This window comes from Colias croceus, chromosome 22, assembly GCF_905220415.1.
Source record: "Colias croceus chromosome 22, ilColCroc2.1".
In the NCBI taxonomy this organism is placed as follows: Eukaryota; Metazoa; Arthropoda; class Insecta; order Lepidoptera; family Pieridae; genus Colias; species Colias croceus.
In genome coordinates this window covers 2,025,996-2,136,245 of record NC_059558.1, presented here as the reverse complement: position 1 = coordinate 2,136,245, position 110,250 = coordinate 2,025,996, and the positions used below count along the sequence as shown (strand labels likewise).

Below are 110,250 nucleotides of genomic sequence, written 5' to 3'. Positions count from 1 at the left end.
TTTTGTATGTTAGTAAAAGCTACTGAAGGCACATACCTACAAATGCGTGTGTGTGCCGAGCACACGTGTCTGAAGTGAAACTTCTTTGACGAGATCCAAAGATAGCAAAACGTCGCCTTACTCCATCACATGAGGGTAATGCCATGACGCGATTTTGAAATGTTCCTCTCGACGCGCCTAAAGAAGTTTCACTTCAAAAAGAATCTTCAAAAATTCTGAGGTAACGAAGCTAAACAAAAAATACAGTCGGATTCAGAACATCCTCCTTTATGAAATCGGTTAACAAACAGCTTCTGAAACGGACGTAGAGAAGTGCGACAATTCAAGAGGCCTACTTGAATAAATGTTTGAATTTGATCAGACTTAATTTGCTAGAGATTATGAGACTTGCGTTCAGATGAGATGAAAGTCTGATGAATTATAAGATGTTTAATTGAATAATGATGTGTACAGAACACACAAGCCAAGTGAATATATCTAATACTATTCCAGCGCTTTTCAATTTGAAATTAGCACATTATACCGGGGTGTGCGCAGGCGTTTATTCTGTAACTATTACAGATATAAAAAAACGACGTGTGGCACTCGGGGACTGCCGCGGTAAAGCTATTGCATGCTATGCCTTCAAGCCACACCTCCGCCCGTCGGAGTGGGGAGCGTGAGGTTTTTTCGTTACGGAATTTCTCGATTCGGTCCCCGCGCTCAAGGCCCACGATAATAGCTATGCAATAGCTTAAAACTTTAAACTGATATTGAAAGTACTATACCTAATGAGTAAAATGACAAAAATAACTTTTTAAAAATAAAAGAGAAATATCCAAAAATGTTACATTATCATATATATCAATATCAGTTTAAAGTTTTTTGATATCTGCAATAGTTACGGAATAATCGCCTGTGCACTCTTAACGATTACGACCTGTATAACGACTCGGATCATTAAATGATAATATTTAAGTCTGGTTGCAAGGTATAAGGTACTTGCTCGCCCCCATAATATAGATAATTAGGAAAACAACCTACACAACAATAAACAACACCTTCCCCGTTTCCAAATAAGATCAACTAGCTGTGCTCCGCGGTTTTACCCGCAGTACTCCGCTCCTGATGGTCTTAGCGAGGTGATATATTATAGCACACAGTCAAGTGAAGCAAATTAATTTTCTATGTTTCATTTATGATCGACTAGCTTTCCGTCCGCGGCTTCGCTCGCGTTTTGAAAATAAAAACTCGCATAGTTCCCGTTCCCGTGGGATTTCCGGGATGAAACCTATCCTATGTGTTAATCCAAGTTACCCTCTACATGTGTGCTTAATTTCATTGTATTATCATTTATAATATTAGTAGGAAGTGCCTAGGTACTTTAGCAAACATGCAGATCAAGTAATTTCAATAGTTTTAAGACATTATCGTTAAACGGAATAGTATACACTTTTCTCAGTATCCTCAAAGTTTCAGGTTTAAATTCTTAAGCTGTTTTGTCGCCAGAATACTTTATAAGATCTTATCTTTATTATTTTCTACGTACGAATTTGCAAAATCTCTGTGAACTAGATGTTACTGTTAACCATTTGTTACTAGTTTTATTCTTTACTCCACGAATTTTGTTGTGAATTAATTGGACTTTATGTTTTTTTTTATATTGATGATATTATTATGTGTTTGTCAACCTCGATTGTGAAACAACAATCAACAAACCTATAGTTGATTGTTGTTTGCCATAGTCTTAGCCTAGTGTAATCTTTTTAGCATAATATACACATATATCTTCTGTTTTATTTTATGCAAGTTTTGATTTTAGTGATACTTGTTTTCCAACTATCAAGATTTCAATAAAACTTATAATATTATAGTCTAAATAAAATATCTGACTGATCGGTTGGCTTGGTTGGTAGTGGCCCTGCCTTCAAAACCAGAGGTCGTGGGTTTGATTCCCACCCAGGGCAAATATTTGTGTGATGAATATAGGTGTTTGCTCTGTGTCTGGGTGTAAATTATCTATATAAGTATTTATTTACAATTATATATGGATGTTTATCAGCCATCTAGTGTCCATAACATAAGCGAAAGCTTAGTATGGGATTAGATCGTGCCATGTGTGAATTGTTCTGAAATATTTTTTTTTTTTTTTATAAACAAACTCTTCAACTTTATATTATTAAAAAGTATAGATACCTAGTAGCAGAACTTTATTTCACACCTACACAGTTGTATAACATTAAGCATTTGCATTTCTAAAACGCGATGAATAAACCTACATTCATTTGTGTTAAGGAAAACTAAATAAATTAAGTCTTTTTGTAAAGATCGAATAAACATAGGCAATTCCAAATAAACAATCTTATCAGATAGGAGAGAGTAGTGGCCATAAATGGACGTCATTAAGATGCACCCACTTAAATAATGAAAGTCACTTTCGGTCCGATCGCTAACCTAGTCATGTATTGGATAGTTTAATTATTGTAGTCTATTTACCGAGATAATTTAGTCAAGAAGTGGACTGGAAGAGGGTTAAAAAGAAATGTAAGAAATACTGAATGGCAATGAAGAGGTGAGACACTCAATGAGAAATGGAAATACGGATTCAAATTGTACTAATTATTATTATGTTTCTCATCTCCATAATACTCGGGTACCACCAGAAGGACGGTACCCGGTCTTTGGAAGGCTTATGTGGGGACACGGATCCAACACGCAAAGGCCCTTTCGAGTTTAATGTGTTGTCCGATTTGAATAATTCTTTTGGTGTTAGATAGCCCATTTATCGAGGGTTTAATATATCTACAATTTTAATTTAATTATAATATGTATTTAATTATATTAATTTAATTTAATTAAATTTAAAGAAAAACTTTTTTTTCAAGTCCATCAATATGAATTACTAGCACGTTCATGCACGTTCATCATCGAATACACTTTTGTTGTAATTAAATCATCAAACTAAACTATTATCACCAATATTCATTATCACCACGCTAAATAAAAACGTGCTAACACCACTACATAAATAACTATAACAACGTGACTTAGCTAAGCCGTGGTAAAGCCTCTAGGAAATAGCAAAAGCGACAAAGTTCAATACAAAGGATAACTGTACATGCAATATACATTGCTTGCTCAGCTCCAACAATTTGTCCATATAAATCTGCAACAACCAATGTATACCTATGTGAATAATCAAATTTCGATTAGGTTACTTCACACTGACTGCGTGTGCTTACACAGTAAACATAGATGCAAACGTTCGCGCAAATTAAACTTAGTATCTTCTTGTTTGTAAGTTGTAAGCATTTATTTAATTTAGAATTTTTGCAACGCTGATCGCTTACCTTCAGGCGTCGCATCTGCATTGTTGCCTCTTCTGTCATAAAAAAATAGAAGTCAAAGATTTTTAGATGAATTTAAAATACCATTTAATCACTATGTACATCTCCCAGTAACAACGTTCGCCGTAAAGTGCCGAAAAGTCGAAATAAAATACACATTTGATAATTTGTATTTAACATCTGTTTTATTTATTCGTTGTTACTGCAATATTATATTCATCCGGGAGACCATCAAAAATATATCCTAAACCTAATTAACATTGTAACCACCTGTATTTTTCGTTATTACTTATTTCACCAGATCTCTATGTACCTATTTATTTAAATTAAAATAATTTGGACTTGGACGAATAAAATTATAGACCTTATTTTACTTTTATATTATACAAATTACAGCTGCTAGATTTAACAGTACTAACAAAAAGACTAGTCTAAACTCTAATGAAGCTTGGCACAGGTGAATTCAGACCTACAAGAGAATAAAAACTCGTAGCTTTTAATATTAAACTTCTGTAAGTATTTGTATGTCTGAATATTTTTGCTGGGCTTTTAAAAGCTCTGTTTTAACTTATATAATACGTAGGTATATTACTTGTCAGGATTTAAACTTTAAATTGAGAAATAAGACGTACAAACGTAATACGTAATATAACGTACAGACGTAATATTTCTACTGGCGACGATTTTTTTAAATAATTTTATCTTGACACAGACATAATTATTTTCCAATATCTATAAAAAATGTTTATTGTTAACTGGATTTCCGCCGGCCGCAGCGGCTTCACCCGCATCTTCAAAGAAAAACACGCATAGTTCTTGTTACTGTGGGATTTCCGGGATAAAAAGTAGTCTTATTCTAGGTCTTCAACTACCTATATACAAAATCTCACTGTAATCGGTACAGTTGTTTTTTCGTGAAAAAATAACAAACATTCATCCATCCTTATACAAACTTTCGCGTTTTATAATATTGTAGTAGCATAAAGTTTATATTTAATAAACTACGTATCAACCGCAGCACGTCTGAAACCGCCTAACCAAAGCTCCCACAATTAGTTTGGTTTAGTTTAATTGAATTTAACCAAACCGTCAACAAGTTAGCGCTCCGGTTAACTTAACTGAATAGTTTGAACAGCTGCTATCTCGGTTAACTATAATCTGTATTGAACCACGTTTGTATTGGTATTTGGTAGTTGGGAGTTGGGAGTTGCTACATGATCGGATCGGACTTCGGAGTCAATAGTTTCAATTTTGTTGTTTGGGTTACTGTATTACTACTACTATGTAGTTTGTATAGCTTAAATATGTAATGTACTTACGACGATGTTCATGTATGCATTTAATTTAGGCGGAGAATGCTCATTCTATTTACGCTGTAGGAAAAGTATTGTCTGCAATTTTGTAGTGATTGTGTGATAACTTATTTGAATGTACATGCAATTTATTGGGTCTAGCGAACAATAATATCCACGAGCATAATTATATTTTCTAAAAAAGATCTGAATCTATTTCATGTATATCCCTGTAGAAGGAATTTACTATTAAATATTGTATCTTACTATCTTCTATCACTAGGCGTGTATCTGAAAGATCACTCGAACTCGAAACTCGATTAAAATGTTCGTTCAATCCAATTTTTTTTAATCAAATAAATTTTTTAGACTGATCTATGACGAGAGTATGGCCATTAGGTATAGCGATATAAATTCGGTATTATCACTATGTGACTAATTTTGGTGTGAATTGCGGATTTATAAGAAGATAACTCAAAGCTTAAATGTATACTCAAGCCAATGCATTGACCGATATTCTGAGCACGGTTTACTTTTGAACAAAGGCGGTTTATATATGATTTTACGTGTATTTGCGAAGTTTAAAGAGAAAGGCAGGTTGGTAAAATTATGTGGACGTTAGTAAAGGTATCGTATCTTGATAATCTACATTAATATTATAAAGAGGAAAACTTTGTTTGTTTGATTGTAATGAATAGGCTCATAAACCACTGGACCGATTTTAAAAATTCTTTTACCATTCGAAAGCTACATTATCTACGATAATATAGGCTATATATTATCACGCTAAGACCAACAGAAGCGGAGCCACGCGGGTGAAACCGCGCGGCACAGCTAGTTTATTATACATATTTGTTAAATTCCACTTAGTATTGAGGTAGTTTAGTATTTTGTGAGAAATTACACGGTGAATTTTGTTTTGTGCGATATTTTTTCCGAAATTTTAAATAATGAATGAATGGGAATGATTATTATTATATATGGCCGAATTATATTATTCTTAGCAATAAAATGCTTATGGAAATTTGAAAATTTATATAAATATAATCGATTGCGGATCATCATAGTATCAGACGTCGCCCGGAGAAGGTAAAAATTTATTTCAATTGAGATTTCCTAAAATGTTTAAAATTAATGTATCACACTCTAAACTAATTAAATCCTTGCTTCATCGTATCTTTTGTATTATTTGAATTTTAGAAATTAAAGACTTTTTAACGGGTTTTAAACGCGATTTATTCTAAATCAGGGAATAGAATTCAGAAAATAAATCGCGTTTAAAATCCGTTAAAAAGTCTTTAATTTCTAAATGTATAATACTCGCGTAAAATCAAACCCTAGAAAATACTATTTGAATTTTATTAAATCTCGTGACATATTAATCTTCATAATGCTGTTTGAATTGTGTTATAGTAGGATAAAAAAATCATATTTTGTTTATTTTAATGTTACTCCTAGTAATATTTTTGGCCATCGGAACATAATTGCTATTATTGTCGTAAGGCGTCTAACAATCTCAATACTAGAGCTTATAATTGATGAGATTTACAGGGTATTCATTAAATTTTTGCTACTTCTATAGGAAATTGGTTTTATTAAAATTATTGTTTTAGTTGAAAGTACGAATGTTACAATCGAATAGTTTAATAGTTTCAATAATATCTATAACCTCCTCCTTCTTTTGAAGTCGGTTAAAAACAGGGATCAATAAAAATATCATTAAATAAAAACAACAATATATTACATTAAAGCTTGTAACACTCAAAATAAAAGCACAAAATGTTCCAAAACATTTATTTCTGTTTCCCCAGAAATGCCTCCTGTATCTGTTCTTTCGTCAAGCCCTTTGTTTCAGGCACCATGATGAGAGCAACGACAAAGTCCACAACAGCGAATACAGCAAAGCAGTAGAAGGAGCCGTGGACTCCGAAGTTCTCCACCATGAAGGGGAAGACCGCCAGGATCCCGAAGTTGAGTACCCAGACCCACTCCATGAGGACCATGGAGGCTATACTTTGCACCTGTAAGAGATTATAACGTGAGTGATTAGGCTTTAGTGAAAAGTAAATGATGGTCAGTCAAACGATATTTTTTTCAGAATTCCTTTCTTTGAAATCTATACTTAATAATATTATAAAGCTGAAGAGTTTGTTTGTTTGAACCCTCAAAAAGAAGTTCCTGAGATTTCTCAGGAACTTCTTTTTCGATTTGAAAAATTCTTTCGGTGTTAGATAGCCGATTCATCGAGGAAGACTATAGGCTATATATCATCACGCTAAGACCAACAGGAGTGGAGCACTGCGGGTAAAACCATAGGGCACAGCTAGTAATATAATATTTTTTTTTAAATTAATTTCTTTGAAATTAACACATAATTAACAATTATTTTCAATTAAAAGCCAATTGAGTACACATCAAGTTTAATTACCAAACCTTCAAAAGTCACAGTAACTATAACATAACTACCTCAGATATAAAAACTTCTCCCATCAGCAAATACGGTATGCTACCAGCTCCAAGGGCGAAAGCGAAGCAGTATACCAAAATGAGCACTGCGCTCACCCACGGAGGGGCTATATTGGTCTGCATCAGGAAGCCCATGCTGAGGAGGCAGAGGCATACACCAATAGCAGATGAGAGGAGCAGCGGCTGGTATAGAAAAATTATAAACGATAGAACTCACGTTGTTCAGTGTAGATTTTATAAATCGTATCTTTTTCTTATTTCGTTAGACTAAAACGATGCTTTTTAATTTGTGTTAAATTTTGTATTTGTTACATATAATAAATCTGTAGAATTTCTGTACATTGAAAATATTGAAAAAATAAATAGCAGGGGTGTTACTGGATCGATACCAAACCCAAATATGTGATTAAAAAAATTTTTGTCTGTCTGTCTGTCTGTCTGTCTGTATGTTCAGGCATCACGTGAAAACTAACGGTTCGATTTCGATGAAACTTGGTATAATTATACCTTATTATCCTGGGCATAAAATAGGATACTTTTTATCCCGGAAAAATACGTAGAAAAAAATGAAGCTAGTCAACTATAAATATCATTCATAACTCAGTGAATCACACCATTAGAAAGAAAGAAAGAAACACACTAATACTATGTACAAAATTTATAACATTCATTATCCTAAGCTAACAACCATACATAACATTTCCAAATCTTACCTTTCTGCCGAACCTATCAGAGAACAGCGCACAGCTCAAGCTCCCAGCCATTAAAACACATGCGAACATGACAGAACACATATGTGAGGAGAGACTTGGAGCAGCTTTCGTGAAGATGTCCTTGGCGTAGACTTGCACTGGTACTATGCCCATCGTGACCTGGTCAGAAATAGGAAGCTTTAATAACACCATAAAGGGTGTTAGTAAGTAGTAGCCAGAAAAAGGAATAGACAACTATACTCACACTATAAAGGGTGTTAGTAAGTAGTATCCAGAAAAAGTACATTACAAAAGTTGTTAGTAAGTAGGAGCCAGAAAAATGAAATAGGTAACTATATTTACAAAAGTTGTTAGTTAGTAGGAGCCAGAAACAGGAATAGGAAACTATACTAACATTTTGAAGGGTTTTAGTAAGTAGTAGTTAGTAATAGCTAGAAAAAGAAATGGGAAAATATGCTTACACTGTACAGGATATGTACGTAGATGTAAGTAAATCGTGAGGAAAATAGAAAGAAGGAAAAGTGAGTGTGATGAAGACCATCAATATACAAATATTAAAATACTGAGTTTTTTATTAAATAATTTGATATTAGTTAAAAAACTTAGATAAAAAGAAAAAAAACTTGAGCGATATCAAGAGACGTCCGGATGGAACGAAGTGTCAAGTTAGAGAGAGACAGACAGAGAACCACGCGCACGCCGCACGCGGCACGGCTAACGACTCTAACAAAAATTAGTGTCGTGATAACTTTTCGTAAGAATTTTCCATCTAGCCCCCTTTCACAAAGCGCGATGAGAAACTTCGTTCCAAAGGTTAAGGAAATTAAAAATATAGGTTTTAAGAAACGTAATGTGAAAACATTACAAGATAATAATATAATAATTAACGTTTCTTATAGACATGTTAATCGATTAGTTACATTCAAACTTACCTGTAAAGATATTACTGATCCTACAGTAATAAATGCTCGTCGCGAAGAAGGTGACACCCCTAAAAAAAATTTCATCATAATTTTAATTTTACATGTTTTTACTAATTGCTGGTCCCGGCTTTACGTAACAATTTAAGTAAGTTTAAGTTGTTAATATTCCAATCAAAGCGAAAGGAGAAGATTCCAACAAAATTTAACTCTATAGATCCGTTTTTATTTCATCTTCTTAATATATATAAATCTCGTGTCACAATGTTTGTCCTCAATGGACTCCTAAACCACTTAACCGATTATAATAAAATTCGCACACCATGTGTAGTTCGATCCAACTTGAGAGATAGGATAGGTTTTATCCCGGAAATCCCTCGGGAACGAGAACTATGCGGGTTTTCCTTTGAAAACGCGGGCGAAGCCGCGGGCGGAAAGCTAGTTTATATATATGTATCGATTTTTTTTGCTAAATAAGATACTAACATAGCATTTTATACGAAGGCATTCTCTTGTGTTCGGCTGAATCATCGTTGTCAGCATTCAAGTTTTCTTTCTCAGCTTTTTCTACTTCACTTTCTGAAAATAAATTTCAATTAATCTTCAATCATCCTATTATTGTCTCTAGATCTAATTTATATATTATGGCTTGACCCTAGGGCTTGACCTAACATTAAAAATAGGAACTGCCAATTTAGAATTGAAATCTTATACATCAGAATTTTATCTCTATAATATTAAAATGAATCGCAAAATGTGTTGGTAAGCGCATATCTCGAGAACGGCTGAACCGATTTCGATAATTCTTTTTTTATTATATTCCTTGAAGTACGAGGATGGTTCTTATGGAGAGAAAACGTAAACATGTACCACGGGCGAAGCCGGGGCGGACCGCTAGTTACCTATAAAAATTCGAACTTTCATAACTTTGCCATGTTGGAAACGAGAATCCCGTTCCCTTCAAAAATAAAAACAACTTTTGAACATTTACTAAAAGATAATAATATAGTGGAACTAAGTATCACAAGTTTGGCCTTCTCTTTTATTTTTAAGGCGTTTATTTATAGAAACATTTAAAACTTCTCTGAAAAATGAAGTTACCATTAATAGGTACAAGTTCCACTGCGGGTAATAAACGTTGTTTCAGTCTGGAAAGTTCTTCCATCACAACTTTTGAGTCTGGTTCTTCACCTCTATAGTGGGCTATTGATTGACGTGCTTCCTATAAAGTAAATGAAAAGCATTATTAGACTAGTATAAATGTATTGAGATGAATAAGCATTATAGTAATAATATATTATTTATTGACTGGTTTGTAAGGTTGATTTAATATCTTACAAACCATAAAAATATTACGATTCTAAGACACGTGGTATCAAATACAAAATGGAGTTTCTTGCCGGTTCTTCTCCGTAGATACTGCTTTCCGAATCGGTGGTAAATGGTAATGTTTTATGACGATTCAAAAGTGCTTTTATAATTAGTCTAATTTTTTAATAAATAAATGTTTGGGTTTGAAAATGAAATTTTACCACATGAAATCAGCAGTTTTGTCGAAATTGTATCAAACATCAACTTCTGTTCACTTTTGTGTTTGTAATTGAGCAAAACATAAACGTACCATACAAGTAATAATTTCTTAATTGAATTATCTACAAATATACAGTTTACTTAAAGTAACACTCAAAATAATCCGTTACAGATATACTCACATCTTCTCTATTCTTCCGCATCAAAAATACTGGGCTTTCTTTAACTGACATGAGCAGACCAATATAAACCACACAGATAGCAACACACGACCAAATTGTGTATCTGTATGTTAACACCCAACCCATGATGTATGAAACCATAGTACCTGTACAGTATGATGCAATGGGTGCTGAAAACAAAGATTTTAAATTAAAAGAATCAATAAAAGATTTAGAAGAGAAATAAAAATAACACGCTTATATTGGCTTCACCTGTATGATGGTAACTTATGACTCGATTTTGAGCCACTTTAAACGGACAGATTTAATTCAAACTTTGCATGCTTCAAGGAGCGGTGACAATACAATAATACCATGAATTTATTTTTAACCGACTTCAAAAAAAGGAGGAGGTTATCAATTCGGCCGGTATGTTTTTTTTTTATGTATGTACACCAATTACTCCGAGGTTTCTGAACCGATTTACGTGATTCTTATTTTGTTCGATGCGGGATGGTGTCGAATTGGTCCCATAAAAATTTTATTCGGATAGGCCCAGTAGTTTTGCAAGTGCAAGTTTGAAGTCGGTTGTTTTTAACGCAGTTATCACTTGTAGTTTATAGATACGAGATAACAAGAATAACAAGGCAAAACTTTATGGTGCTTAATATAAAGCATGTATCCATTCTAGTGTTCCATGTAGCGCTGTATATTTTTAGTTTCGTCAGATGACATTATTAATAAGCACTGCAGCGAATTTAATTCGGAGTTTTAATGGTAGTTGGACAAATGCTTTTTATAGACTTCTTCTATAGCAGAATATAATAATCATTTTACCTGATCCCAGAGCGCCTCTAATGGATTCTTCAGCGATTTCTGATATAAAGATAGGCGCATGAACAGAACTGGCTCCTACTGAGAAGCCACTAACAAATCGCGCAACAAGTATCACGACAGTTGATGATGTCATGTCTATCATGAGAAATGATAACTGAAACATTAAATACATTTGAAACATTGTCGTGTTTACAATTAATAGAGATTTTCTTCTTTTCAAATTATACTTATTTATTTTAGGGACAAGAGTGAATTCTGTGGATACATTATGCTGATTTGTTAATGTTTTTGAAAAATTGACTGACCGATTGGTTTAGTTGCCTTCGAAGGTCGTAGGTTCGATTCTCACCCAGGGCAGATATTTGTGTGATTAACATCATGTTTGCTGTGTCTGGGTGTTAATTATCTATATAAGTATTTATTTAATATTATTCATTATGTATGTTTATCATCCATTTGGTTTCCAAAACACGAGCGAAAAGCTAAGTGTGGGGTCAGATCGTGTCGTGTGTGAAAAATGTCCTGAAAAAATATTTATTTATTATTATTATCAAGAAACCTAAAAATGAAATTGTATTCTTGATTGTTTTCCATAGTATCTCATATTTACAATTTGATAAGTAAGAATAGGGATTTACACAATACCCACGTGAAAATAAACCTGTTTGATTTATGATTATTGCTGTTTCTTTAAGACTTTCTTTTAATTATTTTTTATGGTATGAGAAGGTAAATAAGCAGACGCATTGCCTGATGGTACACAAATTGCGTCACCCATAGCGACTATAACAGAGGTTACCTACTGGAACACCTATAATCTCTATACATATATAAAAATGAATCCCTATTTCCCTTGGTCACGGCATCCCGCATCACGCGTGAACGGGTGGACCGATTTCGATAATTATTTTTTTGTAATATTCCTTGAAGTACAAGGATGGGTCTTATGGAAAGAAAACATAAACATATACCACGGGCGAAGCCGGGGCGGATCGCTAGTCATATTATAAATGCGAAAGTTTGTGAGGATGGATGTGTATGTTTGTCACTCTTGTACGCAAATACTACTGAACCGAATACAATGAAATTAAGCACACATATAGAAGGTATCTTGGCTTAATACATAGGATAGGTTTTATCCCAAAAATCCCACAAGAACCGAAATTATGCGGGTTTTTCTCTGAAAACGCGGGCGGAGAGCTAGCTCCTTGTAAAACTCACCAGATACGGCATGGCGATCACCAGACCACCTTTCTTCCTGCCCAACCCGTCGATCACCATACCAGCACATGCTGTTCCCACCAATGCGCCTAGCGCTGGCAGACTGCCCAGTAGCGACGCCTCCATACTCGTCATGGGGGCTGATAGTAATGTTATGTTCTGACTGGTGTAGTACGATAGTGTGTATGAGGGCCAGACGCAGACGATCCCGGATATGAAATAGCCGAAGACACCTGCAATGCACAGACATTACGAAGTTCTCAGCAAACATCCTACTAATATTATAAATGCGAAAGTTTATGAGCATGTGTGTGTGTGTGTTTGTTACTCTTGCACGCAAATACTATTGAACCGATTACAATGAAATTTAGCACACATATAGAGGGTAACTTGGATTAACACATAGGATAGGTTTTATTCCGGAAATCACACGGGAACGGGAACTATGTGTATGCGGGTTTTTCTTTGAAAACGCGGGTGAAGCCGCGGGCGGGAATCCAGTAATGTCTAATTCTTAAAATCTGACTTTCTTTCCTCTTCCTCAATTTTGTGTTTTCTTATTGTGTGTGTTTTATTATACACATATATTGTACGAATGTTTGCACTAAAATGAGTTGCTTTTATAGATTGAAACAATTAAAATTCAAACCAAGACAAATTACGAATGAATATTATACAAAAATAATAATTAAACCGAACTGAGACTAAAAGCACTAAGTACAAAGAAATCACGAGTTGAATGAATAAATATTTGGGATAATTATTATTAAAAGTTAAATTAGCACAAATAATAACGAATTTCTGTCAACAATTTTGGCGAGGAAAATTCTATAATTACCATAAGTATTTGAACGCTGTGAAGGTCGTTTTTATTTATATTTTCTTAGTATTATAAATTATCTAAATAAAACAATGTAAAGACAAATTTGACGAGGACTTAATTTTTACGTCATCGTGTGATAATGTCAAACGGGTATTAACTATTTAAAACTCAAAGGTGACTGATATAGTGATCTATCAACGCACAGCCTAAACCACTGGACGTATCGGGCTGAAATTTGGCATGCAGGTAGATGTTAGGACGGAGGCGTCCCCTAAGAAAGGATTTTGATCAATTCGGGTAGAATCCAAGGGGATAAAATAGGGGATGAAAATTTGTATTATGTTTATTTATCTTTTCCACGCAGGCGAAGCTGCGGGAAACAGTTAGTTATAAAATAACAAACATTACAATACTATCGAAGATTTAAAAGATGATCACAGTAACTATACTTACAGTACTGAAGTGATTTTTTTCTCAATTAGGCAAATCCTCCTATAATAGAGCCAAAACATGTTAAACCTATATCAGGAGAAAGGGTAGGGTTCAGTTATACATTGTGTTATTTTTATTCAATATTTTATAGTTATGTAATAGTTGTATACGTAGTATATTATTATTAGTCTGTGGTAATAGTAATTATAATATGTATATTGTATAATGTATATCTATACTTAATAATAATATTATAAAGCTGAAGAGTTTGTTTGAACACGCTAATCTCGGGAACTACTCCAATTTGAAAAATTCTTTCGGTGTTAGATAGCCCATTTATCGAGGCAGGATGTAGGCTATATATTATCTCGCTAAGACCAACAGGAGCGGAACACTGCGGAAAAACCGCGGAGCACAGCTTGTTTTTTTTTTTTTTTTTTTTTATTTATTTATTTTAATTAGGCACACCAACAATAAATACATTTGACATTGATATAATTAACATTATTAATTAATTAATATTATGTACTTATCAATAAAAGGTGTAGCAAAATAAATTAAAAGCATTTATAAATTAAATAGAATTATTTATGAACATAACAGATAATTAATTACATTACAATATAAATATTTATTTTTTATTAGTGTTATCTATAATTAAGTATTTATAAAATTATTATTAATCGTTTTACAAATTATTATTAATCAAGCAATTAATAATTTTATGTTTGTATTGTGCAAGAGATCCAAAGAATATATCAAGGTCCGGTATAGAAGTGACAAATTGGTTATATGCTGCACACATTCGAGGCAATGGTGCTTGACGTACTAAATTAGTTCGGCTCACTGGTAAATCAAAGAGATTACTAATCGGTTTTCTGGGTAAATTAGACGGGATTCGAAAAGTGATACCAGAAACAATATCCTCACAGGTAGTTAAACCATTTACACAGTTAAAAAGAAATACCAAGTCGTGTAATTTACGGCGATCTCTTAACGTCATTATTTTGAAGTAATGTAAGCGCTCAGCATACGGACAACGATGTGAGATACCTGGGGAGGTAAAAGCCAAATGCCTAGTGAACGATCGCTGTATGGATTCTATGCGCTGCGAGTGCACGGCGTGATGGGGATTCCACACAACACATGCAAACTCGAGGTGACTCCGTACGAGTGCATTATATAAGGCAATTTTTGTTGATGCTTTAAAGGATATAGCATTTCTTTTAATAAACCCAGTCATCCTTGCAGCTTTCTTAATTATTATATCAAGATGAGATGTAAGTTTGAGTTTACTATCCAAAGTTACACCCAGGTCGACAATTTCATGCTGGTGAAGAAGAGGAACATTGTCGATACTGTAAGTCGAATTAAATGGTACTTTTTTCCTTGTAAATCGAATGAATGAACACTTATTAGAGTTAATTATCATATTATTATTTTTACACCACTGACCTATATTGTCTAAATCATTCTGGATAGCAGCTACATCCGCCAAGCTGTTTACAGTTTTGTAAATTTTTAGGTCATCAGCGAAAAGTGCATAACTGCAGTGTTTGATAGAGTCACAGATGTCATTGATGTAAGCAACGAACAGAAGTGGACCCAGATGAGATCCCTGGGGAACACCAGATGTAGCAGTAAACACTTTAGATCTGAAACCTTTTACAACAACTTCTTGATTCCTTTTATACAAGTAAGATGCAATCCATTGTAAAATAGGACCCGATATACCATAGTTTTTTAATTTTGTGATTAAAGTCAGATGATCCACCTTGTCAAATGCGCTACTGAAGTCTGTGTAGACTACGTCCATTTGGTTACCGATGTCCATCACATGCGTCAGGTCAGACAAAAACTTAACAAGGTTAGTTTGCACTGAGTGACCCTTCCTAAAGCCATGTTGATGTGGAGTTATAAATTTATCTAAATATCGAGTCAAAACTGGACAAATCAACGATTCAAACACCTTTGATAAAGAAGATAAGATAGTTATGGGCCTGTAATTACTGACTGCACCTAGGTCGCCTTTCTTGTGTACGGGCACAATTATAGAGGTTTTCCAATATTCAGGAAATATACCTTGTTTAAGTGACTCATTAATAATTATAGCGAGAGGGGAGGCAATTGCGACAGCGGCGCGTTTAAGAAATACAGGAGGAATTTGATCTGGACCAGCACCCTTATTTATATCAAGTTGTTTCAACTTGAGAAGAACCTCTTTTTTTGATACAATAACCTTTACACAAGAATCCCAAGCGGCTTCTCTATTCTGAACACAAATATTTGATAAGGGTTCAGAATATATAGAAGAAAAATGCAATGCAAAAAGATTAGCTATATCAGGGCCGTTAGTCGCGATTTTGTCATTTAGGCACACAACAGAAGGTATGGAAGATGTCGGATTGTTCCGTTTACTATTTATAAACTTCCAGAAAGCTTTACTATCCTTCGAGATTGCATTTTCGATCTTTAACTTATAATTTTGATGACACTGTGCAATTAATTTATGGGAACGTTCACGTAATATACTAAATTCTAACAAATCGCGGGGATTTTTATATTTCTTATACTTGAGTCTCATTTTTTCCTTATCTTTGATAACGTGAATTAGGGCGGACGTAAACCAGGGAGGGTATTTACTTTTCTTCATTTGTTCAGGGATAAACGTAAAATTGTGTTTACTGTCTTATTTCAATAATGCGAAATTTCATGGCAATTTAAAGGTCATCTGTTATTGTAGTTCAGAAATTACAAAAACGTCTCAATGAAAAACTGTTAACTTTAATAATTTTCGCACTTCTGTAAAAAAAAATGTTATCGTGACTTTTCAGTAAAATACAATAACCAATCGTGATTTATTAATATTCTAAAATAAAATAACTAATGAGACAAAAAAATACTTTATATAATTAAAACAAGAGTTAGTATTAACAGTTAAAAATAAAAAAAAAAACGTGGTAGGTATTTCTTTCTCTACAAAGTGAGTGTGGGTCAACTATATTATACATAATACATATTATAGTAATATGTGATATTAAAATAAAATGAAACATAAAAAAATATGCAAAGTATTATACAAAATATATTATGTAGGTAGTAGCTATTTTTAATTTCAGTTTACATAATATTATACATACTATAAACAATGCTATTGTTCTAGTTACTATTAATAATAAATTTTATAAGTAATAATAAATCATATCATAATTACTTATACTAGTCATAAATCTCTTAGATATCAGCTGTGGCATTAATGTTCTATAATTATTTACAATGAAAATTAACATTAAACATATTGTTATTAAATAAACACAACTACATAATCAATAGTTTTGCTGTTCAATAAATGGTTTAAAAAAAATAGTAGATATGTAACAGAGAACGTTAACTGGCTCTCTGACTATTAACAAAATTTTAAAAATCTATAGATTTTTTTAATAGAAATATTGGACCATGATTGTGTTATTTGGTAGGTAAGTAATTAATATAATGGGGATAATTATTATAGAGTCATATCAAAATGAAGTCCCATATCCCCTAGTGGGGTAAGGGGCAGATACATTATGCGATACATCTATTTCACTGATCGATTTTCTTTAGGGACAAGTAGGTGATCAGCCTTCTGTCCTGCCAGACCGAGACATATTTTTTCGTCGTCTCCACCGGGAATCGAACCCAGGACCCCTCGGTTCTACGCTCATGCGTTAACCACTGTACCTAGGAGGCTAATAATTATAGAGTCATGCATATTATAAAATATATTTTGGTGCTTATCGTAACTTTCCGGCTGTTATTAAAAAAAGCTTTAAAAACTAAATTCACATCTTGATATACTTTTCTCCAAGATAAAAGTACTAAATAATAAGAAAACTATCGAACAATAGTTAGTTTCACCTTCTCTAAAGTAAAATACCTACCTAAATTGTAAAATACCTTCCTAGATAATTTTTATCTTTTATTTTTTTTAAGTATATATTTTTGCATAATTGCCGAAAATATACTCTAAAAAAAATATTTTTCATGAAAATTGAAAAGCGAAAGAGCTATTATAATATAAGAGATTATGTTTTTTTTATTATAGTTTATTATTTTAATTGCATTTTCGCAATGAATATTCATTCAATTTCTTTCTTTCTTTAATAATTATGGTAAGTAATTTATATATTCTAAAATATATAATTTAAGACTGTATTCTGTCAAATTTTCATTAAAATAATTAAAAAGCTTTCAACATACTTGCTAACGTAGTTAGATACTGGTGCTGTCTCCCCATCTTTGTTTCCTTATTTCACTTTGCACTTAACAATTTAATTTAATATTTTAATAAACTTTAATTAACATAACAGTCACTCCCACATAATATATAGTAATACTTGAAATAACAAGACACATTCTCTCATTTATACATAATAAGTAATTAGTGGATATTTACACAATGATACAGTAGCAAAACCAAAAATTAAATACATATTTTATCTTTAATTAAGGTAGTAAATTGTATGTGATAATTGTGTTTATTCGTATTGTTTTCTTGTGGATCTAACTAATAAATGTGTGTTTTATCATGTCTAAAATAACTCGGGTCAATTATAATTATAATTTTATTACTTATTAATTGGATAATTGTAATAATACGACAATTAAATAACTCGTGAATCCAATTATATTATCACTACATAATATAAAACAAAGTCGCATTCTCTATCCCTATGTCCCTTTGTATGCTTAAATCTTTAAAACTACGCGACGGATTTTGATACGGTTTTTATAATAGATAGAGTGATTCAAGAGGAAGGTTTTAGTATATAATTTATTAGGTTTCTGACAAAGCGGGCGAAGCCGGAAATTGGTCTTATGTGTCCGTGAAAACTCTCTTTTTAGAGAATAGAACCTAGGACTGTTGGTTATACGAAGGAGACGCTCAAAACACTAGGTAGGCTAATTTTATTGTATCCATACAAATCTATTTTATTTTGAACTAGCTGTGCTCCGCGGTTTTTCCCGGAGTACTCCGCTCCTGTTGGTCTTAGCGTGATGATATGTAGTCTTATAGCCTTCCTCGATAAATGGGCTATCTAACACCGAAATAATTTTTCAAATCGGACCCGTAGTTCCTGAGATTAGCTTATTATTATTCAAACAAACAAACTCTTCAGGTTTATAATATTAGTATAGATAAATAAACTTTTTATTTTATTTATTTATTTATTTCTTCGTAATCATACAGCATTACAGTAAATAACATTTCATAATATATTGATACAGAACTATGAGCCAATTAAGATTACAAAACAAGATACTTACAGCTAGATAAATGAGTTATTTTTTAAATGACATATCAGGAAGGAGTGTTTTCCATGTTATGGTGAATTATATAATACAGTAGGAAAGGTTATTAAATAATTAAACAGTTAAATCTGAAATCTCCCTTTGTGTGAGTGTGTGTATGTGTGTGTGAGTGTTAGTGTGATGTGAATGTGTGGTTGTCTGGACTTGCGTGTTAGTACTAAAGCCGAATTGTATGTGAATTTTGTTAATTTCTTTTATAAATCTTTGCTTTGATAAAAGGAAAATATCTAGTTCTTTATAGTCTTTATTGTATATATGAGAAATTCTACACATAATTCGATTCTTTGCGTAATTACTACTAGAGTTAGGAGTATAAAATAATGATGTGTGACGAGTTCTAAACTGAGGGGTATTGAAATAAACCAGTTCTAGGAGTTCCGAAGAATCAATTCTTCCGTTGCATAAAGCATGAAGAAACAATAAGTCACTTTTAATACGTCTAAGTTGTAATGGTTCTAATTTAAAGTATAAGCAAACATCCGTATATGTGTTGAAGCAGTGTCTAGCTTTAAAACACAAAAACCTTAAAAACCTTTTTTGGATAGATTCTAATCTGTTTACGTGTTTAGCATAATATGGAGACCAAATATTTGAGGCATAGTCGAGTATACTCCTGACATATGTAGAATACAAAACTTTGATACAACTAATATTTTTGAAAATTTTACAAGTGCGTTTAATAAACCCAAGTTGTTTAAGCGCCTTATTCACGACTACGTCCATATGCTGTGTCATACTTAATTTTTGATCAATAATTACACCAAGATCTTTTACCCAGTTGACTTCTTTTATTGGATCATCATTTAATGTATAAGTGAATGAAATGGGTGCCTTTTTTCTAGTAATTGATATTTTTTGACATTTTTTAATATTGACAGTAATTCTATTTTTTCTATAATAGGCTTCTAAATTAGTAAGGTCGCTTTGAATATTTTTACAATCATTAATAGATTCAACAGCAAGATAGATTTTTTTATCATCCGCATACATTAGATATTTAGAGTGGATAAAACAGCTGAAAATATCAAACAGATAAGCGTTATATAAAAGAGGTCCAAGTATTGAGCCCTGCGGAACTCCAGATATGATATTTACGAAGTTACTTTTTGCCCCTCCAATCACTACAGCCTGCATTCTTTTACTGATATAAGAACAGATCCAGCGATATAGATCACCTCGTATACCGATAGCATATAGTTTTTTAAGAAGTATGATGTGATCTACACGATCGAATGCTTTTTCGAAGTCCGTGTAGATCACATCCACTTGTTTACCCCCATCCAATTGTTGCAATGTATAGTTTGTAAGTATAGATAAGTTTGTTACGGTAGAGCGTCCCTTTATAAAGCCGTGCTGTTCTGGAGGAATGAATTTATATATTAAAGGACTTATTCGAAGATGTATAAGTTTTTCAAAAACTTTACTGAGTGAGTTTAATATAGAAATCGGCCTATAATTGATAATATGGTTTTTAGGACCCGATTTGTATATAGGGACAATAAGAGCTTCCTTCCATTTCGAAGGAAACTCACCAAAATGGTTTACTGACATCGAAAATATAATGGATAAGGGTAACGCTAAAGTGTCAGAGCACTGTTTTAGAAAAATTGGTGGTATTTCATCGCTACCTGCACCCTTTTTCCCTTTAAGTGATTTTAAAACACGTTTAACCTCAGAAATTTTGAATGAAATATTAGAGATAAGTTCATTATTCGGACACGAAATTGGAAGGTTGAATTCTTCATATGACGTAGCGGGTTCAGCAAAAGTGCTATGAAAGTGTTTGTTAAATTCAGTGCATATGTCTGTTTCGGTACAAAAAATTTTATTTTTATAAATCATACTTTTAGGATATCCTTTTGAGCCCGTCTTTATAGATTTTATGTACGACCAAAAACAAGTCGGATCTTTCTGAATATACGATTGCATTCGATCAAGGTAGAGTGAAAAACATTTTTCCTGTAGGATCTTTTGTCTCGAACGAAGTAGACTAAATTCATCGTAGTCAAGGGGATTTTTGTATTTTTTCCATCTTTTGTGAAGTTTTAATTTATCTTTTATTATATGTATTAATGCTTTATTGTACCATCGGGGAAAGTTTTTCACAGTTATATACGTTTTTGGAACGTGTGTGTCAAAACACTCATTGAGTTTCCTGTAAAACACATCGACTACATCATCGATATGATCACCTATTAAAATGGATGGCCAGTTAATTTTTGAGAGAAAATCATTAACGTCTGAATAATTAGCACGGTAAAAATTGTAACGGACTATCCTTGATTTCTTTATGTATTTGATACTTAGTTCAGAAATATCTATTTCCAAAGCAGGGTGATATGTATCTTCAGGTACCAAAGGTCCCGATGCTTTACTGACATCTATTCTAAAGTTAGAAAAAATTAAATCGAGTATGTTATTCTTGTCGTTTGTTATAAAGTTGTACTGATCTAGGCCGGAAATACTACACATGTCCAAGAAGTCAGAAGCAGCAGTCTGCATTTCAATAGATCCTTTTTTTAACTGCATAACATTAACTGGGGACCATTTAACATTTGGTAAATTAAAGTCACCAAAGATTAAGAAATTATCGTTTGGAAAATCAATGAGTAATTTAGATACTGATGCAGTAAACGTTTGAAGGGTTCGGGCCTGATTTTTATCTGGAGGTATATAAGCTACACAGATATGGAGACCTCGATTATTGTGTGATAGGACAGTTGTTGAAGGTATACTTACCCATAGACACTCTACGGCCTTGGGTCTCCAATCAGTCATAACTTGAGCTTGAAGGATCTTGTTACAGCAAATCATTACACCTCCGCCTCGTTTTTTTGTTGAGGTAGTACAGTCTCGGTCATTTCTAATTATATCGTAGCGATCATCACACAACTCCCTATCAAAAATACCTTCCGCTAACCATGTTTCCGTGATTAAAATGATATCAAAATTGTTCAAAAGAATATTATTATAAAATTCATGTGTTTTAGTTTTAAGTCCTCTTACGTTCTGATAGAAGAAATTAATTTTATTAGCCATTACTATACTTAAAATAGGAACTAAAATAATTAATGTCTGACACTAAAAACATGTTATTTAATTCGGCTATTAGTGGTTTTGTTAATTTATGTGTTTTATTTGTATTGAAAAAAGTGTGTACTCTTAGTGATTGTGGCGAATTATATGCTCGAAATAATATGTGACTGTGAATGTTGTGTTTGTATGAAGATGTATGGGAGATATTAACAAATTCTACGGGTACAATTATAAACTTAAAAGTGAACATTTTATCAGCAGCAAGACTAATAGTTGATAAATTAATTAATAATATAATAGGCTTAATTATACAATTTTTTGTAGATCCCGCTTTGAGTTTATACACAGAGCTGGAGATTCTTCTGATTTTCTTAAAAAAATGTTACAATTTCGAACCCATACAAATTTATAAGAGTTTTGAGCAGCCAGATCCTTAGTTTGTTTCAAGAGGACCTTGTTCTCAGGAGTAAGGTGTTCAAAGACGAAAAACTTAGTAGTGGGACCTTCCACACCAATATTGTTAGTATTTATACCTTTATTCTTACGTATACCAGAAAGAATTTTATCTTTGTATAGGCGGTCCTTCAGTTTAACAACTAACGGTTTGGGACGCCCTGGTATATTTTTAAAAGGCTGGACTCTGTGAGCAAATTCAATTTGATCGTTGCATAATATAATACCCGCATATTTCGCAATTTCAGTAATTATTTGTTTAGGATCTTCGTTTATTTTGTCGGGTAGACCAATTATTTCCAAATTCCATTGCCGCGACCACTGTTGCTGTTTGTTCATGAGATAACGTAACTCATCCAATTGATTATTTTTGTCTAGAACTACAGCTTCTAACTTTTCAAAATTTTGTTGGAGATCTAAATGTTCAGATTGAAGCATATCGTAAGATTCCTTAATTGTTTTAACTTCTGTAGAGATTTCCGTAAGTTCATTCTTGATTTTTTTTAATAAGCAATTTTTTATTTCATCTAGAAAATCTTCTTTTATCTTTTTCAATTTTTCATCGAGCAATTGTTCAAAATAGCTTAATAATTCGGGTGTCGTTAGGGCTGCATTGGTGGTAGATGGAGGATTGAACTCCGGTGTAGCTTTCGAACTTTGTCCACTGACATCCGAAGATGGTTGGCTTTGCTGTTGATGAACTGTATTCTTGATACCGCCGCGGACTGGTGTATAGGTCTACCAGAATCTGATGGCATATTTATATTTAAGAAATATAAGATTTTCATATGGCAATTTTATTTGACAACTATCATAATGGTTGTCAAATTATTTTCTTCTTTGCAATTGTTGAATAATTTTTAGGATTTTGTCTAAAAAATCTTCGAAGATGTCGCAAAAGCCGCTGCGATCACAAGCAAGAGGTGTTGTTTATAATGTGTATATAAAAACATTCGATGAAGAAGGGTCAAACACATCACAATTTTCAATTTTGAATATTTTATTGGTAAATTGGACTTACCCGTTTTGATACTAAAAATTAAAAATATTATAAGTAGGTAACTATAATATTGTTTGTTGATTACAATATAATTTTATGAAAACTTATTACAGGAGTTTCCAATACGGCTATGCGTCAAGTCCAAGCTGTCCAAGTCAATTTTATAATTATTTGTCTGTTAATACTTACGAAAATAAACATAGTTTTCTTTTACTGTTATTTTATTTTATAAAAAAAAATATTAGCATTATCTAGTTTTGATCTGCATTATCCTTACATCCATATTTTTACATGGCATAATGATAATGAATATACAAATATAGGTATGTGTAAATAATAATATTATGTAGTACATAAATAAAAGTAATATGTATATTATACATGTAAGTATGTGCCTACATAATATTAAGTGGATATCTCATTATTAAGTACAGTATTGTTCACTTATGTAATGTGACTAATGATGTTGAGGACAAAATAAAAAATAAGCAGTATCAAGATCGTTCAGTCCATTTTCCCCAGGGTTGCACACTCAAAATTTTGATTTCCCCAATTGCCATCAGATTCTGGTTTACCTATATTACTGTTGTCGCCTCCTTTGCGTAAGGCAGCGGTGCAACTAGAACATTTCCATTGTGTACGCATGGAAGTAGAATTATTCCCAAAATCAACGCATTCGGAGTGGAAAACAAGCGCGCATGTAGTACATTTTATGCGTCTCTGCGTGACACTTATGCTATTTTTACATGCCTCACATAATAGACCCATATTTAGTAAATTATTTTTAAATTATAAAAATAAAGTAAAATTTGGCCTATAGTTGGGTAATTTCTTGGTGATGACAACACTGAAGCACGTCAGTACGACAGCGATCTATTGTCTTTGGAAGGCGGAAATGTCAACAACTTGATCTGACAGAAACTTCAATCATATAATAATTTATCTCCGTTTACCTTCAGTTTGTAAAAAAAATTATTGTGAATAGAAAACAAAATGTGACTTTTTTCGCCAAAATTATAGTTCATTAAGTTTATTCTTTTACTTAACTTAGTTTTCACAGTTCACTTTAATACGTTTTTAAAATCCGCACTATGAAACACACACTCCTCTATTTTTAATGCATTAAAAACTCAGCAGCAAATGTTTATCGTTACCACAGTTGACAGATTTTTGACAAACTTAACAAAAATATTCTCTAACTTTAGAATCTCATCATGAAATTCTGTTTAAAGTGCAATCTTTGCCAAATATCACAATTCAACTAGTATCTAATCAGAAGAAATAAACAGGTTTCATATTATTCTGATGTTTAGACTTTAGGCTACTACACAGACTAGTTTCATCAAAATCTTTTCAGTAATTTTGGCCTAAACATTTACCAGAACATCCAAACTTTCGTCTTTTTTATACAAGCTGACCATCTTCAGGCTTCCAAAAATAATGTTATTTCACGTCATTACATCATAATCAAATATTTGTCATGGAGGACACACAAAAATACTTTATATTTATCTATAGTCAACGAGTTTTTAATATTGTTTCAGTTATTATCAAGATTACATCATACAAACAAACTGGCATATGAACGAGAATCTGTTGAAATTTGTACAATTTTTGCAATATTCTTCATTATTTCAATCGCAATTGACTGCTCCGATAGTGCAGATCGAGAGGTCCCAGATTCGATGCCGTTTGTTTGAAAAATGCCAGATTAATACCAAACAATTAAATGGAACTAAACATAACATGTGTTTGTTCTTTCAGTACGTTTGTAGTTAAACAAACAAACTCTACAGGTTTATAATATTAGTATAGATAAATAGATAAACTTAACAAAAATATTCTCCAACTTTACAAACTCATCATGAAATTCTATTTAACCCCATATTGACCACCGAGCGGCCCGATCGGGAATAGACACAATAGATTTTCTATTGTGTCTGTGATTCCGGGGGCTGAGGCATTAAAAAGCCAATCTTTACCAAATCTCACAATTCAACTACCTAGTATCTATAAATCAGAAGAAATAAACAGTATCGAATTATTCTTATGTTTAAGATACAACAATCAACATAAACTAGTTTCATAAAAATCTTTTCAGTAATTAATCCTAAGGCCTAATCGAGTAATGAACATTTACCAGACAGAACATCCAACCTCTCGTCTTTTTTTATACTAGCTGACCATCTTCAGGCTTCCAAAAATAATGTTATTTCACGTCATTACATCATAATCAAATAAATTAATCTCTGTCATGGAGGACACACAAAAATACTTAATATTTATCTATAGTCAACGAATTTTAATATTGTTTCAGTTATTATCAAGATTACATCATACAAACAAACTGGCATATGAACGAAAATCTGTTGAAATTTGTACAATTTTTGCAATATTCTTCATTATTTCAATCGCAAGTGACTGCTCCGATAGTGAAGTGGTTAACATGTTGATTGCAGATCGAGAGGTCCCAGGTTCGATGCCGTCGGGTTGAAAAAATTTCCTTATCAGGAATTTTCCTGATCCTGGCAGTGCCCTAGAGAACACGAGATGCTGTCCTTTGCCTGATTTCACTCCGGTCGTCCCAAAGTATATGAATAAGGAATTCACTGTGTTTGTGCGCTTTCTCTATAAGTAATTAATAATATTATTTCATCTGCATTTGGTGCAAAATATTTGTATGTAGTTACAATAATTTTTTAAAAACGGAATACTGAGTAAAATATTTAATTTTTAATTTTTAATGTAAAATATTTAATATTTAATTTTAAAATATTTAAATTTGTGAAAATATTTATTTTATTTTGAGATAAAAGTGTCTTACACAGTTTAAAATGGTAAGTATACACAGTTTATATGAATCTTTTCAATATTTTCGGCGTGATACCAGATAATGATACAACCAGACAGATATTTTTTTATATATATATATCGATAGTTTGTGTTGCACACATTTGTAGAATATTATCTTCAATATTTTTACTACCAATAGGAAAGCGCTTAACGATGTTGTCTGCTAGTAAGCGAAGATATTGCCAAGGATAGAGCGCGCTGTCCTAGAGGTAGGTCTAGGTACATAGAATTGTGTGCAGAATTGACCGGTTTTTAATCTATTGCATAGCTTCTATCGCGGGCCTTGAGCGCGGGGACCGAATCCAGAAATTGCGTTACGAAAAACCTCACGCTCCCCACTCCGACAGGCACGGAGGTGTGGCTTGAAGGCATGCTATGCAATAGATTTACCGCGGCAGTCCCCGAGTGCCACACGCATTTTTTAAGCTATTGCATAGCTTCTATCGCGGGTCCTGAGCGCGGGGACCGAATCGAGAAATTCCGTAACGAAAAACCTCACGCTCCCCACTCCGACGGACACGGAGGTGTGGCTTGAAGGCATAGCATGCAATAGTCCCCGAGTCCCCAGTCCCCGAGTGCCACACGTCTTTTTTTTTTTGAATGAAGATGAATGAAGAATGAAGATGAATGAACAATGAAGATAGATATAGATAGAGTACTATTATAATTATTCCTATTATAAATGCGAAAGTTTGTGAGGATAGATGTGTATGTGCAAGTGTGTATGTTTGTCACCCTTTCACGCAAATACTACTGAACCGATTACGATGAAATTTAGCACACATGTAGAGGGTAACTTGGATTAACACATAAAATAGGTTTTATCTCGGAAATCCCATAAAAACCGGAACTATGCGGGCATTTCTTTGAAAACGCGGGCGAACCCGCGGGCAGAAAGCTATGTTAATTCCATTATGACACACTGTAAATTATTCTTCTCAATTCTTGTATTGGTAGAGACACCAAAATATCTATAATATAAAAATCAATCGCAAAATGTGTTGGTAAGCGCATAACTCGAGAACGGCTGAACCGATTTCGTTAATTCTTTTTTTATAATATTCCTTGAAGTACGAGGATGGTTCTTATGGAGTGAAACTTGAACTCTTAGACATATTTTAATGTTATTTTATAAAATAAGGCACTTTAATTTTACTTATTAAATTTAAAAGGCGCTCGTTCCCTTAATATTAAACTAGAGCCAGATATAACTTGGTCCTTTTTATTCGCTGAAGCGAATATTTGCTAGTAGGTTGAAATAAATAAGGGATTTTAAATTCAACTTAGAAAGGTTTTATTCCTTACAAAATGATTTTATGTCTACCTTCAACAATAAAATAATAATCGACTAAAAATAATAATTAACACGGCTAAACACAACCAAAACGACCGTTACGTCCGAGAGCCAAATGCAGTGTGTCAAATCCGCTGTTCAGCTCATTTTTATAACCTCGGTTCGGGTTGCCAGTTGGGAATTAATTTATAACAATACATTATTAATTCAAGTATCCTCAGAAAAATTACATTACACCCACTTCCAATACGTCATCACTCTATAACTAACTATTTAACACAAATTTTATCAAATACACAAGAAATACACTGCAGTTCGATATAAAACTAATTGTAAGCACATAAGAACTAAATTACAATAACTCTTCTAAAGTCTTATACCGCCCGTCGGCCTCTCAATCTATCCTGTATCTGTTCCTTAGATAGACCCTTAGTTTCTGGCACTAAAAAGATCCCGATCAAGGCGTCCAATATACCAAAAACTGCGAAGACATAGAAGCATCCATAGATACCAAGCTCCTTGCTCATGAAGGGAAATACGCCGACTAGAAGGAAGTTCAGAAGCCAGACCCATTCCATCACTATCATTGATGCTAAGCTTTGTACCTGGAATGAGGAATAATTATTATTATTGAGATAATGGTAATAAAAAAAACAAGTTGAAAATTAACGTTTTACTACTCGAAAGAAACCAAATGCATTTTAAATCTTAAAAAAAGTAAAATGTCTATTATTTCTATACAAATATACATATTATATTATGCTCTATAATTTTATAATTAAGACATTGTTCATGTTCACGTTTCCGCAAGTTCTACACGAATGAAGTTTATTGTATGCTGGGTTTGCGTATTATATTATTTGAAGCTAGAAAAAAAGCAGATGTACCATCCAGATTATAAAACCCTTAGTGACATATTCATCAAGATTTGATTATCTGTATTTTACGCCTGTCGATCATACATGTACATTACACACCATTTAACATAATTGTTAAAAGAATAAGGTTACGTAAAGAAAAGCAAGAGAATATTTATTAGGCGTAGATATTTTGACGCGAGTAAATGTAAATTATAGGTAGGTATATTTATTGGATTCAGAAAACTATCCCATCCTTCCTTAATATCTAAACTATTTGACAATTATATAAACCAACCTCAGCCAAAAACAGTTCAGCCAGCAGCACATACGGCACGCTTCCAGCTCCAAACATGAAGACAAAGCAGAAGACGAGGATCATGACCGCTGTCACCCACGCTGGGGCAATGTTCGTCTGCATCAGCACTCCCATACTGATGAGGCAGATGGCCACTATGATGGAGGAGCCGATGATGAGGGGCTGGAAGATAAAATTAATAACTGTAATTGTCAAATTCAAAACATTGCTTATAACAACTAACTATTAACTAACGACAATACAGAAAAAAATGTGTGCGTGTACTAGTGTACACACATAAGAAGTGAAACTTCTTTATGACCTTATTTTTAAAAAATTATTTACTTTAAGCAAGTTTACAGAAATACGTCGAAATACGCGTGGTAATGATAAGAAAAAGATGGCGCGTAGGTAACGGAAAAATGTCACGTGTAACGAAAAAATGTTACACTAAATTTTTTTTCCAACCCCGATAAAGAAGTTTCACTTCAATAAATTATTTACTTTAGGCAGAAGTAAATTATAATAATACTAATATACAGAAATAAATTATACACTAGGCCAGCAGGCAGTAACACTATCCACAAGCCTTCTAGGGTTCTGATCCACCAGTAAAAGTAATATGAAATCGTTGCACTAGTTCCCGAGATTAGCGCGATGAAACAAAGAAACAAAAGAACGAGAACAAGAACTTATATTACTAGTAGATATGTTAATTAGCTGGCTTGGCCAAAGATCTAATATTATGGTAATGTTTTGGTAATAGAGATTTAAAGATTGGTGGAATAGTTTTTAAGTTGAATTAGAACGAACAAAAAACATCTTTACATTAGTTAAGATAGTCGTATTTATAATTTAAATTATTCTCAATACATTACCTTCCTCCCAAATTTATCCGAGAATAAAGCGCAGGACACACATCCACACATGAGAACGAGTGCGAAAATCACAGAACACATGTGCGACGACAGACTCGGCGCCGCTTGTGAGAATATCACCTTAGCGTATACTTGCACTGCCACCATGCCCATTAATACCTGGATAAACATGAAAATAAATGAATAAGACCAAATATAGATGAAAACTCAGAAATTGTGGTATTTTATTGTTTTTGATTTTTAATACGCGATCTTAATAGTAAAAATTTTAACGGATTTTAAACGCGATTTATTCACGTGTTTCCACGTGATCACGCTCGCTGCAAAGTATGCGAAACGTCGGGATAATAATAAATTATAACGAATAAATCGCGTTTGAAATCCGTTAAAATCATAAATTGTGCTCTCTGAGAATGTACCATAGAATTTTGAAGAAATGCAATAAAATCCATGATATCGAAATAAATGCAATAATTTATTTATCTAGTGATTTGAATGTATTGGTTGTGGGAGGAAAATAATTTTTTAAATTATTCTTATGTGAATTGGCACTCACCTGAAATGATACTGTCAATGAAACAATAATGAAAGCACGTCTCGAAGTTGGAGAAAACACTGTAAAAATATACATAAACTTTAATTAAATTAGTAAATCTTCTATTAATCAAATATTATCAGGGACCAACTAATTAACTTAAATAAATAGGTTTCTAATTATATGATTAAGATAGATTGGGAAAGTTGATCATCATAGGTTTCACGTTAAAAAGTTTTAGTTCTATTATAATTAGGGGAAGGTATTATTAATAGTGATGATTGCTTTAATTTTCAATTTTAACATCAAACCTCGAACTAAAAGACTAGACCTATAGATTCAACTAGACTTCTACACCCACGTACTTACATAGAATTTTATAAGCTGGCATTTTCTCCGTATCATTCTGCACTTCATTATCATCATCGTTTAATTTTTCTTTCTCTGCTTCTTCAAATTTAACATCTCCTAAAATAAAAATATTAAAAAACTAGTATTGTTCAAATTACTCAACTTTAGTTGTGACTAGTTGATAAAACTCAACAAAAACTCATTTTAACCAACTTCTACCTTTTGTGCCTACTTATGTTTAGTTTACATCAGCAAAATTGTGTAATGTGTATCCGTATTAGGTAGGTCTTCCAAACCGATCTGCGAATGATCGTATTGTTTGAGACAATTAATATGATGATATCGCAAGATCGTGATTTATTTAATTAACATTATTTTAACTGACAGCTTGGTACAGTACGCAGAACAGTGTGGGATTCTAAAGTCGTAGATTTTAATTGCCAATTGGGACTAACAAGAAAAATTCGATACTTCAGAGCCCAAAAGGCAGATCGATTACGTGTCCAGAAAGACAATAATTGATTAGCGAATAAAAAAATATTATAAAGCATATCTAACAATTGCTCACAAGGAGAAACGAGACATATTCTGAACATCAGAGATACGTGATATAAACTTTTAAAATATATGATTGAATACTTACCACTTATAGACACAAGCTCAACAGAAGGTAACAGTTGTTGTTTAAGCCTGGATAATTCTTCTAATACTGCTTTAGACTCTGGTGATACTCCTTTATAATATGCAATGGATTGTCTTGCTTCCTGAAAAGTTTTTAAAATATTATATTTTTGTCACAAAATTAAAATCCTTATCAAGTCATGATAGCAAATTTTGTGTGAAAACGAAATACCTCGCGATTATAATTTAATATAAGATAGTCAGTAAAAATTAGTAATTAAAAAAGTAGCATTACCTCTTCATTATTCTTCATAAACAAAAATACAGGACTCTCTCTGACGGACATCAAAAGCGCCGCATACAACAGGCAAAAGAAGATATTTATCCAAATAATGTATTTGAAAGTGAGTGTCCAGCCCATAACAAATGAAACGAAAATGCCGAAACAGTAAAACGCCATAGGAGCTGAAAAGAAAAGAAAAGCAATATAAATAAACAAACAGAAACAATGCTAAGAGATATAATTTTCTATAATACTAAGGTAAATGAGGGGGACAAAATAACTACAAAACTATTAAGATAAACATATTAAACTTAACGTATTACGTATAATACCAACTATTTAAGAAGAATAAATAATTTTCTTGATTTGATTCTCGTGCTAAATTTCATTGTAATCGGTTCAGTAGTATTTGCGTGAAAGAGTAACAAATACACACACACACACACATCCTCACAAACTTTCGCATTTATATTAGTAGGATTATTGCAGCTAAAATCTACCACTCATTATCAAACATACATAATATTATCGTCTAAAATTTACAACAATCAAAAACTTCTGCTTCCTGCTTACCTGTAGCCAAAAGCCCTCGTATTGACTGATCAGCAATTTCAGACACAAACACTGGGCTATGAACGAAGGACGCTCCACATGCCATGCCACCCATAAATCTTGCCAATAGTACGAATATAGCTGACGAACTTAGATCCACTGCTAGCCATGATAACTGTTAAAATAAGAATGTGATTTAGAAGAACATTGTTGGGTTTGGTTTGTTTAATCACAGAATGGTTAATAGTAGCTAACGCTAGTTTAACGACGAAATAAACCTATTGTTGAAACAGAGAAATAATATTGCAATGGATAAAATATTATGTATATGATGTAACGGTTTGAAATCAGTAGGTAAATAGTGAATAAGTAGCATTAATTGACCATCTAACCGAAATGCGTCTACTTTATAGTCATGCAGTCTGTAGGTAACAAGATTTTGTTTATTTTACCTTTATAACTATTAATAAAAACCCTATCCCTAGTTCAGGTTTCATAAGAATTCGTGCACCTATTTATCCATTAATATAAATTTCCTACTTCTATATTTTGACGAACATACTCCTGTACCTAATTCAGTTTTCCTTAAAACTTCTCCACCTATTTGTACTTTTTGCCTTATATTTTCTTACTTACTAATACCACATAATATTTTACCTATATCTTGTAACAAAACTCACCACAAACGGCATAGCAATACACAGACCACCTTTCTGCCTTCCCAGACCGTTTATCACCGGACCAGCCAGCAGGGTCCCCACCATGGCTCCCAGACTTGGCAGACTGCCAAGTAAGGAACCTTCCACCTCTGTCATGGGCTCTGTTAATAGTGTTGTAGTATTTGACGTGTATTGATGAAGAGTGTACGAAGGCCAGACGTACAGAACGCCTGTTATGAAATTCCCGAGGGAACCTGTGAAAGAATGATGTATTGAATAAACAAAATGTTATGAAACTGGTATTGTGTTTTATTTAATAAGATTCCCAATTTTATATTTTTTTGGACGATAGAAAAATTTTAATACTGTCACAGTTTCCGAACAATTAGTTACATTATTATTATCATTATAGTAATTACGTATTATATGATTATTTGCGTAATTTTTAATCTTTTACTTGAACCTCAATCATAATTTAATAAAAAATAAGCCTATGAGAAAAAATGTGAGTGATAAAATATTTACAAGATTTACAAAGTTTATGAGTCCCTTATCTTAATATTTCACTTTTATTATAATCATGCTTGCAATGCTTTAATTTGTTTCAATGTTATACAGGGTTACTTGTAAAACACCAGCAACCTCGCAGGACAAAATAGCTAACATCATAAGTAACAACATTTGTTCTACGACTTTTGGCACAACGCAATAAATTATTTTTAAATGATTTTTTAAGCTTTTATTGTACTCTTCTAACATTTGTAAGTCTATTTTCTATTCATAATCGAAAGGACGACGCGACGCCCCCTTCCCCCTTTCGTTCGCAGAGTTCGTAGAGTTTATAATATTCAAACAGAAAATTAAATGAATATTTATGAAAATAAAATTTAACAAATTATCAAAAGTCGTAGAACAATTAATGTTATAACTTATGATGTTAGCTATCTTGTCCTGCGAGGTTGCTGGTGTTTTACAAGTAACCCTGTATATTAACACTATTTACGTGTTAAATTAATTTTCTTATAAGTTTTCTAACACTAAAGTAGACTACAATTTTGCTAAAAATGTAATATAACTTCTGAAAATCTATGTTTGGACTATACTGAATACAATATTAAGATAATTAGGCATTACGACAACATAAAGCGCGTCACACACGGTGAAGATACTATAATATTTTATGTTAAGATTCTCTAATATAAAATATTACAGTATCTTAAGGTATCCGGTATCAGCGTTCTGACCATCATTTTTCTTTTTTTGATTGCGTACTAAGACCCCTGTAGAACCGCCATCCTGTTACAAATGACCCGAAACACTGACACAAAATATCGATACCGGATACCTTAAGATACTGTAATATTTTATAGTAGAGAATCTTAACATAAAATATTACACACCACACCACACAAGTACTGACTGGTCATGGTGGATTCGCCTTCTATTTGAACAGATTCAAGCTGAAGGAGAGTCCGTCATGTCTATGTCAGCCCGGAGTAGAGGAGACGGTTCCTCACCTGTTACTCGAGTGCCCAATTTTTGCAAGCAATAGATATGCTATTGAGCAAAAATTGGGCATGGCGATGACGGGTGAGAATCTGCCTTCCGCCCTGGGGGACAAGTGTAGGGATGCGTTCTTGCAATATTGTAAGCATATTGTAGTCGTAGTTAACCAAAGAAATAAGTAGTGTGTGATATTAGTTTAACTGTGATATAGGATTAAGTTGAGTGTTTTTGTGCCGTGTTTTTATTGAATTTTTACTTAATAATTTTGTATATTTTATATTGTAATTTAATTTAAGCTCTTGTAATTTTAATTGTACTTATTTATATTTATATTATGTGAGTAACCAGTATGTTAATATTTCTAAAAATTGAAAAAAAAAAAAAAAGTTTGTGAGGATGGATGTATGTGTATGTGTTTGTATGTTTGTCACTCTTTCAATACTACTGGAACCGATTGCAATTAAATTTAGCACACATATAGAGAACTGCGGGATTTTCTTTAAAAACGCGTACGAATACACGGGCGGAAAGCTAGTAGAAAATAAAGAGACATTCTAAACAGCAATCGCTATAAACTCCGATATATTAATACAATTATTGTTCAATAACAATACATAATGACAGTTGTTCTCAAAATAATGCATAGATAACATTCATTACACAACTCGAGATAATGAAAAAGGCCATTGTACTAGGATCCGACAAATATGCAATAGAATAAACCTAGATATTATCACAGATAATACAATACTATGCTATACTATTATAACTAGCTTACTGCCCGCGGCTTCGCCCGCTTTGTCTAAAACCTAATAAATTATATACTAAAACCTTCCTCTTGAATAACTCTATCTATTAAAAAAAACCGCATCAAAATCCGTTGCGTAGTTTTAAAGATTTAAGCATACAAAGGGACATAGGGACAGAGAAAGCGACTTTGTTTTATACTATATAGTTATTAAACATACAGGCACCATATACCTTTTTCACACTTTATCACATTTTAACATAAATCTATACTTAATATTATAATGCTGAAGAGTTTGTTTGTTTGTTTGAACGCGCTAATTTCGGGAACTACTGGTCCGATTTGAAAAATTATTTCGGTGTTAGATAGCCTATTTATTGAGGAAGGCTTTAATTGTATTATCATATCTCTAAGACCAACAGGAGCGGAACACTACTGGTAAAACCGCTGAGCACAGCTAGTAAATAAATAATTTAAGACACACTTTTTTCACTTATTAATAAAATAAAAAAAACTTTATAGATTCTAAAAACATCCAAAAGATGTCACGTTTTCACCAGTTCTTAAAGCTAGCGTTGTCGCAAAAAGTTAAATTAATAGCACAAAAACTCTAAATGATGTTTTTGAAAACAATGAATAAAACTTTACTGTAATCAACATATCTTCCTGCTAACCATAATTGCAACATGTATAAATAATTAATACTTAATTAGAAATTTCCAAACTGAGTTTCATCACTACATAGTATAAAACGCAGTCGATTTCTCTGTCCCTATGTCCCTTTGTATAGAGTGATTCAAGAGGAAGGTTTTAGTGTATCATTTATATACAAAGCGGGCGAAGCCGCGGGCGGTAAGCTAGTTTTATTATAATTTAAACACTTTTTAAATTAAGTGCTCACCCACGCTCTACCCACATCGACTAAAAATGTAAGCTCAAATGCAATGAAATTTTTTTCTCAGATTATAAACAGTTTAACTAAAACTATATTTAATATAAATTACAGAACCCTATTGACATTCATTTAGCAAGCTACAATCATTCCTACTTATTAAATAAAAAAATAATTTTAGACGCCATCTTTTCAAATAAATATTTATTTAAGCCCCTCTTTATTGTTATTTCACATAACTTTTCATAAACAAATCCCCAAACCAAACAAAAAAAATCATACTCACATGCCAAAGTGACCTGATACTGCCTCAATTTGGCCATTTTCGTGTGTTTGTCACCTCATACCGCCGTAGATACTGAAACCAAGATATTATGTCATCATACAACTTTAACTATTACGCGAAAATCAAATATTACATATAAGATAACTATATCTTTATCGAGTTATACTCTTGGATTATATTATGAATTTCATTTTAATATATTAAACCATGTTTTTTCTATACTAATATTATAAAACTGAAAAGTTTTTTGCTTGAACTCAGAAACCACGCATCCGATTTGAAAAATTCTTTCAGTGAACAGTGTTAGATAGGCCATTTGTAGAGTCCCTGAAGGCTATAATATTATGTATAACATCACGCTAAGACCAATAGGAGCGGAGCAATGCGGGTTAAACCGCGGGGCATAATAATTATTTTATACGTGTAATACGCGTGAAATAAAATTAATTAAATAGTTTTGAAAAACTATTATCAGTAGAATAATTTACATTCTAAGCTATATATTTTTTTTAAATTTCCGAAAAAACTAATTAATTTTACAGTCTTTATGTATATTATTATAGAAAAAACCGACCGCTACAGATTAATTAACATAATTTTTTTTCACCACATCATTAATAGCAAAATAAATTCCGATGTATAATTATTTTTAAATAAGTAATTTCAAATTATTGAAAATAATAACTTCAAACAAAAAATATTTCGGAATATTATTTTGTTGAATATTTCTGAAAAGATTAGACTCTATAAGTATAACTATTATTAATATCAAATAATCACTTACCCCTGTTATAATAATTATTTATTATTACGTATATTAATAATTATTAAATTAAATAAATATGTATTACTTCGTCTAGATCTGACCTGCATATAAACATCTGTAGAAATGATAGTATGGTATCTTATCATATTTTTATATTAAGAAAAGTCTTATATCCATTTGAAATCTCTAGATATTTCAACTTATTCTTATTGTGTGATTTAATTCTAAATATATGCAGAAATGTATTTTGACCTCATATTTATTTTTAAGTAGCTTTTGCGTGACTGCGCCCGCGTAGTCAAAGAAAATCCCGCGTAGTTCCCGTTCCCGTGAGATTTCCGGGATAAAAAGTAGCATATGTGTTATTCTGGGTTTTCATATTCATACCAAATTCCATTCCAAATTCCAAATTCCATTCCAAATTCCAATACCAAATTCCAATATTTCCGCGTTTTCAAAGAAAAACCCGTTCCCGTAGGATTTCCGGGATAAAACCTATCGTATCCTATGTCCTTTCTCGGGTATCAAAATATCTCTATACCAAATTTCATGCAAATTGGTTCAGTAGTATTTGCGTGAAAGTGTAACACATACATACACATTCATCCACTCATAAATTTTCGCATCTATACATATAATAAATCTGTAGAAGGGTCAATTCTGTACATTGAAAATATTGAAAAAATAAATACCAGGGGGTGTTACTGGATCGATACCAAACCCAAATATGTGATTAAAAAAATTTTTGTCTGTCTGTCTGTCTGTCTGTCTGTCTGTCTGTCTGTCTGTCTGTCTGTCTGTCTGTATGTGAAGGCATCACGTGAAAACTAACGGTTCGATTTCGATGAAACTTGGTATAATTATACCTTATTATCCTGGGCGTAAAATAGGATACTTTTTATCCTGGAAAAATACGTAGAAAAAAATTAATTTTAATTTTTCAGTTTTATCCATATAGCCCGGGAGATACTGACACAAAATTTCGAGTCATTTGTAACAGGATGGCGGTTCTACAGGGGTCTTAGTACGCAATGACAAAAAGAAAAACGATGGTGTGAACGCTGGTAAGGCGGCTTAGTCGCGTGGGCGTTAGTCGAACTCGTCGGAAAATAGCGAAAGTCAAACGATTTGTAACACAAAAATTTTAGAATTTACCGATAGCCCATAAAAAAGAAGTAGGCGGTAGTGTACTCGAAATTTTGTGTCAGTATCTCCCGGTCTAATAGACGTTGTTCTGTAGAACCGTGAACACACGTTGCGTATTATTATAGGCCTAGCCGTATTTGGGTCCAATAGATATATTTATAAGATGTCATGGTCAGAGTTACTCAAAATGGAGAAATAAACCATACACGCGAAGACCGACAGCCGCGCGGACGGAGTCGCGGGCGGAAGCTAGTTTATAATATTAGTAGTTAGTAGTTATCTACATAGGTATTTATTTAAAAGTATGTAATATATATTATGTTTATCAGCCATTTGTTTTCTATAACACAAGCGAAAGCTTAGTCATCAGATCGTGCCGTGTGTAAAAAATGTCCTGAAAATATTTATTTTATTAATTTTTAACACAGACAATAAATCTAAATGTATGTCTGTGATTTTTAAACTTTAATAAAAGGTCATTCGTTTACATCAATAATTACATGTGATTGCAAAATTTATGATAATGAGAACATCGATTAATCTACAAAGAAATTATATCTGCCCTACATTTAGAGATTATACAGATAATGTATTGATATTAAATATTAATATTTATTTACACTTTAAATGTTTTCAAGGAAATATTTTTAAGAATACAAGCAGGCAATACATAAACCGAAAAAATAATTTGAAAGAATGTAAATTTAAATGAGTCGTAATAATTATAGTCTCTCTTTTTTAATTTTTTTTATTTCATCCTAATGACAGCCTGGATCGTATCCATACTATTAATATTATAAATGCGAAAGTCACTCTGTCTGTCTGTCTGTCTGTTACTCAATCACGCCTATACTACTGAACCAATTTGCATGAAATTTGGTATGGAGATATTTTGATACCCGAGATTAAGAACATAGGCTACCTTTTATTGAGAAATATGTACCACGGGCGAAGCTGGTGCGGCCCGCTAGTTGTAAATATAACAAGCATACAAACTTACGTAATGAAAAACAAAAACAGCTAATGAAAATATAAGACAAAATAGGCGAGCTTATCATTAAAAGGTGATCTCTACCAACCAACACGGCTTTTTTCCTGTTTATTTTATCGTCAAAATACCTTACCTTATTTAAATAGGTATCGTTTTATCTCATACGATATCGTTTGATTTATTTTGAGATTAATCTTGTCAAACTGTTGCTACTAGGTAAGTGAATTGCAAGATACGTAAATAATCAAACTCTCGAAAGATTGAGTTTGTTTTAGTAGTTTCAATACCTTATAACAAAATGTATGCAGTTTATTACCCGTGTAATGATATCATATTCATAGTTAAATTAGTTAAACTTTGACGTAAGTAGGAATAAATTATTGATATACTAGGTTTCCGCCCGCGGCTTCGCCCGCGCAGTCAAAGTAAAACCCGCATAGTTCCCGTTCCCGTGGGATTTCCGGGATTGCGTCATTTTCCCGGGATAAAAAGTAGCCTATGTCCTTTCTCGGGTATCAAAATATCTCCATACCAAATTTCATGAAAATTGGTTCAGTACCTAGTTTAAGCGTGATTGAGTAACAGACAGACAGACAGAGTTACTTTCGCATTTATAATATTAGTATGGATTCTTTTCAAAGCAACAATATAGGGTCATTGCGCCTGTTCGCGTCCACCTGCCTATTCGCGTCCATTTGGGAAATCTTTTAGAATATTCACGAAAATAAGTATACTTTAAGTAAAATTGTAATAAGAAAAATTTCCGATAATACCTCAATGTATAAGAGACATGCACACATATTCAAAATATGCCTGCGGACCGCCTATCCTATTAAAAAAAAAATATTTAATTTTGGCTATTAAACGAGAGAGCTAAAACGCGCGGGATTTTGAGAAAAAAATAGTGCGCAGCGTCGCGCTTGACGGTAAGTATCTTATTGTTAAATGTGAATTTTTGAATATGTAACTGTTTCTTTACTTTGCTAACAAAACATGGAATAGTATGGATTATAAATCAACTTATTTCTTTTACAATTAATAGCTAAAATAAGGTGGACGCGAATTACTACACCGAATTTGTACAACTTCCATTTTGCGTCCACGGTGGGCGCAAACTATACCCTTAGTGCATAACAATAGAACATATTGCGTCCACATTGCTTTCATTGCGTAGCAATGAATTGTTTGTTAAAATATGTAATTTAAAATAGATGGTAAATTTTTGACTAAGACCACAAGTTGATAATTTAAATTTTCATTCAAATTAGCAAATTTTTATGCTATTTTTTATTTTGATATCCGTCCGTCTGTATGTCCGTCTGCCGGTCTGTCTTTCTGTCAAAACCCTTTTTCAAAGTAACGCGTGGAGGCATAAAGCTGAAATTCATATTGAATATTAAAATTTACGGTCCCTTGAAGCAGTGAAAAAATCAAACTTAGAAGCCAAAGCAATCAAAAGATACAGCCGTTTATGCTGCAAATTTTCGCAAATTTCGACATATGCAAGGGAATCAAAACCTACAGGGTACTTTACGTGAATACAGCCACTTGAAGTTTGGTACGAAGCAACGTCTTATAGCACAAATAAGGGAAACATTGAAAAAATAATCATTTACAGTTAAAACATATGAAAAAAACAGGATGATACGGAACCCTCAGTGTGCGAGTCCCACTCCCATTTGGCCGGTTTTTATTAAATAACTATATTCGTAAACAAATAATTTATTAAAATCTAATTTTTATTTGCATTTATCTGATAAAATATCACCCAATACACTCATTTACCACCACCAATAAATTCCTTTTCTAAGCTGGTGGACGCGAACTGGTCCACGGGTGGACGCAAACTGGAATTTTTGGACGCGAACTGGGTAAAACGCCAAATTCTGCTATTTGTCTAGATAAATAAAAACCACATGATATTTCCGACACAATTGAAAGTAAATCTTAAAAAAGACTATGTAACGAACACGTTACATAAATTATTTTGCGTTGAAATTTGTTCTGGAACATTTTTATTATCTCCTTCAAACTTTCCAACTGCACTAAGTGGACGCGAACAGGCGCAATTACCCTAGCAATTTAAAGAAAACACAAAAAAATATCTGATTCGTAAGAAATCCTTGTTATCGCTTGTTAACCGATTTTATTTTTATTTTTACGCAGGTATAAAACTACGGGGAGCATAACATATTTAGGATTACACACTCAAGTCAAGCTCATACATTTGTTTATTCAATTAGACTTCTTCGAGAAGCACTTTTGAAACGTCATATTTTATCTTTTTTAACCGACTTCAAAAAAAAGGAGGAGGTTATCAATTCGGCCGGTATATTTTTTTTTTTTTTTATGTATGTACACCGATTACTCCGAGGTTTCTGAACCGATTTACGTGATTCTTTTTTTGTTCGATGCGGGATGGTGTCGAATTGGTCCCATAAAAATTTTATTCGGATAGGCCCAGTAGTTTTTATTTTATGAGCATTTTTGTCTGTAGGTATTTGTAAATTTTGCAAGTGCAAGTTTGAAGTCGGTTGTTTTTAACGCAGTTATCACTTGTTAAAGTGAAACTTTTATTACATCGTCTCAAACTTTTTGGTCTGTGTAGCGCATGTCGCGTGACGCATGATACGTACGATATTAATTATCGTACAAATACGATAATTTTTAGTTAAATGTCTATAGTGTGAAACGGTCTATAGTGTGAAACCACGGTAAAAGTTTCACTTTTACCGTGGTTTCATAAAACCACACAACATTTTATAACATTTACCACCGATTCGGAAAGCAGTATCTATGGAGAAGAACCTGCAAGAAACTCCATAGTCTTACTTTAACAAAGGTTCGAATTTTTTTACACATTTCTAAGAACTTTAGGAAGATTACTAAATATCCTAAGCATAATTTTCTGAATAGCTTCAAAACTATAAAAGATACATAAATACTCTTCATGTTATATCTCTATCAGAATGTCATAGCCCATAGGTATTTATGTAAATGATTTCACCTTGAAATAATGCAAATTAAGTATAAATATGGAATCTAAATACAAATGTAATTTTAAAGTAAAATTCAAACAACAACAAAACACAAAGGAAAAGAGGAAAGGAAGGAAAAGAGGAAAGGAAAGGAGGTTTTTGGAAGTGGGAGTCGAGCATGCTTCGGCACGAATTGGGCCACGCTCGCACCGGGGAAGGTACCACACCCTCACAGAATATCGGCGCCATAGTGACAGTTTACTGTCGCGTTCCTTACGGTGAGTGAGGGGTCCGGAGGCCCACATCCCTTCCCATCCCCTACCCATCCTCTCCTTCCCTATCCTCATTCCCTCCCATCCTCGCCCCTTCTCCCTAAATCCTTCCAAATCCCTTTGAGGATAGCAACACATCCACTTCCCAGTGGAGTGGATGCTTATGGGCGGCGTATATCGCTTAAGGGGCCTTGATACGAAATTCATGTTTCTAAATCATGTTTTTTTTAAAGAAATCATCATATTTAAAATCCTAAAAAAATATATAGTACAGATAAACGTTTGATCTAGTGGAATTTTTGGATAGAAACACAATATTAAACATTTAACTCGATAAAAAAAAAAATCAGAAGTTGCATCGATTTTGAAAGCAGATACAGTTTTATGCGAATTAGGGAAACGCTATTTTTATGAAAATTTTACATTTCATTTACTAATCAGGTTTTACAGAAGAATTTTTGGATAGATATATAATTTAGCCCTTATTTTTTTTATATAAAATATAATACGTAAATTACGACTCGCGCGCACCACGCTAGTGCCACCAAAGTCCAACCGGACGTCATCGAGGGAGGACCTGTGCTAGTTTTGCTCCCGACCACGTTGTAGTCGCCGCTCGTTTTAATTAGAACCGAGCGGCAAGTACAACGGCGAGCACGCCACAATATAAATAAATCAGTAGTTTAATTTTATTACCTATTGTTGGTGTAAATAAATTAACTTCTTAATCTATACTATTAAACGAGCAATATTTGCATATTTATATATGTATATTTGTTTGTAAATTTGTTTGTAAATACAGTGTGGAAATTTTCGATGTGCCCTGGGTGAAAGTACTAGAAATACTGGAGATAGCAAATTTTGCTGAAAGGAAACATTCCTTTATTTTTAAAAAGAAATAGACCTGCATTCAAAGATTTTCAAAAATTCATTTTCTTCGGCCGGGAATCGAAAGAACTAAAAATGTAAAAAAATAAAATTTTCTATTTTATTCTTCAAATCAACACAAGTTTCATATTACAATTATTTGTAACTAGCTTCCGCCCGCGACTCTGTCCGCGCGGATGTCGGTCTTTGCGTGGAAGGTTTATTTCTCCATTTTGAGTAACTCGGACAATGACATCTTATAAATATCTATTGGACCCAAATACGGCTAGGTCTATAATAATACGCAACGTGTGTTCGCGGTACCTACTACAGAACAATTTTTTTTCTACGTATTTTTCCAGGATCAAAAGTATCCTATTTTACGCCCAGGATAATAATGTATAATTATACCAAGTTTCATCGAAATCGAACCGGTAGTTTTCACGTGATGTCTTCATTGTCTTCACATACAGACAGACAGACAGACAGACAAAAATTTTTTTAATCACATATTTATCGAATAATTTATCGATCCAGTAACACCCCCTGCTAGTAATTTTTTTCAATATTTTCAATGTACAGAATTGACCCTTCTACAGATTTATTATATGTATAGATTTAAAATTATGTTTTAAAAATTACCTTGCCTGAGACCCTCTTTTTTATGGGTTGTTGAATAGGAATAGCGGCAAAGTTTTGAAGTACATAGTAGGAAGACTATTATGATGTTGGTTGATCTGTATGAATATGACAAATATTTTTTTTATGAAACAACAATCCAAGATGGCGCCGACGAAAATTTAACTTTTTTTAGTGATGGGTGTCATTTTCATGGTTTTTGGGGTAGCTATTAACGAATATGAGGTCAAAACTAAAATCCAAGATGGCGCCGACGAAAAATTTGACTTATTTTCGTGATGGGTGTCATTTTCATGGTTTTTGGGGTAGCTATTAACGAATATGAGGTCAAAACTAAAATCCAAGATGGCGCCGACGAAAAATTTGACTTATTTTCGTGATGGGTGTTATTTTCATGGTTTTTGGGGTAGCTATTAACGAATATGAGGTCAAAACTATAATCCAAGATGGCGCCGACGAAAATTTTACATCTTTTCGTCATGGGTGTCATTTTCATGGTTTTTGGGGTAGCTATTAACCAATATGAGGTCAAAACTAAAATCCAAGATGGCGCCGACGAAAAATTTGACTTATTTACGTGATGGGTGTCATTTTCATGGTTTCTGGGGTAGCTATTAACGAATATGAGGTCAAAACTAAAATCCAAGATGGCGCCGACGAAAAATATGACTTATTTTCGTGATGGGTGTCATTTTCATGGTTTTTGGGGTAGCTATTAACGAATATGAGGTCAAAACTATAATCCAAGAGGGCGCCGACGAAAATTTTACATCTTTTCGTCATGGGTGTCATTTTCATGGTTTTTGGGGTAGCTATTAGCGAATATGAGGTCAAAACTATAATCCAAGATGGCGCGGACGAAAACTTTACATCTTTTCGTCACGGGTGTCATTTTCATTGTTTTTGGGGTAGCTATTAACCAAAATGAGGTAAAAACTAAAATCCAAGATGGCGCCGACAAAAATTTTACATCTTTTCGTCACGGGTGTCATTTTCATGGTTTTTGGTGTAGAGCTATTAACCAATATGAGGTCAAAACTAGAATCCAAGATGGTGCTGACGGACATTTTATATGTTTTCGGCATGGGTGTCATTTTCAAGGTTTCTGAGACAGCTATTAACAAATCCCCAATGTAACCGTCGATAATTTGGTATATTTTTCTTACAACCGTTTACATATTTTTCGAGCAGAATTCAAATTCTCTGGAACTGTACACAGATAATAGCCTTTTGAAGTGAAACTTCTTTAGACGCATTGAGAGTAAAAATTTCAAGAACGCGTCATGGTAATACTGCAACTGTCATGTTATGGAGCAAGGCGGTGATTTTGGTATCTATAAATCTCGCCAAAGAAGTTTCACTTCTGACACGTTATCTCGGCACACACGCTCTTTATTATTTTATTCTCTTCGTTTTAATGTTTTAGATGAACTTTATTTTAAAAAAAGTTAAGCGAATATATTTGTTAGAATATTAACATGATTGCCACAGAGTTACGTTTTATATATGTTACAGGAAATGTATGTAATCCGTCATTGCATACAATTCCTAGGAAATGTATGCAATTCCTAAAATCGTAAGGAAATGTGTGAAATAAATTATTTTATACACATTTCCTAGGAAATCTATACAATTCCTAAATAGCTATCGGAAATGTAAAACATTTAAGATATTGATATGTCGCAGGCAAGGGTTGGACTAAAGCAAAGGGGGCGCAGGACTTAAAAAAATTTTGATGGAGTTGGTATCATTATAACACCTATTTATTATTGTTTTATCGTAAAGATTACGCTTATATAAGCATGTTTTATAGGAACAACTTTTCTCTAAAATCAAAAATAGCCGAGATATTCGCCCTCAAAGTTAGGTTAGGTTAGGTTAGGTTAGGTTAGGTTTGTTAAAAAAAAACTACACAGAAATAGGAGCCCCGCGAAGCGGGGCTCCGTCAACGAAGATCGAACGATCGAAGATAATAATATGAACATAATATTATTACAATTTTACGGTATGACTGTTACCCGATTGTATCAATAAGAGCTATAATAAAAAAAATAACAACGTGTTTTATTACAGAAAGCATTTACTTTACACATTTCCTAATACGATATAGGAATTGTATACAATTCCTAGGAAGATTATACATTTCCTAGGATATGCATGCATTAAATAGTTTTTTAAACAATATTTTATACATTTCCTAAATGGTATCGGAATTGTACACATTTCCTAGGAATTGTATACAATTCCTTGATTTCATACATTTCCGGTAACATATATATTACATTACTAAATATGCATTTCAATCAATGTTCTTTAAAATTGTTTTTAAGACTGTCTACAAAACTGTAGTTGTAAACGTTTTTGTTATTTTATTTATGTTTACTTTAAAGGAGTAAGAAAAATATACCTAATTATCCACGGTAACATTGGGGATTTGTAAATAGCTGTCTCAAAAACCTTGAAAATGACACTCATGCCGTAAAGATGTAAAATTTTCGTCGACACCATCTTGAATTTTAGTTTTGACCTCACATTGGTAAATAGCTACCCCAAAAACCATGAAAAACACACTCATCACGAAAAGATGTCGAATTTTCCTCAGCGCCATCTTGGATTTTGATTTTGACCTCATATTGGTTAATATCTAGCCCAAAAACCATGAAAATGACACCCGTGACGAAATGATGTCAAATTTTCGTCGGCGCCATTTTGGATTTTAGATTTGACCTCATATTTATTAATAGCTACTCCAACTCTTTGAAAATGACACCTATGACGAAAACATTTAAAATTTTCGTCGGCGCCATCTTGGATTTTAGTTTTGACCTCATATTGGTTAATCGCTACCCCAAAAACCACCCACATTTGCTACTTAGGAAAAGTTCAGATTTAAAGATATCATCATAGGTAATGTGACGATTATAATTTGAAATTTCATTCCGACCGTTTCTCGGAATAACAAACATTTTCTAAGAAGGGTTTAATAATATATTACCGGTAACATAATATTATGATGTATGATAATAATTAATAATTCATAAAAAAGTATTTTATACATTTCTTAATAAGCTTCGATATTGTATACAATAATACAATTCATTAATTGATTATTATTCAAATTGTTGTAAAATAGTCACACTTTTTTAAGTTGGTTGAATACACTAACATACTTATCAGGATCGTACCTACTAATAAAAAAGACAAAATGAATTTTTAAAGTTCCCAGTAATCTTCTAGAATCAATTTCAATAAAAATAATATAATATCAAGTTTGAAGATGGTCTATAAAATGGAATGTGCTATGTTTACGTGAGCGTGATGTTCCCGCGCACCACGTTGCGACGTTATTAGATACCTAAATTTGAGTAACGCAGATATTATATGTACTAGATTTCCGCCCGCGGCTTCGCCCGCGTTTGCAAAGGAAAACCGGCACAGTTCCCGTTCCCGTGGGAATTCCGGGATAAAAACTATGCTATGTGTTAATCCAAGTTACCCTCTATATGTGTGCTAAATTTCATTGTAATCGGTTCAGTAGTTTTTACGTGAAAGAGTAACAAACATATAAAAAGAAAGAGTAACATACATCCATACAAACTTTCGCATTTATAATATTAGTAGGATTAAGATATTAAGATATACATATATTAAGATGTGACAGCGTCCTTAAACATGTTTGCGGTGCAAGACTTCAATTTACAAAATTCAATTATTATTTTGCCTTTTTTATTTGTTTTACTTTTAATTATTATTACCAATATTTTCAGAAGAAAATAAAATATTGATGTATCCAGAACGAGAGTTTCATTTTAAACTTTAAATGTATTTATAAAATTAAAGACCAATAAACCAGAAGCGTTCTTTATGTTTAGATGATGTTGATGCTACAATAAGAAACGAGAAATTAACAATAAATTATCTTTTATATTGTTCTATCGATTTGAATAATAAAATAAAATTTGAAAAAGGAATGTTTCCTTTCAGAAAAATTTGCTATCCCTAGTATTTCAAGTACTTTCCTTTCAGGGCACATCGAAAATTTCCACACTGTATATATACAAACAAATATATAAATATGCAAATATTGCTCGTTTAATGGTATAGGATAAATAGTAAATTTATTTATCAACAACATTCCTACGATAGCAAATAAAATCGAACTACTGATTTATTTATACTGTGGCGTGCTCGCCCGTCTCCATAGGTCAACGGAGTTCATGTCGCGCCGGCTCCTGCGGAACGCGGGCGCGAGCCGTCTCAGCGCCTAAAATGCCTAAACTTTCAAAATCATGGGCTCCTGCTCGTTTGCTATCCTATAGCATAAAAAAAAAAAAGTACAATTTTTTTATTTTCTTTCTTTCTGACTTATCTTAGACAGATTATAAAAGGACTTTCATGAAAAGACAGCTAAAATTAAAAGATAAATGATTATTTTTCTAAGGAATAGAATTAATAATCACGCAAAATAACATTTATGATATTTTATAGCTTTCCTCGATAAATTAACTAGGTACCTATGTGAAATAACTTTCAAATTGGACCCGTGGTTTCTGAGATTAGCGCGTTCAAACAAAAAAACTCTCCAGCTTTACACCTAATAATATCTGTAACTCAGATCTGTAAGTATAAATAAAAATGTAATCAACGAACAACGCAATCGGTATCGTAAGTTACCTGTATTACAAATAAATTTACAATGGAATACCACGTGTTTTTTTTTTCTCTTTTTCTTAAATGAAAACCTGTTCATCAAGGCAGACGTCTGCACGGAAAATTTTGAGCTGTCATTCATTCTTTTTATAACCTGCACCTACCTCTACACGAATTATTGAAGTGAACCTTCTTTAAAATTTCAAGGTCGCGTCATGGCAATACCGTCACGTCATGGAGAGAGGCGACGATTTTGGTACAATTATTATCTCTGAATCATGCCCACACGTGTGCTCGGCATACACGATTTTTTTTTTATTTTATACGATACATATATGTATATTGATTATAACTAGGTAATGTTTAAAAATTAATATTGCTTTAATTATAAATTCCTTTCAAATTTGTAAATATTCAATCAAAACTGAATAAAGTGCTGCATTTAAAAAAAAAATTACTTCCATATTGTCTTTTCGACAAAACATATTATGATAATCATATCGTCGAATATTTATAGCTGATTACTATTTATAAAAACGTGCGTTTTAGCATAATGTAAATTACCACAAAACCGCACTAAATTATTTATGTGGTAATAATCATTAGTTGTTGTGAATAACAAATTATATTTTGTTCTAATTTATGATCAAAACGAGTAAATATTTTTGTTGTAGGAATTTTTAAAGACAAAATATAAACTGTGAATTTACATTTATTATAAATTATAAATTATTTATAAAACTATATTTTACTTATTTAGATCATTAAGTATAGATCTTTTTTTTATACATAATATTAGCTTATCTTTTTTTATACATAATACAGCCGCTTCGCCCGCTTTTTCAAAGAAAATCCCGTATTGTTCCCGTTCCCGGGGGATTTCCGGGATAAAACTTATCCTATGTGTTAATCCAAGTTACCCTCTATATGTGTGCTAAATTTCATTGTAATCGGTTCGTAGTTTTTTACGTGAAGGAGTAACAAACATACACACATACACAATACACGCACATCCATCCTCACAAACTTTCGTATTTATAATATTAGTGGGACTAGGATAATTAATTTAGTTGCAAAAATATCTCAAATATTTCTCGACAGATTAATTAATTAAGTGATTATTAAAAAACATTTATTGAACATACATTTACTTAATAAAAATCACTTAACCTTATAAAACAACCTTACAATAAAACAAACAAAACTTACACATACCTTTATAGCGAAAGAATTTGTTGATATAAAAATAAAAAATCTTTACAACACTCTAAAACATTTTTTATCACTTTTTACACACAATTAAAAAAAACACGTTCACATAAATGCAATTTTTGCCACTTATAAATAGAAGTCATATAAAAATAATATAGATAAAATTGTATATTATCCATAAATATATTATTTGTAAATTAATTTCATAAATATATTTTTTGTAAAATTATTTTTCGAAATATATTTTTTGTTAAAATGTTGGCTATTTTCACATATTTGCGCAGTCATAAAGCACGATGTAAATTTAACTAAAACCAGTACTGGTGCAGGCCCAATTACTCAATCGACTGACACCTCTATCGAATAATAACATTAAAATTCACGTTTTCGTATAGAATTTAAAACAAGTTCTCAGTGAGCTAAGATAACATTATTTTATATACCTACGAATACGCGTGGCTTCGCCCGTGTTGCAGAAAACTTATTAACCTATAGGTACTAAGAAATAATATAAAAATAATATTATATTATATAATGCAATACTTATTCAATATTCAAATTATATACTAAAACCTTCCTCAAGAACCAATATATTAAAAAAGAGCGTTTGTGCCGAGCATACGTGTCAGATGTGAAACTTCTTTGTCAAGGTTAAAAGATACCAAAATCATGACATGACGGTATTGCCAAGACGCCACCATGAAACAACGCGCCTAAAGAAGTTTTACATCAAAAACCGCATCAAAATTTGTTGCGAAATTTTAAAGATCTAAGCATACATACATACAGACGGCGAAGAGTGTCATTTGTTTTATACTATGTAGTGATGTTATATTATGTACAATATAACTAAATAGACATAGCAGACTCGTTAACTTTATATAAGTTTATTGACACAGGTGTCTGCGCACACGCATAATTACGAAATAATTTGTATTCAAGATCAATTTAAAGTTACATAGGCATTTAATCGGATAAGGAAAATTCATGGTTTTTAATGAATTCCGATTAAAGATCTATAAATAAACAATAATTCAACTGATTATTATTTAAATAGTTTGATTTATTATCTTTTTTCAATACTCAAGTCTCTAAATCACTACATAGTATAAAACAAAGTCGCTTTCTCTGTCCCTATGTCCCTTTGTATGCTTAAATCTTTAAAACTACGCAATGGATTTTGATGCAGTTTTTTTTAAATAGATAGAGTGATTCAAGAGGAAGGTTTTAGTATATAATTCATTAGGTTTTAGACAAAGCGGGCGAACCCGCGGGCGGGAAACTAGTAAAATATACAATTTGAAAAAAATACAAATATGTATATGAATACAAAATAATTATTTATACCTAACTCTACTACATAATATATTGTAGAAACTTATCATATCAATTACATTATTACTACTAATTTATAATATTTTGTTATGTTCCTTGTTTTAATTACAAACGAATTTATTTCAATAAAATAATTAAAGTATCAAGAATCGGTTCTTAACAGGAAAACCTGTTGTTTTCATGATAGCCTTGCAAAACCCTTTTAACATACACCATTCCACTTATTTCAAGGGTACAAAACATGTTATTATTTTTCTCATAAATCGAAATGGTTTTGAAAGAAGTAAATATTAAGCCTATATAAAATAAATGTTATTATTACACAAACAATTAATGAAAAAAAATTATTTAAAGATACTCGTTGGTTTAATGCTCTAAGAAGATACTACTTATAAAAATAGGTACTAATTTTTTGAAGTGAAACTTCTTTATCGGGGTTGGAAAAAAATTTAGTGTAACATTTTTTCGTTACGCGTGACATTTTTCCGTTACGCGCCATCTTTGATTCGACGTATTTCTGTAAAGTTGCATATAGTAAATTATATTTTGAAAAATAAGGTCATAAAGAAGTTTCACTTCTTACGTGTGTACACTAGTACACGCACACATTTATTTATTTATTTATAAATGTGTACAAAGTTGGAATTAAATCTGTCCTTTCAAAGTCAAAATCGAGACTAAGGGATTACATACACACAGGTGAAGCTAATTAAATCCAAATAAAGTGTAGTTTACACGATCAAAATTACGCTTATGAATGTAGTCTATCTAAACCTAAGCCTTTACAGAAGCTGGTCGTTTCTTCAAAAACAATACTTGTATAGCGTCAGCTGAAAGTCCCTTAGTCTCTGGTAGACAGAACTGACTGTACATGGCTCCAATCAAACACACTATGGAGAAGAAATAGAAGGTAGGTCCCAGACCAATTTTATCCACTAGGGGATTGAATATCATGAGGGTAACGAAGTTCATGACCCACATGCAAACCATGGTTAAGCTGTTTCCGAGGCCTCGAACCTGTAAAATAAAATCATGTCAAAGTTTGTGCAATCCAAACATTTTATCTTATCATAACGCTAAACTAATCAAACGACTAACGAGCGAATGCTCATTCTAACCCCACTATGTCTAATTCTTTTAGTGTAAACAGGCGCAGAGCATTCTTTTGTTGTTCTTATTGCATTCGAAAAGATTATTTGCAATGTTCTGATACTGAACAACTCTGAATACGAGTTCTCGTTTACACTAAAAGATCACAAAAGAATGCTCTTGCTCTAGCTCTGTGTTCGTTTGATGTACCGAACCATCGAACGATGTTAAATGCACCATCAGACTATAAAAATTATGATATTATAATATCATTTGTATTGGTAATGTAGATAGTGAAATTATGTGTACTTTTTAATAATTTATTTAAATATCAGCTGATGATAATATCATGGCATTAACATTGCTGAGTCAATAGTTATCTACTAACTTCTATTAAATATCAAACATGTGCGAAATGAAAACACTGACAGACAAAAACTAGTTAAAACAGAATTATCGAAGAGATAATAACACTGTTTTGTGTAAGCTAAATATTCTAGGTCACACACAATATTATGTGTTTATAGTGTATTTCAAACCTCATTGTATACCTACTAAACGCATGCATTCAAAAGATTTTTAAGCTATTGCATAGCTTCTATCGCGGGCCTTGAGCGCGGGGACCGAATCGAGAAATTCCGTAACGAAAAAACCTCACGCTCCCCACTCCGACGGGCTCGGAGGTGTGGCTTGAAGGCATGCTATGCAATAGCTTTACCGCGGCAGTCCCCGAGTGCCAATTAAAATTAAAATTTCAACGTCGCATCATGGCAAAACCGCGACCGTCACGTCATGAAGTAAGGTGACAATTTGGTATCTTTGACTCTTACCAAAGAAGCTTCACTTCTGACACGTGACACACACGCTCTTTTTATTACAAATTTCAATAATTATTTTCACCATATTATAATATTGCCCGTGGTCAAATCTTAACGCTCAATTATTTTTATTTCAAATACTCAACAAAAAACAAATGACTGTTATATCTTCATTTGATTCACTTGATTCAAATAAAGAGCATAATATTATATACATTAATATTACAATAAACCCGCTGACTCGACAAACATACAGCCAATTATTTATCACCTAGGGACATAAAAATTGCTTACAACTTATTTTAAAACCTCCAGTGCATACATATAGAATTTCATAAACGGTCAAGCCGTTTCCGTAGTATTACAACTAGCATTGTAACGGTGCATTTACATCAAACGAGCGAATGTTAATTTTAACCCCACTATGTCAAATTATTTTAGTGTACACAGACTTAGAGCATTCTTTCGTTGTTCTTAGTGCGATCGAAAAGATTCTATGCATTGTTCAAATACTGAACAACACTGAATACGAGTTTTCGTCACACTAAAAATTACGAAAGAATGCTCTTGCTCTAGCTCTAGCTCTATGTTCGTTTGATGTAAATGCACCGTAAGGAGCTTCTTACAATAGAAGCTAACTCAGTACTCAATAATACCAACCTCAGGAAGAAACACTTCAGCCATAAGTACAAAAGGTACCACAGCAGCTCCAAGGTTGTACACAAAGCTGTACGCATAGATGATAAAGGCTGTGAACCAGTGTGGGGCCCAGTGTAAGTGTAGCTGACTTCCGAGAATAATATTAAAAAAGGCCGACGCTATGGATGTAACTGTCATCAGCAACTGAAAGGTTTTAGATTTAATTAGGAAATTAGGAGGAAATATATTGTTGCTAGCTGCTACTGACTTTAACCTGATAGAGAATTTTCTTCATTCAAATTATCAAATCTAACAAAGCATAAATTATTAATGTATAATAATATGGTTGGTGGATATCAAACGCATCTACAGCAAGGTAGAATAGCACATCAGCATTGGTGGGAAAACACCCTTATGTTGGTTAGAGTAAATGCGAAAGATATAAAATGTAAATCAATATAATACCGCTATAAGTATAATGACTGTAATTTTTTGACATATTATTATTATGTCCTTATCACTATCCTTATGCAAAAAATCCATCAAAATATTGATGATAATATTAATTTACTGTTATCATTTATATACCTATACGATATTGTGAAGGCCAATATCGACTTTTATATTTATAAAGTTAAAATCGTTTTTGTCAATAACGAAACTAAATTCCTAACCTACTTTTTTATTGCACAAAAATTTCACGTTAGACCGAACATGTAAATCTAAATTGATCAAAAACAAGTGAAATCATGAAACAATTATAATTTTTAAACAGTCTAAACACTTAACTGTGTTAAGTAATTAACCTTTAATAACTAACTATTTGCTTCAGCTTGATCTGTTGTAAACAAAAAAAATCTTAGTTTACATATTAATGTAGACGTGATGTAAACTTAGAAAAATAATTTCATTAAAAATCAGTTTCGTCACTTTCATTTATATCGAGAACTAAATATGCTGATAATGTATTACCACAGAGAATAATTAATCAATGCTAGACTAGGTATTACCATAAACGTATTTCTTTTTCGTTTATTACGCTCATTTTTATTTACGATTTTCTTATCTACGATGTTCTGCATGGAATGTCTATTTATAGAAGTCTAGTCTGTCTAGTCTATATTATATTTCTAGAAGATTACATCAATTACTATCTTACCTTCCTCCCAAATCTGTCAATCACGGATGCGCAAATCAGCGCTGCAATAAGGTAGTCTATGGCCAACAGAATAGAGCACAAATTCGGGTGCATGGTTGGCACAGCCTCTTTGAACAAGGGCTCAGCATATACTTGTAACACGATTGGCCCCATGAGAATCGTAATGCCCATAATGAAGAGAACTGAGAATAGCGCCCGTTTTGATGATTCAGACTTCACTAAAATAAAAAATAAAATATTTGTTTAACCTTCCTTCTAAGCTTCAGTATGTATTGTGTGTATTGATTGGATGTTTTTTAAGGAATAAACATGTGAATAATAATTACATTTTATCGGCTTGTGAAACAGCGTTTTTTTTGAAGAGAAACTTCTTTATAGGGGTTGGAAAAAAATTTAGTGTAACATTTTTTCGTTACGCGTGACATTTTTCCGCTACGCGCCATCTTTTTCTTATCCCTACCACGCGTGATTCGACGTATTACTGTAAAGTTGCATGTAGTAAATTATTTTTTGAAAAATAAGGTCATAAAGAAGTTTCACTTCTTACGTGTGTACACTAATACAGGCACACATTTTTTTGCAGTTTGTCAGTATGTAATAATATGATGTAAAATGCTTGGAAGAGATTGATTTTGAGTAAGGCCGTCTATTCATACGTTTGTGCTTTCTTGTTATTATCTATTTTCGTATTATTTTCTTCAAGTAGGCATACAAAATTTGAGTAATAATCATTTTGGTATACATTAACATGTTTTGTTAAATTATTCATACAACATAATAATATCATATTAATATTAATCGATTGACTTACTTAAGAATTTCCAAGGTGATTGATTCTTATCCTTTACCATCGCTGGTTTTTCTAATAAATCCATAGCTGCAGATGGATCTGAAATATTGTAAATATTAATAGAGTAAAGTGGTAGTGGTATTATTTTCAGTGGTATAAAGGTCCTCTTTATATCTCTGAAAACGAACTTAATGTCTAAGATGTATAAAATTATACCAACTTTTCCAAAATTATAATAACAATTAATAGATTTCCACAAGTTTTCCTTGTATCGTCAAATAGTATGAATTAATTTTTCAGGAATAATAATAGAAATGACTCGTTTATTTCATTCCAAATTATCTTTCGTACGACAATTTTAAAGTTACCTCCATCTCCTTGCAATATTTGATTAATTCGTGGATCTAATTGCATTTTAATCTTTCTTATTTCAATTTCAACTTCCTTAGACTTTGCATCCACTCGACGATAAAATGCAATCGATTTTGCTGCTTCCTGTAGATAATTATAAAGATCACTTTTCTCCAAAATATTTTAGGGCCATTACTTATACTTAAGAAATATATAAAAAAAAACGATACGATAGTTTAAAAGAGAAATATATCGCCTAGTTACAAATAAAAACACAATAACCTGTAACAATATTGTCTTAAATATTCTAACAGGTGCTTAAAAATACTAATACCTTTTCCTTCCCTTGCTGCACTAAATACACAGGCGATTCCTTCAACAACACCAATAACAGAATATACAGTATCGACAGTCCCAAAAGAGCATAAACCACTTGGTAATATGTCAATTGTCCTCCCAAGAAATAGGACATCAGTAATCCGACAAAGAAACCAGACAAAGTCGATGATGTGAGAGCGCCTCTTATAGAGTCTTGGGATATTTCTGAAATATATATTGAAGATACTGCTTGCCCACCCGAGCCCAAACCAGCGAACCAAATAGCGAAGAGGACTACGTTTATCGACTTTGTTAGAGATATTATTGACCATGCGATCTGAAAGCAAATGAAATTATATCGATTCCAGATTATACAGTTATATTAAAATATCTAAAAAAAATTGTGATGGGAAAAACTATAGATTAATAACAATTAGATACGAAGGTACAAAAGTTTGAAATTTCATGTTTATGAAATGATCAAGGTAATATTTAATACTACGTCTCGATGCTTACTTTTCTTAAACTTGTAAGTTAAAGTGTTAACAGTGCAGATGTATAAGAATTAGCTCACCAATGACTTTTGCACTAACAAGGAATGTTTTCCCGCTTTTGCAAAATTATGCAATTAATTGCTTCTTCACTTTCAATTTCGTAAGATTATGTATGATGTTATTATTACCTACCTTTCAAATCGTACCAACCACAGAACTATGTACCAACTATGAACAAGCTGTTCATGGTTCCTGATATTAGTGCGCCGATAATTATCTGACTATCCAACACTTTCAAATCGAACTAGTCGTTTTTGAGATTAGCTTACACCAAACTCTTCTATTTTATAATATAAGTAAAGATAAGAAAGCATACTTACAACAAAAGGCAATCCAAACAGCATAGCAGAATATCTCCTGCCAATCCTGTCAACGACCAACGCACTCAGAGGCGTTCCCATCAACGCACCAATATTCGTCAAACTTCCCAACAAAGATATTTGTGTGGGTGTCATTGGTTCAGTTAGAACTGTTTTATTAGTGGTAAACGTTTCGTATGTGTATGACGGCCAAGCGTAGACGGAGCCTGTTAACCCGGTTAGATAGGCAACTGCAAAATAATGGGTAGATTTTGTTTTTCTGACGATAATAATTCTTAAGGATATATGAAATGGCGATTTATTCAGATTGTGTTTTAGGTAGAGTTTCTAATTGGATAATTTTGAACGAAGCGATATTTGAATCAGTTATAGGTACAGTATTTAATGACTTCCGCTGCAGAAAGAAAATTTATAACACTTTTTATCTTATAAGACTATCTCACAAACGAATAATATCATTTATGGCTACGAATTGCAAGTCATATATATCGAGTTGTTTCTCAGTGTATATTTATCAGTATATGAAACTATGATTTTTATGACCATTTATAAAAAATTACATCATGAATGTGATCCTTAAAATCATTAAGTAATTCTCAAAATAGAATATAATAGTGTAAAAAAAATGTATTTCTGATCGGATAGTCGTTTCTGTATTACCGTACTGGACTAGTCAAATTCAAATAAAACTCGGTAAAACTTTAATCAGCTAAAATCTGTTTCCATTATTCAAACTCACTCACTGCTCATAGTCGCCAGAATCTGCACTAACATCGCAGTAGTTTTCACTTTTCCACTCATTTTCACACACGATCCACCGCACTCCAGAGCTAAATAGTTTAACTTACACAATACACTGTTTTATAACATATCTATCGTTTTCGTTTTATAACGAGTATTGCAAATTTCTAAGCATAAATATATAATTTAGAGTGTATTTTTTTATTTTTTTTTTAACTATGTTGTATGTACTAGAAGTTCGACGCCATATACGCATAAAATTTCATCAAAGTAAGGATATTTTAACTTAGATTTTCTTTGAATTTTTGAATAAACACTAAAAAAACTTAAAAAACTTAAAATTTCTCGAACACATTTTAGGATGTCTCAGTGTCTTTATTATTGTATATTTTATAAGAAAACTTCTTTTAAATTCTGTATAAACTGCAAAGACACGAACGTCCCTTATCAAAAAAATTAAACACACCTCAAGTTATTGGCTATTAAACAAATTGGAAATTGGAAATCAATAAATTGTCTCCGACACTTTTTAGATATTGAATGAACCTTTAATTTAAAATAATATAACACATTGTTACTAATTAGTTTTTTTAAACGAGCTCCTAAAGAATTACAGAAACAAGTCAAAATCACTCTAACATCGATATGGTCTCTTCTAAGGGCCTCTTAATAAAAACCTGTTCATCAAGGCAGACGTCTGCACGGAAAATTTTGGGCTGTCATTTATTCATAATCTTTTTATAACCTGAACCAAACTATACAAGAATAATTATTATTGAAGTCTAACTTCTGTAGGCGCCTTGAGAGTAAAATTTCAAGGTCGCGTCATGGCAATACCGTCACGTCATGGAGTGAGGCAACGATTTTGGTACTTATCTCTGACTCATGCCCAAGTAGTTTTACTTCAGACACGTGTGCTCGGCACACACGATTTTTTTTTAATTTTATACGATTAATTTAATTTTAAACTGTGAATTTCCATTTATTATAAATTATTTGTAAAACCATATTTATGTTATTTTAAATAGATATTTTTAGTAAGTAAGTACTATTTACGAATTATTTAGTTGCAAAAATAACTCAATTATTTCTCGACTGATTAATGCCTGTGCCTATCGCTGCTTAAAGCAATGATTAAAAAACATTTATCAAACATACATTTATTTAATAAAAATCATTTAACCAGAGTACCTAAGTATATGTATACAATACAAATTTCTTACAATACAATAAAATTCAAAATAACTTACAATACAACGTCAAAATAACTTGTTGACACAAACAACTTTTAACCCTCTTAAACACGCAATTTTTTATATAAAAACGTAAACACACGTATTTTTTGCCACTTATAAATAAAAACTATATATACTTCATATAAAAATAATAAAATAAAATTGTAACTAAGTAAGTATATAATTCATAAATATAATTTTTGTATTTTTTTTTATATTTTTACATAGGTATTTGCACAGTCACAAAGCACGTTGTATATTTAACAAAAACCAGTACTGATACAGGCCCAATTATTCAATCGACTGACACCTCTATCTAATAATAATATAAAAATTCACATTTTCGTATAGAATTTAAAACAAGTTCTCAATGAGCTAAGAAAACATTATTTTTTATTGGCATTTGGCTTTGGCTTGGCCCGTGTTGTAGAAAACATATTTACCTATATACTTACTAAACAAATACATAATGCAATACTTATTTAAAATACAAATGATAATATACTAAAACATTACTCAAGAACTACTCCATCTATAAAACAGAGCGTTTGTGCCGAGCACACGTGTCAGAAGTGAAACTTCGTTTGCAAGATTCAAAGATACCAAAATAGTCGCCTTACTCTATTCTTTTAAATCGAAATAGTTTTGAAAGAAGTAAATATTAAGCCTATATTTAAAATAAAGGTTAGTATCACACAACTTCAATTAAAAGATAATTTTATGATCTACTTATAAAGTATAATAATTTTTAATTGATTTATAAATTTATTTAATCTTAAGAAACTATTATAATATTATAAATGACCCTTGACAAGTGTACAATTAAATATGTCCGTTCAAAGTAAAAATGAGAGTTGATTACACCACACACAGGTGATGCTAATAAAAGTCTGTTAAAAAGCTTACACGATCAAAATTCACGCTTATAAAAATCTAAGCCTAAGCCTTTACAGAAGATGGTCGTTTCTTCAAAAACAATACTTGTATAGCGTCAGCAGAAAGTCCCTTAGTTTCTGGTAGACAGAACTGACTGTACATGGCTCCAATCAAACACACTATGGAGAAGAAATAGAAGGTAGGTCCTAGACCAACTTTGTCCACTAGGGGATTGAATATCATGAGAGTCACGAAGTTCATGACCCACATGCAAACCATGGATAGGCTGTTTCCGATGCCTCGAACCTGCAAAATAAAATCATGTCAAATTTTTGGAAATCGAAACATTTTATCTATATAATAGTGCATTAACATCAAACGAACGAATGCCAATTGCCACTATGTCAAATTCGTTTAGTGTTTTTAAACAGATGTAGAGCTATTGTGGTTCTTAGTGCGTTCGAAAAGAGTATATTATGCAATGTTCTAATACTGAACAACACTGAATACGAGTTCTCGTTTACACTAAAAATCACGAAATAATGCTCCTGCTCTAGCTCTATGTTCGTTAGATGTAGATGCACGTCAGTTCTCAATAATACCAACCTCAGGAAGAAACACCTCAGCAGTGAGTACAAAAGGTACTACAGCAGCTCCAAGGTTGAACACAAAGCTGTACGCATAGATGATAAAGGCTGTGAACCAGTGTGGGGCCCAGTGTAAGTGTAGCTGACTTCCAAGAAGAATATTAAAGATGGCTGACGCTATAGATGTAACTGTCATCAGCGACTAGAAGGTTTTAGATTTCATTAGGAAATTAGAAGTAAATATTATATTGTTGCTAGCTGTTGCTGGCTTTAAGCTGTAAGATAATATTTTTGTAAGCGTAGCAAAAGCTCAAATCTTACAAAGCATTAATTATTATTATCAACAACGCTACTCTACTCTCTTGTCAGTGCTAAGCTATATGTATCAAGATTGGTGGATATCAAACGCATCCATAGGACGGATTTTCTGCATGAAATGTGTTATAGAAGTCTAGTCTGTATTATACAACACTTGATACAACAATTACATACTATCTTACCTTCCTCCCAAATCTGTCAATCACGGATGCGCAAACCAGCGCTGCAATAAGGTAGTCTATGGCCAACAGAATAGAACATAAATTCGGGTGCATGGTTGGCACAGCCTCTTTGAACAAGGGCTCAGCATATACTTGTAACACGATTGGCCCCATGAGAATCGTAATGCCCATAATGAAGAGAACTGAGAATAGCGCCCGTTTTGATGATTCAGACCTCACTAAAATAAAAAAAATGCATTTAATTTAACACCTCCGTTGAAAGCTTCAGTATTGATTGGATACTTTAAGAATTTAGAGGAATCAACATATTGTGATTTATTATATTATATTTTATCGGGTAATAAAACAGCGGCTAATATAACAACATTGTTTTTGAATAAGGTCATCTTTTCATATGTTTGTTCTTTCGAGTTTTTGAAGTGAAACTTCTTTATCGGGGTTGGAAAAAAATTTAGTCCTAACATTTTTTCGTTACGCGTGACATTCGACGTATTTCTGTAAAGTTGCATATAGTAAATTATTTTTTGAAAAATAAGGTCATAAAGAACGTACTTCTTACGTGTGTACACTAGTATACGCACACATTTTTTTTTCTATTTTCGTTTCCTTATAATATTTAAATTAAGATGTCTACGAAAAAAGTATGGAAAATTTTACTCATAATAAACAAATTTAACAAAATGATGTTCTATTTAATTATTCTACAATATAATATTAATTACTTACCTAAAAATTTCCAAGGTGATTGATTCTTTTCATTTGTTACCGCTGGCTTTTCTATTAAATCTAGAGCTGCAGATGGATCTGAAATATTTTAATTTTTGATAGAGTAAAGTCACAGAAGTAAAGTGGTAGTAATATTTTCAGTATAAATACTCTTTACGATCACAAACTTTATGTTGTAATGATCCGAAATCTTTTCTACAAAATATATTATTTTTTTGCAAAATTATTATATTTTATAAGTAGAATTCTTCAAATCTTCTTTTCATTGTCGAATAGTGTCTATCAATTTAATTTTTAAGAATAATAATTGATATGATCGGTTTATTTTATTCGATTTTATCTTTTGCAGAATAATTCTAAAGTTACCTTCATCTCCTTGCAATATTTGATTAATTCGTGGATCTAGTTGCATTTTAATCTTTCTTATTTCAATTTCAACTTCCTTAGACTTTGCATCCACTCGACGATAAAATGCAATCGATTTTGCTGCTTCCTGTGCATATAGAGATGATTGATTATTTCGAAATAATATAGCAATTACTAATACTTAATAAAATCTATAATATAAAAATAAATCCCAAAATGTGTTGGTAAGCGCATAACTTTAGAACAGCTGAACCAATTTCTTTAATTCTTTTTAATTCTTTAATTCTTTTAAAAGTACGAGGATGGTTTTTATGTAGAGAAAACGTGAATATGTACCACGGGCGAAGCCGGGGCGGACCGCTAGTAACAAAATATTAGAAAGAAAGAAAGAAAGAAGAAAGAAAATACATTTATTTGGCAATCAGTAAGACACAATCATCACAAAACATTAATAAAAGCAAAACAAAAACATACAAAAAAAGAAATGGAAACAATAAAAAAAAAAAAAACAATGTAATATGAAAGTGCCTCGGTATCGCCAAAAAGGATCAAGTTCAGCATGTGCCAGGCATATTATGCCTGGCGCTGGTTTTCAACAAGATCATTCATTATCATTATTATGATAATAAAGACGATAGACGAATAGAATAATATCGCCTGGTAAAAAATTAAAGCAAAATAACGTATTACAAGATTGTCTCTATTATTCCAACAGGCGCATAAAAATACTCTTACCTCTTCCTTCCCATGCTGCACTAAATACACAGGTGATTCCTTCAACAACGTCAATAACATAATATAAAGAATCGACAGTCCCAAATGTACATAAACCACTTGGTAATACGTCAATTGTCCTCCCAAGAAATAGGACAGCAGTAATCCGATAAAGAAACTAGACACAGTCGATGATGTAAGTGCGCCTCGTATTGAATCTTGGGATATTTCCGAAATATATATTGACGATACTGCTTGCCCACCCGCGCCAAAACCAGCGAACCAAATAGCGAAGAGGACTACGTTTATCGACTTCGTTAGTGTTATTATTGACCATGCGATCTGAAAGCAAATGTGATTAGGTACATATTATATCGATTACAAATATTACAGTTATGTATGATATGAAAATTATTGTAATAACAATTATTATGTAGATACAGAAGTTTGAAAGTTTATATTTATAGAATTGTAATAGGAATATTACTTTACTACGTAGTGAATAAAACTTTGTCTGCTATTAAATGAATAATATATTAATCGGTTTTGCAATTTTTTTTTCTTAATCCGGTCGTAGCGTGATGTGAAGCTAACCTATAGCCTTCCTTGATATTGATTATCCAACACAAAGACATTTCAAATCGTACCAGTAGTTCCTGTGGAAACAAACTCTACAGCTTTATATATTACTAGCTTACTTCCCGCGGCTTCGCCCGCTTTGTCTAATACCGAATAAATTATATACTAAAACCTTCCTCTTGAATCACTTTATCTATTAAAAAAACCGCAACAAAATCCGTCGCGTAGTTTTAAAGATTTAAGCATACAAAGGGAAATAGGGACAGAGAAAGCGACTTTGTTTTATACTATGTAGTGATGATGATGATGAGGCTTTGCCCGCCTTGCGTTAAACTTAATAAATTATAGAACCGAATCTTCCCCAAGAACCACGCTATCCAATTATGAAAGCAGAATGGAAATTGGTGTGCCCACGACAGCCAACACGGAGGCTTTTGTTTCCTAATATATCCGAAGTATAGAAGATTACTTACAACAAAAGGCAATCCGAACAGCATAGCCGAATACCTCCTGCCAATCCTGTCAACGACCAACGCACACAGAGGCGTTCCCATCAGCCCACCGATATTCGTCAAACTTCCCAACAAAGATATCTGTGTGGATGTCATTGGTTCAGATAGAACTGTTTTATTAGTGGTAAACGTTTCGAATGTGTATGATGGCCAGGCGTAGACGAAGCCTGTTAACCCGGTAAGGTAAGCAACTGCAAAATAATGGGTAGATTTCGACGATAATAACTTTTAAGGATATAATATGATGTGGCGATCTATTCAGATTGTGTTTTAGATAGAGTTTCTAATTGGATAATTTTGAACGAAGCGATATTTGAATCAGTTATACCTAGATACAGTAATTTAATGACTTCCGCTGCAGAAAGAAAAGTTATAACACTTGATGTTATAAGGCTGTCTCACAAACGAATAATATCATTTTTGGCTACAGATTTCTAATTGCTAGTTATACTATAGGTATCGAGTTGTTTTAAAAAATTAAATTATTAATGTAATCCTTAAAATCGTTAAAATTAAAATGAAGACAGACTACAGAGTGTACTTTTTTTATTTCTGCTCGGAGAGTCATTTGTGTATATTCTACTTCACTTATCAAATTCAAATGAAATTTTTTAACCCATTGAGCCCCGAGCGGCCCGATCGAGCCACGACACAATAGATTTTCTAGGTATTGTGTCTGTGATTCCGGGGCCTGAGTTATTAAATAACTTATCAGCAATAATCTTCTTCCATCGATCAAACTCACTCACTGCTCATAGTCGCCAGAATCTGCACTAACATCGCAGAAGTTTTCACTTTTTCACCCATTTTCACACACAATCCACCGCACTCCAGAGCATAATAGTTTAACGTACACAATACATTGTTTTATAACATATCTATCGTTTATTGTCCTGGATTAGATAATGCAAACTATACAAAAGTGCTTTATGATCTCAAGTTATCTCTACGTATTCGCTTTAACGTCGGATCTCCTCTCAATATGACAATTATTTTGTGATATATTTTCTTTGCATTGGACATTCCGATGCCTCATATTAAGTGTTGTTAGTAGTTTAACAAATATCAAAGCTTTTAAAGCTGTATAATTGTATAACCAGCGCCTGATCTGTCTTCAGTAATTGTATCGATCTTTTGTCTTATCTCACTTATAGAAATGATAAAATAGGAAGAGCATTCGTATCCGTACATAATATATTAAATTATGTGCAATATAACATATGCCCTGCATAGTTAGCTATTCTCTTTGCAGATTAAGGGGTGTTAGGCGGTCAGCGAAAATTCAGCTATTCGGGCCTGGTAAGGGGGGTCCGCGTTTAGTATGGAATCAACGTGCTCGAAACTAAAAATCGTAAACAGTCACGAAATCGAGAAGGTAATTACCTAGGGTTGATGTACCACTAGTTGACCATTTAAGCGGTTTTATCTTTAGCTATATATAAAAAACGGGTTATTTGTATTACGTTCAATGTTATTTTTGGGACACAGATAATTGAATAGTCACTGCAACTATTGTTCTTAGTATCAATTTGATAACCTTTAAAGGTTTTATGAAAACTACTCTGAAAGTTACTTCTGCTAAAAGTACCAATACCTGACCACTGATCACCAATATCTGACCATCATTGCTCTAAAAGTTGACCATTTTCAAAATGGACAAAATGTCCTTCTTCGAATATTAGTTTTGTTTAATAAATAAAAAAAGTCTGTATTTATATTGAAGTTTATTTTATTAAATGTTATAAATCATTCTTACAATACTGTTATTAATCCTTAATGACTATACCTACGTACCATACAATCTTTTCTTCTTTCTCTTTTTCCTTCGACACCCAGTAGTCTTGCCATTTCTTGGAAGTTGTAGCAAAGGGCAAGCGTTCAGTCTTCTTTTACGGAGAATCAGAAGGCCATATTAAATGTTTGCCAAAAGCTGGGCTTATTTGCTGTTGCATTTTAGTTATTAAATCTACTAATTTGGGCGAAGGAGGTTCAAGGAAATGACTGACTGAAGTTGATGTTGATTCGAGATGCATTGTTGGTGTTGGAATAGGACTTAGACGGCTTATATGGTTTGTTAAATTAGGTATAAGCACAAAAAAAAGCAAGTCTTTCTTAGCAAAATATAAAGAACCAAGAGCTGACCATACTGGTCAACAATAGGCGAAAAATTGTTTTTGTTGCTCCAAAATATAACCAGGCCGCTAAAAATCATGAAAAACTGTTCATGCCAAAAATGAAGCCGAAAGTCTATAACAGAATGGTTCAACATTATGCCTATAACAAGACATATAAAGAGTAATCGATTGCATTCAAGATAAATTAATATTTCCCAATCAACTCCCGATAAAAACTCTTAGTAAAAAATGTGATTACCTACTTAATTACATCTTCGTGTTGAAAAAATGTCGATATTTCTGACCAATAGCAGCAAGGTTTGTTTTTATTTTATAGATGATGTTGCTTTATAGAAAAAACAATAAACTATCATCTGGGGCTGCCGTATTTTCTTAATTGGCGCGTATATTTGAATTTTGGTCATGTATTGGCGCTTGGTCAGCTAGTGGTACATTGACCCTATGTATTTGTGATTTTATACGAATTATTATCGTAAAAATACGGTTGTAATGAGCATTTGATGATGGAATTTCGCATATTTCGATGATATTTTAATTATTTTGAAATAAAAAATTACGTCTTGCACCGATTTAACAACGAAAAAAACGTCTTGCAATAAAAATGTATGTCTGATGGATCTATCTAAAGGCAAAAGATTACAGATTACGCGTTATAAAATGACTTTAAATTAAGGATATTTTCCTGTGCGGATAAGATGCGCACTAATAAACGCAACCACTGCGGCCAGCCCAGACAGCCCGGACTATAACCGAAATAGCAAGAGGATCAGCATATTATCAAAGAACCAACTAAACTAAAATTCTCTATTGTCAACGTTGCTACCTCCTATACGATAGTAATAGGGCCCATAATGAATTGAACCAAGGACAGTAATTCCACAATATTCATCTCACTCATCAAATTTAATTGAAAATCTGCAATGCTTCCTTCCACTTTACATTTACTTTTAATAATATACTTTTAATTATGTATATAAGAGCTTTTATTTTTTTAGAAGTTTTCTCTACATGAAATACAAATAAAATGAAATACATGAATACATGAAGCCTTAATATTCTTTAAAAATAAATAAAGTATAAATCAACATAATATTCATCATCATCATCAGCCCATATACGTTCCCACTGCTGGGACACGGGCCTCCTATGAGGGTACAGGCCATAATCCACCACGCTGGCCAAGTGCGTGTTGGCGGATGACACATGTCGAACTTTTTAATTCTTCGACATGTCGGTTTCCTCACGATGTTTTCCTTCACCGTTCGAGCAGTGGTGATGTTACAACATGCGCAGATAAATTTAAAAATCAATTTATTTCCTGCGCGCTCGCCTGGTCTCGAACCACGGACTTATCGATTCGAAGTCTAAGGTCTCACCACTGAGCCACCACTGCTCTTAACAACAGCATATTAAGAGTTATCGTACATTAAACTTAAAATATGTCATGTCGATTTTATCATGTGCATATTGGATGAAATTACCTGAATTAAATGTAGGTAATTAAAACGGAAACCCAACCTAATATCATTGATACAATCGTTAAATATACATATTATTTAAATACTATCGGTCAGCCCCGGCTTCGCCCGTGGTACATAACGTACATACACACGCTTCCTCTCCATCCTCGTAGGTACTTTAAGGAATGTTTAAAAAAACGAATTAACGAAATCGGTTCAGCCGTTCTCGAGTTTTGCGCTTACCAAAACATTTTGCGATTCATTTTTTTATACCTATCAGGAAGATTAAATTCCTATCCAAAACCATTAAGAACCATAAAACCATTAACCATTAATTAACCATTAGTTTGCATTCTTGTGATAAACTTTCTTGCATCTGTTAAACTTATTTTTGTGAGGAAATCCATGAGAAAAAAGCTACAGGAGCAATAGTAAACAATTAATCTTTACAATAAAAATGAATCCCCAAATGTGCTGCGAAGCGTTATCGATCAATTCGGCTACTTTTTTCAGCTTGTAGTTGTAGCAGGCAGAACAATGTAAGTATTATATTAGTATTTAATAGGAATACAATCTCATCTTCATCGTGATCATTTCTCTCTGTATTTTCAGTTTCTCAAATACATTACTTATCTTTAAGTTAACAATTACTTAGACGAATAACAAAGACACTGAACAAATGTTATTTTAGTGATAAAAAATTTGTCATAAAATTACATCTATGACTGTATTTTATGGTAGATGAAGAGAGAGGAGAAACCTCCCCTCTTTACAACCGTAAACAATATTTAAAAAAATCTATTTTTGTTGAATTGACTATAGTAAATTGTATTATTATACTAACGGTCCGGCTTCGCCCGTGATACCTTCAGAACCTCGTACTTCAAGGAATATTATAAAAAAAGATTAACTAAATCGGTTTAGCAGTTCTAAAATAATGTTATTGCCTTTTCGTCTTTGATTACGTCAAAAGTGGTTAAATGTGCCATTAAATATTTACAATAACAGACAGTTTTAATCGTTTAAATATAATATTTATGTAGTAATTAAAGTATATACGCAGTGCGAGCATTGCATCAGTTTATCTTTGTGTAAATATTAGATAGTATTATTTATTGTTACGTTTATGTACAGATAGCAAAAAAAAATATTTCTTTCATATTTTTTTTCACTGTTAAATGAAAATATACCTACTAAGGGTTTATTCAAGCGCTGTTATAGTTTGCAAGGAGTAAATCGATGACTTTGTTTCGTAATAATAATATATCAATATTATTTTATAAGTACAGTAATTATTACTATTAAAACTATTCCCCTTCTCTCCGCACCGTTGTGCAGTATAGACGTGTTTTGTGCTAAATCCGAATATTAAATTTGATTCCAAAAATTAATTATTTCAAATTAAATATTTTTTAAAATACTAGGATAACATAAATCACCAGAATACACGTGAGTGAATAATTGATTTTATTAAACACAGACTCAAGAAATACAAAAATAAGACATCTTTATCCACGCAAACACAACAAACACGCAAAGTGCGAAAGAAACATCATCGGAGGTCAACTTATACTGGACGGAAAGCAACTTTGTATGAATTTATCGATCGCGACAAATTTAACTTGATCTCCATCGTTTTTTATTTACTTGCACTGTACAATCTCCCAGTGGTTGCTGCTGGCGCTTGCCTGGTAACATTACCTCGTACTTTTACTACAAAATAACATGCCCCTCAAGCGCACACCCCCCTCCACCCCCGCTGCGGCTGTTCATTCCGATGTTGTTGATCAAGCTTATGCTTCTACTAGCGTACTAACTGTTCCGATTATGCAACAAACGTTACACCATTGTTCCTCCGAACCTAGTTTAACTAAAAAAACTAATGTCACCTTCCGTAAAAGGAAGCATACTGAATGTGATGAAGATAAGCTAGAAAGTTTTATGCTCGAAATAAAGCAAATGTTTATGCATTTTAAAGAAGAGCAAAATAAAAGCTTCGAAAAATTGTGCGAAACGGTTGAGAATATGCGGACATCGTTTGAGTTTTTAGCAGAAAAATGTGATTCCTTGTCAACTAGAGTAAATAAATTGGAATTGGCGCGGGGTGAAGATGCCAAATACATCAAAACCTTGGAAGAGAAGCTAGAAATTACCGAGCGCGCATCTAGGTCAACGTGCCTTGAAATAAGAAATATTCCAAACAGTTCCTCAGAATCAAAAAATTATCTTTTAGATACATTTTTAAAAACAACAAATGTATTAAAAATTGATGTGCAGCCTCATGAAGTTAAGGATATTTATAGAATTAAATCTAAGGACCCTAACTCTAGAACAATTATTGTAGACCTAACAAGCTGTTTACTAAAGGAAAAAATTATTAATTTGTACCGAAATTTTAATAAAGGACCTTCTAAACTCACTACCGAACACCTGCATCTTAAGGGCCCAACAAAAAATATTTTCATCTCGGAAAATTTAACTGCAAAAATGAAAAGATTGTTTTTCTTATCACGTGATCTTGCAAACACTCATAATTTTAAGTTCTGTTGGGTGTCACACGGAAAGATCTTTCTTCGTAAAAAGGAAAATGGCCCTCTAATTAGAATACATACGGAATTGGATATTGCAAAAGTGAAACAAGACATAATATGACTATTGGCAGATATTTTCGCAGTGTTAGTTGTTAAGAATTTATGCAGATTATTATTGTATTACTTTAGTTATTTAAAAAAAAAATCTGTAAATGATATTGTAGTTTACGTGACATCTTTTCCTACCACTTACATGACATACACATTACACACTCCACACATACGCCAATACACACACAATAGATCTTTTTCATTCATTATGAATTCAAAATTTATTTTCAGTTTCAATCAAGGTTTCAATACCCGTGTTATTTACTGTCAAAAACATGACTGATTTTAACTCTATTAATGACGACATCGATAACATTTCTGTGTCTGAATCCCACATTTGTCAACCTGAGGACAGCATTTCTTACGTAAAAAATATTGCTACAGACTTTAAAATCTTACATGTCAATATACGAAGCATAAACTGCAATTTTACCCTTCTTCAAACTCTCTTGTATAGACTTGGATATCAGCTGGATATCCTCGTTCTGTCAGAGTGCTGGTTAAGTAAAGCTCTATTTATTCCACATCTTCCAGGTTACGATTTCCACCAATCCAACTTTACTAAAGCGACATCAAAAATATCTTTATTTAACAGCCTTGTCCGTAGCATATTGGAGTATGGCTCTGTGGTCTGGAGACCACACTATGCGTGTCATTCCTTACGTGTGGAAAGGATCCAAAGAAGATTTCTATTGCACCTGGTCTTCACAACTGGTAAATCAAAGAAACAGCTACCGTCTTATAAAAAACAACTTTCTTTTTTTAAAATGACTTCCTTGGATAATCGTAGAATTATGCTAGACGTCCTTTTTGTGTCAAAATTATTTAATAACAAAATCGATTGTCCTCAAATACTTCAAAGACTCAACATAAGAGTGCCTTCTAGGTACCCACGTAAGGTTTTGCTACCACTTTGTCCTCCTCTTCGCAGAACTGTCTCGGGCCGTAATTCTCCAGTTCCAAGATTTTGCAATACTATTAATAAACACTGTGAGCTTTTCGACATTTTTTCGGACTCCCCCAGCAAACTCCGCAAAATTTTTCAAGATTTTTCTTTTAATGGATAATATTAACTGTATATTTTTTTTTTTTTCCTGTTCTTGTTAATTTTCTTTTTATATGTACTTAAAAATAATTAACGCGTTTAACGTTTTGCATGCTGTGTTTGCCAGTAAGTGTTTGTTACATTAACCATGTTTGTTTATTTTGTGTATGTAAACTTTTGTTGTAAAAATGTAAACAAACGTTGGTAAACCAATAAATAAATAAATAAATAAATACTAACCAAAACGAGGGTGTAGTCACTTATGTTCGAGTTGGACTAAAATGCAAAGTAACATTACCTACGCTCAATGATGCAAACTGTGTTATTCTTGAATTTCCTGATTCTCTGGCTGTAGTCGCGTTATATCGATCGCCATCTTTCAAGAACCTTGAACCGTTCCTTTCTAGCTTAGAAAGCGTACTTCTTTCTATTAAGTTAAACAAGAGTGTTGTGGTTATAGGAGATCTCAATATCAATATAATCTCAAACAACACAAATTCTTCAACCGATGACTATCTTAATCTGTTAGCATCACATGCATTGCTACCTGCTCATCTTTTTCCAACACGTGAAGGCAATTGTCTTGATCATGTGATGCTTCGCACACTTTTCAAAGCCACTACGTTGGTACTCGATACGATGTTTACTGACCATAACCCCGTCCTATGTTTTATTCATACTAAAATTGCACAACCGAATGAAAATGCTATTTTAAATTCTCGTATTGACATTCCCTCAGTTGTAAATGCCCTTGAAAATACCGATTTTTCCTCTGTTCTAGTTTCCTCAGATCCAGAAGAGTCTGCATCCCAGTTAGTAAACATCCTATCCTCCACAATAAGCTCTCATAGACGTACTGTGCATGTCCCCTCTAGAAAACGTATTATAAAGCCTTGGATTACACCTGGTCTTCTGAAATGTATTCGCCATAGAGATAAACTGTACCGTAAACATAAGAAAAACCCAGAAGATAATCAGGACAAATTAATCTTCCAACGCTACAGAACCTTCTGTAATAAGCTCTTAAAGAGAACTAAACGGGAATACGAACATACCAAATTTCAGAAGATCAGGAATAATCCAAGGGCCGCGTGGAATGTTATCAGGGAGCTGTCAGGAATTAAAACAAGGGAGTCTTATGCAAGTAATTTACTGAATCGGTTCACCTGTAAAAAGTCATCTGTCAATGCCGTCAATAATTATTTTGCTAATGTGGGTAAAGATATGGCTTATAAAATTATTCACAGTACTCGGAGTGCTTCCTCAAATTATTGTAATACCCCTGAGGCTTTTCCACAAAACTCTTCTCAATCTTCTATAAATTCGATGGTACTACTGAGTATCGACAATGATGAAATCCATAAAATTATTTGCAATCTTAAAGACAAATGTGCTGTTGGCTGGGATGGGATACCCACGTCTGTCCTTAAATCGGCGAGGCATATACTCGTTCCTATTCTCTGTTACGTTTTTAACCTTTCCATCTCAAAAGGCATTTTTCCTACTGTATTTAAGAGAGCTGTTGTCCACCCGATCTTCAAGAGTGGAGATAGAGATGGTGTCTCTAATTACCGCCCAATATCTGTGCTTTCAGCTATTTCTAAAATCTTCGAAAAATTGTTAAATAATAGGCTCCTTACTTTTCTTAACACCAATAATTTACTATCAAAAAATCAATTCGGTTTTAGACGTGGCCTATCCACGGAAGATGCTCTGTTGTCTTTGACCAATAGCATAATAAATAATTTTGAAGAACAAACGAAATCTGTTACTCTTTTTTTAGACCTCTCTAAAGCATTCGACACTGTCTCTATCTCTATTCTTATATCTAAATTGGAACGCTGTGGTATTCGTGGCTCTGTTCTGGATATTTTTGGTAGTTATCTTTCTGAACGTACGCAGTGTGTAGTTATTGATGATATTGTTAGTGAGCTTGAACCAGTTACTTTTGGCGTACCACAGGGCAGCGTCTTAGGACCTACCCTGTTTCTAATTTACATAAATGATCTGTGTAATTTGTCTCTTAACAACTGTAAAATAATTTCTTATGCCGATGATACTGCTTTGATTATCCATGCCCGAACTTGGGAGGAGGTTCGTAATATTGCTGAAAATGCTCTAAAGATTGTTCAAGACTGGCTTCGACAAAACCTCCTCACGCTTAATATTGTTAAAAGTAAATACATAACTTTTGCCCCCAAACTTTCTTCCCTGCCTCCCTCAAGTTTCAACATATCCGTACATGATTGTCTCAAGAGCGACCCTAGTGATAAATGCAATTGTATAAGTCTTGAAAGAGCCACTAGCTTGAGATATCTGGGCGTCACAATCGATCAAATGTTCTCGTGGAAGCAGCAGATCGATACTGTATGCTCTAAAATCAGAAAATTAACATTTGTGTTTAAACGCCTCAGAGGAGTCCTTGATATCTCTTACCTAAAAACTGTTTACTATGCATTGATTCAGTCTGTTACCTCTTACTGTATAACATCCTGGGGAGGCTGTGTCAAATCTTTGATGATAAGACTGGAACGAGCCCAACGGGCTGTCCTCAAAGTTCTCGTTAACAAACCTCTCCGCTATCCGACCAGCGAATTATATGCTCTTTGCCAAGTTCCCACCGTAAGACAATTGTTTATTCTCAAAGTTGTTCTGAGGAAGCACTCAGACACTGTGTATGACTTGGACTTTATAAATACTAGGCGCAGAAACGACAGAGTATGCGTTATTAAATATCGCAGAACAGCAATAGCTAGTCGCCACTATCTTTTCATAAGTTCGTTAATCTACAATAAAATTAATCAAGTCCTCAATATTTACCCACTCTGTCATTATAAGCTAAAAACCATACTCCTAAATTGGCTTCTATCCCTCTCGTATGATGAAACTGAACTAATTATTAAAACCACCATCTAAACTTCTACATTTCTCACTCAACCTCACAAACTCACATAATCTCACTCTCGCATACTCACACACATAACATTCACACACTCTCTCACAAACACATACCTGCACATTTTTGTCTTTTTAATTTTGTATAAGTAAATCGTCTTACTTACTTTTATCATTACTTTGTGTTTCTGTTTTGGAGATATGAATGTTAAAATTTGATTAGTGGAACTACTAATGTTTGGAGGCGGGCGTTGGCACCTGTGCCGCAGCTTATTTAAGCTTTTATGGGTGCCATCGTGCATAAAGTTTTTGTAATGTGTTGTTGTGTTCCAAATAAACAATTTTGATTTTGATTTTGATTTGATTTTATTGAAATGCAACATAATTCCTATGATTGGTAGTTGGTGCTAAGGTAAAGTAAGGTGATATATTTTTTTATATATCCCATGTCATCTCGGTCGTAACCAGGACGAGAGACTATAATATTTAATTTCAATTAATCTTTATATTATGACCCAATCCAAAATTACCATTAATTATCTATAGTTCAATTTAAAAACATTGATTTTAAAAGTAACAAATCAAGTGCAATAATATTAATTTTTTTTTGCTATCCGTACCAAGGTTACACGTATGAAATGACAACGTGGCAGAATACAGATAAATATATTATAATCCTATCTTAAATCATGTTTTTTTCCATAAATACCAAATTAATTATAGTTTCTATTTTTAAAAGCAAAAGTTATTATTTTAAAAAATGTTGCTATAAATTTTCATTGTAATATAAATAGGCTACATAAGGGCTAAGGCTTAAAATAAAACCGACCAATAATATTTAAACTTTATATTTAAACTATTATGTACATCACATATAAATTAAAAATACTTATTTTATCTAACATTATGTTTGTGTAAGTTTGTTATAAATAGGCAACTAAAAGCTTATGAAATGACTTCTTATTTATTAAAAAACTGAGTTAAAGTAACTATCAGGCATTATTGGCAGTGTTTCGTTACAAAATACCGAAAACCATAGATTTTCAACATCCTTTTACTTTTTTTACAGGATCTTTATAAAAGTTTAACTTAAAATCTAATATTAAAAGTATATTACAGCATCTATCTACAATACCGATTATTCTCTACACTTCTTAATTTTTCGTAAACTTCAAAACCTTTTGTACTTCTGAGTATTTAAAAATATAAATTACATTATTTACGATAGTTTCACATCGTTGTGTGCCTTTTGCCAACAGAACGACACTATGATACTGCTCATTAAAGATCCTAGAAGTACCATGAATCCTCCCCATATTGCTGCTACAGGAGATACGCAGAAATCTGGCTCTCGAGGCAAATCTTCAGCAAACACAACCCTCAAGCCTTTTCCAATTGTTGTCACTGGCTCCATTGTTCTATTACCTACGTGAATGACGTCTCGTCTTTTCCTTCTGGGCTCTGTGCTTCCCGGGTTTGGACACACTTCACAATCTGTCTTACACAATTCGACCTCACATTGAATGATCAGGTCCATTTCATCTGGGAATTTGAAAGCGTTGAAGTACGCATATGCTATTATAGATGCTCCTGTGTTACCAGTTTCTCTAGTTTTCTGGAACGCTCCAAATAGTTTCGGTTTGAGCACGCAACCGTTTGAATCGGTTAGAGGTACAACGTTGTTGTTATCTGCGTCTCTGGCTATACATTCTTGCACATGGATGTCAAAACCGGCGTCTCCTGTGACAGAAACTACAAGAGTCATGACTTCTCCAATCTTGATTAAGCCGTTTGCTTCGGGTGCAAAAGGTCCTCTACCAGTTTGAATGTCCAAACGAGCCATGGCTGTATCACCGCTGAAATTGCTTGTCACTTGATTCAACATACCAACACTCAACGAAGACACTAATTGCTTAGTCAGATTTCCTTCCCATAGACATCTCACTCTGCGTATGTGATCCCAGACTTCTTGAATTCCTGGTTCGTTTTGCAGTACCAAAACGTTTTCAAGATAAGCCTGTCCCTCGTTTTCGAAATCACTGAAGAATCTTGTACCACATGTATTCAAACTAACGGTAAAAGAGTATTTTGCTTGATTCGAGTTTTCCCTGACGTAAATACATTCAGATTCTTTGTAGTGATCTTGGGAGTAGATGATTCCATTGTAAGCTTTGTTGAACTCGATGTTAATTGTCATCATTTCTTTGCCACATTCAACAGAAATAGCGTGAATATGTGGAGGATGTCTGTCGTCATCGTCAGGTTCTGAAGGAGCTGGAACATAGTCGTTCTCTTGTGGTTTTTGAGTTCCCTCTGTTTGTTGAGATGTTTCGTATGTAGGTGCAGTTCCTTCAGGATTGCTTGGCTGATTAGGTTGAGATGGAGACGTTTGGTTCGGAATAAATCCGTCTTGGGTTGGTTCATCTGTTTGCTCGGGCTGGTTTGGAGAAGGTTGGCTCGGTTGGTTTGTTACTTGTTGATTGGGGAAAAAGGTGGGTTGATAAGTATGAGTCAGTTTATCCGCAGGTTGTTCAGGAGTTTGAGGGGGTTGGTACGATGTTTGCGGCGGTTGATAAGATGTCTGCGGAGGTTGATAAGAAGTTTGTGGTGGTTGGTATGTTGGCGAAGTTGGCTGGTTTGGTTGGAAGCTTGAGGGATAATTCGGTTGAGAAGGTGTTTCTGAAGGTTGGTACGGCGAACTTGGTTGGTATGTTGGTGAAGGTCCTTCGCTGTAGGATGGCGTTGGTCGCGACCCTGCTGGAGGATATCCCGTCACTGGTGGGAGGTAAGAAGCGGGCTCAAAAGGTCGTGGTCTTTCAGGCTTCCCTCCGAAATACTGGCGAGCTGAAATTATTGAAAATAAATATTAAAATCTCGTAAATATAATTCTTAATTTGCCAATAGTGAAAATGTGCGACGCTTAGCTGTGATTTGGTGATCTTAAAACTAAACTGTAAGATTATTTACAAAATTATTTTAATGTAGGTAAGTCGTTACATCCTATTTTCAGTCAGTTGCTAACTCGACTCGATGAAAACAATATGGTGTCCAGGAATTGACTAAAATACCTATAACAATAAAATAAATAAACGTATTCACTAATATTAGCCTAACACAGACCTTTTCTATTCCTTTGCTGAGAAAATCCCTGAATCCAATGCAGAAGTTGACTTATCATTTCATCTGAATCGCCATGTTCAGCTGTAAAATTTCCTTGATATCAGGAAAATGATAGGAAATGAATTTGAACGTTAATACCATCACCTAAGATAGATTCTCCATGAAGAGAAGAAGACGTTAACCAACTACACGAGACGAAGAATTCTAGAAGGTATTATTCTAAATATTATTATCGATGATAATTCTACAAATTAGTTACCATGCTGAGAATATCGCCGATTAATATTCAAACCTGAAAATTAGTAAAGAAGAATATTACGGGAAAAGACGACCCAATGTTAATCCAGATATACTATCAAATACATTACTTGTTATTAAAATGATTACAGAAAATGGACGACCCAATGTTGTTAATTCAGAAAAACTTCCAGATAGTTTCATTATTTGTTATTGTAATTACTTCAATTGAAGAAGAGGAAATTAGGAAAACGAATACAACCGAAGAATTTACAGCAGCTTCACCAACAATTAAAATACTGAAGTAAGACTAATAATTTGTTAGAAACCTGTTAAAAAGAAAACGTTCTACATAATTAGACCTTAATCAACCATATCCTTCCAAAACCAATATTTAAAATAAATACACCAATATAAAATAAATCAAATTAAAAAGAAAAAAAGCTGTGTTCCAGTGTAGGTGTAAGCAAAGTGAGAACCATTACGTAAAATCCATGACCCTTTCATTTTAAAGGTGACTGGATACATGCAGAATTTAAAAGATATACTTTTATACAGGGTGTCCTACCGTCGGTGTACTAAGCGCAACGGAATTTATAGTTTTGATTAGGTACGTAAAAATACTTATAAAATTTCAGACGTATTTTTTTCTTTTGGATGATTTCTTGAAACTCTATGTGTATTAAATGGGAAGATGCCCTTTCGCCCAAGATTATCTTTTTATAGACAAAATGCCTACATTTATAGCAGAGAGGAATATTCCGAATCGGTTTATGAAAAATCTAATAAAAATATATTGACATCATATTTTTTTTAAGTATTTTTTAGTCAGCATTCGGTACACTGATTACGTAAAAAATACTAATACGTAAAGATATTATATTTTCCATTGCGCTTAGTACACCGACGGCGGTACATACTGTACATAGTTTGGATAGTAATCATAAATAAATAAATAAATAAATAAATAAATATTATAGGACATTATTACACAAATCGACAGTTCCACAGTAAGCTCAATTAAGGCTTGTGTTGTGGGTACTAGGCGACGATAAATATAATATTTAATAAATACATATATAGATAATAACACCCAGACCCAAGAACAAATAATTTAGTTCATCACACAAATATTTGCCCTGACCGGGGATCGAACCCGGGACTGTCGGCTCAGTAGGCAGTTACTTTCCCACTGCGCCAACCGCGTCGTCAAATCATAAATTATATTATATTTTCTTTGTTTGAGTAATAAGGGATAATTGGTTCATAATATTTTTGTGTGATAGTGATAAATAAAATTGATTCCCTAAAAGGCCCTTGTAATGTGTTGTGTACGTACCGTTCCTAGATCTTATTTTTTTCGTTTCTGTAAAAATAGTATTAGTTAGTACATGAAATTACATTGTGGGTTATATGACAGAAATATTAGAGACTAACTTGAAACACATATTTGTTAGCACAAAATAAATTTATAATACAATAGCTATAGATAACTAAATGGACAATATTCTGAAGATAAAAGATTTAAATTAAAGTATAAGAATTTTTCTAAATTGAACTACAAGAACTAGCTTTCGCCCTTGCGTCGCTTGCTCAACAAATTATAATCTCAATGAAATGAAAACTTTGTGTTTGAATTTTCAATTATCACAATGCCAAAATTATTTCATCAAAATCGGTTCAGTAATTTAGAGGTAAGACTTTTCTATAAAAAATTAGAATGGATTTTTATAAAAAGTTGGGGTCAACATTATAACTGGCTTCCTTACAACCTCTGATAAGAAATAATAAACATAAGCATGCTAATTAGTGCTCATAAAATTTTCTCTGATACTTTTAAAAACAAAAATTACTATCTTTAATTACAATGAAAGAAATATTTGTATTGAATATAGGAATTTATTATGTTTTGATTGTAAACACTTACGGAAGCGACTCGAGTGTGTATCGGATGCGTCCGCGCAGACGAGCGCGAGCAGCGCTACCGCAACACACCACCGCAGCATCTGGAATTAAAAATTAATATTTATTATTATATAGGAATTATAAAGAAGGAATTATATTTTTTAGATTTTTTTTTAATTGTACACAATTTAAAAAAAAATCTAAAAAATCTTCCAAAGGAACAACACACCGATTTTCATATATATCGTAAGTGAGGCAGGAGTTTTTAGCTGGCTTTGAGCGCTATTTAACACGCATTAAAGTGCTTTTGATTAAATGTATTGAATTTAATTATACAAGAGATTCCTTTGAAAACAATAAATAATCAATGTTGTACTTTCGCACAAAGTTATATGTTATATAAAAAAATCAATTTTCTCAATTGTGTGAAAAGTGATTAATGATTATGTAGTATACAACCTAAGTATACAACTATACAGTTCTGCCCAAGTTTCAGTGAATTTAAATTATTATTGTTAAAAATTACAAATAGCAATCAATCAAGTTCTAATTAAATTACTTTGAAGATAAGCCATTGTTAACACGTCACCCGCTGGGAATCGAACCCACAATAGACAATGCTTAGTGCTAGACATATTGCGCAATTGAAAAAAAACATTAATTGTTATTTATCATGCAGATTGATGACTTGCTCATTAGCTTTGTTTCGTATTTTAAAATTTAAAAAGGATGCTTTTCGCTTAGTGTTTAAATTTTAAAGATGTTTAAACCATTTCCATTTATTATTTTTGTTGGCTTTTTTAAAGCAGCGACATTTTTTAGTCTCGATGTTTCAATATATCCACAATTCTTATTAATCGATCTTATTCAGTTGCCTGCCATAATATGCATGCTTCTTAACTTCTTTGTTGTAGTAATTGTGACATTCATATTTTACTACATAATTTTAAACTACAATTTCTTATGAATTTTGATATCAAGAGAACATTTTTCAGTTTACTAATCAATACTTAACTACAATATTATTCTGTTTATATAAAAAAAAAGTAGAAAACCTATCGTAACACCACATCATACTTTTTAAATAAATTTAATTTGTTTACTTCTACAACAAATACAGACAGAAAATACAGAATGAACAGTTTCACCGATTTAAAAACATCAAAAAACGCCGAGTTCCGCCCGCCCGTTCACCCATACATTACATAAACTACCTATGTCGTAAACAAAACGCATGTAACAGAATACTGTATACTCTATCATTAGTCATCATTTTTTGACCTTTCCCAAGCCGATTACATCATATCAATTATTAGAAAACTAGAGAAATTGCGCACATGTGCTGTCTTGATTGGTTAGAAAATGCTGACCAATATGCGTTAACTTTGACCTTTTATTACTTACTAGCGGAAGAAAAACATAAAAACCTGTCTTTATCAATACAAAGCTATTTAAATAGTTATTTTAGTATTGGTGAGGATAACCCTAATCTTAGTTATTATTTGAAAAACGCTAAGTTTTATTGAAAAATAAAATCTTATAGAGGTTAGGACGAAATATTTTTTTTTTATTTATCAATAAAAAAATACATTTAAAACAAATTGACATGCCAAAAACCACAAAGATTTGTCCGGCATGCAATTCAATCTATCCACGATAACTTCGATGCACAGCGCGCTGATAAAGATAAATAAATAACATTATACAGGTTGTTTAAAAATACATTTTTAATTTAAATTTAACATTATTAATATTTATTTTTTTTAAGTTCAAATCAAGATTGTTTAATAATTAAAAAAGCCCAATTTCCTCATATAATGTAGCTTTCTGTTTCTACTAATATTTTTTTTTTTAAATGGTCCATAAATGGTTTTTGAGCTTCTAATTTCCTAAAATAAAGCTATTAACTGCAAAGTAAATAATTGAGCAAAATTTTTCGATATAGAAAATGCATAGCCAATTGCCAAAGGTTTCTATACTTAAGTAGATACCACTTATTTTGAACTAGCGGTCTGCCCCGGCTTCGCCCGTGGTACATATTTCGCAATAAAAAGTAGCCTATGTCCCTTCTCGGGTATCAAAATATCTCCATACCAAATTTCGTGCAAATTGGTTCAGTAGTTTAGGCGTGATTGAGTAACAGACAGACAGACAGAGTTACTTTCGCATTTATAATATTAGTATGGATTTTAAAGTAATTATGTACGAATGTTGTCATTTTACACGCGTAATGCATGTTGCATCTTGTTAAACTCTCATTTAAAATACTTCCTTTCTCTTAATTCTGTAATTATTTATGAGTATAAGTATGAATAATTAAATTATTACACAATTGAAAGATAATTGCAGCCTCTGACAGAGAATATTGCTTTTATTCTCACTTTTTTTCCTTGTACATATTTGTTTCCTTTATATTATTCATTTAAGATTTGTAAAAGCTTTGTTCTACGAATAAATTAACTCTATCTAATAGATTTATCAATTTATATGAACTTTATTGTGTAGATAAATAATTTATCTACACATTAAGTTCATGCCACTGCTTCATCGGTGAAGGAAAACATCGTGCAAAAACCGTCGACATGTCCAAAAACTAAAAAGTTTTAAAGTAGATAATAATATGTATTTATGTTTATTTTATAGTTATATTATGTTTTTCTTCCGTTAGTAAGTAATATAATATATAAAACCTTTGTACTGATTTATTTTTATATCCCAAGGTTGCCTGGAAGAAATCGCTTTTAAGCGATAAGGCCGCCAAATTGTACATTTATTTTAAGTTACATATCATTTCTGTAAATTTTGTTTTTGTGTGCATTGTACAATAAAGTGTTTTCTATTCTATTCTATAATTATAATATGTAGGTATGTGATATCTGCCAACTCGTAGGTACTTGGCCAGCGTAGTGCATTATAAAAAAAGTAAAAGTAAAAAAATATTTATTCAAATATCAAGCATACAATTATTACACATACAATTATGTTACTGAATTGTAACTTTTCATGTGCAATTTTTAATAAGACTAAAAAAATCTACTGCATAAATTACAACAAAAATATTAAATTTAGGTAATTGACTTCTCGTCTCTCGATTTAAAACTGTCTGGAAAACCAACACAATATGCTCTTAAAATTAGAAAACAATAAAAATTGTTAAACATCCATTCCTTATTAAGCAACATAATATACTAAATATTATGTGAATTCACTTTTATATAACTAACATTGTTGTTACCAAAAATAGATAGTTACAAAGATAACAGTTTACTTTTAAAATCTAGATCTAAGATAGCATTCAAACGTTACGTATCCACAACAAATATCTATCTATATAATAATATTATGTTTTACGATACCACATCCATTGTCACGAATCGAGACCGAGTGATGTAACCAATGAATCGATTCGCCAAATATCGATTCTGCAACGCTCGTCTCGAAATGCAAAATCGACTTCCTTGATTAACAATACATGATTCGATGCATATGTCACTGACAGATTGAAGCTAATTTATGGAGCTACAGATTTGTTAAAGTATATTTATGTAACTGCTGAACAAATTCGCTCGCAAGTTCGCTCGTATTATTTGTATTCTCTTTGATACCATACCTTTTTTGTGTTCTATTCGACGTACGATGAAATTGAGCCGGACATTTTAGTCCATAATTATGATCCTTGTAATGATCTATAAAGCAGCATTTTAGTCAAACATAGAGCTATCGAAAACATTACAAATATTGAACTAATAATAATATTTAAATAAAAATAATATTTTAGAACTTACGAAGATAAGTTTAATTATCATTAAGTGTCATTATCACAGTTAAAACAAATCTATTGACATCTTTTAAAGTAAAGATTATTCAGCTGTTTACATTATAGAACATGGCCAAGAAACATACATACAATAATTAGTACCTAACATATTATACTTTTGTACAATATAGATGCTCAAAAAACACCCTTTCCAACACAGTCTTGTAAAAAACATGAGATTTATCACCCATTACATTCACTCGCGATTTCAAGATGCAAATAGCAATATTAGGTATACACAAATAATGCTAAAATTATTCGTCAAATTCATCCAACATGCCATTATATTAAATTAACGGTAATATTATTGTTGTATTTTTATAGTACCTATAGTGTATAATTTGATTGTTCGCGTGCCGTGAGCATTGGTAATGCCACAGAATGCGTAGTAATTTATATAACAGAAATAAATTGCTTATTACCACTAAAAAGTGTTATTTTGACGCACAATGTGGAACTAAAGAAGTTTAATATTTTATATTTTTATACATATTGTAAACAATAAATTTTATATGTTGTTTATATTTATATGATACCTATGTAGCTAGAACTTGGTAAAATATATCCTTTTATTCGAAATCAATTCATGATAATATACGATAAACGCATCGCTATTTTTAGAGTTTCTATTTATCCCTCCGAAACCTATTGCAATTTGCAAGGTTCTATCAAACACAAGGTAAACAATACAGTTTATAATAACGGAATAACTAAAGACAAATAATATATTATTATATAAAATTATATAGTTTGTGAAGTTATGGTAAACTAGCTTTCCGCCCGCGGCTTCGCCCGCGCAGTCAAAGAAAAACCACAAACGCATAGTTTCCGTTCCCGTGGGTTTTCCGGGATTGTGTCATTTTCCCGGGATGAAAAGTAGCCTATGTCCTTTCTCGGGTATCAAAATATCTCCATACCAAATTTCATGAAAATTGGTTCAGTAGTTTAGGCGTGATTGAGTAACAGACAGACAGACAGAGTTACTTTCGCATTTATAATATTAAGTATGGATATTCACATTACCTCGATTAAGCAGTAATAACCCATAAAACTACCATCCCACGTTTAATCTCGTACATAATACACAAAATGATGATAATGTATTCACACAAGAGGTAAGTTTGTGTTTCAAATTGACCCCAAAACAGCGAAGCGTGAACTCAAGTGATTCTTACGTATTGGGCAATTTTTAAACATTTCGCCACGCCAAACACAATAGTGTTTAAAAATAGGACCAATAAATCTTACAAACTTTGGTTTTAAATAAAAATAAACTTTTATCTATACTAATATTATAAAGCTGAAGTTTGTTTGTTTGAACGCGCTAATCTCGTTAAGTACTGGTCCGATTTGAAAAAATTTATCGGTGTCAGATAGCCCATTTATGGACAAAGGACAAATTATATATCATCGCTAAGATCAACAGGAGCGGAGCACGCAGGTCAAACCGCGGGGCACAGCTAGTTATGTATATGTTTGTACACACGTAGCCGACAATCCGAACTTTAAAATATTTTTTTCTATTGAGGTAACACACCCAAACCATTACCCTCCTTACATTCTCGCTGTCGGATAAAAAGAAACAAATATTTGCTATCAATTACTACAATTACCAGACGTGAGAAAGGTTTTTGTTCCCGATACCATCAACACAGTCATTGTTGTGTGTATTCGGAGCGAATTATATAAAAACCTAACATGTCACGCTAATTGTGATTAATTGTTGATTATTTAATTAAAAAAAAACTTGAGAGGTGTCAAGGGACACCCGGATGGAACGAAGTTACTAAAATAGACAGACAGAGAAACACGCGCACGCCGCGGCCGCGCGCAGAGCTTACAAATAGCAAAGTGTCGTTACAACTTTTGGTCTTAATTCCGTTCTTAACCCCTTTCACAACGCGCGTTATAGAACTTCGTTCCAAAAATTATTGAAAATATTTGCCCAAATTTCTGAAATTTCAATATTAGGAAGTAGATATTATAGAAGTAGCAATCATTTCTCGAGTTGTGGCAAGGCCAAGGTAATTATTATTTTTAATTAATGGAAGTGATTTCTGTGATAATTTTGCTAACATAATATTTTAAATATCAAAGCCCTAAACGGTGCAGTAAAGAGTAAAGAAAGAGAATACATTTATTTTAATGTCATGCCACACAGGAAAAAAAGATAAGAATAAAATAAAAATAAAATCACTCCTCGAATGTTTCTTATTTTTCGATCAACCTCTAATCTGCATTGCATATCAACACAAAACCAATACATTGTTTATTAATATTATTAATAACATCGGGCATTGTTTACTATATTTTTGGCAGTATATCGTATTTTTGCCAGTATAACTGAAGCAGATCCTTTAAAATAGAACTACAAAAACGCCTACAATTTTCTTTTTTTACTCCCATTTATTTTCTTATACCATCAGCCAATCAAAACCGCGTAAAGAGACCAAATATCTCAATCCGTTGCAAATAGTGCTGCAATAATTTCTCACACGCTGTGGGAATAGGTAGTGCATTAATATCAGTTTTTTAATTTGTCATGAGCCGATCAGATTATATGAAACAAGATTAATGGTAGAGCGAGTATGTCGCATGATCAACGTGTTAATTTGTGAATTTCATCATCACTACATAGTTAAACAAAGTCGCTTTCTCTGACCCTATATCCCTCAGTATGCTTAAATCTTTAAAACTACGCAACGGATTTTGATGCGTTTTTTTTTTTAATAGATTTAAGTGATTCAAGAAGAAGGTTTTAGTGTATAATTTATTAGGTTATAGACAAAGCGGGTGAAGCCGCGGGCGGAAAGCTACTTTGCTATAATAGGTAATCGATGATGAAATATTTGCACAAAAAATAAGACAATGTGAAATTGATGTTAGCAAAGGTGAAAACTATTTTTACTTTTTCGTGGGCGTCGTAAGAGGTGTTCTGAAAGGTTGCTTTTTAGATTCTGTCAAGTTTTTTTAACTATGGGTTATTATTTTTAATAGTTCTAGATCCCACCGCAAGATTATTGCGTTCATAGTGTTTTGATGAAACCGACATTTTACCTATTTTTATAATTAGGAGATTATATCAAGAAGCTTATATCTAATACACTGGAGATTGCACTATGAACGTTGACTTGTCACGGGAAGGTTTGACCTTGAATGACGCCTGGTTGTTTTTTTGTCCCTTTCACACCTAACTTGGCAAGTTGGTGTTTAGTTCGTCTGGTTTGGTTACATTTCAACTCTAACTTAATTAATTAAAATCCATTTAAGTTATTTTTTTTTTATTGACATTATATATTCGTATTGTTTACTTATAGCTTTTGTCTCCGCAACTATTTTGTCTCTCCCATCAACTCTATGGGGAGTTGCGTCGCTACGTGCGCGCACTTTCAGACTAGCCCATGGGTGGGAGAGACAAAATAGTTTTTTTTTTTTTTTTTTTTTTTGTAAGGTGTTTCTCAATGTTAGCCAGAAGGGCTACTACATTTTAACGCGGACGCGGGGGTGAACTGAAGGTTCACCCTGGTAGCGACATGCACAAGGGCGTCCCCCCTTGACGGGGACCACGAACCTCGGCTTGAGCTGTCGCCTGAGTGGAGGAGACCAGAAGGGCCCTAATCGGACGGGCGCTCACCCGGGTGGGCGCGGGAACGCGGAACAAGGGACCTCGTCTTCGCCGGCGAAGACGGTGTACGCTTTCTGCTGTGGTGTGTGCGGTGTCGCGGTTTGTTCGACGTTGGGCTTCAATCGCCGAGTCTAGCCGTGCGTTAGCTTTAGTAATATCATCGTCGGAGTCGTCCAAGACATGTCTCGGCCGCCTACGACGATGAGTGGGATCTGGTTTCGCGACGTATGCGATGGCCTTTGTCACCAATGGGTTAGGGTGGTTTTTAGCCTTGTCGAAGTAGCGCTTAGACGCTTGACAAAATAGTTGCGGTGACAAAGTTGCTCGTGCGCGCTAGCTCTAAAAGTTATGTCATAGTTCAACTGTCCGTATGTGTGAAATAAGAAACAAAACATTTATTTAGCGAGTCATTGTCAATGAACGATTAATTTAAACTTAAGTAACACACATTTGTAGTCATTTGTCAAATGTTGTGTGTAATAGTTTGTCAACTCTGTTACAACACAGAATTTGCAAGAAACTTTATAACAATAATTAAGTAAATGAGCAAAGCAATTTCAAATACCAAGTCATAGGTATATTATTATAATTATGAATAACAAACATTTTTTTTTGTTAATAATAAATTATTGCTTTAAAAATTATTATTTATAAGAACATGATTACGTTTCTTTAATGAAAAACAAGTTTAAGAAAACCTAAACCAGAGTTCCCGATCCCGTAGGATTTCTTATAGAAATCCTATCCTATATCCCTTCTCAGGTATCAAACTATCTTTGTGGCAAATTTCATCCAAATTGGTTCATCCAAAAGACAGCGAAAAAGGCAAACAGACAGAGTAACTTTCGCGTTTATATTAAGTAGAGAAGGGATTTCTGTGTAATAAACATTGATGTAAGGAGATTTAAATTATCTCATCAGTGTAAATGAAAGGAGGCTATTGCATTGCTTTTAAGTCCATATTTCATAAATGCACAATCACCACAACAAAAAATAAGCCAATCAATGATCCATTATCGTATTTTAAACCAACTTAAACGACACAATATAATATATGCCCGCTTTGACTTAAACCCAATAAATTATATACTAAAACCTTCCTCTTGAATCACTCTATCTATTAAAAAAACTGCATCAAAATCCGTTGCGTAGTTTTAAAGATTTAAGCATACAAAGGGACATAGGGACAGAAAGTGACTTTGTTTTATACTATGTAGTGATAGGTACTCTTAAAAATAACTGACACACGATTTATCAAACATTTATTTGTAATAACATGTCCTTTACTTTTATTAACTTTAATGCTTCTAATACACAGCAAGGTCTAAAATTGCGACATAAAGTATACAAAATCGGTAGGACCTTTGAAGATGATTTGACACCCTTCACTTTGATTAGCTAGCCAAGGCTTTATTTATTGACAATGTATTGAAAGCGAATCTAATCTATACATATAATAAATCTGTAGAAGGGTCAATTCTGTACATTGAAAATATTGAAAAAATAAATAGCAGGGGGTGTTACTGGATCCATACAAAACCCAAATATGTGATTAAAAAACATTTTTGTCTGTCTGTCTGTCTGTCTGTCTGTCTGTATGATCAGGCATCACGTGAAAACTAACGTTTCGATTTCGATGAAACTTGGTATAATTATACCTTATTATCCTGGGCATAAAATAGGACACTTTTTATCCCGGAAAAATACGTAGAAAAAATAAATCTTAATATTTCCGCGCGGACGGGGTCGCGGGCGGAAGCTAGTGCTAAATGTTAGGTTCGAGAGGTGGTCGAAATGTTATTTTATTTTAACGACTATCACCTGTTTACTGCTACTAGTTTTGCTTTTAAATATTATGCATTTGACATATCTTCACTCATCTTTTTACTTTAAAATAGGAATAGATAACCCTCTAAAAATTTACTTTACTTAGGGCTGATTTTTCCTCCTTTTAATCCTTGGTTAAAACTTATTCATCGAATAACGTATTAAACTACCATTTCAAAAATGTATTCTAACTGTCCGTGTATGACAGTTTACAGGTGACATTTAAAATGTTCGTGTAATACTATATTGGACGGATAAATTTTAACCAAGGATTGAAAAATCGGCCCTTAAGGTACAGGTTATCTATACATATAATAAATCTGTAGAAGGATCAATTCTGTACATTGAAAATATTGAAAAAATAAATACCAGGGGGTGTTACTGGATCGATACCAAACCCAAATATGTGATTAAAAAAATTTTTGTCTGTCTGTCTGTCTGTCTGTCTGTATGTGAAGGCATCACGTGAAAACTAGCGGTTCGATTTCGATGAAACTTGGTATAATTATACCTTATTATCCTGGGCGTAAAATAGGATACTTTTTATCCTGGAAAAATACGTAGAAAAAAATTAATTTAAATTTTTCAGTTTTATCCATAGACGTTGTTCCGTAGAACCGCGAACACACGTTGCGTATTATTATAGGCCTAACCGTATTTGGGAATTGGGTCCAATAGATATTTATAAGATGTTATTGTCAGAGGTCTCAAAATGGAGAAATAAACCATCCACGCGAAGACCGACATCCGCGCGGACGGAGTTGCGGGCGGAAGCTAGTTTATAGTAAAGTCATTTGCTATGAGGAAATCATCACAAGATTTGAATTAAATCTGTCCTGAAAAAGTGAATCAAAATCGAGTCTAAAAGCGTCTGTTACATACAAATATAAAGATGAAGCTTATTTATTAGCTTCATCTGTCCCTACGTGTGTTAAAAAAAATCACTCTGTATACCAAATTAATAGGTACATTTCATGCTTCGTAATTCAAACTTTCTTTCAGACTATAAAAAGACACGAAAATGGAATGTCATTATTCAAAATAGACCAATCGTGAGAGAGCCATCAATTAGCCAATAGCGAGTCATTATGCTGAGATGCGCTTGCGCAACGAGGATCTCTAATTATGCTGTATGAACTTCGAGAATTCTTATTCATGCGGAAGTTCAACTGTTTGCATTTATAAAGAAATTACATAATATCAGAAACAAGCTGTACGTCGCGGTTTTACCCCCAGTGCTTTTCTCCCGTTGGTCTTAGCGTGATGCCTTCCTTGATAAATGGGCTATCTAACACCGAATTTTTCAAATCGGAACAGTTGTTCCCGAGATTAACGCGTTCAAACTAACCAACAAACTCTTCAGCTTTATCTAAGTATGTATAGATTGAACGGTGAAGGAAAATATCGCGAGGAATCCGACATGTCAAAGAATCAAAAGTTCGACGACATGTGACATCCGCCAACCCGCACTTGGCCAGCGTGGTGGATTGTGGCCTGTTTCCTCATAGAAGGCTCATGTCCCAGCAGTGGGGACATATTTTTTATGTTAAATTTTCATTAGAAAACGACTAAACCGGTTGATATGAATTTCAACACAAGGATTTTACACATTAGAGACGAACATAGACTACTTTTTGCTACGATAATTTGAACTTAATTATGGAAATGGAATCGAAAATTGAATAAGGTAGTAGAAACATCGTAACTTGAAGACAAATGCAAGTGAAACTGCATAATACATAAGTCTATAATATTAATATAGAATCTTCACGACAGTACCCTTTCAATTAAGATGGGACGTTAGTGAAAATGCTAAGGTCAGGTCCTAGAGAAAGTTCTAGGTTGTAGAAACTGGGTACAGGTTCGATCCTCACCTCTGACCCCTGCCTTGTGAGACAATATATATAACTACTGAGGTATCAATCCTGTTTAAGACGTGTTTGGAAATGTCATGTGCTTCAAAATAGCATTTAAGTTTTAAACATCAAACTACAACTTTCTTACTTCTTACAGGATTTTACAGGAAATTTATAACAATTGCGTGTATGCCGAGCACACGTGTCAAAAGTGAAACATCTTTGGCAAGATTCAAAGATACCAAAATCGTCGTCTTACTCCGTGACGTGACGGTATTGCCATGACGCGACTTTTCATTACTCTCAACGCGCCTAAAGAACTTTAACTTCAACAAATGAAAAAAAAATATTGAATTAGGTTGCCATTAAACTGGACTAATAATAAATGAAGAATTATATATCCCCTTATAGTGTGGGACAGATTAATTTCACATCTAATAATAATATATTGATCAATTTTATTTTTTTTAGGAAAAGGAACCGTCAAAAAGGGTATTTCCACATGATAATTACAACCTTCTCAATTACAACGCTTTCAACCGAACCACAATAGAAATAGAATGGTAGATCAATTAATCTATTTGTAAGACAATTGATGGACACTCATTTAAAATACTAAGACATCCATTACAACATAAAGCTCCAATATTTTATTACTCAATTTGCCACAAAGGCTTTTATAAAACCGCAAATCATTTTTCATGTCCTAATCATGTACAGTGAATGTGCATTGCATTGCAATATACACTCTATTCATGTAGGATATAGTTTAAATTGTATAGCATATTATATACTTATTTTTATTATTTATTTTGAGATGACCCGACAGACGCTTTTTTAAAGTTTGAAGTTTAAAAAGCCGGTGAGTTTTTTTTTAATTTTGTGCAATTGTCGTAAGCTTGTAGGGGAGAGGGGGGTATAATGGGGACGTTAAGGAAAATACACAGTAACATGATCAACGCAATGTATTTATTAATTAAAATGAATCACAACACTTTGGTTACTTATTAAACTATCATTTGGCATAGAATTTGGTGATGTAAATAATCATATCACGTTATAATTTTAATTTTTTGAAACTATTATGAAAACCCCATCGTGCCCCAGGGTAGGGGCAGAATGGGGTACGTATTTATTTTGCGTCACAATACAAGCAAATGTGGATTTCTTCTGTATTGTCGTCATCTACACCAGCACAAGATATATGAGCCCACCGTCCACATAATTGACAAGCCACCCAACCTTCCGAAGACCTTAAATAGTGTGGTTCCCGTCAAGGCAGTACATGCACATGGTATCCTCGTCGGTATTCTCTTCAGAAGAGTCTTTTTGGGTCTTCTGTTTCTTAGAGTTCTTCTTTAACTTGGGGTCATTTGGATTAGAACATTTCTTCGTTCTCTTAAATTGTTCTCGTTTTTTCTAACATAACGGGATACCCCATCGTACCCCGTAGCCATGTCCCCGTTATGCCCCAATTCTCACATTATTTTAAATAAAAAGTCAAATAAAATGAGTGAGGGTTAGAGTATTTTTGTTCAAAACATATCAATAAATAACTTATCTGCAATAACAAAGTAAATACATGATAGTAGCAACATAAACACTAACCATTTTATAAGCGTATTCATAGTCACTCAAAATTACATGAAATTACGTTGAAAATCGTTTTTCCTATTAAAAATCAAACGTGCGCAGCCTTTCGCCGGTCACTTTCAGACTTAAGAGAGATACAAATTGGCTACCTATTTGCGAAAACAAAACACATCTAGACCGTATAGTTTTCTGTAAGTGTGGATGGCCCCGTCGTGCCCCGCGTCCCCGTAATGCCCCCCTCTCCCCTATTTCTTTAAAATCACGTTGTCACAATGCTATTTGTTAAATTTTTTACTTATGTTCCAACTTTTCCGGTTTCCTTATGAAATTTTCTTTCATCTATTGGAGTAATGGTGATATATTAAAGGTGCAGTTAAATTGAAAAATCTATTAAATATTCCCATATACATCTTGTTTCGAACTTGATTAGGCAGATCCGCACAAAACGACTAGCATCGCTAGCAACTTCTACACGAGGTTGATCGCTCAGTGTGGATCCGCCTATTGAAGTAATAATATATCGAGTACAGAGGAATTTTCCGTCGATAAATTTAAGTGCTCACCTTTCGACCTTCAATAATAGTTATGATTTATATCTTTGTTTTTGGTATTATCGACTTAACTATCATATTTAACCTTGTTCTAAATAATCGGCAATACACAAAAACAATATTCAGAATGCATCTCTTGAATTACTTATTACATAGATTTCGCACGATTCAAAAGCCTTAAATAATAATAATACTGGACCAATTTGTTGTGAGTGGTCAATTGGCCTAAATGTATTTATATGTAGCAATCTTTACATACATAATGGGCCCTCTTCACAATGGGCAGCGTTGGGCGAGTACAGGCAATCACGATAGAGGACCAGTGTCTTGTAGATGTTTATTCATAATCGCCGTAATGGCGGCAATCATCGTCGAGCGTTTGTTGGGCCAACGCTGCCCATTGTAAAGCGGGCATATTATGATACACATTATCAATTACACAATGTTGAATCAATTCTGTTGTTTATCTCATCTTCGTATATACTATGTAAGATACTTGAAAGCTGTTTGAAGGAAAGCTTTTTATAAATGACTTTCAAATCGATATATTATATTATTAGTTTAAAGGTTTTTGAAGTTATACTTCTTTTGGCGCGATAGAGAAAAATGATGAGAGTGAATTTTTACGATGCGCGCGCACACCGACACCTAAATAACAGCATGAAGTTAGTTCTAGGTGGTATGAAAATTTATAACTATGTTCAAGTTGTATATATTCTAGTATTTTTTTTCCATACGCCAAAGAAGTATAACTTCTAACGCGTGTACATAAGTAGGTACACACACTCTTTTTTTTTCCAAGAACGGTTCTGCAGAATATAAATTTATAAACTGTAAAAAATAAATAATAAAATTGTATCAAACCATTTCTGACTGAACTTTTGCTGAGATTAACATTTGCGACACTGATTTCATAACCGTCTTTCTAATAATATTATATCTTAATTTAAATTGATAAATAGGTCAATGCAATTTGTGTAAGCTTCGTTAAGACTTCTCAAATATTATAAGAACACAATTTAAAAACGTAATGAGCATGGCTTAAAATATTTCGTAAGGATGCAAACTGAATTTTTTAAATTGCAATCAAAGATAAAAACATCAAGCTGACAGCACAAAACAACTGAGATAAGCAAACATTTATTCATTAAAGGTCAAATTATATCACAATTTGTTTAATAGAAATAATGAAAAGGGATATTATTTTAAACGGGGAGGTATTATACCCTGTGGATTCTACTGTTTTTCTTGGTTTGACACTAGATGAGAAGCTACAATGGGGGGCCCATGTTGCCACCACCGCTGCTAAGCTTAGTTCAGCTGCATATGCAGTTCGAAGAATAAGGCATCTCACCGATGAAGACACGGCTAGATTGGTTTATTTTAGCTACTTTCATAGCATTATGTCCTATGGAATTCTGCTATGGGGCAGGGCTGCAGATATAGAAACTATATTTATATTACAGAAAAGAGCCATACGCTCTATATATAATTTACGTGCTAGGGACTCACTAAGAGATCTCTTTAAGAATACTGGTATCCTCACAGTACCATCACAGTATATATTTAACAATATTTTATATGTACACAAAAACGCAGACTTACACACAAGAGTAGGAGATAGACACCGTTATGGCACAAGGAACCGAAATAAAATTGAAATGCCATTTTACCGGTTAGCTAAAGTTAAAAATTCATTTATGGGCCAAGGTATACTTTTTTACAACAGAATTCCTCATAGTATTAAAGAGTTTAGTAGTGCTAAATTTAAAAATTATGTAAAAAACGTATTAGTTCAGAGAGCCTATTACAGCATTAAGGAATATATGGAAGATAAAAACCCATGGAGGGTTGTCGCGTAAAAACCACAGGACAGCTGTTCTTTGGCATATTATGATATATACGTACAGTTACTTACATATTTTGTAAAATTAAATTGTAATACTGAAATGATTTAAAAGAGCAACTATGGAGTTTCTTGCCGATTCTTCTCCATAGATACTGCTTTCCGAATCGGTGGTAAATGTTAAAAATATGTATTGACGTTTCAAAAGTGCTTCTCGAAGAAGTCTAATTGAATAAATAAATGTTTGAGTTTGAGTTTTGAGAATAATGCAGACGTGTGAAACTACACTGGGTATAAATAGTGTGAGGCAAGAACTAATTTTGGCAAATCTGCGGTCTATTTGTTGACACTCTTTGATAAAACCTTCATAATCATTCATAATATAGCTTAATGTCAAATGTCTTAAAAATAGCGCAGATAGGCATTAGGTAGGTACTTTTATGCATACTGCCCTTGATACTGCCTAACAGCATATGCATAATATAATTTATGATTACCTACCTACATAGTCCCGTTATACTATTACTAATAGAATGGTAATAGTATAACGGGACTATATAGGTTAAACTGGAAAGATGATACTAATACTATGTTTAGGACTCATTTGTGTACGCATTAGCCCTGTGTCACCCTGCGTATTGACATCTATTATAAAGCTGAAGAGTTTGTTTGTTTGTTTGAACGCACTAATCTCACGAACTACTGATTGATAAATTCTTTCGGTGTTAGATAGCCCATTTATCGTGGAAGGCTATCGGCTATTTAACATCACGCTAAGACCAACAGGAGCGGAGCAATGCGGGTAAAACAGCGGGGCACAGCTAGTTTTAGAAAAGTCACAGAGTATAGAGTAAATTACAATAATATGATTTAAAGGTTCGCACGAAACGAAACGAACGAACTTTTAGATATTACCTGCCCTATTGCATTTTGTAGATTAAAACTGCATTTGCATTTTCGTAATCCATACTAATATTATAAATGCGAAAGTAACTCTGTCTGTCTGTCTGTCTGTTACTCAATCACGCCTAAACTACTGAACCAATTTGCATGAAATTTGGTATGGAGATATTTTGCTACCCGAGAAAGGACATAGGCTACTTTTTATTGCGAAATATGTACCACGGGCGAAGCCGGGGCGGACCGCTAGTAGAACATAAAAGGCTCTATTGAAACCGTAACTAAAACTTTGTCTTGACTCTTATGCATATTACTATTATAATACGTGACAAAGTGACATCTTACTTCATAAGCATTATGACTGATTACGACCTGTGTTGTTTCTGTTAACACCTTTCTTATGTGTTTAAAATTATTTAACATGATTTTAACCTTACTGTGGTCTGTACAATGGATATTCTATGAAATTAACGAAGTATTCTGTAATTCTATTTTTTGTATAGTAAAATTCTTGGTCTGGAAGATATTTAGTATGTATGATACAAGAAATAAAAATTAAAATGCCTCTGATAAGGGGACTGGGATGCCCTGTTTGAAAAAGTTTCTTGAAATTATACGTGATAAATACAAAAGTACTTAATCCTTAATTTGATATCTACACAAAAGTAAACACCAATAATCATATTATTATAGATTCTATAAACTATTTTAAAATGGTGACGAGAATATTTTTAAGGTAAGAGCTTAAAAGCTCAAAATCCATACTAATATTATAATAACGAAAGTAACTCTGTCTGTCTGTTTGTTACTCAATCACACCTAAACTACTGAACCAATTTTCATGAAATTTGGTATGGAGATATTTTGATACCCTAGAAAGGACATAGGCTACTTTTTATTCCGGGAAAATGACGCAATCCCGGAAATCGCACGGGAACGGGAACTATGCGGGTTTTTCTTTGACTGCGCAGGCGAAGCCGCGGGCGGAAACCTAGTTAATTGATATACGGATATATAATTTTGCTATAATTCTATAGAATTCCTTTCAGATGCAAATTACATCACCATAGACTAATAGACGCAAAGCCATCTTGTAATGCATAAGTAAATAGGTTGCATCTTCAAATTATTTGCGTATTGTGCAAGCGGTCAATAGGTAATGTGTTGCAAGCTTTAGAAGATTATTAGATTACTACTGTAGTCTGTATGTATTCGATATTTTGTTACACTAAAATCTTGTAGATATGAGAAACTTAACGTAGTCACGTAGGTACCTACTTAATTCAATATGAAAAAAAGAACATTAATTTTTTCACGAAACTTCGTTTAGATGACAAATTAACTATGTGATGTTAGGTGCATTTTGAATCGTCAATGTACATAAATAAAGTTTTAACAATGCAGAATTTAATCCCTTAAATATTTTCTGTTAAATCATTCCTTGGCTCAGTTCAATTGATTTAATATAATCCCACTACTATTACTATAAATGCGAAAGTTTGTAAATACGTATTTTAAAAACAACTGAACAAATTCCGATAATACTTGGCAGTTATGAAGCTTATGTACCAGAATAAATGAATGAAAGATTAACATATAAGCGAGAGAAACAGCGCGACACAGCTAGTTACTTAACAGGTCAAAGTTAGTATTAGCTTTCGACTCGTGGTTTTTCCTCATGCGTCTGATCGCGTGTATTTATTCGTTTCTCATAAGAATTAAACAATCTTCATGTTGATTGTTAATTTTATGTTAATTCTAACTGCCTCGGCAAATGTTGTTCTACCTTTCTTTTATCATTTAAAAATAGATGTTGTTCGATTTTTAGACCTACCAAAAAATTTCATGAAAATCGGCCTAGGCGTTTTGCAGGTTGCGACAAGAATTGTATATTATGACGTATTAGATTCATCAAAATCTCTTTTGCCGTTTTATCTTCTCTCAATCATAAAACCTGGTATAGACATTGTATTGTTGTTTGTTGATAGTAAACATTTAATGATAATATGTTACAAACAATAATTTTGTTTGATTCGTTCACATAAACAATAAGTTATGTGATTGAATAATTATAGCAATTAAAACATCAACTTATTATTATATAAATGTAATTATTTAGACGTTAACCCTTTTACATTCATAACCATATCAAAATCGTTCAGAAATGCTAATTACGACTTGTTAAGAAAATTTGAACGTTTAAAAATTTTACGCGCGCTTTCACTACCATTGATTAAAGGTAAATTGTTATTGCTATTACAAAATCTTCATTCACGAATTATTATATAATAGCACAGATAATATAATAGTATACATAATAGAGTAGAAACAGTGGGTGTCCGAATCATTAGGAAAAAATAAAAATTATCTGGAGATTATTATTATTTTTTATCTGTTTTAATAAACTTCTTAGTTGCACCAAATTAAGTTATTAATATTGTATTATAGATAGGTACATAGTTTCTAATAATGATTTTCATGTTAATATTGATAGTCATGGAAAGGAAAGACGAAATCGCCAAAGACCTGCGCACCATCCAGATTGAAAACTGACAAGAGATGGCGCAGGCAGGATAGAGTCAAATGGAGGCTCTTATAATTGTCGAAGGCCAAGACTCACTTTGGTCCTTGCGCCACTCTAGTAAGTAATGATGGTCATCATTAAATTAAAAATAATAATTTATCACATTTTAAGTTTCAAAGGGACAAAAATCTTATCTTGTCAATATTAATTGATGTATTGCAATTACACTTTAATTACTTCAAAATATTCGACTGGTACTTAGATAGTTATAGGTCTTAGGTAGTCTATATCTATTATTATATATATTTTTTTAAATTATTTTGATTTCTCGCAATAAAAATGTTTTGAACTCTGGAATGTTTGTTTACATAGGTTTACATTATTTATATCATTTTGTTGACTTTTCTATAAAACAATTAACGCAAATATGTAACTATAGAATTAAATGTGATGTCACAAGTTACTTAATTCATTGTTAAATATTTTTAACAATCGCAATTATGAATAATATATGTATGTTAATTTATGTATTTGTTTATGTAATTATCATATAAATTATATCATGTAAATATATATTACAGACATTACAGAAACAAATTATGATACTATGAAGAAAATAATTACATAATTGAATTGACATATCATTTAGGAGGAAAAATACAGTCTACGCCCTAGTCTTATAGACCCTCGATATAGTTCTGTGCTTAGACCTATATCAAACACAGAAATTTCATAAAAATAAATATTGTGAAATATAGCCATTTTCAGCGGTTCTCTAAGAAGTCTGTATATTGACGCTGATTGCAAAAATTTCATTTAGTTTATTAAGATACCATAAGAAAATTACATTTGGAACCTACATATTATTATATTAATAATTATGTGTTGCTGAGTGCATAACTCGAGAACGAACCGATTTCGTTAATTCTTTTTTTATAATATTCCTTAAACTACTAATTATAAGTATAGTTCTTATGGAGAGAAAACGTAAACATGTACCACGGGCGAAGCCGGGGCAGCTTGTATTTAGTTAGTAATTAGTTAGGACAGCTACTACCTATTATAAACAACTCTAACATGTCAATAAGCTTCCATAGTAGGCTTTTCTACGAAATAGAAGTTGTTTACTTCTAAATAGTAGCTTCCATAGTAACTTTTCTTACTTCATGACAACATAGAAAAGTATGCCTAATTTGCCCTCACAATACACACATACCGTAACCATAAATGGCTCATTAAAATAATTCCAAGTAAAATGGTTTTGCATGCGTTTTTATATTTTGCCCTGATAACACGATTCACACAGTATCTTCGTACGACAATCATTATTACGTAAATAACAATGAGCCATGAAGATGTTAAAAAATATATATCTATGGATTGCATACTGGGATTGCTTGATAAAACTTTTGAACGTTTTAATTTTATGCTTTATTTTATATGTAATCTGTATTTTTTAACGTTTTAATTATACTTTCTTTTATATATTATCTGTATTTTTGTGTTTATAAATAACCGCAAGTGCATTTTGCGGATATTTTATTATATCTATTTTGTTTGATTAATCCAAAAATATATTTTATAAGTTTGTTATTTCTATGAGTATAAATTTATGATTATAAATTTTCAAATGCATTGATTATCGTTAAATTAAACAAATAAATCAAAAATAATGTTTGTTATTTATATTAACATAAGATTTAATTTTTATTTAAGAAATAAAATAAATCGAACGATATGAATAATCTAGTTAGTGCATTATTTAATTAATAACTTACTATAATATACATACTTCAATAATTACATAATAAAACTCACCATGATTAATTTCCAAACACAAAAAGCACCGCTAAAATAAAAATAAAAACTATTAATATCACAACACACGTTCACTGGCGGGAATCCATTTAAAAAGCATAGACAATTTTTTTTTCTAAGGGCAAAGGCCGAATCCAAATCAGCCTTCTATTTTCAAACTGACCGTTCGAATACGTGACGTTGACAATCGTAAACTCAGAATGTACACGAGCGTTTCATAGCGCACGCTTATAACCTCTTCTGTGACACTACCACCATTCTAATGCGACCTCCATTTTGAAACTTTTCTCTCCTTACGTGGGATTATTTAATAATGGGTTAGTTTTCGCGCCTTTGGGGGTCATTAGTTTATATTTCAAATACTAAGAATCTTCGACGCATCCCAAGAATCTTCCTTGCACACTTTACGATGTAAAACTAAGAACAATGTCTTAATTAATCAAAATAAAACTAGTTAAAAATTGCGCATGAAATTCCGAAGGTTTATAGACTTGTCTGTTTCACAGTTTCAGAACAATTCGAAATAAAGTCGGCGAAACAAAAGACAGCTTTGTTATTTTTATCTATGGTTTTAATCGGGAATGGCATTGCAATTGAATATTGATGTCTAGTTTTATTTCTATACAATTATGTTCTTGAAATTCTTCCAAAGATAAGCAGTTAAAAATAAAGACCTTAATTGGAAACATAATATAAAAAATATTGCCGTCATAAAGATGACAAAAATTATTCAAATTCAGAGACAATAAATTTCATATTTTAACTATTAAAATACCAAAAAAATTGTGAAAAAAGCAAATGTTACGTTCCATCTTACGTTCCATATAGTGTCAAGGATTCAGCATTTTATTACCTAACTGCATAATTATAATATTCCAGTCAATTTAAACTATATTTTATATTTTTAAAATAAGCTCACTAAACTTTTATGTGCAAGAGATTGATAGATTATTTGAATTGTACACACAATATTTGGTTTATATTATTATTAATCAAGAAATAAAATCTTTTGTTTTTAATAACTAGTGTTGTCTAAAGAAAATTATTTTTTTTTCAACGCAAAAAATGATTTTTGAGAAGCATAAGCAAGATTAATGTTGGAAAAAAGCGCGGGAAACTTCGAAGTTGGAGGGAGTGTTTCTAAAGCTGATTTAATTTTAATTATTTTTTTGTAGTCAGAGGTGTTTATTTTGTAAATATTACTTGTATTTATTATATATATTTGTAAATTCATATAGTTTTGTGGTGTATATTGGTAAGTTTTCTTGTAGATATATTTTTAGTATGTAAGAACCCTCGCGGGAGTTTCGGGCGGGAATATGAACGACCCTCCCGATCCTTTTTCAGAGGATTCAGATTTACGCTCTGGTCCTCTTGTGGCAAGTTATGTCACATTGGAATCAAACAATGAAAGTATACTATTAGATCCGGAACTAAATAGAAAAAGGCGGCGAAAAAAAATTATGAATGATAGCGATACAAATATTAATTCTAGTAATGATTCTTCTTCCTTTATATCAAATAATAATGTAGCAGAAACATCAAACTCAGTTCCACCTAATCCTACAGATCATATTATTCGTGCCAATTATATCCAAACAGATGGATATCCATATATAGTTCATGTGCAGAGAATAGAAGGTTCTGAGGGAGATGGCTCCACATTGCACCCTATCACATTTGGAAATTTCTTAAAGAAAAATAAAATTCAAAATATTGTTCCTGGCAGTGTTAAGAGAATAGGGAGAAATAGATGTTCTGTTGCGTTTTCAACCTTTTACGATGCCAATGCATTTTTAAATAATAGCAATCTAAATACATTTAAACTAAAAGCTAAAATCCCAACATTTCACATTACAAGAATGGGTTTAGTTAGGGGTGTTCCGAGTGACTGGTCTCCTGAGGAAGTTATAGATAATATATCTGTGCCTTCTGGCTGTGGTAAAATTATTAAAATTAGGCGAATCAATTTTAAAGTAAACATTGATGGATCCAATGTTTGGAAGCCATCCCAATCTGTCATTTTAACCTTCGATGGTCAAGTCCTACCCCAAAAAATATACATGTGTTATAATGCATTACCAGTTGATTTGTATATTTTCCCAACAATTCAATGTTTTAACTGTTGCCGATATGGCCATACAAAAAACATCTGTAGATCGAAACCTCGTTGTTATAAATGTGGTCTAGATCATTCAGGTGAGACATGCACTGTTGAGGAAGATTGCGCACAGTGTATTACATGTTCTGGCTTTCACTACGCTACGAATAAAGTCTGTCCAGAATTTAATAGACAAAGGAACATTAAAATTTCAATGGCTCAGCAGAATATATCATATGCTGAAGCAAGTAAATTACATCCACAAATTTCTAAATCTTTTACAGACATATTACAGTCAACCCCAACTGTACATCTCACATCAAATAAAACAAATTCATTACATGCTGGCACTCAGAGGTCATCATATAAAAAGACAGTAGCTTTAAAACCACGATCTCCACCTAAAACAAGTGTGGGATATGATAGAGCTTCGCATGAAGCCCTCATAAAGGAATATCAGATCCCAGCTCCTGATAATGGTTGCGCAATTCAGCCTAGTAGTGACCAGTCTCCTAATAATGTCATATTAGATTTATTATCAACTTTAATAGAAGCTTTACATCAAAACAATATCTTAAAACCGTCCAACGTTGCTCAGTTAAACAATGTGCTCAAAAATTTCGGTAATAATAATGGATTCAAATATAATTCAGTGGAACTGTAGAAGTGTTATTCCTAAAAAAACGGAACTAATACATCTTATAAATAAATATAAACCTTTGGCAATTGCCTTAAATGAAACATGGTTAAAACCAAATTCATTTTTTCGCATTCCTGGCTATCACTGTTTACGTGATGACAGGAGTGATGGATATGGTGGGGTTGCTATTTTATTAAAAAATTCATTGCTATACAAAAAAATAAATTTTTTCAACAATAATCAGTCTTGTAATATAAACGTTGTGGGAGCCGTTGTTGACAAAATTTCCGTTGTGTCAATTTACATACCCCATCCAACTTCTGAAGCTTTAAATGATTTAAGACAGGTATTGAATTCACTACATGGTCAAGTGCTTGTGTTAGGGGATTTTAATTCACACCATCAAGTATGGGGCAGTAGTATTACTAATACCAATGGAGAATTATTATTGGAGTTAATTGATAAATTCAATTTATGTTTATTAAATACAGGTGAACCGACTCGACGGACACATATTAATGAAAATATTAGTGCAGTAGATTTATCAATGTGCTCGGCAAATTTAGCTTCAAAAATATCGTGGAAGCCTTTAGTGTCTACTTTTGGAAGCGACCACTTTCCAATTTTGTTAAATCTTCCTAATAAAAATAATAAGCATTGTAATAAAAGATCACCACGCTGTAAATATAATTTAAAAAATGTAGACTGGGATATTTATCGAAATCGCATAGAAAACGAGGTTAAGGAGCTGTCTGAAGTCAAAGAGGGGAAAGAAACAGAATGTTCAAACAATTTTGCAAAAATTATTTTAAAAGTAGCTGATGAAATTTTGCCTACAAAACCAACGAAAACTTCAATACTACCTTTTCCCCCTTGGTGGGATAAGGAATGTCCAGAGGCTATCAAGAAAAGGAAATCCATAGAGAAAGTATATAACAAAGACATGTCAGAAGAAAATTTGGATATTTTAAACGCGATTATAAAAGATACCCAAATTCTTCTTAAAAAGAAAAAAAGGGAAGGATGGAAATCATTTTGTGCCTCTCTTTCTCCCAATTCTAATCCTAGCGAAGTATGGAACTCTATAAGACGCTTCAGGTCAGTTTATAGAGATCAACAATTTATAGTTCCAGAATCGTTAGCTGAAGAATTTATAGATACAATAGCACCACCTTCAGTCCCATCACAGTTAGATTACTTCCCCATTTTAAAATCTGTTCAAATGGATCATAACTATGCAATACTATCAACACCATTCACATTATATGAATTAAAGGGTACTTTGTCTGGAGTGAACGATTCTGCACCGGGTTTAGACGGAATACCTTACTCCTTCCTCACGCACCTCGGCGATTCTGCCTTGGAATATTATCTAAACCTTATTAACGTTGTTTTGCTGACAGGAAATATACCACCTCAATGGAAGGAGCAGGAAGTGATACCTGTGTTAAAACCTAACAAAAACCCAGAGGAAGCATCCTCCTACAGACCTATCGTTTTATCATCAGTATTAGCCAAAATAGCCGAACATTTAGTTAAAAACCGTATAGAGTGGTATATTGAACATCATAACTCATTATCAAAAACACAGTTTGGTTTTCGGAAAGGTAAAAGTACTATGGACAACATAAGTATTTTAACAACGGATATTCGTATTGCTTTTTCTGATAACCAACATGTCATTGCTGTTTTCCTTGATATTAATTCTGCGTATGATAATGTTAATATACAAATTCTAAAGAATAAATTGATCAAATTACAGATCCCCGAAATACTAATTAACTTTATAATTGTAATAGCCACTGAGAGAAAATTAAATTTAAAGTTAAATTATTCTGACTCTACATTATCGCGAACTGTACATAAAGGACTTCCTCAAGGATCCGTCCTCAGCCCATTATTGTATAACATATATACAAGCGATTTAGAAGATATATTTTTTGATTCTGTTAACATATTACAATACGCTGATGACGTTGTAATATATATTGCAAATGATAATTTAATTTCAGCTTGTAGCTCGATAAACAATAACTTGCATGTATTAGGCGAATGGCTTGATATTAACTCACTCGATATATCGGTTTCCAAAAGTTCTGTTGTAGTTTTTTCTAGACAACGGTCGTCACCGACCGTAAATATCGTGTATAAAAATAATACCTTACCTCAACACGATCAGACTAAATTTTTAGGCGTTATATTGGATTATAGGCTCACAGGCACTCCTCACATAAATTACGTGATGATAAAGTGCGAAAAATATTTAAATATGTTAAGGTGCCTCTCGGGGGTGTGGTGGGGAGCTCACCCATTTTGTTTGAAGCTTGTTTATAATGCCATTATAAGAAGTACTATGGACTACGGGATGTTTCTCTTAGACGGTGGAAATGTTACAGCCTTTAAAAAGTTAGATCTTATTCAATCGAAAGCGTTACGAATAATAACAGGTGCCATGAAATCTAGCCCAATCAATGCGCTTCAAATAGAATGTTGTGAGCCTCCGCTATCCCTTCGGAGGCAATATTTATCAGATAGATATGTATTTCGTCTATTTCAATTCTCTAGACATCCCTTGTTCAATAGATTAGAAAAATTATATTGCAAAATTCTAACATGCAGGTATTGGGACCATAAAATGTTACCATGTCTGATTCAAAGTTATCACAGAATCAAATCTATACCTTCCCCGATTCATCGGTCTTCGGCGTTGCCGCTATTTAGTAATAATTTCAAATCTCTTCTTATATCCCCAGATATAGTTTATAATATAGGCATAACGAAACATGATTCATATGCTTATATAGACTTTAAAAATGCACTGAATTGTAAAGAATGGGAAAAACATAATCACATTTATACTGACGCATCAAAATCATCACCTCAGAGTTGTGTAGGAGTTGGAGTGTTTCACCAGCAGTTCAACATTTATATAAAAAATAAACTTCCGCCAGAATCGTCAGTTTTTACTGGAGAATGCTTAGGTATACTTAAGGCCGTAGAGTATGTAATCTTAATGAAACTGCCAAAAACAATTATATTTACAGATTCCAAGATTGCCTTGCAAAGTCTTCACAAATTTTCATTTCTTAATAAACCCTTTTACCCCATTATTTTTGATATCAAAAGTAAATTATTAGAATGTTCATTCAAAGGTTATGCTGTTACATTTGCTTGGATACCAAGTCACAGTGGTATCCAAGGAAATGAAAAAGCTGATGAGTTGGCAAGGTCTGCTGTGCGATGTGGAGACATGTTTCCCTATCAGAGTTATTGCCATGACTTGGTCAGTTTGCCTAAAATTTACTTGCACGAGTCTTGGGAAAATCTCTGGAAACAAAGTACATTATATAAAGGAAAGCAATATTATAAGTTACAAGAAGTCGTTACCACTAAACCTTGGTTCAATAAAGTTACAGGCTGTAAGCTTGTAACCTCTATTATTATAAGAATGCGTCTTGGTCATACATGTTGCCCAGCTCATCTTGCGAGACTGGGTATTTTAAATAGTGCCATCTGTGAATGTGGAACTGATGTAGGAGATATAGATCACATATTTTTTGCATGCCCCTTACTTGACCACTCTTCGTTTATATCCAACTTGATATCCCTTCGTATTCCATTTCCAACTCGTATGTTATGTTTACTACAAAATCCTATAAAGTTATACAACGCCTTATCATCATTTATAATAAGTAATAACTTAAAGTTATAATAATTTATACATATATATATTTGTATCTAGTAACATTAAACGTATCTATAATAAGTAAATAATAATATAAATAGTAATCTATGTATATATAAATATTTCCCAACTCCTCTGACTTAAATCCAAATCTCCTCACCTTAATCCTTACCGCGAATTGTTTCCTTACCTTTTATCATACTTGACACTGGCAAATAGTCACATCTTCTTGCCATGAAAACCAAAAAAAAAAAAAAAAAAAAGATTAATGTTAATACAAACAATACCTATATTATGTACATAAGAAATTAAGTTCCTATCTGTGGTTGCTTCTTTTTTAATCGAAATTTTAATTTGACGCAATGATTCTTAGATACCATTTACTTAAGTGCATTAATTGGTCAAATTAGAAACATCCATCTCTAAGTTAATTAGCTTTTTTATAAGACATGTTGAATACGTGTGTTACGAAAACAAAGGTGCTTTTAAAAAAGGGTTATCGAGTTTCTTACCAATTGTTATCGGTAGAAATGGCATCGAATCGGTGCTTAAAAAAAGGCTTTTCGTAAACATAAACAAAAACGTTTTGAGTACTAGTATAAGCTGGAAAAGTACCTAAGTATAGTTTATGTATGTCTGGTTGTAAAATGCGGGAGCTTTTTAAGTTCTCAGTTTGTTTTTTATGTAAGGTGTAATAATTATTGTAAATCGTGTGATATTTATGTACTGTACTAGCTTTCATCCCGTGGCTTTGTTCGCATTTTCAAAGGAAATTACCATGGAAATAAGATGTATACGACGCGGTAAAAAGTATCTATACTAATATTATAAACCTGAAGAGTTTGTTTGTTTGCTTGCACGTGCTAATACTACTATTCCAATTTGAAAAATTATTTCGGTGTTAGATAGCCCGTTATAATATCATCACGCTACCAACAGGAGCGGAGCATTGCGGGTAAAACCGCGGGGCACAACTAGTAAATAGTTAACAACTATAATATAGTTAGCCTCCTATCTTCATACAAATATCATATCATAAAATCAATCCGTTGCGACGTTAAAGAAAGCCAAACAAACACACTTTCGCACTTATCTATAATAATATTATTATAAAGAGGAAAGGTTTGTATGTATGTATGTATGGTTTTCACGCATAAACTACTGAACCGATTATAATGAAATTTAGCACACATATAGAGGGTAACTTGGATTAACACATAGGTTTTATCCCGGAAATCCCACGGGAACGGAAACTATGCGGGTTTTCCTTTGAAAACGCGGGCGAAGACGCGGGCGAAAAGCTAGTAAATTATAATATTAAAGATTTTAATTAACCATTGTAAAGGTCGTAAAACTATTTAACATAGTTAATCTTCATTACTCTATGTAAATTGTAAAAATAATGCAAGTTGCAGCCATAATGTTCCTGTTACATATTATTAACTATTACGTTATGTAAGGAATTATAATTTTAATACTATATAATTAGTATTTTTATGAATCGTCTGTATCCGACGCCGGAACTAATTGCTAGGAACTGAAGTTAAACAATTAGAGATTTTAAATTTCATACTGAGGTTAATTTAACGTTTTTGAAATGGACATTTCTTCAGCGTGTTACTATGTATATGTGGTGTTATGGCTTTCGGTGTTTATGATTATTAAATTGAAACCAATTTACAAAAACAAATATAAAAACTATTTTACAACAAGTGATAACTGCGTTAAAAACAACCGACTTCAAACTTGCATTTGCAAAATTTACAAATACCTACAGACAAAAATGCTCATAAAATAAAAACTACTGGGCCTATCCGAATAAAATTTTTATGGGACCAATTCGACACCACCCCGCATCGAACAAAAATAAAAAATAATCACGGAAATCGGGTCAGAAACCTCGGATTAATCGGTGTACATACATAAAAAAAACATACCGCCCACATAACCTCCTCCTTTTTTTGAAGTCGGTTAAATAAAAAATTCAACCTAATTTATGAATTGCACTGTATACGAGCTTTGATAAAACTACTTTAGTTATTTTCGAGTTAATCCAAACCTTGCCCCAAATATCTTAACTATCCTAAATATCCTTAAAATTGTATACCTACCTATCTTTATCCTATCCTAAAAATTGTACCTATATCCTAATCCTAAATATTCTATTCCTACTATGTAAATGCGAAAGTAACTCTGTCTGTCTGTCTCTTCTTCACGCCTCAACCACTGATCCGATTTGGACGCAATTTGGTATGAGACCCGAGAAAAGACATAGGGTAGTTTTTATGGTGGGGGGAACTATGCGGGTTTTCCTTGTAATACGCGAGCGAAACCGCGGGCGGGAAGATATATGTACATATAAATTCCAAAATAGTTCAAATTGCAATTAATACTATAATCATATGAATCGATACCGCTTATCAATGTAATATTATCATTTCTAGTAATTATAAAATTAGAACTTTCACGGATACAGGTTAAGATACAAACCGGTTTAAGTTCCGTTTAAAATCCTTGTTACCTTATAACTTTGTACTTACAATTTTTGTTCAATGCACTGTAACTTAATGTTATAAAATTTATTCTCTACTAGCTGTGTGTAGCGGGCGCCACGGGTTTACCCACATTTCTCTGCTCCTGTTAGTCTAAGCGTGATGATATCTAGCATAGCCTTCCTTGATATATGGGCTATCTAACAGTGCATTTTACATTTGTAAAATCACACATTTACATTTGTAATAATATCTGGATACACAAATAATCACTTGAAAACCATAAAAATCTTCCTGTAAAATAACGTGACATTATTCTACCTTATAACCTACATGGCTGCATAAACTCCACCTACGTTACGTAATTTATGTAATACATAACAAAATCATATATCAACCCTAAAGGTTAAGCCTTGGTCATCACGCCCCTTAAACAAAAAAAAAACATTAAAACTTGTCTCCACTAAATGTCATTCTAATGAACACACTTTCGCGCCATTGTATTTAAATTATATTTACATTAGATAATATTATGTGACTGTTAACAAGTGATTGTCTTACATGTTCACCCACGAAAAGTTTTCGCAACTATACTATCTTTTACCAGCGGTTTTTCGCGGTCAAAGGAAATTCCCATGGAAATGAGATGTTAAATCGTGTAAGAAAGAGTAGATATATGTTACTCTAGCCTCGTTAATAAAGAACATGAATGTCGGTATCTCCGATAAAGATAATTAATTAATTATTTATTTACCTGAAACCACCTGAAACTCCACATTAAGTACTTATTACTTCTAATAAAACATTAATTCAGTAAGTAATAAACGATAGCAAAAACATGTGTGCGTGTACTAGTGTACACACGTAAGTAGTGAAACTTCTTTATGACCTTATTTTTCAAAAAATAATTTACTATATGCAACTTTACAGAAATACGTCGAATCACGTAGGGATAAGAAAAAGATGGCGCGTAACGGAAAAATGTCACGCGTAACGAAAAAATGTTACACTAATTTTTTTTCCAATCCCGATAAAGAAGATTCACTTCAAATATTCATCGTAATTCTTGATCAGTTTGGTAATATTTGTTCCCACTGCAAAGAAACAAGCTTTCGAGAGGGTTTCGGGATTTTTCTCAATGGTTTCGGGATTATATTTATCGTCGCCTAGTACCCACAACACAAGCCTTAATTGAGCTTACTGTGGGACTAGGTCGATTTGTGTAATAATGTCCTATAATATTTATTTATTTATTTATTAATGTTGCCTATTTTCGAACTTTAAGGTATCCTATAACTTTATGCAACATGCAGTTTAAAAATTACAAGCTTTTAATATACACCTTAATACAGTTGAAAAGCTCGAATGCTTTTTTTGTACCTTAATAAAAATAAGACGCTCAGAATATTTTTGTATTCGTTTATATTTTGGAGTGCTTTTAGGTTGTTAAATCTGTTAGAAGGTTATTGTTAAAATAAAAAATAAAGGTCCCATAAAGTTTTTATACCTAATGTTATGTTTTGAAATTCATGTTAATTTCCAATTAACAGTTACTTTTATAGATACTATTCTTTAAGGTCAAATACAAGGCTCCAAAAGTTTACAAAAACAATTGTCGTCTTCAACTATTA

General features: G+C 32.7%; 5 protein-coding genes across 9 annotated transcripts; all 5 read right to left on the bottom strand.

Moving 5' to 3' along the window:
* Positions 1 to 6,337: 6,337 nt before the first annotated feature.
* LOC123701721 (facilitated trehalose transporter Tret1-2 homolog) lies at positions 6,338 to 18,127 on the bottom strand. Its single transcript, XM_045649229.1, has 10 exons — positions 17,961 to 18,127; positions 12,467 to 12,699; positions 11,246 to 11,399; positions 10,430 to 10,599; positions 9,819 to 9,939; positions 9,204 to 9,296; positions 8,730 to 8,788; positions 7,798 to 7,956; positions 7,085 to 7,267; positions 6,338 to 6,639 (listed from the first exon to the last, which is right to left on the bottom strand). Exons 1-10 carry the CDS (start codon positions 17,995 to 17,997, stop codon positions 6,412 to 6,414), a joined length of 1,437 nt encoding a protein of 478 aa, XP_045505185.1. The 5' UTR covers positions 17,998 to 18,127; the 3' UTR covers positions 6,338 to 6,411.
* Positions 18,128 to 28,016: 9,889 nt separating this feature from the next.
* Positions 28,017 to 36,259, bottom strand: LOC123701791 (facilitated trehalose transporter Tret1-like). Its single transcript, XM_045649351.1, has 10 exons — positions 36,176 to 36,259; positions 32,765 to 32,997; positions 32,106 to 32,259; positions 31,545 to 31,714; positions 31,272 to 31,392; positions 30,647 to 30,745; positions 30,299 to 30,357; positions 29,743 to 29,901; positions 28,865 to 29,047; positions 28,017 to 28,314 (listed from the first exon to the last, which is right to left on the bottom strand). The coding sequence occupies exons 1-10, from the start codon at positions 36,210 to 36,212 to the stop codon at positions 28,084 to 28,086; spliced, it is 1,446 nt and encodes a 481-aa protein (XP_045505307.1). The 5' UTR covers positions 36,213 to 36,259; the 3' UTR covers positions 28,017 to 28,083.
* A 15,546-nt stretch (positions 36,260 to 51,805) lies between these two features.
* LOC123701948 (facilitated trehalose transporter Tret1-2 homolog) lies at positions 51,806 to 57,876 on the bottom strand. The gene is made up of 8 exons (XM_045649583.1): positions 57,813 to 57,876; positions 57,070 to 57,299; positions 56,212 to 56,532; positions 55,895 to 56,021; positions 55,548 to 55,625; positions 54,737 to 54,954; positions 53,599 to 53,781; positions 51,806 to 52,048 (listed from the first exon to the last, which is right to left on the bottom strand). Exons 1-8 carry the CDS (start codon positions 57,868 to 57,870, stop codon positions 51,806 to 51,808), a joined length of 1,458 nt encoding a protein of 485 aa, XP_045505539.1. The 5' UTR covers positions 57,871 to 57,876.
* Positions 57,877 to 59,219: 1,343 nt separating this feature from the next.
* On the bottom strand, positions 59,220 to 64,736 carry LOC123701792 (facilitated trehalose transporter Tret1-like). Its single transcript, XM_045649352.1, has 8 exons — positions 64,655 to 64,736; positions 63,867 to 64,096; positions 62,836 to 63,156; positions 62,101 to 62,227; positions 61,735 to 61,812; positions 61,009 to 61,226; positions 60,528 to 60,710; positions 59,220 to 60,227 (listed from the first exon to the last, which is right to left on the bottom strand). The coding sequence occupies exons 1-8, from the start codon at positions 64,710 to 64,712 to the stop codon at positions 59,985 to 59,987; spliced, it is 1,458 nt and encodes a 485-aa protein (XP_045505308.1). The 5' UTR covers positions 64,713 to 64,736; the 3' UTR covers positions 59,220 to 59,984.
* A 10,178-nt stretch (positions 64,737 to 74,914) lies between these two features.
* Positions 74,915 to 99,947, bottom strand: LOC123701815. Of its 5 annotated transcripts, XM_045649375.1 has the most exons (6): positions 99,865 to 99,947; positions 99,702 to 99,732; positions 79,367 to 79,445; positions 78,779 to 78,805; positions 77,203 to 77,283; positions 74,915 to 76,926 (listed from the first exon to the last, which is right to left on the bottom strand). In XM_045649375.1, exons 2-6 carry the CDS (start codon positions 99,702 to 99,704, stop codon positions 75,302 to 75,304), a joined length of 1,815 nt encoding a protein of 604 aa, XP_045505331.1. In that variant the 5' UTR covers positions 99,705 to 99,732; positions 99,865 to 99,947; the 3' UTR covers positions 74,915 to 75,301. The 5 variants fall into 5 exon arrangements, with proteins under 5 accessions (XP_045505331.1, XP_045505336.1, XP_045505335.1 ...); XM_045649380.1 differs by lacking the exon at positions 77,203 to 77,283; XM_045649379.1 differs by lacking the exon at positions 78,779 to 78,805.
* Between the last annotated feature and the right edge of the window lie 10,303 nt (positions 99,948 to 110,250).

Bases quoted from the DNA above. Each gene is read 5' to 3' on its own strand.
- LOC123701721 (XM_045649229.1), bottom strand. From the start codon at position 17,997: ATGGGGAGACAGCACCAGTATCTAACTACGTTAGCAA. The intron at 10,600-11,245 runs GTAAAATGATTA...CTTTGTTTTCAG, and splicing joins TAGAGGCGCTCTGGGATCAG to CACCCATTGCATCATACTGT. The intron at 9,940-10,429 runs GTGAGTATATCT...TTTACTTTATAG, and splicing joins TGCGGAAGAATAGAGAAGAT to GAAGCACGTCAATCAATAGC.
- LOC123701791 (XM_045649351.1), bottom strand. From the start codon at position 36,212: ATGGCCAAATTGAGGCAGTATCAGGTCACTTTGGCAT. The intron at 32,998-36,175 runs GTGAGTATGATT...ATTCTTTCACAG, and splicing joins GTATCAGGTCACTTTGGCAT to GTTCCCTCGGGAATTTCATA. The intron at 28,315-28,864 runs GTTGGTTTATAT...TCCTCATTCCAG, and splicing joins CTGAACTGTTTTTGGCTGAG to GTACAAAGCTTAGCATCAAT.
- LOC123701948 (XM_045649583.1), bottom strand. From the start codon at position 57,870: ATGAGTGGAAAAGTGAAAACTACTGCGATGTTAGTGCAGATTCTGGCG. The intron at 56,022-56,211 runs GTATTAGTATTT...AATTATCTACAG, and splicing joins TGCAGCAAGGGAAGGAAAAG to GAAGCAGCAAAATCGATTGC. The intron at 55,626-55,894 runs GTAACTTTAAAA...ACAATATTTCAG, and splicing joins AATATTGCAAGGAGATGGAG to ATCCATCTGCAGCTATGGAT.
- LOC123701792 (XM_045649352.1), bottom strand. From the start codon at position 64,712: ATGGGTGAAAAAGTGAAAACTTCTGCGATGTTAGTGCAGATTCTGGCG. The intron at 62,228-62,835 runs GTAAGAGTATTT...CTATATGCACAG, and splicing joins TGCAGCATGGGAAGGAAGAG to GAAGCAGCAAAATCGATTGC. The intron at 60,711-61,008 runs GTAAGATAGTAT...AAAACCTTCTAG, and splicing joins TTGACAGATTTGGGAGGAAG to TCGCTGATGACAGTTACATC.
- LOC123701815 (XM_045649375.1), bottom strand. The intron at 77,284-78,778 runs GTACGTACACAA...GAAATTTTACAG, and splicing joins AAAAATAAGATCTAGGAACG to CTGAACATGGCGATTCAGAT. The intron at 76,927-77,202 runs GTCTGTGTTAGG...CAATAATTTCAG, and splicing joins TCAGCAAAGGAATAGAAAAG to CTCGCCAGTATTTCGGAGGG.